Source organism: Salvia splendens, chromosome 16, assembly GCF_004379255.2.
Source record: "Salvia splendens isolate huo1 chromosome 16, SspV2, whole genome shotgun sequence".
NCBI lineage: Eukaryota > Viridiplantae > Streptophyta > Magnoliopsida > Lamiales > Lamiaceae > Salvia > Salvia splendens.
The window spans coordinates 12577347-12684270 of NC_056047.1; the positions used below are offsets into that span (position 1 = coordinate 12577347).

Below are 106924 nucleotides of genomic sequence, written 5' to 3' on the forward strand. Positions count from 1 at the left end.
ATAATCTGGTACAGTACTAATTTTTTATAATAAAAACTTGAAAATAGTCTATGTTTTTATACTCCCAGTATAATTTATAGACTATAAACAAAACATCACAATTTAGAATTATTTTTAATTATTAGACCATCTCCAACTATACTACAAAACCAATCCTATTATAAGTTTTTGAAGAAAAAATACCTATATTTAAGTTTACACAAAAATTATACCAAAAACACTTTTCAGATTTTGATTTATTGCATTCAAGTCCAAAACAATTTATATTTATCAAAATAGAATGAGGAAGGAAGAGAAATTAAAATTACAGAGACAGAAAAACTTACAGAAGAAGAAGAGCGGCGTGAAGACGACGATGATATGAAGAATAACCTAATTTAATTATGTTTATATTTAGTTAATTATTAATTAGTGGGCTTGGCCACATTAGTTAAATTGGAAAAGTTATACTAATAAGTTAAATTACACTACACGAACAGAAGTTAAATTAAAACTACATATACATTAGAACTTCTACACGTTAAATCATAGGAGTAATTATAAATATTAAGGATTGTTTATTTTAATTTAAAATTTGACATAATCATTAATGATTAATTGGCAATAATAAATTTCTTATGTAGTTATATTAATTGATAAATTTTATTATATTATTTAATTTAATTTAAGTTATTGATAAAGTGTTATGGGATAATGGTGTAATTTAGATAAAATATATGGATATGATTGAAAAGTATGAAAAAGTAGGAAAAGTAAGTGAGTGGAGAATATTCTTTTGAGTTTAAGTTTAATGTAAATAGTTGGAGTAAAATCAATATTTAGTATGACATTTACACTAAAATGATTTGAGTTTAGTATAATGGTAGTAGCTCTTAGAAATTAGTACTATATAACTCTCTTAGCTGCTCTGTAAATGGAAAATTTGAAAAGTGGGAAAAAAAATTTCGAAAATAGATCCGGGGTCCAAATATTTATTCGAAAATAGCAAAATCTAGGTTAATTAAATTACTAACTTCTATCAAGGGAAGGTGCGAAACTCGGAGAGGAAGGGCGAATATTTTAAGACGAGATCCGGCGAGCGGCTGTTCGTCGGATTTCCACCATTGCGCAGCAGATCTACGGCGACGAAGAGATGATGAAGGCCTCTTCTACTCTCGTCGCGTCGCTCATCGCAGCTTCGTCCCTCGCTCTCTCCTCCTCCGTTTCCGCCGCCTCCCCTGCCCCTGCCATTACAACCACCGACCGGGTACTTATTCTTCATCTCTATATACAGCCTTTATTTTGGTTGATTGAACCTTTTTTTTTGCTTGCAAAGAAAATCGCAATGTTTTTCGTATATTTGGCTGCAGATCTTCTTTTTTTCCTTTGTGCCTTCACGAATAGTGATTTTTGGAGAATGTGGATAGCAGATGAAATTGAGGCTTAATTGTTACGCAGAAATACTCTGTTTTTTGTTTTTTAATGATTTTTTGCTTAATTGGTATGCAAAAATTCCTATACGACAATAGCATTGGTAATTTAATCCCCAAAATCTTCATACACTAGCATGAACATGAGATGGCGATGAATCTAATTTAAAGCATTGAATTTAGTTGTTAGTAACTTATTGTGATTGTGTTTGGTTTATGAAGGAGAAATCCATGGACAAGGGAAGCTATGCTCCAAAATTCGATGGTTTGAGGTTCATAGAGAGCTTGGTGACGGCACACAGATGAATTTGGTGTTGGGACAAAAAGTTATGGTGCGTGTTTGAGTGTGATTCTATACGTACTTCCAGTTTGATCGATTTACTCATGGATGATAGTTTTCCAATGTATCCCTTTGAGTTTTTGCTACTATAACCTTACTTTTCATTTTAATCAATAATCATACTTGCCATTTGGTGCCTATTGCTTTTTCATTCACTTGATTGTTCATAATTTGGTTGATAGGCTTTCACCAGATCTGATTAGTAATTGATGGACGGACTTGGTGTCATTTACTCATATTTGAAATCAAGGATTAGACATAGTTGGATTTATTTTTTCTTGCAATCCCCATCAAAACTAAATTAGAGGAATGTACTGTGCCTCATTTTGAAAAAGGATTGTGTCTCGTTTCTTTTGGTGATCACGTGAAGGTGAATAATAGGAATGGTTTGAAAATCAAGATTGCTAGACTTATGATTGGAGGTAGCACCGACCTTGATGCGCAAGCACGGCCAAACTTGTTAGGAAATGGGGCATGTTTTTTTTGGTGAGTTGTAATAGCTGTCGCATGTATATTCTTTATTGTAAGCACATGTCGATGATATTGATAACACGACAAGTGTGCAAGGGGTAGTTAATTGGCAAAAGAGCACGAACCCAATTCTTGAAAACCATGACCGTTAGATTCTTGTGTGTGGGGTATGGTATTTGTAAGTCCTACAAAAGTTTCAAATTTTATAATATTGCCATATGTAAATTGGAGGTGCTGACAGATTTGTTTATACGGTTTCGGTTTCGGTTCTGTCTGGGAAGTGGGAACAACAGCAACTGGAGTGGGAATTGAAATCGGTTTCAGAGTCGTAATTCTTTGCATCTATTTGATTCAACGTTGAAATGAAGTAATCCTGCAATAAAAATGAAGTGGAATTCAATCACAATTAATATACTAATTAAGTTCTGGAACTATCATAAAACATATAGGTATATTCCAAAAATTTACTTTGAGTCAAATAAAGATGATGTAGTTCGGCATTTTTATTTTGAGAGGGATAGGAGGCACGGTGACAGTGGGGAGAAGGCGGGTGGGATGATTGCAATTTGCAACAAAAGTTTTGTCGTTTATTTTATTTAATTTTTGTAATTAGCTGGTGCCATCTTTGGCGATCCACTCTTTCTAGTTTCTACAGTCGCAGTAATCACCAACCATAATGATTCTATTTCTCAAGAATCAATTTATGTTTAATTATGGCACGTATAACCCTCACCAATCATCATGATTATCCAGTAAAGATGACATGAAGATTTTTGGAATGCAGCAAAGAGGATATTTGTAGGCCAAGCAACCAAAATTCAAGTAAAGTATCACCAAAATGTCAAGGAGTGACACCTCTTTTCCTATTATTCTATTATCAAATATCATCCCATCCCAAAATTTACTACTCCTATATAAAAAAAGAAACCAAAAAAGGAAGAGCTCAACAATGGAAACAGAATCTTTATTAAGATTAGGACACTACTCCATGTATGTATACACCTCTAGCTCTGTGTATACATTATAATATCCTACTCATCAATACTGTATTTGCCAAAATCTCTTGTTGAGTACTTATGCATAGAAAAATAAATTTATTCTGTGACGGCCCACAGGGGCGTAGCGCAGTTGACAACGGAGGGTAAGATCTTGCTGCAATGAGCCTGGGTTCGAATCCCACTGCTGTCGTGTAGTTGCTTCCATCTCTCAGGCACAAGCGTGATGCCTTGGGAGATGGGCTTCTGGCAGCCAGTGGGTTAAGGCCTCCCCCTTAACGGGCTACTGCGTACCCTGATTGAACCCCCTCACATGATGTCGGGCCGGAGTGTGGGGGCCGCTAAGGGTTAAGGTCTCCCCCTTAACGGGCTAATGCGTACCCTGATTGAACCCCCTCACATGATGTCGGGCCGGAGTGTGGGGGCCGCTAAGGGTTAAGGCCTCCCCCTTAACGGGCTACTGCGTACCCTGATTGAACCCCCTCATATAATGTCGGGCCGGAGTGTGGGGGCCGCTAAGGCGACGGAATCGCCTTTTTGCTCTGCAATAAATTTATTCTGTGAACAAACGGTGGAAAGATTGTACTCCTTAATCAATTAGGAGTACTACTTTTGATGGCCGTTAAAATAAAATATGGAGTGTATGATTATCAACAAATGAGGGAAATTATGGTGAAGCAGGCAAGGAATCTAAACAAGCTCAAATACTCCATTTTGCAACCATGTGAAAGTGGATCCGTTTCAACTTTCATCACAAAAGAAGAAAAATTCTCCGATAATACAACATGAAACCCACAAATTAAATACCCTCATAATGATTTAATTTCTAAGTATCACATTGTGAAGGATTTTATTGTCAACTAAATACGGTCTAGGCGAGTCTTGATTCTTGAAATACACTTCATATTTCTATTTGTAAACTGAATGGTACAAAATGAGTTCATGTTAAAAATTGTAAACTGTATGATGTACTAATTCTAAATGAGTTATGCTAATAATTGTAAACTGAATGGTGTACTAAATAAGTTCATGTTACTAAAAATTTATGAGCCTGAGCTAGTATGATACAAAACGAAATAATTGAATTTACATATTTGGAAAGTCATCTTATGTACAGGTAATAAATAAAGCTTGAAATAATTACTGTACTTCCATCCATCACACAAAAATAGTGCATATCTTGGTAGTTGGTAGTACTACACAATTTTTTTTAAAGTCTAGCAGTGGTGGACTATGTTTTGTGAGTGAAGATATAATCATTTCCCTCCATCCCTTAAAAAATATTACATTTCCCTTAAAAATAGATTACATTTGTTCTTTTGATATGTCCATTAAAAATAGACCAATTATATTTAAGGAAACTTATTTCTCTCTAATAAGATGAGGTGGAGTGAGTCTCATTTTCTACTAATAATACTTCAAATTTTTTCTTTCTATATTTTTATTACTTTACTAATTGTCTATTGAAATCAGCGTCATTTCAGAAATTATCTACTTTTTAAGGACAGATGGGAAGTATTATTCATTTTATGTTAATTAATGTATATATTGGTGAACTATATTTAACTTTGTTATAAATATATGTGACAAAATAAGGTAAAGTGTAAAGAAGAAAATGTTAAAAAATGAAAGTTAAGAGATACTCCTACGACGCAGATAGAATAAAATTCTAAGTATGACAATAAAGAATGAATATAATTAAGAAAGAGTTAGATGATGGACTTGTATAACAAGAGCACATGCTATCACACAACGGGTTTGGATCCCCTGCTGTGGCTGTTAGCACAGCAGGGGATGCTGTTCCATACATAGAATTTTTAATTGTTAAATTATAATATTAAAATATTAAGTTTGTTTATTATAAAACAAATAAATGTGTGTGTATGTGTGGCACAGCCCCTGCTGTGCACAGCAGGGGATCTTGGCCCATCACACATATCAATAAGCCCGACCAATTTAAAACTTACATTTAGATCTTTCTAGCATCTGTCAACTGCTGTTTGCTGCCAAACTTTCGTTTTCCTTAATTTCCTCCTACAAGCGTATTTTTAAATGGGTTAAATCCGATAAATACATTATCATAAGTCTTTAATTGTAGGACAAAATATATATGAACTCACTAGTCGATCTATAACTATAAAATTAATTTCACTCAAATTAGTTCAAAGTAGCAAGCAAAAATAACCAAAATGAGAATGTCTAACTAAAATTACAATGTTGTTTTTATTAAAAAAAATACTTCCTAAATCACAAGGTACTTACTTATCACATTATATACTAAAAGTACTCCCTAAAAATATGTTAACATCATACTTGTGATTGATTGATGGCAATCATTCACAAAAGTTGAAATGAGATTAACCCAAAAGAAATGATGCAATAAAAGTAAAGTAAAAATTGCAGCCTGACTCGAAAAAGTAAGAAAATAGAGTAGTACTATCTTTTTTCTTTTATTTGAAATGAAAAATAAGGATGTTTTATTTAGAGAGACTCATCACTCAGAGAGACAAGGTTCAACAGTCAAAATAACGTCACTGTTATCTCTATCCACCACCAACAATGGAGCTAATAAGAAATCCTCTCCGCCGCTCCTTCTCGCTCCCGATTTTCCTCTTCTCAGGTAAAAATAGCTCTGCATCAATAATTTCTTCATTTCTCTGAAGCTCACATTATTTATTAATTAACACTGCACATATTTATGCTACTATGAAGCGGCATTGCTGCTGAATTCGGCATCTCCGCTGGGAATCAACTACGGGCAGATCGCAAACAACCTCCCCCACCCGGAATCGGTGGTCCCACTCGTCAAATCCATCGGCGCCCGCAGCGTGAAGCTCTACGACGCCGACCCCCGCGTCTTAAAAGCCTTCGCCAACACCGGCGTCGAATTCATCGTCGGCCTCGGCAACGAATACCTCGCCCGCATGCGCGACCCAAAGCAAGCCCTCGCCTGGGTCAAATCCAACGTCCAGTGCTACCTCCCCGCCACCAAAATCACCTGCATTGCCGTCGGCAACGAAGTCCTCACCCTCAACGACTCCGCCCTCTCCTCCAACCTCCTCCCGGCGATGGAGTCCATCCACACCGCCCTCGTCTCGTTAAACCTCGACAAGCAGGTTTCCGTCTCCACCGCGCACAACCTCGCCGTCCTCGACGTCTCCTACCCGCCCTCCGCCGGCGCATTCCGCCGCGATCTGGCACCGAAGCTCTCCTGCATCCTCGACTTCCACAGCAAGGTCGGATCCCCCTTCCTCGTCAACGCCTACCCCTTCTTCGCCTACAAATCGAACCCTAAGCAGGTGCCGCTCGATTTCGTGCTGTTCGGGCCGGGCTCGGGGATGGTGGACCAGGGATCGGGCCTCCGCTACGACAACATGTTCCACGCGCAGGTCGACGCGGCCTACGCTGCCATCGACAAGCTAGGGTATAAGAAGGTGTGCCTGCAGATCTCGGAGACAGGGTGGCCGTCCAAGGGGGACGCCGACGAGGCCGGGGCCACGCCGGATAATGCGCGCAAGTACAACGGGAATCTGCTGAAGCTGGTGGCCGCGAAGAAGGGGACGCCGATGAGGCCGAATGCGGACTTAAATGTGCACGTTTTCGCCCTGTTTAATGAGAATCAGAAGCCCGGCCCGGCCTCTGAGAGGAATTTCGGGCTGTTTAAGCCCGATGGCACGCCGGTTTATAATTTGGGGTTCAATACGACGGGATTGGTGAGTACCAACTCTTCGGTGTCTGATGGCGTCCCGTCGTTGTCAGGGTTCTCGCCGGTCAACTCTTCCAACGGCTACTTGGCAATTACTGCCGACGACGCGGTCAGTCTCTCTCTCTCAATCTCTCCAGTTTTACTGCGATCTAGTAGATTGCTACAGCTGTTGCATTAACTGCTAAGGATAGGAACATTTTGATTATTTGTGGTGATTGTAGATTAGATCTGTAGCTTATTGAAGTAAGAGTTAAAAACTAGGATTGGAGTGAGTTGAATTGAACCAAGCACAGTATATGATTATACCATCGAAACACGAGTTGTATTGCTAGGAGGTTCATTATTAAGGAAAAAGAAGAGAAGAAGGATCTCATTTGACAGTTGAAGCTTGTTTAGGATTTGAAGAAAGGATTTAGAATGTTATGCATAGTCTTTATTCCAGCCATCAAGTCGGGGATATTAGAAATCTGTGTTCGGTTTTTTTGGCAATGAAGAAAACTATCAGTCGGTTGTTGTTCTAGTGCTACTGGATTTACGGAAAAAACCTTACTGAGATGATGTAATTTCATTTGAGTTAGGAGATGACTAGAAGGGTACAGAACAGATCACCAACAAATGTGTCTATATATATTTGACTGCTTATTCGTAATCAGATCAGACATATCATGCCTTATTCTTCTTGGATGTCACAGCCTTATGATTTTTCCTTACACTAAATCCCTCCCACCCTGTTGTATTGCTTTTGAAGGTGAATCTTTCTTATTCAGAGTGTGAATCTTCTTGCGCATAGTATGTGCGAGGGTAGTTTTGCTCCCTTTACCAAATTGGTTTAAAATTAGGTTAGGTAAATTTGTATTGAGACATAAAGGTAGATACCAAAAAAATATACTCTTTATGGTTTATGTTTAGGCTAACAGCTATTGGTGTAGTCAGAACGATAATGTTTCAGCATTATATATGGATATACTCTTATTTGCAAAGTCTCCACATGGTTTACTTTTTACCCAATTGGTGTATATTTGTGGTTGAAAGTTAAAGTTGTAGCAAAATGCCGGTTGATTCATTGAAATAGGAAAGTAGCATCTAGATGAAGGGATATCCAACATAGTGCTTCTACAATGCCATGGTTATTAATACTCATTTATGATAGCAAAATTCTGAGTATTAGAGATGTTTGTTGATAGCTGAATATGTGATCTGCTTAATTTGCAGGAGAGACTTCCTATCCGAGGGGCATTGTCTATTTTGTGCCTGATGGTTTCAGACTTAGTAGCATTTCATCTCTGATCATAATTCCAAGGGAATCAATCTACAGAGACAACTTGAAAAGGAAGAACAGGAAGCTTCGGATTAGGAAAAGGCAGATTCCATTGTCATATTCTTCTTCTCCTTCACTCGAACACAAAAAAGCTTACGTACCGCTTCCTATTGCAGTGTGGAGTAAGCCCACGCGGGTTGAGGCGACATCCTCATTAGTGATATGAAGAATTTTAGGAAAGGTTGTCTAAATTATTTGAGTGATGGGAATGAGAAAGATGCATTGATCCTTTGTTACTTTAGGATAGAATTGAGCCTTGCTTTTTCCTCTGTATTTTTTTGTCTAGGGTATGAGCTTTAAAAGCACTAAAGCACATGTTCAATCATCTTCCTCCTGTTATTACCCTAGATTTGGTTTTATGTTGTGGATCATGGACCCCCACTATTATTTATTTCACCTCTTTAATTATTATTATTATTATTATTCGTTTTTGATGAATTGGGATCCTATGTTAAATATTATTCGCTCATATCCTGAAATTTATACTCCGCTTTCTAATAATCTCATGATGTTGTCAGAAAATTCGGTTACTGACTTTCTAATCACCTCATGATGTTGCATTTCAAATTTATTATACATTTTTTGTTGTGACAGAATAGAGTAATTGTGTAATAGACAAATGAAATAATGTAAGGAGACACAGAATTTACGTGGTTCGCCAATTGGCTACATTCACGGGCAAGAACGAAGAACAAATTGTATTATAACTGTAGTTACATATTTCAGATCTAAGATCACGATCACAGAATTATGTGCTCTACTCACATATAAATAGGCACACATGAGATCTTATCCTAATTCGGAAACATAATTCTATCCCAATTAGGAAGCATAATCCTATCCCAATTAGGAAACAAATTCAAGGCATACTAACAAATCTCCACCTTGACGGACAACTAGCAGCTCATGACATCAACATTACGCAAATCCAGTAAAATTTTGTTCAAATTTTCCAGATGATCCTGAAGGGGCATACCTTCCTGCATGCGTAATCGAAACAAACGTTGCTTCATGAGCAACTTGTTGGTTAGAGACTTCGTCATGTATAGACTCTCCAACTTCGTCCAAATGGCAGCAACAGTCTCATGATCAGCAACTTCGACGATAACATCGTCAGACAGGCACAACATGGTGGTCGAGTGGGCCTTTTCGTCTAAGGTTGTCCACTCCTCATCATCCTCCATTGCCTTCTTTGTTTTGAGCGGTGCCCACAAACACTGCTTCAGCAGGGATCGCATCTTCATCTGCCATAAGCCAAAACTATTTCTCCCGGTGAATTTGTCGATCTTCACGTTCAGAGCAGACATCTTGATCGATTAACACAGAAACCCTAACAGATGCGGAATTCAAAACCCTAGTCCAAAAACCAGGCTCTGATACCAGTTTGTTGGGATTGACGGCGTCGACAACATTAGTTTGATATTGTCCGCTTTGGGTCTAGCCCACACGGATTTATTTTTGGGTTACTCCTAGAAGGCCTCAAACTAATTGGCTAATTGGGGTTGGATAGGAATTATATACACCTTCCAACTTCCCTCAGATTTCCGATGTGGGATAGGTTTGTCCTCAACAAACCTCCCCCTCCGACCGAGACCACATCGAAACACATAATGGGCCCGGCTCAGACTTGTCAGGATCGTCGGCCCCACTCGAACATGGGTCTCTCAAACCGGACCAGACCCAACGCCAACCTGGCTCTGATACCAGTTTGTTATGACAGAATAGAGCAATTGTATAATCGACAAACGAAAGAACGTAAAGAGACACAAAATTTACGTGGTTCACCAATTGGCTACATCCACGGGCAAGAACGGAGAACAAATTGTATTATGACTGCAGTTACAGATTTCAGATCTAAGATCACGATCTAAGAACACAGAATTATGTGCTCTACTCACATATAAATAGGCACACATGAGATCCTATCCTAATTCGGAAACATAATCTTATCCCAATTAGGAAATAAATTCAAGGCATACTAACATTTTTCTTTTTTTTTTTCTAAATAAATTCAAGGCATACTAACATTTTTCATTTTTTTTCTAATGATATTGCAAAATAGAAAATGCACATTACATATCAAAATGAATGTGAGATTGTTTTGCCCTTGCCCCTTGATTTAATTTTGTGGGCTGCAAATAGATCGAAAATAACCATAGATGAAAAAGTGGTGCAAAAGAAAAAATATGTGGGGAGTCGAGGATGACCATCCACAACGCGTCTCGCGCCGGGCTCGCGTCTCGTCTCGGAGAGACGAGACCCCCGCGAGACGCATTGCAGCGCCCATCTCGTCTCCAGCTCGCGCCCGTCTCGTCGCGTAGCTCGTCTCGGCGAGACACGAGACGAGATGTCTCGCCACGCGCCAGGGACACGTGGCACGTCCCCATGCGTGCGTGACGCCCACTTGCTGGCCCGCGAGTGGGCGTCGTCACTGATGACGCAATAATTCATTTTTTTAAAAAAAAATCGATTTTTAATAATTTTTTTTTTTCAAACGGTAATATTACCGTTAAATATTTATTTTCATTTTTTAAATTTTTAATTTTTTTACTCTATAAATAATTCTATTCCATACTCATTTCAAACACAAACACACATCTATTCCTCTCAAATCCTCTCTATCACTCCAATTTCCATCTTCAATCAACTCAAACAAATGGATCCTTTTGAGCAAATGCGCCAATTAATGGAACAATCACTCGAAGAAGATCGACGACGAGAGGCGGAGGAAGCCGCACCACCCCCACGACGCTCCCGGAAGTACATCAATCGGAACCGGGAGGAAGCCGCCGCACGGTTAGTACGCGACTACTTCTGCGATAACCCGATTTGGGGAGATACCTATTTCCGTCGCCGTTTCCGCATGCGGAAACCGCTATTTCTCCACATAGCGAATACTTTGGCGGCCAGGGAGGAGTTCTTCCGAGAAGGGTTCGACGCGGTCGGTCGTCCCAGCCACACGACGCTGCAGAAATGTACTGCAGCCATCCGACAGCTTGCGACTGGACAAACAGCCGACATATTCGACGAATACCTGCACATCGGAGACAGCACTGGGCGCTTGTGCTTGCTCAACTTCTGCAGAGGCGTCCGGGCAGCCTTCAGTGACGAATTTCTCCGGAGGCCAACCACGGAGGATTGTCAGTTCCTCCTCAACCTGCACGAACAAGTGCACGGATTCCCCGGGATGCTTGGCAGTGTCGATTGCATGCACTGGCAATGGAAGAATTGCCCGGTGGCTTGGAGGGGTTCCTACACGAGCGGCCACAAAGGCACCCACCCAACCGTTGTACTCGAGGCCGTTGCCGACTACCGACTTTGGATCTGGCACGCGTACTTCAGGGTCCCTGGCTCGAACAACGACGTAAACGTGCTCCAACAGTCCGACCTCTTTACCGAAGTTTTGGATGGTAAAGCGCCGGCCATCAACTTCGTCGCCAACAACCGGCGGTATAAAATGGGGTACTATCTCGCCGACGGCATCTACCCGAAGTGGCCGACCTTCGTGAAGACGTGCGGCAGGCCAGCGAACCCAAAGCAGGCTCTTTTTGCGCAGAAGCAGGAGGCTGCGCGCAAGGATGTGGAGAGGGCGTTCGGGGTTCTCCAAGCGCGCTTCAACATCATCAAAGCCCCGGCTCGTTCGTGGTTCATGGAGAGCATGGTCGACATCATGTATACGTGCATAATCTTGCACAACATGATTGTCCGAGACGAAGGACCCGATGCCGGAAATTGGTTCGACCCCGAATCCCCCGGAAGCTCAACCGCAAGTAGTCCGCCGCGAAGTGGAGCGCATCCATCTATACAAGAACGGTTGGCTATTCGGGCAAGGACACGCGACTCTAGCGCCCACACCCAACTCCAAGAGGATCTAATTGAGCATATTTGGGAAAACTTTGGCGGAGAAGATTAAATTATGTCATTTTTATTTTTTTAGAATTTTAATTATGTCTTCGTTTTTTTTAATGTTAAGTTGTAATATTGTTTTAATTTTAATAAAGTGTGTTTGTTTAAATTGAATTGGGTTTTTAAAAAAATTATAAATTAAATTGAATGAATAGTAATTAAGAGACGGTATAGAGACGGTTAAGAGACGGAGCGTTGCAGGTTCCGTCTCTTAGTTAAGAGATGGAGGAAAAAAGGATAGTGGGGCCCTCAAATAGTGCTCAAATAGTAGTTAAGAGACGGTTTAAGAGACGGTATAGAGACAGCGTTGTGGATGGCCTTAGACTGTCGAACAACCTCGAATCAAATTATTCATTGAAAGAGAGAGAAATTGAATTTATTTTATGCTGAATCATCTTTCTCAATATCGACAGACCAATGAGGGGAGGATTCATTTAAGTGAATATTGAAAGCAAATCAGATTTGTATCATGCGCAACATATCACGCAAAATATTGAAAAGTAGAATTGTACATTGGATAAGTCTATATACATTAAGAACATAAGCAATGGGGCGCCCTAAGGCGAGCCCTATGGCGCGCCACGTCATCAGTTTTATTCTCCTACCCCCACTTATAATGGGGTGCCCTAAGGCGCACCCTATATGTTATTAATTTAAATGTTATATTATTGTTTTGTTAATTAATGTAAATGTTTTAAAAAATGTAATGCAAACTAAATTAAAAACACAACGATTAACTAAAAACAAGCGAAGATTGCATTCATTAAACAAAAGTTACACGTTTTGAGTTAGCTAAAATCTACGCAATTCCCAACTTCCGGCGCAGCTCATCGATCAACCCTCGGAGATATTCGGCTTCGGCGGGGTCCGTACACTTCTTGAGCATTTTGTGCATCTGCAACAACGTCCTCGCCATCGAGGCTGTTGCCAACTTCTCGTACGTGGCGGTCGACGGGTGCGGGGTCGGGAGCGGGACCTCGATCGGCGATGGGTCGGCGGCGGTCGAGGATGATGTCGCCACCGCCTTCCCCTTGGCCTTCGCAGCCTTGACGCCTATGGGACGCATGGAGGACATCGGTGTGCCGGAACTCTCATTGTCCTCGTACGGCCGGTTGAGGTCCACCGGACGAGTTCCGCTTTCACCGCTCGTATAACCACCAGCTTCGGTGTTCTTCGTCCTCTTTGACGCCCCGGTGTGCAGAATCCCGCCTTGGAACTTCTGCTTGTCCCTCAAGAGCGCCCAGATGGCCTCTTGCCTGAACTCGCCGTACAGGGACTGGTACGACAACAGCGCTTTGGAGCGCACGTCGCTCCCCTGGGCCCTCGCGCACTTCTCGTACTCCGACGAGAACATGTTGATTTGCTTCTTCAACTGGTCCCAGTGCTTGCGTAGCTGCTCCCGTTGCCGCTTGTACGCGCTCGGCGGCTTCGCCGCATTGTAGCGCTCGGTGATGCGCTCCCAGTACGCCTGCTGCCTCTGATTATTCGCGAATATCGGGTCCTCCGATATGTCTACCCAACACCTCACCAATATGAGGGATTCATCCGGCTGGTAGTTCGTACGACCGGGGGCGTACTCTTCACAATTTCCCGGAGGTGGCAACTTCTGCGCGCTGTGCCGGGCCCACTTCTTTTTGGCGGAGGCGGAAGGGGCGGCGGCGGCGCGGCGGGAGGGGGCGACAGGTCGGTTTGGAGACGGCTCCATGTCATCCAAACCGTACGATTCCGTGCTGAATTCGGGATCGTACTGCGTGTTGACGTCGAACGGTCGATATTCATCCGGTTCTGTACCAGGCCAACGAGCCTCCCCAAACATCGGACTCTTGGGACTTGAATCCATTTCATAGTAATAATAAAAATTCGAGTTTCGAGAGTGAAATCGTGAAATGAAACGTTAGAAATGAAGGTGGGGTAGAGGTATTTATATAAAAAATCGAAAACGCGTGTCATCGTCCGCCAATTCCGCAATGGGGCGCCCGATGGCGTGGACGATGGCCTATCCTCCGCGTCATCGTCCGCCGATCCCACAATGGCGCGGACGATAGGCCATCGTCCGCGACATAGGGCGCGCCATATGGATCAGCCGCGGACGAAGGGGACGGACGATGGCGGGCACCCACAATGGGGGCATCGTCCGCGCCCGAGGACGATGGACGCCATAGGGCGTGCCGGGCGCCCCATTGCGGGTGCCCTAATCGCCCCAAGGACATCCCGACGGACATTCACGATAATAAAAATTCACAAATTCACCAAATTAAACAATTTACGGAATTAAAATTTCGACACGAATATGGACGGAGAAAATGCAATGATAATTTCATTAAATAAAAAATAAATAAAAAAGTACATTTCAACAAAAAAAAGTCTAAACAAATTACATTCTAAATATCAACGACGACCCATCCGCTTCCATAGCTCTTCAATTATATCGTTCTAGAGTCGAATATGAGTTCGTCGTTGGCGCAAGTCGGTAAATGCACGGACTCGATCGGCCTCTTCATGGGGTATCCCCATACGTACATTGGCAGTGGCCACGCCGTGGCTTGGACATTGGCCCAATCAGTCAGTGTTGGACCTTCATCTTCGATAATCATGTTGTGCATGATAATACATGCGTACATGATATCAGCAATGCTGTCAATATACCACAGCCGTGATGGACCCTTCACTGCCGCCCATCGAGCCTGGAGCGCACCAAATGCCCGCTCCACATCCTTGCGCGCTGCCTCCTGACGACCCGCAAAATAGATTTTCTTTTCTTCTGTTGGGCATCTGATCGTCTTCACAAAGACGGGCCACATAGGGTATATCTCATCCGCCAAATAATAGCTCATATTGTGCTGGTTGCCGTTGGCGACTAAACTGACGGCCGGACCAACACCCATGCACTGGTCGTTGAAAAGGGGCGATGACTGGAGGACATTGATGTCGTTGTTCGACCCGGCTACTCCAAAATACGCATGGCAAATCCACAACCGGTAGTCAGCGACCGCTTCAAGGATCATCGTGGGATTCTTGCCCTTGAAACCGGTAGTGTACACCCCTTTCCAGGCGGCGGGGCAGTTCTTCCACTCCCAATGCATACAATCTATGCTGCCCAATATTGGTTAGTAGGAATTGCAATTTGAAAAAAAAATACAGAAGAAATTAAAAACAATGGAATAATGGGGTGGAAAATAAGAGAAAATTGAAGAATATGAGAAAGTACTTAATGATTTTGAGGTGTAGTATGGTGGGGATGAGGAAATAAATGGAAAAAATGAGAGAAAGGTAATATTACGATTTTTTGAAATTGTACCATAAAAAAGAAAATCGAATATTTTGAATTTTGAAAAAAATAAAACGGCTGAAATTTGGCATGTAGGCGAACGGCCGAGAAAACGACTCGCCTGGGGCTTGCCCATCCCGGCATGACTTGCCCGCTCCTTCCCCTGGCTTATGCTCTAAAGCTGGATACATTAAAGTTGCATTCTCCAACTTTTTGGTCCAATTAAATAACTAGAAAACTGCTTCTGAATCACAATGCATGTCAAACAGTTTTTCAGTCGATATACTGAGAGTTCCATGTGCACAGCACAAACATAACTAACTTTTCATGAGCGAGAGAGGAGATACTTTATCTACTAGTAGTATCTAGTAACTTTAACAGTTTTCTCAGATTTGGTAGGCGTTTTATTTCAAAAGAATAGAAAGTCATGGATGGAGCACATCTTTTCTAGCACACCTCACACCTAAAAGCAAGCCAGAACTTAATCACATTTCATTTAGTAAAACTAAAGTAAGTACTAAATCATCACTGCATCCAAGGAATGACTTCAGACAAGATATATCCAGATTAGATCAACTACCTTGCCTCATCCACAACTTGCCTACAAAATTTGAATCCCTTGCAAATACTAGTATCATATGCCTTTCTTGTTTCACGGTCCCCATCTCTTGTGCTTTTCAGCATAACATGTTACCTGGATTGCACTGCTGTTCTATTTTCACACACATTTGCCGTTAGCACGCCTAAAAGTACCTTTGCCCACTGTCAACTCCAGCGCGGGTTTGCTTTCTCAACCAGGTAGCATGATAACCTTCTAGAGCAAAAGAGCATCAGCCACACATCAAGAAGGTGAAAGATGCTCTGATGGCTCATCAGATGTTCCGTTGGAATTATGTTTAACTCGCTCATAGAACAATAAGTAAGCTGCAGATGTCTTGATCTCAGACTCACTCACTGGTGACACATGAGAATCATCAAAATGATACCACTTGTTTTCCCCATCAATTAACTGCAACAAGGTACATTAAATTTGAGTTTAGTCACGAAGTAAGAGGTTCATAATGTGAAGCAAATACAGTCATGGCAATGCTCAAGATGCAGCTAAAACCCAGACAAACAGAAGAGTTTCAATTCTTTGATTTGAATGGAAGAACATATGTTATACTCAAACTAGAATGACGAATGATGATTACAATCATGTAAAATTATTGAATCCAGATTAAGTAATTACCTTGCAGTAAGCAGAATAATGTCCACCACCAAGGCCACCATAGTGGTTGCTAATAGCATATAGTTTATACACATGTCTCCCATCGTTACTCTTCACATATTTGCTTACATCAAGATTGTGGATGGGAAAATCAACAGTCGTGTCAAGTTTGTTTTTCATCCATTTACTATACGAGAACCGTTTCAAGTGAATGACGAGTATATCCGGCAATCTCCACAAATCCAATTTTTTGCTAGCTTGTCTATGTTCCTTGCATTGAGGGCAATACCTACATCCAAGTTTAAGCCGGTAAGAAAAGCCAAGAGGGCAAAAAATACAATAAAAAACACAGTGACTTCACAGTAATTACATACCACATATCATCAGGACCTAGAGGTTCCTCTTTCAGAAATGCATCTAAGCAAGAAAATAGAGAGACAGCCTCTTGCTGCTTGCTTTTGTTCGCGAAAATTTGAGATTTGTGTACCTCAGGAAGAACCTGTAGATAGCTAGCACTATAAATCTCATGTTCTTTTTCAGTCCATTCAACTAAGAATTTTGCCAAACGACTAGGTCTTATGGGTGTATTCTTCATTATAGGCCTCCAGCTGAAATGTGAAGATAATTTTGCCAAACAATTATCTTCAGTGATGCAAAGCTGAAATGTGAAGTCCTTACTGGGCATTCCCTCCCCCTCTATCTCCCCTGTTGATTGAATTTCTGGTCCTAATTGGTCGGTGCATGTGTTACCGGAGAAGGAGCCATTTTCTCTGCTATAGTCCATACTTGTTGAAGTATAAAATTCTTTTCTTCTCAAAGGAGAAAGCAATCTTTCAACTGCAAGATAAATATCTGCTCCGGATTGTGGATCTTCCAAGTCCGTCACGAATGGCGTCAAGAACAGCTTCCTGTCACTGAAGAAAATATCCATTAAGAGATAATTGAAGGTGAAGCCAACGAATCAAATGTATCAACTACCAACAAGATGTAATCACAAAAGGAAAATGTTTTACTGAATAGGGTTTTCATTGGAAAGGATAGAATGTTTTTCATAATGACATTGCAGTTTATTCTATTACTTTTTATAATACGACTGAATTTAAAGCTACAACCACCACCATAATGTTTCCACATGGCTCTCCTCACCCCCAAACAAGTAGAATTACTAAACCACTTTAATAACTAGTTTATCAAAAAAGCAAAATTTAAGATGAATGGTTTTATATGCTTATTGTAAGACAAGTCTGCACTAGTTTTATTCAAAAACATCTAGATAGTATAGCACAGAGTGTTAGTGTAGCACAGAGTAAAAGAGATAGTTTTATTCAAAAAAAGCAAGTAAAAGAGATAGTTTATCAAAAAAAGCAAGTAAATTGAATTTAAGATGAATGGTTTTATATGCTTATTGTAAGACAAGTCTGCACTAGTCTTATTCGAAAACATCTAGATAGTATAGCACAGAGTGTTAGTGTAGCACAGAGTAAAAGAGAGAGTTCCTCATCAATTTCACCACACAAGCCTGTGAGATGCCTGCATTAAAGGAACTCACTTGTCCTGGTATCGGTGATGTATCTCTAATCTCGTCAAATCAGCATCCCTCTTTGGAAGTCTGTAGGCAACTATGTGCTCATCATCTTTAATTCCAGCCAATGGTTCTGATGGACTTTCCAAGTACCGATATATCCGATTTTCAAAGACCTACAGGAAAAAAGTCAAATTCTGCCTTCAAATAAGCTGGTTTGACAAGACTATGCAAAAGCCCTAACATGAGAGACGAGAACTGCATATATTATTTACCTCGGCAAGGAGCAAGTATTCATCACTATGTACGCCGCATGCAATACCTAACGCCTGGATAAGATCTTTGCAGTTTCCTTCCTTCAGAACATTAACAGTGAATGGCATAGGAAGGCTACTACCATCACCATAGATCACCGTTACAGTCATAGATCGAGTAGCTATTGACGGAAGAGGCAATGATAGGTACATGAAAGGATCAAATGTTATAGATATCTTGTCACAAACTGGGCAAACCAGCGTTGATTTGTATTGGCCCTATCAAATATAAATCATTCGGTAAGTTCTACAGAAGAAAATCATGTAACAGAAATGAATTCCAGAAACTAGGATAGAAAACTTTAAACATCTATCGAATATCAATACCTGAAATGCATTCCATAATTAAAATATTTCTGGATATTTACATATTGATAACAAATGATGCTTTGGTGATATGGTGGTAGTGACTAGTAAAAGAGCAAATTATTAAAATATGGCTTCAATGAACAAGAAAATATTGTAGTTCACTTAGAATTACAAAGTATTTCTCTTAGTCTTAAAATCAATGATAGTAACATACTAAAAACATAAACCAAAGTCCATATAAATCATCCTTCATGGAATTTCGCATGAGTCTGAGCTTAACTTTGATACTACACTATTATTCTTCTATATCCTTTCTATGGTTTTCCTCTTTGAGTTTCCTTTCAGAATACCACCATTCAATACCAGCAACACCGAGCTAGTTTCTCAGAGGTTCCATTCACTTTACATTTATATGGCCTATAAGATATAGTTACAAGCAATCTAGCAATGACAGTAAATGAATATTTCATGACAAACTTTTTGAACAACCTCCTCCACATACAAGATAACACAACTGAAAAATGGCATTGTGTAGTTTGTGCTATACAGATCATGAAAGAGGCTCTAAAAGTTTGGAAGATGACATTTCATCATTTTATGTTCTTATGACAATATCAATTTTCCCAGTACCTTGCTGAGTTTTTAAATCCAACGAATTTCATTCAATATGGTTGGTTGGATTTCCTATGTAAAATATTCAAAATTTGAGAGAAGTTATCTATGTTCTTAGTATAAATATCTTTCTATAGTTAAACATTTGGGCAATTTTCTCATCTATCAAGGTTATCATAATTTTGTTAAGATCAATGCATTTCAGGTGCAGATCTAGCATAAAGCTAGAAGGGGCATAACCCTCCCGTAAAATTCTTAAATTTTACTCATGTATATTTTTTCTCCCCTCGGTATGAATTCGTGGCTCCGCCCCTGGTGCATTTTCAGGTAATTGTTCTCAGAACATGACTATATTCCATACCTATTCAGTGAGGTTCTAACTCATAAAAAATGTTACAGTATATGGTAAATTCAGCTCTCATAGCTCAAAACTCATCCAGCGAATGAAGAGCATAATCTCTGGATGTATCAAACTCATATTGAGTAAAATAGATGAAGACCGAATAATTTACCTGACATATATCTACAATTACTGAATCATTCCGGGCCTTGTGATATTTCCAAAACTCATCAGCAACTTCCTCATCTGGCTGGCCATCATAATCCTTAGCCTCGATATAAGGTTTCTGCTTAACACGATTTAGGTCTTCATGCAGCCCATCCAGCAAAAAAGCAAGGAGCTCCTAAGGAAAACCATTTCATATCATCTTTCTAGACTAATGTCAACAGAGAATGGAGATTGATTATATCCCATGGTTACAATTCCAAGCCAAAAATCATTGATAAAACCAGGCATCACATGAAAAGGGAACATACTCTACAAGTAATAATATGAGTAGTTTGTAAGACATAAAAGAATGTTAATAATGTCATCACATACTTTTTTACCTTAATACTATCAGATTCTAGTATAAGAGGTGCTATTTTTGGGTAACAAGAGGTGTTTAGAAGGTTGAAATATAAAGTAGAGTGACGCCATGTTCTAGAATAGAAAGTGCTATCACATATAGTAACTGTACTATACTATTTGTCGGGACAGAGGGAGCATTAGATAATAGATTGATGAAAGTTCCTGACAAACTAACACAGCATAATTTTGTACAAATATGTCTTATGATATTTAACTATTATAAAAAGAAGAGACAAAGCAATACACAACTGCAGGTGCCATAATCTTAATATCAAATTTAAATGAAAACTGACCTGTGAATCATGCTGATTATAACCACTGAACTGGGGAGCAAAACGGGCTAGTTTCCCCTTAAATACACGAGGTGCAACTGGAGTTCGACCAGAAGACCAGAGTCTCCTCAACAATTCACCAAATGCAAGTGCGAGCTCTCCCTGAACGATAAAAATTGTCAGAACACTTGCTGAACAAAATTGAGTATAGAAATCTTACTCAGAAGAAAGGACCAGAACAATTACACGCATTCCCAAAGGATTTTGTTTATTGATCTCACTGCTGTAATCTTGAACGAAGTAATCGACAAGATATGGTGTATGAACCAAACACTGAAGCGCACTATTCATAAAGCAAGTGTTGCCCAAATTTTGCAATCCTGCTAGACCTCTATCTCCTCCAGCTTCAGGCTTTAAACCATCATGTCCATCCTCCATATCCCCATATGTTGAAGTAATTTGCTCATGTGTGTTGGAGTTATAACTAGTTGAATGCCCATTAGACATAGATGGCCCACCAGCAATGGAAGAAGTTGATCCTGTAGATTCTACTGGAACCATTGCTAAGCTTTTTCCAGTTGAGTCCCTGGTAACACCATCAACCGGTACCTTAAGAAGAATCTGTAGGAAGAGATAAAGGGCCTTTCAGAAACTAGAAACCTCACAATCATGTTTTCAATGCAAGAGGCATAAAAGAATAATTGCTACAGAGGAATCTAGTCAAGCAGCAATGGCAATGCTTAGTAGTTATCAGCACTCGATAATTCAAATTTCTACCCCAAGGAGCAGAAATAATAACCAGATCTCCAAATATAAGAAAGCATCGTGAGCTTACTTCTTGATCCATCAGTACATTAGACTCCTCCAGAGTTTGGCTACAAGAAACTAATATAGTTCCCTGCTTCTTGTTGAAGTAGTCCCAGATGCAAATCTGTATAAATTTTAGAAAGAGACAAATCATGATATTACCAACCACACACATGATGAAACACTTGATAATAGTATAAACTAACCTTTTCTGGATCCAACCCTTTGAGTTGACAGACTTTTTCATAAAGGCTACGTAGAGAAGCCTGAATATACAATCAGCTAGTAAGAATCAGAATATCCCTACTATAATAGAACCTCCAAGATATCAGTTTCAAATTCAATACGAAAAGATTCCTATATGGGTGTATCTATATTAAGCATGGTATCCAAGAACCACCTAGTTTTGACTAAATGACAATTGCAACATAATTTTAAATTAAATTATTGAACGCAAAGTAGACAAGATTTTGAAGGGCAGCGATCTTTTTGTGCTGAGGATATCTCAGTGGTTAGATGTAATGGTGTCAAAAGAAAGTACTACGACTTCAGAGACTACAATACAAATAAAGTATCAGCATGAATACAAAAGCATATACCTTTTTACTTAACCGTATAACTGCCTCACTCTGGTCTCTAGAGTCGATTAACCTGAGGTGTACAGGGAAGACCTCTACACTGAATTGCTTACGTTGTTCCCCAACAGAGATCATCTTTCGCTTCAATACTGGCCCTCCTTTATACCTGGGGAGGGAAACATTAGAGCTTCAGCAAAAAAATATTGTAGAAGGAGAGAAGTTCTAGGCAACCCAGTGATGGAAATTGAGGATGAGAGTTTCCGTTTAAAGCATCATAATGAGGAACATATTTATAATTTCTAGCTGAACAGCACACAGTAGCCTGCCAAATGCTTGTTTGAATTCTTTCACCTCAGAGTCGAGGAAAAAGAAGAAATATGCTAGACATTAAAGGAAATAGCTTCAACCATTTAAAGTTATTCTCAGTGTTATTATTGGTTCAGACGAAATATGGTATCTCAAGAAAGAGGGCAGTAAGTAGAAGTACCATTTCAGAAGCCTCTCCCAAACTTCTTCCGGAACTAATTCATAATCATGCCCTTCTTGCAGAGTTCTATGAAGTTGCAGGTCTTCATCTTTATCTTTTACTTCATTTATAACTAGATCAGTGTTATCAATTGGTCCGGGCCTATCTTTTGTACATGATGATGCCACAGAGGATGGCCCAACAGAACTGCTATCAAATGGATAATCATCCTCTATTTTCCCAATGTACCTTTGCCATGCCATAAACCACCTGCTCAGGAAAAGGGTTCAAAGTAACATATCACGAACTTTTCAACACTATTTAAAACTAAAAGGGCTCTTCTACTGGAGAGTTGACAAGTTATGCTACAGTTTATGTCTGAAAACCAGAGCTATATGCTTTGATGGAAAATCAGATGTCAGAGTCCCACTTCTATCTATATTCCATAAACGGTTCGATAAAGTCACTGCCTAACAGTATAAGAAAGTGAAATAGTATGTTTTTGATGTACAAAAAATGCCAGACAATGACTTTCGCACAAGACATATAAAGAAATGTACAGATGTTGGGATTCAGTTAGCCGAGACGAATGATTAGTAAAATCCTGGTTACATGCCTTCAAAGCTAAAGCATATCAGCGGAACTATATTATTTGAATACAAAAACTCCACCTAACTACAGAAGGTTAAAGTTATCGATTATCCTTCAGCACCTAAACAAAGGAGTATTAATCATTCTAGATCAGATTATTACTCAATCAAACGCACAGAAGTGATCTGAACAACTAATCACCTGCTGGATACGACGTAATACAAATTTCCCTCTCGCAAATTAGCCTCAGCTTTGTCGGTCAATTCCTCAATGATCCTCCTCTCTTCCTCCGGCGTGCATGGCGTTTCAATTGATCCATTCTCCATCGACGAATCATGAACGCAAGAATCTGGAATCATCATTACGCGCCGTGCAATTCAACTGTGGAGAGCAAAGGAGGAGAAGAAGAAGTAAATAGATTCAACAACCACACAGAAACATCAAACTTGCAATTTTCAAAAACATTGAATGAATCTAAGAGCATTGAACTCACCGCAGATCAGTCAATGTGATGGATTAAGCAACGAAACGAGATATAGTTATATATTCTTCGGCGAGTGTAGAAAAAGAAATGGGGAAGCCAACCCTAGAGGTTTATACATTGAATTTGATGGAAAGAAGAAATCGTAGGAGAAAATCTAGAGCAAGAATTTAAGAGAGAGAGAGAGAGAGAGAGAGGAGAAGAGGCATCCAAAGATTTCCACCAGTTTTCAACCATTTGCCGTTTATTGCAGTTGGGTCTCTTTTGTACGGTTCTACCCACCAACTTCTCATACAAATTTTTATTCAATCCTAATTCGTTCTTTAATTTGTTTATCACCACTCTAAAATCAAATTAAACTAGCAATTAAGTTTAATCCTACCTAAATTACGTCTCCGTTTAAGATTTAAGTTTTCACTATAAATATAGTCCGACCTAAATATTACAATTAATGTGACATGACTAACACTTATTCCGGTGGAGAATATTCTAATGAGAATATTTTTTTCATTTTTCTAACAAAATGGAGTATTGAAAAAAAGATACTATTGATTTCGAATCAAAAGTTGTGTTTGGAATCTATTTGTAGGACAATGAAAAAGGTTAGATGATCACGTTACGTTTTCACTATGTATTTATTGTATGAGGAAATTATAATCAATTATTCGCTCATTAAAATCTGAAATGGTGCTAGCTAACTACACGTGCATATAAGGTTTGGTTGAAATACAAAGACTAAACTTAAGCTTCTACTTATTTTGAAATAATTGATACTACTAGCATTTTTAGTATTCGTAGTTGGCAACTCAATGCCGACTTTGACACATGCCAAGGTCAATTATTATACTAATACAGTAGTAATTACTGGAGTATTAATAAATTTCTAAGCAAATATACGAAGTAAATTTGAGCGAAAAAGATGTGCCTCTCTTTCGCAATTTCTACTTTGCTAGAGAAAAAGGTGCATATAATAGTATTTTAATTAAATAGTGTAACTGTGTTAGGCTAGAGAAATCGATTGTTTGATAAACACAATAATATATAAATTAAATTGATTGTTGATAAAGGTACCCAAACCAAGGCATGCTTACCAAAATTAAATAGTGTAACTGTGTTAGGCTAGTGTTCCATTTATACAAAACTAATATTGGGTTCATGGTGACATTGATCATAATTCACTAAAGAAACCAACAATTCAGAAGACCCGTATATCAAATTTATATTGCAGAACAAGATATTCTACATACAAGAATCTAATTACAGCCTACCCTAGGAGTTAAACCTAAACTTTATAACCAAATTTAGACTATTGGAACCTATATGTACAATATTGTTACAACTTATAACTTACACATTCAGATAAGTCTCCTTGTTCTGAATCACAAAAAGCATCATCCACGATTTCTTTAAAGTGATTGTTGCACTTGATGATAACTAAATTTGCAGCAGCCTAAGCCATGAATAGAGCTGCTCACTAAGTGCAACCATAAGGAAGAGTGTCAATTATGCTGAAGTCTTACTGGACCTCATCTGAACTAGCCGAGACCTCACTGCCAACTCCAGATGTCCCACCACCCTGTATTTCTTCTTCGCTGGACATACTATCTTCACTAGAATAAGAAAATGATTCACTTTCATCATCACTAACAAAGCCAGCTCTACGCCGCCCCCTGACAATACGTCTTCCCTGTAAACCAAGTCGCCCGCGTTTTCTTGCTTTCCGCTTTCCTTGATGGGATTCAAAACTCTTACTCCCAGCATCCTTTGAATCTTTTACTCTCTGATCTTCATTATCCTCTGATTCAATGCTCAGGGAATCAGTATCAAGTTTGCGTCGTTTTCTACTCCCATTAGTCTGAAATAGAAAGTACCCAAATTTAGTTAATGTGGTTATGCACATCCTAACGTAGAGGTAATTCTTAAAGACAATATTGACTTCAAAATCTCCAGAATTGTATTCTACTTTTTTTCCATAGAAAAAAGTCACATATTCAAAACAGTGATAACATTAATGCACGCCTGAAACACACACCAGACACTCTGAACTCTTCATGGCTGCCCTCCTCTAAAGATTCTGGTAGATCCTAAAATTTCCCTACTTCTTTTAAGCCACATAGACCAATAGAGAGCTGGAACTGAAGAGTGCACAGTTTGCTTTCTAGATTTGACAATATCTCTAATATCTTTAATTTGCATCCCCCATGAGCTAAGAATTATTTTCTACTATGGCAAAAAAAAAAGAAATGTGAATTTGTATAATTACTGATAAATGATTAAGTAAAAAGGTAACATACTAATCAACTGAAAATGTTATAGCCACATAAACAAAAAATGGAGAAAAGGAAAGGGTGTTAGTTTGTCTTTCAGATTTTGGTTTTTAGTGGCTAATAGGACTACTTGTCAGCAAACAGAACCATCTTATTTTCACGGAGACCTATTTTATTAATTCCAAGGAGTTGTTGCACGGGCCAGATATCATTCACCCCACAGTCCAGGTCTGATTGTCTGAATATGACAACTATACATTTTTGTATGGAATTGTAAAACATATCGTTGGAGTGATGGAGTCTGGTGCAGAAACAGAATGGTTTTGTAGGATAATGCTACATTCACTTACAAACCTGATTGTGCACATACAAACAAAATATCTACACCAGATGGAAGCGTGTTCAAGAAGGGGCTCAAGGACTAAGTATCAAATTTACATATTTGTGCAAATTCACATACTCTCTACAAGACACCACTTAAAGAATCTGAAAAGGCCAAAGCAATAGTTTACCACTTAATGTTTATAACAAGTCACTACACTACGTGAGGAGCAGATAGACATAAGCTGACAAGCATTTGCAAAAGAATACCTTTGGTCCACGGTCAACTAAACAAGCCCATTCACTTCGGTTCCTCAAACAATCAAGAACAGCCTGCGAGTGGCTTGAATATGCATAGCGGTCTCCATTATGTTTCCTTAGGTGAGGCCAATGCTGGGAATAGGTCAATAGGTATTAAAATTAATTTAAAACTAAACCAGTCAATTGAAAGATCTATGCCAAAAGAATCAAATCGTATATCCAGAAGGAAGAGAAAGAGAGAAATGATAATCGATGTATTATTGAAGTGACATACCGGCAAAACAGCGTTACAGAGTTCGTCGTAAGTCATGCGTTTGCCTTCACTCATAATCTCAGCAATCAAACCTACAAAATGCAATCCCGAAAAATGAGGATGAAGCATTTTCTAGCTATCTGCATCAGTAAAGCAATTAATAGAAGTACAATTTTATGCCAGAGGAGCACAGACCAGGCAAAGTAAGATTCGTCTGACGACCAACCATCCGTGGATCATCAGCAGCAGCACTCCTTGATGACAGGCGACTAGATGATATATTGTGCTCATTAGCATATACAGATGATGATATGGAGCTGTTCATGTTTTTCTTCTTCATTGATTGCACGCTTTTAACTAGACCACCATCTGCTTCTTTACTTAAAACCTGTTCTACACCGTAACTGGAATCCTGCCTCCTGTTATCCGGCGAAGTAAGTTTTCTCTCCATCTTTTTAGCTTCATTGTCAACTTTCGGAGGAGCGTGCGAACCATCTACAGAAAAATCCTTAGTCCTCCGCCTAGAAACCTTCAATTCATTAATATGAAAGTCATAACCTCAATTTCAAAGTCAGATAACAGTGCAAAAAGGTCAACTCAATGGAAATTTTTAGATAGGTATACCATGCCCTGATCTTTTCCTCCACTAACAGTTCTCTTCATGAGCACACTAGTTGCAGTTGGGCCTGTTAACTGAGGCAAACTTCCAGCATTACGCATGCGTGGCACCCGAGGGACTCTTGGAGAACTATTCAGTTCATGGTGTAAAAGTAAAGCAAGCTGCATGTGACATACCATAAAAGGTTAGATATGAAAGTTAAGAACATGTAAAATAAAATTTGAATACTTGCTTTATACCTCTTCATCACTCAAGATAGCAGGAACATTTGAAGATGCTGGAGAGGTCATTGAAGCCACATGTCCTTTGGATGGCGGATTACATCCCGTGTGATAAGACTTTTCACCTTTTCCTGGAACAGCTGAAGCAAGAGCTTTACTGGAAGAACCCTCTGCTGATGGAGGACTAGTGCACTCACCAGTAACATGACTAGATGCAACATTTGAGCCCAATGGTACTCTAGAAAAATGAATGCTGGGATCTTTTAAATCTGATGAGGGTTTTTTTGAAGCAGATGAGTTAGAAAAATTATTGGACTCTGACATTTTTGTCGCAGAGCCTGACCCTGAAGATTCTTTTACTAATTTCTTTGGCCTCCCACTTGTGTCTACACGCTCGACTTTATCAGCGAAAGCATTGTCTTTCATAGTTCCTTGACTGCTATCAGACAACTCTTGTCTACTATGAACAGAGGATTTTTGAGCGGTTGCAGCCATGTAATTTTCAGAGGATTTGGACCTGATACCTGAAGATGAAGTGGATCTCAATACAGTAACTCCTGATTTACGCTGATAGGAAGCTGTTGAGTGACATCTTGATGTGCCATTTGATTTGAGTAATTCCTCAGCCACTTCCGAGCTAGGTTTAAGTCCTGATGACTTTTTTCTTCCTCCCCTGGAAACTTCGGGCCCTGAATGTTCTCTCTTGGAATGAGGGATAACTCCAGCTGATTCGTCAGGTTTATCTGTCCTAGGACAGCCAACAGTAAGGCTCCTGCTAGCCTCAAGGACCTTAGCTACATTTGCTTCTGTTTTTAAAGTAGACATCCCAACCACTTTATCTTCCCCAGTGACAACATTAACAGACAATCCAGGAAATTGAGTTGAGGCTTTAGGCTCGTCTAATTTTACCTCACTCAAATGTAGAGAGTCAACCAAATGGTCCCCATGATTATCAGAATCCAACTTGCTTCTCAGTTTCTTGATAGGCCGTGGATTGGTCTCGTCAATGACTAAATCTTGACTCTGATCACTTTTTTTAGCATCTGCAACAGTAATTCTAACATGCGCAGCAGCCACAAGCTCCTTTTCAAATGAGCCAGTTCTTACACTTACAGTAACCTAATTAAGAAATTAAAATTTGCATGTTGTTAGTAATAATCATCACATTTTAAAGCACACTAAAGTAGCTATAGTTGAATGCTTTTCGGGGAACCAATCAAAATTGATGGGCAAAAGACTCAAAACATACTCTCACAATGTATTTATTTAGAAATATTGTACTGAACAGCTGTGTTCTCCATGATCCCCAACTTGAAGAAGTACCAGTCTCATGATAAATAATTTGCACTGGCATATAGAAAAAATAAATGAAATGATAACACATGCATTTCGTCTAGAACAGCCTAGATAAAGACTAATAATAATAAAAACAATTGCATAATTTAGCTAACAAGTGAAAGTGAATTATTGTAACACGAAGTTTGCTGGCATGCAGAAATGACTATAAATTAGACACACAGTTTCTACCTATGCTTTCCCTATCTGACCTCTAATCAATGCCTACAAAAAGCATAGTTTCTCCTTTACCATCTATCTGGATAAACTTTGCCCTATAAGAGAATGAGTAGAATCTAAGAAATAGCTTATACAGCAGCTTATAATAATCCTAGGATACTTTGAACATGTTATTTACCATGGATAAAAATAACCCAATATAATTCGCGCCTAGAACTAGATAAGCACCATAAACAATTTCACACTCAAACAACAGCAAGTGGGAGAACCAACCAAGCTATGCATAAAAATGAAATACCATCCTACAAGTAGCCTGGCATACAAAAATGCTAAATCGACATTTCAATATGTAAGATAATAATTAAGTGCAGAAAAATTGGCACAAGAGCGGCAAGTACAAATTGTTTACAGTACAGAAGGAAATACATAAGGCAATGGATATACAAACCTCTTCCTTTACAAGCAATCTCTGGGGACTATTCGCTTCAGTTAAAGATTCCACGCCATTACACGTCTTGAAGACATTCACAGATTCCAGTGGAACTTGAGCTTCTTTATTACCAACCCGTAACATTTCACCATTTGAAACATCATTTCTAGCGGTGACCTCTTGACCATGCTCATTTGAAGCTAGGTTGGTAGCACATTCACGAAGAGGATCTAATGGTTGGTCGCCAAGAACTTTGCCACATTGAAGATCATCACTGTCAGCCTTGCAGCCTTTACCTTGAGATAACCCCAGACGTTTTCCATCACCTGAGAACGTTGAAGCTAATGGTATAGATGGAAAAATAAATCATATGTATCAGCATAGACAATTTACACAAACAAAACTGCATTCGACTCGACTATTAATCTATAAAATGACCGTTAAAAAAATAAAACTAAACTAAGAAAATGTAGTAATATGTTAAGTCACCTGCTTTCGAGCCATGAACCGGCCGCTTTTTAACATCACTCTCTTTATCAGTAGCCCTCACCTTTTTCCTTACATTTAAATCCTTCGATGCTCCAAGGTCCTCTTTTTTGCACTTTCCAGAGTTCAACACAACTGTCACCGAATTCTTTTTCTTCTTCTTTATGCCATCGTCAGGGGCAAAATGTGGTTTATCACCATCAGACTTCTTCTTCTGTCTAGGTGCTACTCTTTCTGGACACGCACCCCTTTCAACAACCCCTTTCGAGTTAACGGAGTCCACCAGTGTGGCAGGCGAAGCACCGTCGTGTTTCTTCAACAAAGAGAATAAAACCCTAGCACCATTATCAGTTCTGTTGGCATTCTTTTCACCATTTGTCGTATCCATGTCTTCGTCTTCCTTCTCCTCAACCTTGCCCTGACTCAACAGAGGAAACTCAGTATACCTAAGGTTAAACTTCTTAGGAACATAACCAGTAGACTTCCACAACTGAGGTCCAAAAACGGAAGACATACCAATCCCGGAAAATGAAGCAGGTTCCCCACCGGGCACTCCTTGCACGTGTACCCTCTCTTCCATGGGAATATCGGTCCAGAGCCTAAAAGGCCTACGCGATGCTACCGGCGGTGGATTCAGATTTTCCATTGTCAGCGTCTTGGTCGGCAACTCAAGCAAAAACTCGGCCACCTCTGTCTCCTCGCTCTCATTCCTAACCCCGCTGTTCTTGCTCTTGCACTTGTCACAAGCAAAAGATTTCTCGCTCTTGACGTAGCGCGAGCAGCGCGTGTGCACCCACACCCCGCACTCATCGCAATCAACCATCTCCTCGCCGTCGTCGAAAGTGACGCCGCAAACGCAGTCCACCGTCCATGAGCCGTCCACCCAGTCGTCGTGGCGGGGCTCCGCTGCGGGAAGCCGATGCGAACGGCTTCTCATCGCTGCTAGAGAGACCTCTAAACCTAATTCAACCTTTCAATCAAACCCTAATTCTCACACATATCACATAATTCTGTACAATTTGGTGAATTCATTCAGTCGACCAGGAATTAGATGCAGAATGAGAAGGCTTAGCTGTTGAAGCAGCCACAAAATTGTTGAATTAGAGAGATTGAGGATGACTCAGTGTAATGCTGGGGAGAAGAAGAACGGAACCCATTCAATTTGTGAAACTGGGTTTGGGAAATGAAGTGGCGTCCGCGACCTGTTTTGCTGCGGGTAGCTTTATCTAATTTCTTTTTCTTTTATTCTCTTTTCCTGCTGACGGTAATTTAACGAATAAAATATTTGATTGACTTTTCAAGGTAATGTTAACATATGAAAATAAATTAATGTTATTGGTATTTTCATATCATTAGTTAATGTTAATATGTTAAAGACATATTTTTATAAATTATTGTGGACGCAAATCTCAGTTAGTAACATGACATCCAAAATTAGTGCCTAAACATAAATTATGTGGCTTCACTGTTAGACTGCAATAGCAGATTTCCCGGCGGACGTCCGCTATTGCAGTGTTTGGGGCGGACACGGACGTCGGCGTCGGACGAGAGGTCGTCCGCGGGTGAGCACGGACGTCCGCTATTGCGGTGACACGACGGATGTCCTTATGACGCGTCAGGAGGTATTTTTGGGATGTCCGCCGGGACATCCATCCCTATTGCGGATGCTCTTAGGTGGCGTTCGGTTGCCATGACTAATATCATGAGACTATACATCTAGGATTAAGTTGTGGGATTATTTTAGTTGGAGGGGGAGGCTATGACTAATCATCATGAGACTATTCATTTAGGATTAAGTTGAAGGGTTCAATCTTATAAACCAAACATGATACATATTTAATCATGAGATTTAATTTTGCCAACCGAACATCCCTTAGTAGTATATATATATTACTAATACACACAGGCACACACGTACTAATAGTAAAACTGAAAAGGTCGACCAGTCACTACCGGATGAGGTAGGTGTAGTAGCTTCAGCAAACTCATCCTGCAAATTTTCAAAACCTTTTATTTATTTATTGTATAAGACTCGAATAATTTATCTCAAACTGTATTCGTAGTCACGGCAACGGTTGATAAGGAGTAGCAATAACAAAAAGTTTATATTTCCTGCAACTTGTAATGCCGAAGTGTTCAATCATGTTTAAATCTTGGGCATCGACACCATGCGGGAGTTTCCAGTTGAAGTCATGAAGCAGTTGAGCTAAGGGGAGAGCCACACTTGCTGAACCAAACGCTATTCCAGGGCACACTCTTTTCCCGCTCCCAAAGGGCATGTAGCGAGTATCGTTACCAGTAAAGTCGAGGGTGGGCTGATTCAGAAACCTTTCGGGCTTGAAGCTTTCTGGATCAGTCCAATACTTAGGATCCCTTTGTATAGCCCACGCGTTCACTAATACCTTCGTTTTAGCAGGGATAGTGTACCCGTTGATTTGGCAGGATTCCCTCGATAATCTGGGGATGATCGAACCTTGCGGATGCAACCTGTGACTTTCCATGATCACTAGTTTTAGGTACTTCATTTTTTGAATATCATCTTCCTCGATGCTTGTGTGGCTTCTTCCTTTCATCACTTGTCTTATTTCGGCCTGCACCTTGTTCATCGCTCGCGGATTCCTCATTAGCTCTGTCATCACCCAATCTAGAGATGACGACGATGTTTCACTTCCACCAGTAAACATATCCTGTATTAGTGACCAAACCATATCAGAAAAAAGAGATCGATGAAGAAGAGAGAGGAAGAGAGAGTAAAATCTTGTTAACGTTACAAGTATAACCGCTTTTATGTTGTCGTAGCCGAAGGGAAAATCCACGTCTCCGCTTTCTTTCACCCTCAGCAGGACATCAACCAGATCTTCATTACCAAACTCTCCATTACCTCCCCCGTTGGACTCATGCTCGCGGATGATTTCATCGAAAATGGCATCCATCTTCCGCCGCATCACCATCAACCTCCTCTTCGTGCTCCAGCTCACAGCATTAGCTATCACAGAAGACGGGAAGATATCTGCAAGCAAAAAACCCGTCGCCATCTCCAGAGCAACGCTAACTAACCTCATCAGTGCTTCTTTATCCTTCAACACCTTCCCAAACGCAGCTCTGCAGATGATGGAGCTCAGCGTCAAGTACACCATGTCCGTTAGATTCACCGGCTCTTCACCAGAGAGGCGGAGCGACTCCACAAGTCGACAGACCTCGTCCTTCCTGATGAATCCGAAGGAACGCACGTTTTTGGCGCTGAGGAGTTCGAGGATGCATATTTTGCGCATCTGCCTCCAGTAGTGACCGTAGGGGCTAAATGTGATGTCCACGTAGTTGTACCAAAATATGTTCAGGGCTATGCTTTCCGGCCTGTCTGCGTAAACAGGGTCCTTGTCTTTGAGCATTTCTTTCACAATTTCAGGCGAGGAGACGACGATGGTGTCGACTTGGCCTAGCTTCAGATGCATTATCGGGCCGTACTTGCGAGCTAGATCACGGAAGCTACGGAAAGGGGGATTGGAAATAAGGTGCAGATGTCCGATTATTGGGACTTTTTTAGGCCCTGGAGGAAAATTAGCACTGGATTTCTTCTTCCATTTCTTAATCAATAAGAGTATTAAAAGAGGAAAAATCACAGTCATAGTCCATGGAAGAAGATCGGACTCCTCCATATCCCGTGGAAAACAGATTGTAATTAAACAAGGAAAGTTTTTTGGTTCACTTATGCTATAGATTTGATCCCATTAATTTATAGAGATGATATGCATTTAATTATGCACCATCCTATATTTCTAAATGGTTCAAAAGTTTCCTTTTGCGCCACCCTACTCTCTAAATTTATTTATATGTAATTACTTGTCTTAACTTCTTATAATTTTCCATAACCCCATTAACTTCTATCTTTATTTATGTGATAACAAATGCAGCCACATTCACTGTTTTCTGTACTCTATACCTACAGCCACAGTCAATCCCCAGCCCTGCGGGTTTTTTCTTTTTTTTTTCTAGACTACGATTATCATTCCTCGAGTATACTAGGCTTTTTTTAAAGTCGGGCTTTGGGAGAGACGCATGACCCTCATGCGTCACCCGTTAATGAAACGCATGACCGTGATGCGTCTATGGGTAAGACGCATGAAACGCATGACACTCATGCGTCTCTCCTATAAACATAAATTCGCTCTGTAGCTTAGTGGTAAGAATTATGTGTTGTCATTGTGGAGACCCGGGTTCAAATCCCAGCGGCCGCATTACAATTTTTTTGGAAAATTTCTAGTACATATTTATTTAAAAGTTAATTAAAAGGAGTATTTTATGTCAATTTCTAGTACATAATTATTTAACATATTTATGTTAATTAAAAGTTTCAATAATTTATTTGAGAACCGTTTTGAATTGTTACTAATTATAATTTTTAAATAGTATTTTGTACTAGTAATTACAATTTTTTTGATTAATTTCTAGTACATAATTATTTAAAAGTTAATTAAAAGGAGTATTTTATGTCAATTTCTAGCACATAATTATTTAAGATATTTATGTTAATTAAAAGTTCCAATAATTTATTTAGTAACCGTTTTGAATTGTTACTAATTACAATTTTTAAATAGTATTTTGTACTAGTAATTACAATTTTTTTGAATAATTGCTAGTACATAATTATTTAAAAGTTAATTAAAAGGAGTATTTTATGTCAATTTCTAGCACATAATTATTTAAGATATTTATGTTAATTAAAAGTTCCAATAATTTATTTAATAACCGTTTTGAATTGTTACTAATTACAATTTTTAAATAGTATTTTGTACTAGTAATAAAAAAAATTGCAATGTGGCAACTGGGATTTGAACACGGGTCTCCACAATGACAACACATAATTCTTACCACTAAGCTACGGAGCGAATTTATGTTTATAGGAGAGACGCATGAGTGTCATGCGTTTTACCCTAAGACGCATGACCCTCTTGCGTCTTTCAATTAAAATAAAAAAAAATTGAAAAACGCATGACCCTCATGCGTCTTACCCATAGACGCATCACGGTCATGCGTTTCATTAACGGGTGACGCATGAGGGTCATGCGTCTCTCCCAAAGCCGGAATTTAAAAAAAGCCTAGTACACTCGATGAATGATAATCGTAGTCTAGAGCAAAAAAAGAAAAAACCCCAGCCCTGCACTTCTAACAATTAATTACTCCTTCAATGCATCACTAATTATAGATTTAGTAGTAATTACTTAATTAACCAGATGGGTCGACAAGAAGGCTTCGCGGAGAACATCTGCGCTGCCAACACACTCACACCTCCTCCACTCATTTCTTTTATTTTCTACATTCAACAATTTTATCCTCTTATTTTCTTTATGGTTATTAAAATTTCTCCATATATGCTATGGAGCTATAGAAGCATGATAAAATCATGGAAATGGATGAGTGTTGATTGTGTGACCTCATGCACCGTAGTATCAAGAATGGACGGGTTAATGAAATTTGTGATTCCCATATGTGAACCTGTATTGCGAAATCCACAATTAGCTAGTAGTATTACACAATTATTGTTCCAATTATAATGCACTAAACAACACTTTCCAAATTTAAAAGAATAATTACCATTTTGAATAAGACGGAGGAAGTCGTTGTTTAACTGGAAAGACAAAGAGAGCATGTGGTTCGCCCGGCGCACCATAATTTTTTAATATTGCTTTTAAATAGTCAATGAGCTGAGTATTATAGTAAGTAGTGAATTAAGTTCTTAAAAGTTGAGTGCATTTATATAAAACTAACGTAACATAGTAATTTTTCATGTAATTATGCAAGTTATAAGCAGGCTGAAAATAGATTATTTTAGCAATTATATTTAGTGTAACCTACCAGATACATACCTTTAGTTTGTTTATCTGGGTTGACATCGACTCCAATTATTTGGGTTGCTCCTCTTGCTTTTGCTCCTTCCGCTACCTGAGAGTGATAAAATGTTTTTTTAAGGGGGTAGTTTTGTGGCGGGATTGAGCTGAAAATTTAATACTACAATATGAGTGAAAAATAAAATATGGTGAAAACAGACCGCAAGGCCGACGGAGCCGAGGCCAAAAACAGCTACAGAAGGGCAGTGTTCCATTCCGCTCCAACCCCTGTACCAATTATAATCTATATATATAATTATTTTTTTCTGGATTCATAATTATTTACGTATTTAAGTTACTAAGTATAATACTCAGAAAATAAATGCCATTCCTAAAATATGTATTGTTATTTAAATTATTGAGAACACGTTCAAAAACAAATCCTTGGACAGTTGGGTCATGATACAATGCAAAAATGCATATAAAAACAAATGAAATAATATACCTGTGGAGATGCAACAGCTGAGCAAAGCCATATGCTTAAGAGACATAAGGTTTGGATCAATCTTGACAACGCAGGCGGAATCCATGACTGAATGTGGAAGTGTTGAGGAAATGGAAAACAGGGGGTTTCCAATCCATTCATATCCCAAAACCTGCTCCTCCCATCAATCGCCATCACCTTCTTCATCGGATTTATTCCATTCTTCTCACACACATTCGTTCTCTCCGATTTGCAGAACACGCATTCCCCACACTCCCCGTGAAATATAGTGACCACGTAGTCTCCACTCTCCACATCCTTCACTCCTTCTCCCACGCTCTCAACTATTCTGCATCCATCAAATCATATTTTCTAAGTATAAATAATTCAATTTGCAATTGGTTTTCATCCCACCGACGGATGACGGACGAACTGGGACTGACACATGCCTCTATGTCGTCTTTGACATGGCTAAGTTATGAAATTAGGTTTGTAGTTAGTAATGTCTTTAGCATTACTAACCAGTGTCCACATGGCTCCATTAATAATCACATAGTCTGAAAAGACAGCAGTCATTGCAAGAAAAAGTTTTATACGTAAATCTCATAATATTATACTACTGGTTGTTGGTGCGAACTTGAACTGAGGGCCTGAGGCACATATTGAAATGCATTTTCGTGTTAATTAAATTTTAATACTAGTAATTGTTTCACAACCTCATAGGTTATTAATATTCATTCTTTTGAAGAAAGGGGAAGAATATTTATATAATTAGTGCATCCACTCCACTCTTGTGCTTCTCAATTTTTATATATTCGTAAAATTTTTGTAGCATATAGCTTTTGCATTCAATAATATTAAACAAAGTTCATAAATAAATTATTTTTACAAACAATAATATATAATTAAAAATTAATGCATATATATGCTAAAAACAATGGTTTCATATCTATCTTCAAGGGAGTTTTGTTAATTTAATATCCTTTTTGAGTTTAGGGGGTAATTATTATTATTATTATTATTATTATTATTATTATTATTATTATTATTGTAAGTATTGAACAAAATAAGGGATTAACTGAAGGACAAATTAAAATTAATCTTTTTTCTTTTTTAGAATGCTTTATTTGGATCCTCTAATTTTAGTTAGAACACTAACAATAAAGACATTTTTTAAAGTGTGATATATTTCAAAATATAAAATATCATTCTTAATTGCATTGAAAAACATTCTTAATAGATTTTTTTTAATTGTAGACAGTAGACACCAAGATTAATGAAGCTCTGCAGTTACTAAATAATGACACTTCTTTAAGATGCCTACTGCACCTTTGACTTTCTCATGTTCATTATATCAATATAATCTCCCTTAATTTGTATGCACTTTGGAGATGTCATTATCAAAGCAATATATAATCATGTGGTAGTATTTCAACCAAACAAGTATTATATCAGCAGTTCAACTAAATACACAAAATATGTTTAGATGTTTATTATTTATTACAACAATGATTATTTATATATCATAATCCACATTAATTGTATAACAACACACCAGTACTATTCAAAACATTCAAAGGTGTAAAAGGCATCTCAATGACTTGCCATTAAGGAGCAACTGCATGGCATCATTGATCTTGGAAAATGGCATTTCATGTGTGATGAATTCGTCCAGCGTTCCGCGTGCCGTTCCGCCGGAACGACTTTGCAGCGGAACGCGTTGCGGAGCATGGTTTCGTCGAGGTTCCGTTCCCATGCCGTGCAGGGTGCCGACGACACGACTCGCGGCACGGTCTGTGCCGCCACGCGCTTCGGCGACGTGGCTCTCCCCCGCGTCGTGCGTGACGCAATAATTATTATTTTTTAAAAAAAATCGATTTTTATATAAAAAAAATAACGGTATTATTACCGTTTTTTTATTTTGTTTTTATTTTTTTTTTATTTTCTTATTCTATAAATAATCCTAATTCATCCTCATTTCACACACAACTACACATCTATTCTTCCTAAATCAACTTCATTTCCTCTCCAATTTTCATATTCAATCTCTTCACAAAATGTCCGGCGACGGCAACTACGGCGGTGGCGGCTCCGGTGGGTGGGATCTCAACGCGTTCGGCGATTGGGAGACCATGTACAACACACTTGGTGGTTCCGGTTCGTCGACGCCTGGCACCCAGGGGTCGGCGACGCCGGGCGGGTACCAACCACCCACTTTCGATGTGGATGCATACGCTCGACCCTCCGCCTCGCGGCCTTCTCAGGAATTGTCCCAGATTCGAGAGGATATCCCCGTTGAACCCACCCAGGGAGGAGGCCGAGGCGGTGGAAGCTCCAGGGCTGCGTCTGAGGCGGCCGAGGAGGAGGAGGAACCGGAGGATCTGGGCCGGCATCCTTATAGCAACGAAGAAACAAAGGCGGTGTACAACGCCTGGCTCACCATCTCGTACGATCCCATCGTCGGGAATCAACAAGCCACCAAGTGCTTCTGGGAAAAGGTCCGTGATGTCTACCACCAGACTAAGCCGAAAGGGGCCCGGAAGCGCAAATATACAATGCTCCGTGCTCACTTTGGCCGAGTCGACTTACAGGTCAAAAAATTTTACGGCATCTACTCGGCCGAAGCGACGCACTACCAAAGCGGAGCTTCGGGCGCCGACATTCTGACGCGCCTTCCACCAGGACACCGGTCTACAGTTCAAATTTGTTGATATTTGGCAGCTCGTCAAGGACGAGGAAAGGTGGGCAGGCGGTGTCCGCTCCAGCTCGGGCTCAACCTCAAAGCGCACGAAGCACACGGCGAGCGGCAACTACTCGTCTGGTGACACCGGGGAGGGCAGCGAGGGTGAACCGCAGGTGTTTGCGGGTACGCCCAGCGAATACGGGGGATCCAGCCGTGGGCGCCGTCGGCCGCAAGGGACGAAGGCGGCTAGAGCGTGGAAGGGCCGAGGCGAATCAAGCCAGCCGGCCTCGGGATCGGGCTCGCGGGGAGGCTCGGACACACTTATGGTGGCGTACATGACCGCCACAATGGCGGACACTTCCCGCTTCTCGTACGCCCAATTCGCGGCCTGGTGGAACGGAATTGTGCATATGGCAGCACAACTTGGCCTTCCGACTCCCCCTCAACCTCGACCGCCTCCGGAGGATGATTAGCCGGTGGAGTAGTTTTTTTATTTTCCCACGTTTAATTGTGTGTTTTTTATTGTGTGTTTTTTATTTTTTTAGGATTTTAATTGTGTGTTTTTTATTTTTTTTAAGTTTAAGTTGTACTTTTTTTTAATGTTGTGTGTTTTTTTAATAAAGTGTGTTTGTTTTAATTGAATTGGGTTGGAAATAAAAATAAGAAATGAAATTGAATGAATAGTAATTTAAGAAACGGTTAAGGAACGGCTAAGGAACGGAGAGTTGCAGGTTCCGTTCCTTAGTTAAGGAACGGAGTAAAAAAGTATAGTGGGGCACGCAAATAGTAGTTTAAGGAACGGTTTAGGAACGGTATAGGAACAGCGTTGTGGATGGCCTAATCCACACCTCCATCCGTCATTTCCCTTATTTTCTGCATCAATGTTTATTTTAAAATTAATAAACTATATAACATATATCCTCTATCAAAGAAAATTAAAATACTACTATTCAGTTTTGAAACTTGATAAATTAAAAGTAGTATTAATAGTAGTATGTGATTTAATTTGGTTCAAGTACCTCATGAACTGGCTTGTCCAATTCCTTGGGATTTATGAAATTCATAAGAGCATCCACAATAGCGCCTAGCGCACCGCTTAGCCGAGCGCCGGCGCTAGGCAGTGCGCTAGGCGATCTATTGCAACCGCCTAGCGGTTTCCGGATTTAAAAACCGCCTAGCGCTTGGCGGTTCCGTGGCGCTAGGCGGTGCGCTGGGCGATCCGGATCGCCTAGTGCACCGCTTAGCGCGATTTTTTTTTCCGAAACACTATATATACGCGCCTTGCACGTCATTTTCATTCGCACCACTTGTTTTAACGAGTACTCCCTCTATCTAAATTTCTGTACAAGATCAACAACGGTAAATGAATCTCAACAACGAGCCTACTTCAGGGAGTAGCGGGTCTCAAGGTCAAACTCCCCCGGTCCCCGTGGGAAGTGGATGGAGTCAGATGCCACCATACTACAACATGTACCCGTGGCAGCAGATGATGCCCGGGATGCCAGCCGGAGGGAGTCCGCCGGGGTGGGCACCCAGTGCCCAGATGATGCCGCGGTGGGTACCCGGGATGCAGATGATGCCCGGGGGGTACAAGCGACGCAAGGGACGCCGGGGGGGGGGGGGTACCGGCGATGCAGTGGACGACGGGTGGATCCCCGGCAACACAGGGGACGCCGGGGGACGTCTATCGCCCCAGTTTTGATTTTTCGACTGGTTCGTCGCACACATCGACCCCAACGGAGGCGCAACCGTTGCCCCAATTTGACACTTTCTCCTTCGATGAATTGGGGTTAGATCTTCTCGGTGTTCCGGATGCTCCCGTTCAAACGGGGGGGGGGGCAGGGCGGGGTCGTGGCGCCCCAAAGAAGAAAAACAAGGGGAAGAGGGTCGGCGAGTCCTCGCAGCCGGGTGAGGACGACAGCTCGGTACGAAGGAGGTGGATGGACGCGGAGAATGTCGCCCTGTCCAAGGCGTGGGTGAGTGTTTGCGACGATCCTCTGGTTTCGAACAACCAGAGGATCGTCAACTTGTAGGGCAAGATAGCAGCAGCCTACCAGAGGTTTTGCCCGGAGGGGAGGTGATGCACCGGGGAGGATTGTCGGAAGGGGTGGGACTGAATCAGGGCTGCGGTCTCCCGATTTTCGGGCTTGTACACCAACGCCCTCCGCATGATGAGCAGTGGCCAAACGGAGGAAGACTGCAGGAGGATAGCGGAGAAAGCCTTCCCCCTGAAGGGGGTGTATAAGGACTTCACCTACTGGAACTGCTATCTTGTGCTGAACGACTCCGAGAAGTTCCGAGTAGGTGTCGACGCTGGCTGGCCGAAGAAGCAACGACTGAACTATACCGGTGATTTCAGCGGCAGCAGCGGTGGTTCCCATGACCTCCCCGAGACGGCCCAGGAGGTCCCGACCCCTCGTTCGTTCGCTTGCCGAACTCGCCCGGTTGGGCACAGGCGGGCTCAACGGGAGGCGAGGGGGGTCGCCGGGGGTTCCCAGGAGGTCCAGTCGGCATCCCCCCTTGGCCAATCCACATCGGATCTCAAATTCTTCGCGCGTCAACAAACGCGCGCTCAGATGGTCAAGACGATGGCCGAATGGCAGGCGGCGGTGGACCCCGTGGAGAAGAGTTTGCTTCAAACATTGCTCCTGAGCATGCATGAGGATTTGGAGGCGGCACGGAGGGAAGCCGCCGGGAGTAGAGGCGGCGGCGGCGGCGACGGAGGCGGAGGCGATGGTGGCGACGGAGGCGGAGGCGATGGTGCCGACAACGACGGAGCAGATGAGTGAATTATTGTAATTTTTTTTGAATTATTGAACTTTTTTTAAAATTATTGTACTTTTTAAAATTTTAATAGTATTATTAATGTTTCCCGTATATGTCTCGTAAATTAAATTCCGTATATTGTGTGATTGTTAATTATTTCATTTTTATATAATTGTTATTAGTGATGTGGCTATTGATGTGGCTGAGCTATTTATGATGTGGCTAGGCTATTGTTGGGCTATTTATGATGTGGCAGGAGGATTTTTAGTGTTGATGATATGGCAGGAGGAGTTTGTGGCTAGGCTATGACTGAGCTATTGCTGGGCTATTCCTATTGTGGATGCTCTAAGGCTAATTGCTTTGCCTTTGATATGTTCCTCTGAATTGATGTCCACTCCAATAATTCTAGATGCGCCACTCGGTCGGATCAGTAGTCTCATAAAGTCAACAATTCCACTTTTCGGTGCTATTTAATGTTTCTACCTCTTTGACTCATCATTGGTCCATGTATTTACTGGAAACCACCATATGATGTAATATGTAAATGAGATGTTTCTATAATTAATTGACGATGCAGGGCGGCTGACCCTTCTCTCCTCGGTGACACATGTTTGTGATAATTGAAATGCAAATGAAACTTATAACATAAATGTATCATATGATATACATGAATACTATGTCCCAGCGAGATTCTATCCCCGCTCTGATACCACCTAAACTGTCACACCTCAACCCCTCTGACGTATACTCTTTTAATAAATAAATCTCTTATCATAAAAGCAATCAATACACGTGTCTAATTAATAGAACACCCATATTATATAAGTTCAAACCAACACTTATCCGATACATATTTCAAAACATCCTGTAAAGTAGTGGAACCCTCTCACCACTCTATATACTATACATTTATCTACATGCAAAATGATGAGGAGGAGAAGGTTGCCTATACGCGTCAGCCGCCGAACCTGATTACACGTGGAGTTCCTATGACCCACGTCAGTCAAAACTTTATTGCTATCTTATTCCTGAAAAATTTAGTGGTTTATATTAGCCACAACTCAGTATGTATAAATTTCCACCTTTAATCTCACATGATATAAACATCAAGCATATTCTTTTATCAATACATATAATCAGAAACAATATGTAACATAATTTAAAAACAAACCATTTCATATTCATATGCATATGCCACTCTATTCAGTTTATTATTCTGTAACAGTCAGGCCTGATATCTGCCCGGGATTCCTCTATGACCCGAAGGTCTCTCTGTAATTGGACTCATAGGTCCCTCCGTATTTGACCCGAAGGTCCCTCTGTAATTGGACTCATAGGTCCTCTATATTTGACCCGAAGGTCCCAATATGTTTGACCCGAAGGTCCCAATATGATCGACCCGAAGGTCCCAATACATCCACTGTGATTTCAGATCCAGGGCAAAACCGTCACAGATCCTCTTTAATCCAATGATTCACATAATCGGTATCATAAACATATCATTTGCACCAATAACATATCCATATCCATATCATATTCCATCAAATTATCCAATATATCTAAACAAACATGTCCATTTCAGCAATCAAATATTCATATCATATTCGACCACCAAAATCAAATAATTCATAATCATATCAATTTCACACCACATAATCCAATAATTCACTCCAATTCAACATATAACAATCAACCGCATAACATATGTAAAACTAAAAGTGTGATTTATACACACCTTATCACGATAGGTAATCTAGTCGGGAACTTGTTCCTGCTTATCGCTCCACAACACGTGATGCTATTTGCCGAAAGCTATATTCCCCTTCTCGTTGTTTTTGTTTTTTTTTCCTTCCACTGAACTCTCCTAAAAATCTCCTTTCTTTATATATATATATTTATGCATAAATATGAATAATAATTTACAAACATTCCCGTCGGTCACTTGCCGACTCATACATATAAGTTTGATAGTTTAACTCCAAGTGGCATGTTCTTAGTTAAGTACTAGTGCTACGCGTCACTTATATAATTAGTGATGAGGTGAAGATTACTAAAAAAATATCATTTCATATATTATATATAAATATATGAACATAGCTTAGTAATTAGAAAAGTACTCCTAGTCTAACACGTACATATACATAAGCATCTAACACATAAATCCATAATTCTAATTTAAAACTCAATTACATGTAATTATGTGATACATAATTGCTAATATCATGAAAGTATATTTCTAGATACAAAAAGTTATAATTAACTTAACCTCTCATAGTTTACTAAACACCATATGATATAGCAACCCACTCAAATCTCTAAAATATTTCATGTAATTATAATAAAATAGGTAATTATGCAATATGATGTATGAGTTGGGTTACGGATGTCACAATTCTTCCCCTCTTTAAGAATTTTGTCCGCAAAATTTGCTTTTCCCATGAGTTAATGCATCCAATAAAATCACTAACCCGTAAACAAATGTGGATAGTTCTTTCTCATTTTTTCTTCAGTTTCCAAGTAGCCTCTTCGACCATGTGATTCCGCCAGCTAACTTTAACCATTGTGATCTCTTTTTTTTTGCAATTGTTTAACCTGTCGGTCTACAATATTAACTGGTTCTTCTATGTAACTTAGATTCTCAGAAATCTGTATATCAGGATCTTTCAGAACATGTGAAGGATCAGATCGATAACGTCAAAGCATACTGACGTGGAAAACATTATGAATTTGTACTAATTCCGGAGGTAGTGCTAACCTGTACGCAAATGGTCCAACTCTTTCGACAATATCATAGGGCCCAATATAACAAGGACTCAATTTACCTTTTTCCCCGAATCGCATGACTTATTTCTCCACTTCATATTCCATCTCTTTTCGATGCTTGTCATAATAACTCTTTTGTTTATCCCATGTCACTTTCAATCTGCTTTTAATGATATCAATCTTAGAAACAGTTTCCCTGGATAATTTCTGGTCCTTCTAGAATCTTCATACACTGAACTTTTACATTTTCTACTATACAATGTCTCATACAGCGTCATAAATGAAACTGGTTACTATACGCAAACTTTATCAAGACTAAGATAGTAAATTGCAGATTTCTGTCAGACATATAAAATACTAGAATACCATATAAATGTACTTCATCTCTCACGTACTTTTCAGCTAAGTGATATAACGAAGAAATCCAACGTATAGATAAGAAATGTGCTGTTAGTCTGTCTACAATCATCTAAACAACATCTTTTCCCTTTTTGTGTTCTCAGTAACCTATAGCAAAATATCGTAATTGCATTCTCATTTCAAGACTATAATAGCTAAAGGCTTCAACAAACCTGTAGACATCTGATGATCTGCTTTAACATGTTGACACGTCAAACACCTCGAAACAAACTCTACGACTTTCTTCTTCCTCTTCGACCAACAATAATACTCTAATAATGATGTTATTTGTATATATGTAATCACTCTGCTTTACTTGTAACTCAAAGCATATGTAACAACATTCGCCTTCTTAAGATGGTATTACGATGGTGTAATCATAACCTTTAAGAAAATCTATCGAACGTCTCTGTCTCATATTCAACTCCTTCTAACTCATCAAATATTTCAAACTCTCGTGATCAACCAGAATTTGATGAAGTCCTCCATACAAATAAAGAAGCCAAATCGTCGAAGGAAAACAACACTGCTAAATCCAGATCAGAAATAGAATAAGAAGCTTCATGTACTCATGATTGTCCTTGACGCATAAGCAATAAACTTTCCATTTTTTTTAATAGAAGAAAACCAAATCCATGTTGCAGTGCATTACTGTAAATAACATAATATCATGTACATGTGGAACTAACCAATATAGACGACATAGTCAATCAATGCTTCAACTCATCAAAACTGTTTTGACATGCTTCACTACATATAAGAGGAGAACTCTTCCGGAATAACTTCTTCATCAATTCAACCATAATCAAGAATCATTTTCAGTCGACAAATACTTCAATATTCTGTATATCCATTTCTATTCTTCAACCTGATACCATGTGTCCCAATAATACCACATGATCTAGCTAGACTCACACTTACCCAACCTTGCAATAAGCTGTTTATCTCGCAAAATTTGTAATACTGACTGCAAGTGATTAACATGCTCATCTGTACTTCGTGAAATATACTAGTAAGTCAATAAAAATAATCACTAAGTGATATAGGAATGGTTGAGAGACTTTGTTCATCAATACCATAAATAATTGTAGGTGCAATAGTTAATTTGAAAGGCATAACTAAAACTCAAATGGTCGTATTGAGTTTAAAATGGTGTCTCTGCAATATTCTCTTTAGCTATCTTCAACTGATGGTATCTTGACCGAAAACCAGTACTCGAAAACAGTTGCATACCTTGAAATTGATCAAATAAGTCTTCTATTCTCGGTAATAGATATTTATTCTTCACAATCACTTGATTCGACTTCCAATAGTGTATATGATGTCGCAGTGTGTCGTCTTTCTTCTACAAAAATAATATTGGTGCTCTCCAAAGTAAAACATTGAGTCATACATATCTCTTGTCTGACAACTCTTGTAACTATTTATTTAACTCTTGAAACTCTAATCAAGACATTTGATAAGGATGAATAGAAATAGATGCAGTACCAGGTAGTAACTCAATAGTGAAGTTTGTCTCTTGATCAGGTGATACTCCAGAAATATTTCCACTTCGAATAAATTGAAAAGTCGATGTAGCTAATATAAGACAAGTTGCAATTGGTCGATACCATTAAATATCACTCGATCTCGTCTCGATTATTATATTACCATTTCTTTAACATGACAAGCTCCCTTAGTTCGATGAAATGACAACCAATTTATACCCGTGATAATATCAAATTTGTGTATGAACAAAAGAATCAATGTTCGCTAGCAGCTCAACTGAATTAACTCACACCACGTAGTCTAGATAAACCGTGTATACTGAAACAATGTCAGCTCATAATCAACAACAAATATAGTTCCTTGTGAAGACAAAAACTCTCTTTACTTCTCATCACAATACACTTCTTGCATATATTTATCATTAAATTCTCTAGGAAAATCGTCTGAACTGAGTACCAGATGTTGTATCATGGATTGTGGGACTGTTTCTCACCAATAGTAAGTATTGCTTCAAAGAAGCGACACTGTGTAATCAAAATGCTCATCTGACATACAACTCATCCGATTGAACACATGTTCTATCCTTTTCAACCATATCTCGGCCTCGGTCGGATCAGTAGTCTCATAAAGTCAACAATTCCACTTTTCGGTGCTATTTAATGTTTCTACCTCTTTGACTCATCATTGGTCCATGTATTTACTGGAAACCACCATATGATGCAATATGTAAATGAGATGTTTCTATAATTAATTGACGATGCAGGGCGGCTGACCCTTCTCTCCTCGGTGACACATGTTTGTGATAATTGAAATGCAAATGAAACTTATAACATAAATGTATCATATGATATACATGAATACTATGTCCCAGCGAGATTCTATCCCCGCTCTGATACCACCTAAACTGTCACACCTCAACCCCTCTGACATATACTCTTTTAATAAATAAATCTCTTATCATAAAAGCAATCAATACACGTGTCTAATTAATAGAACACCCATATTATATAAGTTCAAACCAACACTTATCCGATACATATTTCAAAACATCCTGTAAAGTAGTGGAACCCTCTCACCACTCTATATACTATACATTTATCTACATGCAAAATGATGAGGAGGAGAAGGTTGCCTATACGCGTCAGCCGCCGAACTTGATTACACGTGGAGTTCCTATGACCCACGTCAGTCAAAACTTTATTGCTATCTTATTCCTGAAAAATTTAGTGGTTTATATGAGCCACAACTCAGTATGTATAAATTTCCACCTTTAATCTCACATGATATAAACATCAAGCATATTCTTTTATCAATACATATAATCAGAAACAATATGTAACATAATTTAAAAACAAACCATTTCATATTCATATGCATATGCCACTCTATTCAGTTTATTATTCTGTAACAGTCAGGCCTGATATCTGCCCGGGATTCCTCTATGACCCGAAGGTCTCTCTGTAATTGGACTCATAGGTCCCTCCGTATTTGACCCGAAGGTCCCTCTGTAATTGGACTCATAGGTCCTCTATATTTGACCCGAATGTCCCAATATGTTTGACCCGAAGGTCCCAATATGATCGACCCGAAGGTCCCAATACATCCACTGTGATTTCAGATCCAGGGCAAAACCGTCACAGATCCTCTTTAATCCAATGATTCACATAATCGGTATCATAAACATATCATTTGCACCAATAACATATCCATATCCATATCATATTCCATCAAATTATCCAATATATCTAAACAAACATGTCCATTTCAGCAATCAAATATTCATATCATATTCGACCACCAAAATCAAATAATTCATAATCATATCAATTTCACACCACATAATCCAATAATTCACTCCAATTCAACATATAACAATCAACCGCATAACATATGTAAAACTAAAAGTGTGATTTATACACACCTTATCACGATAGGTAATCTAGTCGGGAACTTGTTCCTGCTTATCGCTCCACAACACGTGATGCTATTTGCCGAAAGCTATCTTCCCCTTCTCGTTGTTTTTGTTTTTTTTTCCTTCCACTGAACTCTCCTAAAAATCTCCTTTCTTTATATATATATATTTATGCATAAATATGAATAATAATTTACAAACATTCCCGTCGGTCACTTGCCGACTCATACATATAAGTTTGATAGTTTAACTCCAAGTGGCATGTTCTTAGTTAAGTACTAGTGCTACGCGTCACTTATATAATTAGTGATGAGGTGAAGATTACTAAAAAAATATCATTTCATATATTATATATAAATATATGAACATAGCTTAGTAATTAGAAAAGTACTCCTAGTCTAACACGTACATATACATAAGCATCTAACACATAAATCCATAATTCTAATTTAAAACTCAATTACATGTAATTATGTGATACATAATTGCTAATATCATGAAAGTATATTTCTAGATACAAAAAGTTATAATTAACTTAACCTCTCATAGTTTGCTAAACACCATATGATATAGCAACCCACTCAAATCTCTAAAATATTTCATGTAATTATAATAAAATAGGTAATTATGCAATATGATGTATGAGTTGGGTTACGGATGTCACACATAGTATATTATGGTGTATAAAGTTATTATCATGAATTCTTATTAATCAAAATAAATATAATATGGTGCAGTATCTTAATTAATATAAATAATATGTATTTGTATTAATGTTGTATAAATGTTATTATTAAGGATTAATAGTATTATGAATTATAAATCTTGTATATACTATGCCATATATGATGTTATCATAATTAATAATGTGAATTATCATAGTTTTATCATATTGTAGTACTTTACTTATTACTGTAGTACGAGAACTTGCTAGATTAGGCCATTAGTGTGGGAAAAAAATGAAAAATCAATCAATTAATTGGAGATATGGTTAATCTAAGCTTAGATTTATCAATTAACCTTAAATTGATAAATCAGTTATAAATTAAATTGATTGATTCAAATTGATTAGTTGGGGATTTAGCAAGAATTACTTAAGTAAAGATGTAAGCAAACACCGAAGATAAAAGAGATGATGAAATAGGTTATATTCAAGCAACTCCAACAATCAAGTCACACTCTAGACGATGTTGATGATGATAATGATGCTACTAATTAGAAATGATGTCACAAATTAACTTTTAAACTCAATAATAAATACTTAAATAATTATATAATAATATTAAATTACAAAATAGATAATTGAAGTCAATATCTATGCAAAATTATATTAACAATTATTTAATATTCCCTCCGTCCGCTAATAGGAGTCCCGTTTTTCCACTTTGGTCCGTCCATAAATAGGAGTCCCGGTTAAAACATATATATACAAGTGGACATATATTCTACTAACTTTCGTCCACCTTCTTTTTTTAACATTTCTTAAAACCCGTGCCGGAAATAAATGAGACTCCTATTTACGGAAGGGGGTAATAAATAACTCGGTTGGTAATTAGTCCATGATTTAATTTTATATTTATATTGATTATTGTTCATTTAGATAACTGAATTTGAGAACTTCAATTGATTACCAATTTTATTTCACAAATGAGGATTCCAATTGATCTTCGACTCAATGGATTATGATTAAAGTATACAAATTAGAATCTTAATTGAATTTAAGTTTAAATGACCACTTAGATATTTCAATTCATATTATATATAGTTGAGAATTAAACTGTTTTTTCAATTGATTTGTCATTTTAGCAATTGAAAATTCTTATTGATATTAGATTCAATTGATTATGATACTTTGAGGTTTAATTAATCATTGGTTCAACTAATAATTGGAAATATCATGTGAACAATTAAAGTATTGATTTTAAATTTGAAGTATCCAATAAAAACATTATTATTATTATTATTTTCTTTCATATTAGTTTTTATTTGTTTTTTAAGATTCAATGTTTGAATTTCACATTCACAAACTACAACAAAAATTCCAATTCCGTTACTATTCAATCGTGAGGGGATAATAAAGACCCATGTTTGATTTTAATTCTTTAATTTTGACTCGGACGTTTTTTGCTTTTCTGTCATAAGAGAGAAATGGAGGAGAGAGGAGAGTGACCGGAGAAGAAGGATCGATGGAGGGAAGAGTCATAGGAGATTAAAATAGAGAGTGGGCGGGGAATCGAGCTAGATATGGATGAAGTTTTCATTTGGTGAAGCCGAAAGAAGAGGAGGCAACACAATTTATTATTTCAAAATATGTGAGCAGTATATGTTAGTTAACATATATCGAGTATTGAAGTATTAAATATGGGTAGAATCGTCTTAGATAATTACTGATTTTAAGGTAATGGATTTTAAATTAAAATTTTTTTTATTATAGCTGGGCCATAATATGACCATTTATCATCATACTCTCTTATTTAATAAGAGTAAAATAAATAGATAACAAAATTGGGGGTTGAGAAACTTACAGCCAATCCGACTGCTCCACAGTGGACCCCTCCTCCACGTCAGCAGTATTCCACACTGCTCCAAGACCTGAAATAAAATCACACGTCATTCTCATTTCTCATTATTTAATTAAAATTTATTTCACCTTTGTCTACACTATTGTAATTAAATAATGCTGACATGTTGAAACTGCACAGCTAGAGTTTGTCTACACTATTGTAATTAAATAATGCTGACCTGTTGAAACTCCACAGCTAAGAAGAGTCATTTTGTCAAGGGGGCCTTGGGATCAATCTTAACGACACATGCTGAATCCAGCACAGTATACTCGCTGAAGGTGGAAGTGTTGAGAAAATGGAAGATCGGCTTCCCGTCTTTCATCGAAAATCGTCACTTTCCGTCGCTTGCCATCGTGCTCTTCATCGGATTCACTCTGAATTTCTCGCATAAATTGGTCGTCTTCTTTGATTTGCAGTAGACGCATTTTTCGCATTCGCCGTTGAAAATGGGGACTACATGGTCACCTATTTCCAGATCGCTCGCACCTTCTCCCACGCTCTCCACCACTCTACATCACAATAAATATGCCCCAACAAAACGCTTACTTTTAAAGAGTTATGCATATAATAGGCTCATCTTTCTCCTACTATGTGAAATTAGAAAACAAATAATAAGTAAATACTATCATACTTATCTCTTAATTATGTCTTATCCATATAATTTCCTCCCTTTATTCATTAATGCATTTCTATCCTCTGAAAAATCTTATTCTTGATTTTGTCATTTATACAATAATCTATCGCTGCCGAAAATCTTATTCTTGATTTTTCTTTATGAAATAGTCAAATCTATGATACAATATTTTATACAAATATTAACAATCTGACAACCACACTAAAAAAAACATGGACGTATTTCCCAATGTACAAATCCTTTATTTATTCATTAATCTATAAATGATAGTTGTAGTAATAAAATCTCTATTATTATGTACCTAAAACATAACTAAACTCCGCCCTCTCGAAACCTACTCGGCTAACCTATTCTACTTTCATATTGCATGTTTTATAAAAACTGAAAACTGTAGTATTTTTTTTACATAAAGGAGATTGATGCGAAAAAATTACTGCACCGACTTAAAATAATATTTTGAGAGGATAAAAACCTAAAATTATGAAGGCCGGCAGATAATAGCATTGAGTAATACTCCTCCGTCCCAAGAAAGGTCACCCACTCCTTAAGTGATACGGGATTTTATTCAATTTTATTTTGTGTGTAAGATGGAGAAAATAAAGTAAAAGAGAGGGAATAATGTAGAGATAAAGATATTTCTATTTTTAGTAATGAGTAATCTTGGATGATACAAACAAAAAGAAAAGTGGGTTATTTTTTATAGGACAGAGAGAGCACATGATAATTAATTATGATGAGTTCTTACCCAGAAGCTTCGTGGCCCAAAATCCGAGGGAAGACTCGTTGAGCTTCGCTCTTCAAAAAATTAAATTAAGAAGAACAGAGGTTGTTAATGGAGAGAAAATGGAATACATAATTCAGTATTGAGAGCATCCGCAATGGGCTGACGATGGCATGCCCGATGGCGAGCATCGTCCGCACCCATTGCAGGTGCGTGCCATAGGCCGCGGACGATCGTCGAGGCCTATACTTTGGGCGCGGAGTATAGGGCGGACGATGCCCATCGTCCGCGCCATTGCGGCTTACGCGGATGATGGGCGCGCCCGATGGCACACATTTTACTTAAAAAATGCGTTTGCCGGGATTCGAACCCGGGTCTATTACTTGGAAGGCAATAATCCTAACCATTGGACTACAAGCACTAGTTGAGATATCTTGAAAACTAAATTGTTTTATACATTTATTAAGATGATAATGTGATAAAAAATGATAATTTATGATTAAAAAGTAGAATTCGGTGAAACGAGGATTTGCTTCTTCGAGTTATTAAGATGATTATGTTGTGTGATTGAAATGAAGGTTTTTTTATAAATGTATTAATTTTTATAAATGTATTAATTTTTATAAATATATTAATTTTTAATTCGTATTGTAGTGTATTAATTTTTATAAATGAAATGAAGTTTTTCCCAATTTTTTGTTATTTAAATATTCAAATAAAATAAAATGCATAGGGCGCGCTATAGGGCGGGCCTTAGGGCGCCCCACTGCAGGTGAAGGGGAAGGAGGATAAAACCGATGACGTGGCGCGCCATAGGGCGCCCCATTGCTGATGCTCTGGTGGATAAATGTTGTTTGACGATGCCTCTCCTTTCCAAGCACTGAGATCGGTGTGGCAGATCGAAGTGAAAAGCACTCGGATTCGGACCTCCATTTTGTGAGGTGGATCAACCCGGATCTCCTCCACCACCAGCGGCTGGTTTTCACTCGGATTCGGACCTCCATTTTGTGAGGTGGATCAACCCGGATCTCCTCCACCACCAGCGGCTGCCCCGCCGCGTACGCCACCGCCGCTGCAACGCTCGATCATTAGAATCCTCTCGCAATAAATATTCAGATAAAAATATCAGCTCTATTTATAAATGATGTACCTTTGCATGTTATCACTTTTCCGACGGTGTCGCTAGAAATAATAGCATCTTCATAATTGTGTTGCTTCCCAAACTGCCCATTGTTTGTGTGAATTTGTGTGTGTGTGTTTTGTGTCGATAATATCGTTGTCATGTTCTGAGCCTTTATCTCATGCTCGTTTCGTTGTATCAATTGGTCAACCAGCTATATTTCAAGTCAGGCAGATCGAAATAAATTAAACCTCTTTACATTAATGAAAAGCATTTATTGACCTGATTATTTTTATACTATATCTGTAGATATTGGCCTGGCTATTTTTAATAGGAGGACAAAACTTGGCAACCTTTCCACATTATTGTGCTCCCACTAGTAATAAAGTCAACATCTTATATCCGATGTCCCAATAATATTTCATAAATCGTAATCTATTTGACAATATTTCTTTTTTAAAATCATAAATAAAATAAAAATTCAAATTAAATTTTTGGTATTGATCTTTCAATTAAAAAAGTAACGAAACTAGAGAAATGAATTATGGTTATAGAATCCAACAACTTTATATTGGATTAGTTGACATTCAATCAAGAATATAAAACAACTAAAAATCTAAGGCAATCTGCAACGCTGCCTCTTGTCCGTCTCTTAACCGTTTCATCTTTTAACTATTCATGAGCCCCACTGTACTTTTCACTCCATCTCTTAACTAAGAGACATAACCTGCAACCCTCCACCTCTTATCCGTCTTTTAACCATCTCATCACTTAACTATTCATTCAATTTCATTTTTTATTTTTATTTCCAACAAATTCAATTAATAAAAACACACTTCATTAAATAAAATAAAATTACAACTTAAAATCCTAAAAAAAATACATAATTAAATTCGTGGCAAAATAAATAAAAAAAGACATAATTTAAAATATAATTTTATAGAAATTATAAAAACTACTCGGCGAATCATTTCCCGAGTGAGGCGGTGGAGGCGGAATACCAAGTTGTCCCGCCAGATACACAATGCCGGCATGATGGGCTTGAAATTGGGCAGGCGTCATGCGGGAAGTGTCCGCCATCGTGGCGGTGAAGTACATGGACATTAAGGAGGAGGGCGGACCTTGGGAGCCCGCCTGGCTTGATTCGCCTCGGCCCCTCCTCCCTCTAGCTGCCTTCGCCGCCTTGGTCCCTTGCAGCCGACGGCGCCCACAGGAGGACCCCCATGCATCGTCCACCGTGCCCTCAACCTCCTGCGATGCAACAGCTTATGCGGCGCTGCCTGAACCGCCCCCACTAGACGAGTATTGGCCACCCGTCGTGTGCTTCTTGCCTCTTCGAGGTCGAGCCCGTACTGGACTGGACACCGCCGACCCACCTTGCCTCATCTTTGACGGCCTCCCAAACATCGACATGTCTGAATTCTTTGTCGGTGTCGTCGAAATAGACTCGCAAAGCCGATCTCAGAATGTCGGCTCACGTGGCTCCGCTTTGGTAATGAGCCGCTTCTGTCTTGTAGATGCCGCAGAATTTTTTGACCTCCTGTCGACTCGGTCAAAGTGAGCGCGGAGCATCTTCAATGTGCGGCGGCGGGACCCCTTCGGCTTAATCTCGTTGTAGGCCTCGGTGACCTTTTCCCAGAAGCACTTCCGGGTTTGTTGATTCCCGACGATGGGATCATACGAGACGCTGATCCAGGCGTTGTACACAACCATCGTGTCCTTGGGCTGTACGGATGCCGGCCTACATCCTCCTCCTCCTCGGCCACCTCCGCCTCTTCCTCCACGGCGTCGAATGCCCTGGAGCTTCCACCGTCTCGTCCTCCTTCCGGAGTGGGTTCACCCGGATAATCCTCCCGAATTTGGGATAATCCCTGCGAATACCTCGGGGCAGAGGGACGAGCGTATGCATCAACATCAAAATGGGGTGGTTGGTACCCCGCCGGCGTCGACGAACCCTGGGTGCCCGGCATCGACGAACCGGAACCGGAACCACCCAAGACATTGTACATGCACCCCCAGTCGTCAAACGCGTTGATGTCAAACCCGCCGGAGCCGCCCTCGTTTCCGTCGCCGGACATTTTGTGATGAAAATTGGAGAGGTTAGATGAAAATTGGAGAGGAAATGGAGATGATTTGGGAAGAATAGATGTTTGTTTGTGTGTGTAATGTGGATGAAATAGGAGTATTTATAGAGTAAAAAAAACGGTTGAAAAAACGGTAATATTACCGTTTTCATTTAAGAATTTTTTTTTATTAAATTCGAATTTTTTTTAAAAAATGATTTATTGCGTCAGCGTGACGAAGCCCACTCGCGGTCCGGCGAGTGGGCGTCACGCGTGGCGCCAGCTCGCGCCACGTGGCACAGGCGTGTGGCGAGCCAGCCAGTGAGACGTCTTGGTGGGACAGGCGTCTCGTCTCGGCAGGACGAGATACGAGCCACCCGCGGGACGCGTTGCGGGTGGCCTAAAGCCATGTACAGATTAGGAATAAAGATTTTTCAATAATTTTAAAATTCAACAAGTATTCAACTCTTCAAAACAAGGAAGAAAAAGTTTGACCTCCGTTGAAATGACGTATGAAAAACTATGTTCTTATAGATCGGAGGAACTTTCATTGCAAACGATCGATTAATTGTGATCTTATCAAATGTAAGACAATGAAAGGAAACAAAATCTATATCGAGATTAGTCATTAAGTCGTGATTTAAATGTCTTTGTCCCATCTTATTTTTAATTTCATATCCAACATATTATTGAACATCAATAATCAGAGAGATTTCCGATGCAGATTCGGTCAAATTCGACATTAGATAGTCGACGGGTACACATATATTTATGTAAACCGTCCAAATTCATCAGATCATGTTAGTTAATAACTCGGTTTAGATAATGAAGAATAAAATAAATTTTGATTAGAGTCAAATAAATCTGTGCTGTCTCTATGAATGAATAAATAATGCCGTCGTTACCATATTAATAAATCAACTAATTGGATCTTAGATTGATACTTCGACGAAAGAAACTTACTCATTTGTTTGTATTGACTAATTTATATCCATGCCTCTTCATAATATATATAGCTTCTTGATGGGATACGAACTAAACAACTAAACAATAATTGCGAGCCCGATAGCAGTGACGGCCCATCAGCCCAAAACCCAAGAAAGAGTATCAGTTCGGCACAACCAAAGAGTTCGGTCACAGCCTATAGCTCGGTAGTATCAGTTCGGCACAACCAAAGAGTTCGGTCACAGCCTATAGCTCGGTAAAAGCCGACCAATCGAGCTCAACTCTCAGATCGGCAAAAGCTGATCGGCAAAGTTCAGCAGTTCGGTCTCAGTATTCGACCGAACAAGGAGATAGTGGACCCATGCAGGATCTCCACGACCTCCATTACACCCACGATCTATTTAGTGGTATTAAGCAGTTATCAACCACCCTACCAGGGCTGCAAACCACGATCTTAGTTCGAATGTATAAATAGAACTTAGATCAGATAGACGAAGGTTAAGTTCTCTAGATCCTGAATCTCATATAGCAAATCAGTATTGTAATCTGTAAGCTGATCAAGCAATACAAATTTGCCATCTATTCTTCCCGTGGACGTAGATTTACCTCAGTAAATCGAACCACGTAATTTTCAGTGTTGTGATCTTCATTTATTACTTGCATTTATTCCCATCAAAAATTCGCCAAATCATCACTGGCGCCGTCTGTGGGAACACAGAAAACCAAAACTGTGATAAAAGCGAGTTTTTGATCATCTTCCACCAAAAAATGCGTACCAGATCACATAATACCCATACTTCCGTCCGTGATGAACGTGAGGAAGCTAGTCCAGCCCGTAGGTCTGGAAAACAGCCTCGGGAGAAATCTGCCTCCAGTTCTCACGGTGAAAGAACAAACCACTCAAAAAGTCATCGCACCGAGCCTCCCCAGCAGCTCGATTTGAATGAGGCTGTCAAGTTGTTCTTGGCTGAGAAGCAGGATGAGTTCTTAACATTCCTGCAAAAGAGCCAGAAGCCGGAGAAAAAAACGACGGATTCTCCCTCCCCCTCCAGACATGAAAGTCACTACCGCAGTAGTGTCGTATCTTCCAGGAGAAAGAATCCTCACCACCGATATGTTCCTTCTCCTCCTTGTTACCGAAATCACAGGAGAACTCCATCTCCACCATACCGTAGAGATGTCGGATTCGCTATGTATGGAGCGCTGAAGACTCCATTTTCGGATGATATCACCAGAACTCCGTTGCCACAGAATTACCGAACTCCGTCAGTGACTTATGACGGGTTAGTGGATCCTCATGATTTCCTGGGACGCTATCAGTATAATATGGCGAACCAAGGTCTCAATGAGGTTCATATGTGTAAGCTGTTTCCCGAGCTGCTCATCGGGAACGCAAGAAGGTGGTTTGATAGCCTCCCTCAAGGCAGCATTAGATCTTACAGAGATCTAATGGATGCTTTTCATAGGAGGTTCTTCCAGAAAGCTGAAACCCGAATCACTTCGGCTCAGTTGCTTTCTATACGTCAAGGTCGCGATGAAAAGATTAGCGACTTCATGACAAGATTCCACAAGGAGTGCCTACAAGTAGATGATCTCAATGATCTACTTGTCATTTCGGCATTCCAAAATGGAATTCTGCCAGGAGCTCTCTACAGAAAGCTCGTTGAATGCAGTCCGCAAACAACTCAAGAGATGTGGGACATTGCGGATCAGTTTTCTCGTGCTGATGAGGCAGACCGTCGAAAACGGTCTTTAGACAGCTCTTCCAGAGGAGACAAGAGGAAGCCCGATCATAGCGATCAGGGACATCCTCGCCGAACTCCTTTTGAAAGAATTCAAAGGGCACCGGTACAAGACAGATTGGGACCACGTCTCAATCCTGAGAAACCACCCGCTCAGTTCGTACCATTGAACAAGTCGAGAGCGGAAATTTTCGAACTGCATTCTGATGTGTTCGAAAAACCAAAGCCGATGACGAAATCGGCCACGCGCCGAAGTCATGATAAATATTGCTCCTTCCATCAAGACCACGGTCACGATACCGAGGAGTGCCGAAATTTGGCAGCAGATATTGATGTTCTTGTGAAAGCAGGGACGTTAAAAAAATACCAAAGCAAGCCGCCGAAAAAGAATAAGAAACAGAGAAGTGCGAACTGCGCTCCTCAGGATCCTAAAAGGCAACAGGATCCCGAAGACGATGACGAGCCGCAATATGATGGAGTGATCCAGACTATTGACGCTCTCCCAGCCGGGAAGACTAAATCGTCTCTAAAATCAGAGCGCAGAGGCTTCAATCGAGAGGAGCCAACACATAAGAGGCTGAAGAAGGAGGAAGTAATTACATTTTCAGATGCAGATCCCGTCCCGGCCATTTCTCCTCATCAAGACGCTATTGTCATTCAAGCTGGAGTGGCAAACAAACTGATCCACAGAGTGTTTGTGGATACAGGAGCGTCGGTTAGCATTCTTTTTAAAGAATGTTTTGATAAACTGGAAGTGGATCCAGCTCGGCTCAGTCCGGCCCCACTTCCTCTGAAAAGTTTCGCCCAGGAGGACACCCGCCCTGAAGGTATTATCAGCCTTCCGATTACGGTAGGAAGAGCGCCTACGAGCTCCAGTACGGTGATCGAGTTTTTTGTGGTAAAAGCTCGATCCCCGTATAACATTATACTGGGAAGAGACTGGCTCAACACAGTTCGGGCCATTTGCTCTACTTATCACCTCACAATCAAGATCCCCACTAAAGGAGGGATAGCAGTCATCCGAGGTGATCAAAAAAGAGCAAAAGAATGTTTGCAGATTGCGCTTAAAAGTGCCGAACAATCAGATCGGCACCATCAAGCATAGCAATCACAGCAGCCGGAGTCAGAGGCAGACGAAATGAACGAAGTCACACCGGAGCCGAACTCGATGAAAGTTCAGTTATACGAAGATGATCCATCCAGAACGGTCAAGATCGGTTTCGCGGGAACACCTCTACTCCGGGAAAAGACCATCCAGCTCCTCAAAGAGTACAAAGATGTCTTTGCATGGTCTCCGTTGGACATGACTGGAGTGTCTCCCGAGGTAATTACACATCGGTTAAATATTGATCCTTCAGTCCGGCCTATAAAACAGAAGCAAAGACTCTTTGCGGCAGAAAGAAGTCAAGTCATCCATGACGAAGTCCGCCAATTACTGAAAGCGGATGTATTATTTGAAGTAAAATATCCTTCTTGGGTGGTGAAACGAGGATTTTCTTCTTTTATCGCGTGTGCACAGAAATAGATCACTGCAAGCGCTTGGTCAAGACACCACGCTCCTTAAATCCACTAGAGCACAAGGTCTAGGAACTTAAGAGAACATAAAGTGCTTGGTCGTTGGACACACATCGACTCCCCTTCAAAAAATATAAATCCCTCAACCCGAATACTATGAATTAGTATAGGGAAGTGGGGTCGATCCCACAGAGATGGACTCGCAAAGTAGTGCTCAGAGACTTTGGACAGACAAATGGCTGCTGCCACGCAACAAAAGGGTTGAGAATTTTAAACTAACTCTAGACCTAGGCAGAAAATGTAAATGCTAGACCTAGGACATGTTAAACTTGTAAATTCAGACTTCGACAACAAGAAACATAACCACTTCCTAGACAGTGTAAACAACTACCTAATCTAGCTAAACAGAATATGACTGAAAGTGGGGACCATAATTCCAAAAATGGCAAGTACGGAAAGAACTGCAGATTAACAAACTCTGACGCTAGCTCGCAGCAAAATGCATCTTCTCCACCCAATTGAACTTGCAGATGAACAAACAGAGCAAAAAGCGAGATTCGAACAGAATATAGAGATTTGGTCGTCGTTATCTTGCTGCAACTCGGAAACACATCAGATCTGCTTACACTAGACGGAATGAAAGAAAAACACGTAAACTAAGCATGAAAATCAGATCGAAACTACTCAGATTCACGTCAGAATGCTTGATCCACTCTGGATCCAAGACATCCGAACCCAACAACCAACAAATCCAGCAAATCCAACCAAAATTCTTCCACAATCCAACTCCAATCTCCCAGATCTGACCATTAACCTGCAATAACTCAGTAAACAGCTGCGAAACGCATCCAACTCAGACAATTTAAAAACTCCAAAATCTCAATAAGCGAAACGATCAAACCAGAAATCAACACAATCGCCATAACGGAAAATCAAACTTGCTTTTAAACCAGAAACTATTCGGTGAAAACAGCGAACCGAGCTTCGAACAACGAAGCTCGGCAGAGTAAGCAAAATGTGGAAAGCGGAAAATAAATTGTTTCTTCGCTCCTAACAAGAGCGGTGTTACACCATTTCGGAAGCTAAGATGAAACCCGGACGTGCGAACTGAGATCTCCTCAAAACTAGTATCAAGTGTGTGTGTGGGAAAGTGAACTAAGCAACAGGCTGTGGTGAGGTCTCCCCCGGGAAGATCCATCCAGCTTGCATGCTTCTGCCTTTTATAGATGCGGACATAGCCCTTGAGTCTTCGTAGAAATCTCTATTCTACCCTTCAACTCTGGAGCTTCCTCCGTCGAGCAATTCTCTTCATAATCGTTCACTAAATCGCCAGTTCCTCGACCTTGTGATTTTTTGGTCTTCTTTCCTGGACCTGGCGAATTCCTTCACACACCTGGCTTAAAACGTGCGTTAGTCCTAGTAAAATCACGAATTAAATCCCTAGACCCATGCATGAAATTAGCCTTATCAAACTGCTCACACTTAAACCATGCTTGTCCTCAAGTATGAAAGACAAGAAAAAGAAATAAGGCGAATTTCAATGCACGGCCCCCCCAAGTACTATTCTACAAACAAAACAGACTCCTAGACCTAGACAACTACAACACGAAACACATAAAAATCACAAAAGAAAAGAAAACACATAAGCGCATAAACTGGTATTTTCCTAGCAGCCATCCCCACAAGTTTAAGGTCAATCCAAGCGTTTACAGCCCCAGATTCCTCCCCTTCCCTTCTTCTATCTAGTCGAGTTGTCAGTTCGTCAAGATAGCCTTCTGACTTCCCAATTGTTAGATTCACTCGATCACTCATTCCTTACCAGGGATGTTAGGATCGGATCGCTCTTAAGTTAAAGTTACTCCACCGATGCATCGGGTTATGAGAGTTTCTCCTTCCTACCGTCTCCTTTTTATTCCTGGGTCTGGTTACTACTGCTTCCTGCCCTTAATTTTTTTTTTTTTTTTCTGGACTTCGTCCAGCTTATACCTCCGGTTTTATTATTTTAACTCCTCCCCTGGACTTCGTCCAGCTTATACCTCCTTTTCCTGGACTTCGTCCAGCTTATACCTCCTTTTCCTGGACTTCGTCCAGCTTATACCTCCAGAAACCCTTTTTTTTCCGTCAGACTCTTCTCCCTAAGCATCAAGTGGTAGCCCATTCTTTTTACAAGTTAGCTCAAAGTGTATAGGCTTATAACTCGCTCTTATAGTAGGGCTGCACAACTGGGTTATCTAAGGCATCCTCTATCGTTCTCACTTCATCCAACTGACTTTGATTTATTAAGAGAAAAGGATTCACAATTTAGCATGTATTTTCTCTTCAATTACTCTCCCTAAGGGGCTTTTTGCTATTCATTTTACCAGTTATGCAAACACGAAACCTAAAAAAAAACTTCTACAAACTCCTAGACCTAACAGAATATGTACAAGACACTATCTGCACTAACTGCGTCCCCCCTCCCACTTCATTTATGCTTGTCCCCAAGCAATCCGTATGAAGTGGAAAGCAGGCCAGTTAGTGGCGACATGAAACGAACTCAACAAAACACAAACTTCTCACACTTAAACCAAGCATTGGGCTAAGTGGGAGAAGGAACAACATACAACACAAAACATGTTATGACATATAACCCCTTCTCACACTTAGACCAATGCCTGGTCTAAGTGGAAGGGTTCAACACATATATACAGAACCTAGCATGCTGACAGGTAAAACAGAAATAAAACGAAAGAACTGTTAAATAAAAGAAAAAAAAAGTTACTTGGGTTTGAGGGGAAATTCAATTCGGTGTCTGGCCCCCGTGGGAGCCAAACTTTGGTGGCACCGTCGGCTGGGTCACCTTTGCTTTCTTCCTGGCCGGCATCTCCGGCTTCACTGGTCTGTCATCAGCAGGTCGGGGTATGGCTGTCCTCAGGACCACGGGTCTAGCGGAAGAGGGGGTGATGTGAGGCCTCGGGCCTTGTGATGGCTTCTGCGCGGATACACTTCCTGGACTTAGCGTTGTAATGTTGCCGCTAGACCCAGGAATAGTTTCTGATGCATCCGGGAACTTTTTGTGCAGCCATTTCAGCATGGTCGTCATCAAAGCAACACCCTCCGCCATCCTGTTGGTTTGCTCACTTGACGAAACCACCCAATCGGTGATACGTCCCCTCAGGACTGCGGCCTCTTCCCTGCTTTTTCCGAATTCCCTTCGGATCTCAGTCATTTCCTTGCGTACCCCGTCGATTCCTTTCCTTACCTCCTCAACTTCTTTCTGAACTCCCTGAACCATCAGCCTGACTTCGTCCTCAGTGGCTTGATCCTTTACCTCCACACCATCGGGTTCCTGCTTGACTTGTGCCTCTGACTTACCGACCTCATAAAAACACACCTCCTTCCCTCGGGCGATCAGCAACCCCTTGTTGAAAAAAAAGTCGAAATTGAAGACTTCCGGGGCTGAGCACATCTTTACTACACGGCAGGCCTTGCTGATTTTAATTACAATGTTGCGCTGCAAATAGGCCCCGAGAAGATGGCACGTGTACAGATGCCTGGACGGGTTGGAGGTGACTTGATGGCAGGCTTGGGCTAACCAATAACCCAAATGAACTCGTACTCCTGTGGCCATGCACCACGTAAAGTATAGGTCGGCGGTCGTCAGGGCGTTGTTGGCAGTGCCCATCAAGTTGTAGCTAACAAAAGTTTGGGCGAATCGCAGGACCCGATTTTCTATATGGTGTGCCTTCGAAAAACTTGTTTTAAATTGACCCACTCTTGAGTGAGTCAAGAACTCCCACGCACCTTGTGCCTGAAATCCTGGTGTCAACTTCGGCAGACCAACCATTCTGTCGTTCCACAGGCCCTCATCATCTTCTGTTCTCGTTAGCAAGCCCATCCGCAGCGTCCACTCCCGGATACTCATCCTATGTTCTTCATTAAAAAGCCTGAAAGCTATGGAATCCGCATCCAAATCGGCGGTGGATTTGAACCGGAAGGTGGAAAAGAATTCACGAGCCGCGTCGACTGGAACTTCGAAAGTGCTGTGCTTTAGTAACCAATCAAAACCGATTGCATCTATATACCCCCTGAACTCATCGTTAGAGCTAATATGTTTGAGTTCCGCCGGGTGGTACATTTTTCCGGACTTCGCCACCTTTCCCTCAGCACTCTTTTCCTTGTATATGGCCACACGTTTTGGATCGTCAAATCTTCTCATATTGTCTAGCAGCTCGTTTGTAATCCAAATCTTCGTCGGCTCAAAGTTCAGTACATCCTCGTCTTGCTCCTCCTCTGAATCACTGGACCTGGCAGGATTCTCGGGGTCCGTGGCGTATGGTACCTTGGCGGGTGGAGGAAGTGGAGATTCAGTAGATTTCCCCCTCTCCTTCTCGGTCGAGGAGGAAGCAATTTGTTTCCCTTTCCTCTTCTTAGCCCTCGCGCGGCGCCCCTCTTCGTCACTCTCCCTTCCACTCGGCCTGGGGGAGTCTTCCTGCGCAGACACGGCTGTCGCTAGGTCCAGCGTATCCTTTTCCTTTTGTTGGGCAGAAACGGCAATGTCATCAAGAATACTCCGACGTGTCCGTCTCCTTGTTTCCCTTAGATTAAGCTGCGAATCGGCCTCCTCAGAGACCTCAGTTAAATCCACTATCATGTTGAGTCCTGCATCGACAGTTTCTTGAGCACCCTCAGAATCGAGTGCTCCACTTTCCTCTGCTAACAATGGGGTTGCCCCCGTGATATAAACAGGGGTTTCTAACCCCGTAAGATTTCCTTCAGGTTGGGCTTCAGTGCCCACAGATTTTTCGGGAGTCCTTCCCGCATCAACATCTTCCTCAGTAAATTGGGCTTCATCGCCCCCAACTACGTCTAGGGTTTCCTTTTCAGAATTTAGGGCTTCGCCGCCCACTTGAACATCATCATCATCAACAACGGCATCCCTCTCAACAGACGCCTCCAGAACAGGGGTTTCCCCCTCAGCCCTACTAACAGTAATGGCGGTGTCTTCAACTACCGCAACAAGAGCATCTACCCCCCCAACAACACTCTCCACCAAATTCACAGCAGAAATATCAAGGTTTACTCCCTCTGAAACACCATCACCTCCAAACTTTAAAACATGGGATTCCTTCTGAGAATCAGAACCTAACCTGGGTTCACCTACGGCCAATAACGTCAGTCCCGCGGCCAGATCTGTCTCTACTTCGCGAATCTCCGTAATGGGTGATCCTGGAACGTCGGGCACTGCATCGTCCTCCGGCCTGGTGGCGGTTTCTGGGACTGTGTCCTGGGCAGAGGTGGTTTCTTCTGGAATAATGGTAGCAGCCTCCGGCGCGGTTTCTTGTACAGCAGTGGGTGGTGTCTCGACAACCTCCGGTTGTGTCACGGTGGTTGTTGGAACGGCTGGCATGGGTTGTCCCATTGCAAACATCGCGAACGCTTGCATCGCTTTATCGGCCCCTCCGAACTTCTGAAATAGTTCATTCATGAACTCCGCCGCACTCTTCTCGGCGGATCCAGAAGCGCTGCTGGTTCCTTGTTGGTTATCCATGGTATTCTGCAGAAAATTTTGAAAAGAACTTGGGCGAAATTTTCAGATTAGGGTTAGAGCGAGATTGAAATTTGGGGTTTTGTTTGATTTGGGAGAGAGAATATTTGGAGAGAGAATGAGTAATGAAAAAAATAAAAAGGCCAAAACCGATCATAGTGTAGGCATTGGAGAGGACAGTTCCTTTTGCAGGCGGGTGCAGGTGGTGACGCTAGCGACGGTACGCCTCCCCATAAAGTGCTCTTTGAAATCCGGACCGGTGCCAATTCCCTCCAAAACTCTTTTACCCCACAATTCCTTGCTCAAGTAAATTCCTTCTGCCAAAACACACTAAAAGAAAACATCAAACTAAAAAAAAACAAATATGAAACGCCGAACTCCCCGGGTCTAGGATATGACAGCATCAAAAACATTCCCGATGGGTCTGGTGTTTCGAAAATATTTTTGGAAGAATAAAATTTTTTATTTGTTTGGATTTTTCTTGATTTAAAGAAAGCAATTAAATATTTACAAAATTGTTGTAAAGTGTTCTCAAAATTTCCTGGATCAGGGTATGGTCAAACTTTTAATTACTAGACCCAGGAGATATTTTAAAAACACTTCCTTCCTAGACTGGCTAGGTGATATCAAAGAGTGCGCGTAGTGGCACTTCGTCCACTACACACAACTCTGAGCTATCCCTAAAGACCTTTATCCTATGTCCATTGACAAGAAAAGGTATGGAATTTGGTGCACTTCCCTGGATTTCAACTGCTCCGTTTGCTCGAAGTCCCATGATGATGTAAGGCCCAATCCATTTAGACTTTAACTTTCCAGGCATCAACTTGAGCTTGGATTGAAACAAAAGGACTTTCTGTCCTACCCTGAGTTCCTTGACCCGGAGATTTTTATCATGCCAAAGCTTAGTTTTTTCCTTATACCACATGGCAGATTCATAAGACTCAAGCCGTAACTCTTCCAGTTCCTGGAGCTGCATCTTCCTCTCTTCTTCACAAGCCTGCGGATTCATGTTGATCTCTTTGACCGCCCAGTATGCTCTGTGTTCGATTCCCACGGGTAAGTGGCACATTTTTCCGAATACCAACCTATATGGTGACATACCAATAGGTGTCTTATAAGCTGTCCTATAAGCCCATAATGCATCATCCAGTCTCTTACTCCAATCCTTCCTAGACGGGTTCACCGTTTTTTCGAGAATGGCCTTTATCTCCCTATTTGATATTTCTGCCTGGCCATTGGACTGAGGATGATAAGGTGTAGACAACCTATGGTGGACTCCGTATTTCTTCATGAGAGCCTCTATTGTACGGTTCTTAAAATGGGTTCCTTGGTCTGAGATGACAGCCCTAGGGATCCCGTACCTATTGAAAATGTTAGACCGCAGAAATTTGGCTACTTCCACAGCTTCGCAGGAGGTCGTAGCTTTTGCCTCTATCCATTTCGAAACGTAGTCCACCGCCACAAGTATGTATGTATTCCCATATGAAGATGGAAATGGACCCATAAAGTCCATACCCCAAACATCGAAAATCTCACAAACAATCACCGGAACTTGTGGCATTTCGTCCCTTCTAGAAATTCCTCCAATCTGCTGACACCTTTCGCAATTCTGGCAGAATTCGAATGCATCCTTATGTAATGTAGGCCAGTAGAAACCACTGTCTAGAACCTTCCTTGCAGTCTTCCTAGGTCCAAAGTGACCCCCACAAGCTAAAGCATGGCAATGATTCAGCACATCCCTTTGCTCCCACTCCGGAATGCATCTCCTAATTACCTGGTCAGCTCCCATTTTCCACAAATACGGATCGTCCCAAAAGTAGTATTTGGCTTCACTTTTTAATTTCATCTTCTGGGCCCGGGAAATTTCGTCGGAACTGGGCACTTCTCTAGTGACCAAGTAATTTGCTAGATCAGCGAACCATGGCTCTGCATTCGCCTGGCATTTCCTTTTTTCTGCATCTCCTGGACCTGTTGCTGCCATTACTTCTTCCCAATTGATAGGTCTAGGAGAATCGTTAAAATAATAAAGATGTTCTTCCGGGAACGCATCAGGTATTGCTTCATCCGTCTCACCTTGGTAAATGCGACTCAGGTGATCAGCCACCTTGTTCTCCGTCCCCTTCTTGTCTCTGACTTCCCAGTTAAACTCTTGTAACAGTAACACCCATCGGATCAACCTTGGCTTAGACTCCTTCTTTGCCAGTAAGTACTTTATCGCAGCGTGGTCTGTGAAGACTATCACCCTCGACCCGAGCAGATATGGTCGAAATTTTTCAAAAGAGTACACGACTGCCAACATTTCCTTCTCCGTGGTGTCGTAATTTTTCTGGGCTTGATTTAGCGTTTTTGACGCATAGAAAATTACGTAACTTTTTCCATCAACTCTTTGACCTAGCACCGCCCCTACTGCATAGTCACTCGCATCACACATGATTTCAAACGGCAAACCCCAATCAGGTGCTCTGATGATGGGGGCAGATACTAATCTGTCCTTCAGCAGCTGAAAAGCCTTAATGCATTCCTCATTAAAAACAAACTCAACATCGTTATGCAACAGATGAGTGAGTGGCTGAGCAATTTTTGCAAAATCCTTTATAAATCTCCTGTAGAATCCTGCGTGACCTAGGAATCCCCTCACTTCCTTTTGATTTGTCGGGTGGGGCAGTTTTGATATCACGTCCACTTTTGCTTGGTCCACCTGTATGCCCCTTTCCGATACTACATGCCCCAGGACAATTCCTTCAGGGACCATGAAGTGGCATTTCTCGAAATTCAAAACCAAGTGCTTCTCTTGACATCTTCTCAGCACTACATCCAAGCTCGCCAGACATGAATCAAATGAATCCCCGTATACAGTGAAGTCGTCCATAAAGATCTCGATGCAATCTTCCAGCAGGTCTGAGAAAATACTCATCATACATCGTTGAAAAGTGCCTGGTGCATTGCAAAGGCCAAACGGCATTCTCCGATATGCATACGTTCCAAACGGACACGTGAAAGTTGTCTTCTCCTGGTCCTCGGGGTCCACGTAAATTTGGAAATACCCACTATATCCGTCCAAGAAACAGAAATATTGCTTGCCTGCTAATCTCTCCAGCATCTGGTCAATGAACGGAAGGGGAAAATGGTCTTTCTTGGTTGCCTCATTCAATCTTCTGTAGTCAATGCACATCCTCCAACCGGTGACTAGCCTGGTCGGTACCAACTCATTCTTGTCGTTCTTGACAACCTGGATTCCCGACTTTTTGGGTACCATGTGTACTGGGCTAACCCATTCACTGTCGGGTATGGAATAAATGATTCCTAGGGATAACAACTTCAATACCTCCTTCAATACCTCTTCCCTCATATTGGGATTCAATTTGCGTTGAGGGTCTCTGCAGGGTTTCGCTCCTTCATTTAATCGAATGTGATGCATGCACAGATCAGGGCTAATCCCTACCAAGTCAGAAAGTGTCCAACCAATAGCGTTCTTGTTCCTTCGGATGACTTTCAGCAGCTCCTCTTCCTGTTCCTTGATCAAGTTGCTGTTGATAATCACCGGAAAAGTCTCATTCGCCTCAAGGTAAGCATACTTTAGGCCTGGCGGAAGTGTTTTCAACTCCTTCTTGGGAACATCTTTTTCCTGGGGCAGGGGGTTCTTTTCTGCTGCTCCAGTCGTCATCCCCTTAGTCGATCCAGGAAGATCTTCCTTGCTTGCCCCATAAAGTGTCTCCCTCGATCTGGCTAGCTCGGGCTTGGTGCAAAATTCCAGAATTGCTTCTGCTAGCTCTTCATCTGACAACTTGCTCGTATTCATTGCTTGGCACCAACTGGCCACCTCCCTATCAATAGCATGACTCATCTCTGAGTTCTCAATCTGTCCCTGCATTAATTCAGTCTCGAGGTATTCCTGGACCAAGGGGTTAATGATATCTACAGAATGCATATTTTCAACATCAAGTGGCTTCTTCACTGCCTCATCTATGCTGAATGTATATTTATCCCCATTGTAATCGAGACAGATAGTACCATCAAAGACATCAATGATAGTCTTAGCAGTTCGCAGGAAAGGTCTCCCCAATAATACTCCGCCAGACTCTACAGACTCATTATCGCTCATCTTAATCACATGGAAGTCAGCCGGGTACAGGAAGTCGTGTACCTTGACTATTACGTTCTCGAGCACTCCTTCAGGGCAGATGCATGACCTGTCCGCCAATTGGATCACAACCTTCGTATCCACCATACCTACTCCCACTAACCTCTTGTATATGGACAGGGGTAACACATTTATGGATGCTCCCAAGTCACACATAGCATGCTCAATTTTTACATCGCCGATGGAAATAGGCAAGGTGAACATACCTGGGTCATTGCATTTCGAAGGCATCCTCCGCTTCTGAATTACCGCGGACACATTCTCGCCTATCAAGATTTTTCCACTAGGTCTAGCCTTCCCAGCTATAAACTCTTTGATGAACTTGCTGAAAACTGGCATTTTCAAAGCCTGTAAGAAGGGTAGATTTATCTCCAGTTTCCCGAAAATATCCATAAGATCCACTGGCTCATCCTTCTTTTTCTTTGCCTCTCCTCGGTTTGGGAAAGGTTTTGGTCGTTTCCCGGTTCCGGAACATTCACCTGCTGAAGATTCATCGACTCCTTTTTTCTCTACCAATTCCGGTTCTGGATCTAGGAAAAATGGTTCGATTGTCCTGGGCAGCCATTTCTCTAAATCTCCTGCCTGAAGTTCATCTCTAACTGCAGGGTTGCTTTCAACCGAGTTTCTTGATTCAGTGGTTTTTTCCTCTGTTTCCTTATCCTTAATGGGGGTCGTGACCTCCCTGTACCTCATGACCGGCCCTTCGTACTCCTTCCCAGATCTCAGCGTGATCTGGCTAATATTGGCTTTGTCAGGTGGTCTTACCGATGCAGGAATCTTGCCCTCGTTTCCCCGCATATCACTCAAGGAAGTAGCTATTTGAGACAACTGTTTGGCCAACATATCCATTGCCGCCTTCTGTTCTTGCTGCGCATCCTGAAGCTTGTGGACCACATCATTGTTCGACTGTAAATTGTTCTGAATGTGCTGCTGGGAACTAACGAGGTCGTGAACCATCTCATCAAGGTTCCTTGGTCTAGAGCTTGGCTGACTAGGGCCTGGCCCTATATTTTGGTTTGTTCCACTTCCTTGGCCTGGGCGAATGTGCCCTTGACCTCCTGGATTGTTGTTGAAATTGCTTCCTTGACCTGGGTAAGGTGCTTGGAAATTCCTTTGATGTGGTGGTACATAAGAATTCCCTTGATAATTTTGATTCTTGTTTCCCCAGGTCGAGTGATCTCCTTGATTACGGTTGTTCCAATTTCCTTGCCCCTCATGATTTCTCCAGTTACCCTGCCTCTCGGGCTGCGGTGCGGACTGTATACTCAGTTGGGGTGCTGGCTGGCTTTGCTCGTTTTCAGACCATCTAAAGTTCGGGTGATTCCTCCAGGGTGCATCTCTTTGTCTTCCTTGGTTCCAACTTCCATCAGGATTCCAACTTCCCATCGCGTTCGCCTGGGCCTGGTAATCACCTTCCTGAGGTCCGTAATATTGCTGGAGTTGATTATCTACTGGACCTAACAACTTAGCAGTTTCCCTTGGTGTGGCTGTATTAGTTTTTTCGATAGCATTCAGCAAGGCTTTCTCCAGCCTATCAATCCTTGCTTCAACTTTGTCATCCTCCTGCTCCCTCAATGCATTCACAGAGCCTTTTCTCACAGCATTCCTCGTACTGTCATACGCCTTCTTGGCGTCGATTAATCTTCCCAAAATCTCTCTTGCCTCACTTCCTCTCTTTCTTGTAAAATTCCCCCCGCTCGAGGAGTTCATCAAATCCTTAGACTCGGGAGTTGCCCCTTCATAAAACAGAGAGTAGGTCTCTGCCTCTATCATCCGATGATTCGGGCATGCGTCCAGCAATCCCTTGAACCTTGACTAGTATTGGCTCAATGACTCATCGTAATCCTGCTTGCATTCCACTATCTCCTTCTTCAGAGCGTTCGTCTTGTTGGATGGAAAGAAGTAATCTAGGAACTCCAATTTAAAGTCCCTCCAGGTGCGGATAGAATCCGGGGGTAATCTCAACAACCATGTATTTGCCTCCCCCTTTAGAGTGAAAGGAATCGCGCGCAAGCGATAGTCCTCCTCTGTCGCATCATTAGGCCTCCTTTGAATGCCACATAACTTGCTAAACTCGTTCAAAAACTCGTACGGGCATTCACTCCTTCGCCCAGAAAATGTTGGCAAGACACCTAACACATTCGTTTTGATCTCAATAGATCTCTGACGTGGGTTCATCACTATTGCGTGTGCTGGTTCTCCATCGAGATGAGCCGTTAGTGACCCTATTTCTGGATCTGGGTCCGCTACGTGTGCCATCTCAACTTCCTCTTCCTCCCCTGTTTCTGACTCTGTTTCTGATTCTGGTGGGGACTCCGGATCTGTTCGTCCTGAAGATTCCCAAGATTCGTCACTCAAAAACTCAGTCGGGAACGGATCTCCCGTCGTGAACCATGATCTGGTAGTCACAGTGGAGGCTGTATCCTTGATCTTCCAAACGAACTGACCGTATTTCCAACCAGACGAGTTACTCCGGTGGAAGCTCCTGCTCATGTACTACAAAGAAAACGTAAGAAAAAGTAAATTAAAATTATTCACACCAAAAACTCTAGGCACTAACACAAAGTACGCCATCCATCCCCGGCAACGGCGCCATTTGAAACGAGGTTTTTCTTCTTTTATCGCGTGTGCACAGAAATAGATCACTGCAAGCGCTTGGTCAAGACACCACGCTCCTTAAATCCACTAGAGCACAAGGTCTAGGAACTTAAGAGAACATAAAGTGCTTGGTCGTTGGACACACATCGACTCCCCTTCAAAAAATATAAATCCCTCAACCCGAATACTATGAATTAGTATAGGGAAGTGGGGTCGATCCCACAGAGATGGACTCGCAAAGTAGTGCTCAGAGACTTTGGACAGACAAATGGCTGCTGCCACGCAACAAAAGGGTTGAGAATTTTAAACTAACTCTAGACCTAGGCAGAAAATGTAAATGCTAGACCTAGGACATGTTAAACTTGTAAATTCAGACTTCGACAACAAGAAACATAACCACTTCCTAGACAGTGTAAACAACTACCTAATCTAGCTAAACAGAATATGACTGAAAGTGGGGACCATAATTCCAAAAATGGCAAGTACGGAAAGAACTGCAGATTAACAAACTCTGACGCTAGCTCGCAGCAAAATGCATCTTCTCCACCCAATTGAACTTGCAGATGAACAAACAGAGCAAAAAGCGAGATTCGAACAGAATATAGAGATTTGGTCGTCGTTATCTTGCTGCAACTCGGAAACACATCAGATCTGCTTACACTAGACGGAATGAAAGAAAAACACGTAAACTAAGCATGAAAATCAGATCGAAACTACTCAGATTCACGTCAGAATGCTTGATCCACTCCGGATCCAAGACATCCGAACCCAACAACCAACAAATCCAGCAAATCCAACCAAAATTCTTCCACAATCCAACTCCAATCTCCCAGATCTGACCATTAACCTGCAATAACTCAGTAAACAGCTGCGAAACGCATCCAACTCAGACAATTTAAAAACTCCAAAATCTCAATAAGCGAAACGATCAAACCAGAAATCAACACAATCGCCATAACGGAAAATCAAACTTGCTTTTAAACCAGAAACTATTCGGTGAAAACAGCGAACCGAGCTTCGAACAACGAAGCTCGGCAGAGTAAGCAAAATGTGGAAAGCGGAAAATAAATTGTTTCTTCGCTCCTAACAAGAGCGGTGTTACACCATTTCGGAAGCTAAGATGAAACCCGGACGTGCGAACTGAGATCTCCTCAAAACTAGTATCAAGTGTGTGTGTGGGAAAGTGAACTAAGCAACAGGCTGTGGTGAGGTCTCCCCCGGGAAGATCCCTCCAGCTTGCATGCTTCTGCCTTTTATAGATGCGGACATAGCCCTTGAGTCTTCGTAGAAATCTCTATTCTACCCTTCAACTCTGGAGCTTCCTCCGTCGAGCAATTCTCTTCATAATCGTTCACTAAATCGCCAGTTCCTCGACCTTGTGATTTTTTGGTCTTCTTTCCTGGACCTGGCGAATTCCTTCACACACCTGGCTTAAAACGTGCGTTAGTCCTAGTAAAATCACGAATTAAATCCCTAGACCCATGCATGAAATTAGCCTTATCAGGTGGCCAATCCTGTGATGATCAAGAAAAAAGAAGGAGGATGGCGGATGTGCATAGATTTTACGGATCTAAATAAGCACTGTCCTAAAGATTGCTACCCCCTTCCCAACATAGATAAAAAAGTAGAAGCTCTGATAGGCTTCAAAATTTTCTGTTTTCTTGATCTGTATAAAGGATACCACCAAGTTTTAATGGATGAGAATGATGCTTCAAAAACGGCTTTCATTACTGACTTCGGTATTTTTGCTTATAAAAAGATGCCATTTGGTTTAAAGAATGCCGGAGCCACATATCAAAGGATGGTAGATAAGCTATTTCGGCACCTGATCGGAAAAGAGGTTGAAGTATATGTTGACGACATAGTTGTTAAAAGCAGAAGCACTTCGGAGTACGAAAACAATCTCAAATCCACTCTCGACGTGCTCAAAAAAGCCAACCTCAAACTCAATCCCCAAAAATGTACCTTTTTGGTAGATTCGGGAAAATTTCTGGGTTGTTGGGTTTCAAAGGAAGGACTCAAGGCAAATCCCCTAAAGGTTCAAGTTGTTCAGAACATGGCAATGCCGAAGTCCATACATGATGTGCAAAGGCTAACTGGATGTCTAGCCGCACTGAATAGATTCCTATCCCAAGCAGCCGAAAAGCAAATGCCGTTCTTCAATGTTTTGAAGAAGGCACCAAAGTTTGAGTGGGGAGCCGAACAGAAAAAGGCTTTTGACGAACTCAAAAGTTATTTAACCGAACTTCCTACTCTCTCTGCTCCAACTGATGCCGAAGTGATATTCTTATATTTAGCAGCATCAGATCAAACCATTAGCTCGGTGCTTGTACGAGAAGAAGGCCTAAAACAGCGTCCTATCTACTTTACAAGCCGAGCATTAAGAGGTCCCGAAACAAGGTATCAACCTCTGGAAAAAATTGCTCTGGCATTAGTAAATGCAGCAAGGAGACTGCGGCCATATTTCTATGCTCACAAAGTATGCGTCTTAACCGATCTTCCACTTCGGCAAGTTTTGACTAAGCCAGAAGCATCGGGCAGAATTGCCAAGTGGGAGAACATTCAATAGAATATCTACCTCGGAAAGCCATCAAGGGACAAGCCTTGGCAGATTTTCTTGTAGAGGCAAAGTTCGATCAGGCAATCCCTATTATTGCCGAACAGAAAAATCCTACCAATGATGAACTAACACAGCCCCAGAAACCCAAAGTAGAGCCGCCGGACTGTTGGATTGGATTCGTAGATGGAGCTTCGAATAAGACAGGAAGTGGAGCTGGTATTCTACTTATCGCTCCCGACGGACACGAAGTAACTTATTCACTTCGGTTCTTATTCCCAACCACTAATAACGAAGCCGAATACGAAGCCCTTCTTGCCGGACTTCAGTTAGCGCAACATCTACTTGTCAAATCTCTCAAAATTCATTGTGATTCACAAGTCATAGTGAATCACATGCTGGGTACAAGTGAAGCCCGTGATGAAAGGATGAAAAAATACTTGGACAAAGCGCAAAGTATTAGCCGAAATTTCTCTTATTTTCGGATAATCCACATTCCCAGAGCGGGAAATAGCCGAGCAGATACTTTAAGTAAGTTGGCCTCATATCCGAGCTCAAAGGTGGAGGAATTACCGCACAGAAGCATTGATGAAGCTGAAGTACACTCAGTAACCAGTTCACCAAACTGGATGACGCCAATATTAAAGTATCTAGATCAAGGACAACTGCCCGAGGATAAGAGAGAAGCAAGGAAAATCACATGCCGAGCACGTCGGTATGAACTTCATGAAGGAGTCCTATATAGAAAGTCCTACCTTCAACCGTTATTGCGATGTGTAGGACCAGAAGAGACGGATTACATCCTTAGAGAAGTTCATGAAGGATCTTGCGGTAGCCACATCGGAGCTAGAGCATTAGCTAAAAAAGTTCTGAGATGGGGATATTATTGGCCAACTTTGGTACAAGAAGCAGCACAGCTAGTTAAGAAATGTACGAAATGCCAAATCCATGCAAATATCCCAAGGACGCCGCAGACTGATCTATGTGCTATGCAAAGCCCTTGGCCTTTTATGCAATGGGGCATAGACATAGTAGGACCACTACCACAAGCTCCCCGGCAAATGAAATTCTTGATCGTTGCCGTGGATTACTTCACAAAGTGGGTGGAGGCTGAACCATTAGCTACGATAACAAGCTCAAAGGCATTAGATTTTGTCTGGAAGAACATAGTCTGCCGATTTGGCATACCCCATATCCTCATTTCGGATAATGGGACTCAGTTTACTGACAAAACATTCAAGAATTGGTGCCAAGAGTTGAATATTCAACAGCGGTTCACTTCAGTCTCTCACCCACAAGCAAACGGACAAACGGAAGTAACAAACCGTACTTTGGTGAAAGGATTAAAAACTCGGTTAGAACAAGCCAAAGGACAATGGGTAGAAAATCTTCCTCAAGTCCTATGGTCTTACCGAACTACACCAAAAACCTCCAACGGTGAAACTCCGTACAGTCTAGTGTACGGCACTGAAGCCGTAATTCCGGTTGAGATCGGCATACCCAGCCCCCGAACTCTTAATTTCTCAACAGAACTGAATGACGACGGACTGAGAGCCGAACTAGATCTTGCCGAAGAAAGAAGAGAATTGGCCTTCATAAAAGAAGCCAAGTACAAGGAGCAAGTAACCCGGTATTATAACCAAAGGGTGAAAAAGCTGCAGTTTCAAGTGGGAGATCTCGTATTGAGAAACAATGAAGTAAGCCGAGCAGAAAAGCTGGGCAAACTTGAACCCACATGGGAAGGTCCGTATCGGGTGTCAGAAGTCCTGGGAAAAGGGTCTTATAAATTAACCCACATGTCAGGAGAACAAGTACCCCGAACATGGCATATTTCCAACCTCAAGAAGTTCTATTTGTAAGAGACAAGGTCCGGTCAGTCTTGTGTCTAGTTCGGTCCTAGGGTTATGTGCTTTCATATTTTTATTGTTCTTGTGTCTAGTTCGGTCCTAGGGTTATGTGCTTTCATATTTTTATTGTTCTTGTGTCTAGTTCGGTCCTAGGGTTATGTGCGTTTTGTCTCTTATAAATGTTACTGAGGTATATTGTTCCTTAAAGGCTGATCCCCTTTTTTTAGATCATGTATTAAAGACAATTGTGAGTCCAAGCTTCTAAGGAAGATACAAGATTCCACAATTCAGCTTAAGAAACAAGCAATTCGTCTGAAACGAACTGCAATAAGCCGAAAACCACTTCGGTTAACTAGGGAAAGTCCAATCCAAGCGATAAAACTCGCCAAATAAGGACACTAACTAAGTCCGGTCAAAGAAGAGTTTACTTCATAAGACCGAGGACGAGTACAATAAATGAAATAAAAAATCGCTGAACTGTAAATACGCAGTGATAGAAGCGAAATGAAAAAATTTCATTTACTAAGTCTTGTTGGGCATACAATTCCGCTGCCCTACGAGAATGCGTTACACCATTACAAAGGACTATTCTACTGTCTACGATTGCTAAAGTTGAGCCACCTATCCGAAAAATCCTCATGATGCTGAGTTCGGGCGTTCCGAGCAGTTGAAGAATAAGTAGGTGGACGAGATGCTCTGATCGACCTACCGCCTCTTCCCTGAGTCCGGGAAGTTCTAGCACCTCGGCGGCGAAGAGTCTCTTCACGAAGCATTCGCTGATCTTGCTCACTCATATTCACAACTCCTCTACGAACTTCAGGGCGTTCTTGTCTTGACGTTTCCGGTTGCTCCTGAGTCCGTTGCTGATTTGGAGTAGAATTTTGAGTAAGTGGATTAGAGGTTTGAGTTGGAGTGTGAGCATCTGTTAGCGGGAAACGGCTAAGGAATCTCTCGATTGAGGGACGCCGGGAAAGAATGATGTCGTACAGAGAAGCCAAGCGCCGCAATAATTTCACAACTTGTTGGCAAGCCGAGCTCTCCAGCACATTGTTCTTCCGGAGTACATGAAGCTCCTCCCACAGTTCATCAACTTGATTCTGAACTTCAGATATAGTCATTCCCCCGCGCCCGCAGATGAAATCTTCATATGCAGTCCTCTCAGCGATGACAGTATTCAGCTCGGCCTCCAGATCTTTCTTTATGGACTCTAAGTCCTTATTGTTGGACTCCAGCTCCACTAAACGAGCCAAGAGTTCATCATACTTCATCTGGTCATCTATAGCTTTTTTCTCAGCTTCATTTAAAGCCAAAGAGTATAGCCGCTTCCAGTGAAGTACCTCCAGCTCCTTAGAGTTAAGAATACGAAGCAGCTATGTCAGTTCGGCATTTCAGTTTACCGAGCAGGCAGTAAACCACAATAGGAGTAAAAGAGATTAAGAAAAGCTATAAGGAAGACACGAGTGTAGAAAGAAGAATTTTTTTCATTCGCAAGAAAAAATTTACACAAGGAGGGCTTCAAGGCCATTTTACAAATAGAAAGAAAGAAACTAAACTAAGAGAAGGGAGACGAAATCATACTTCGCCAGTTTCGTCTCCGGCTTCCCTGTGGGTTTCAGCTTCTTTCTCCTTGTCGACCTCGGTCTCAGCCTCGGCCTCCCTCCTCCCTCCCTCCTGCTCGGCGCCCCCATCGCCGATCTGCTGCACCTCTTGCTCGGCGTGCCCGTCGCCGGTCTGCTGATCCCTCTGCTCGGTCTCCTTGCCGGCCTCATTTTCCTGCTCACCCTCTTCTTTGAAAATTGAAGCGGGTGAAACAGGCCCCAAGGAGGCAAAGATGGCCTCCATGTTCTCGTCACGGTCAGCACGGCAATTACGGACTTGTTCAGCAGAAAGCAGGACCGATGAAGACGCAAGCTCCTCAAGGAGCGGCAGACTCTGGAGACGCGCTGCAATCTCTCGGCCATACAGCGGCAAGACGACTTCGGGTTCCTGCTCAACATTATCGGTCATCAATTTCAGCAGATCACCGATAAGGGCCGAAAATTGATTGCTCAAAAAGAGTTTCTCCGTGTAAACACGGAGAGCCTCCCCCTGAGCAACCACGGCAGCCGCCTCCCTCTGTGTCGACCGCTCTCTCTGGATGTTGAGCTGGTCTTTGGCACGCTGGGCTTCATCCTGAGCCGAGATCATAGCGGCCCTTGCCCTCTCAAAGTCTGCCCGAGCCTGTTCGGCCTGGTGACGAGCAGCATTCAAATTCCTCTGCATCTCATCATAATCGCTGGACGTTTTAGAGAGTTCAACTGTGACGAGTTTGCAGAGCATATTGTTCCTCTGAAAATGGAAAAAGGAAAAAGTCAACAGAGGGGCCACAAAAAAATATAGGAAAGAAGCAAAGCCAGAAAATCAAGAAGAAAATTCACCTCTACAAAGTCCTTTGGCCATAAAAAGGGCTCAGAGATATGTTCCGAAGTGGCCGTAACCACTCCTGATCCATAACCCCCCTGGACAATGTCTCTCTCTGGCGCTTTTGGGGGTTTCTGAGTCTTCGCCTTCCCCCTTGCCGAGGTCGATCCCGGCTTTTTTGGATCCGAAGACTGACTCGAAGAGGTCTTCTGCCTCTTCGGATTCTTCTCGGCATCAGACGCCGAGCTGGTGGTTTTCTGTTTCTCCGGCTCCTTTGATTCGGAGGATTTGCGACCAAGCCTGTTTAGCATGTTCACTGCCAAAAAGCAAGAAAACAAAGTTAGTTTTCGCCGCTAAAGCAGTAAAGCATAAAAAAGAAATCCTCACCCTCAGTCTCTTCGTCCGAAGACGAGGAGTCGAACACGAAGTCACCCTTGACGAGCTCAGATTCCAAATACTGTTTCCTAATCATGGGAATCTTATTGAGCCCGCCCTCGAGCTCGTCCAACGGTTCTACCCGAGGATGAGGAATTACGGACTTCGGCCCTCTCCAGGAAAAGTCCGGAGCCGCTGTCCTATTGTAAAAAAAGAAGCGATTTTTCCACATCGGCCATTTGGTTTTACAGAAGGCTCTAAAGGGCTGTAAAGGGATCAAGTAAAACCAGGATCCTTTTCTCTTAAACTGAAAGAAATTAAGGATTGCCCTCAGAGACAGATCCTTTTCTAGTCTACGCAGCTCGGCAGCAAAGGCCGATAAGTGCCTCCAAGAATTTGGAGTCACCTGACCTAAAGGAAGTTGGAAAAAATCAAGAAGCTCTACAAAGGCGGGGGGAAGAGGGAAACGAAGCCCGCATTCTAAGCAGGCTTCGTAAACGGTGGCATAACCCTCCGGCGGCGAGTTAGCCCTATGAGTGTCGTCGGGAATCACCACTAACCCCCCAGGAAGAAAATATTTTCTGTGTAAGGATATCACAGTATCCTTACTCAAAATGCTGTGAAAATATTCTACCGTCTTCTCCCCGGACTTTTTCCGGCCAGAAGATCCCTTACCCCCCTTCCTATCACTACCTGATTCAGAAACAGTTTCTGAAGAAGAAGACATGATTTTTACTCTTTGATGGTCGAAAGTCTCTGAAGAAATTCTTGAAGAAGCGGAAGAAAATTTTACGAAAAAGAGAGAGAATGCAGAAGAAATAATCGCAAAAGTGTTCCAATGAGGAAGAAAGGAAATATTTTTCAAATTCGTCGCACCGTTTCAAATCCCACTTTTTCTGGATTCTCTGGCCGGATTTGCTGTCACATTTAATGCAGACACGTGCAGAGCACGTCCCCTGACGTCAGCCTCCCCCTTACACTTATCCGAAATGCCGAAGTGATTCACTTCGCTTTTCGGGGGGGGGTGGTGATGGGATACGAACTAAACAACTAAACAATAATTGCGAGCCCGATAGCAGTGACGGCCCATCAGCCCAAAACCCAAGAAAGAGTATCAGTTCGGCACAACCAAAGAGTTCGGTCACAGCCTATAGCTCGGTAGTATCAGTTCGGCACAACCAAAGAGTTCGGTCACAGCCTATAGCTCGGTAAAAGCCGACCAATCGAGCTCAACTCTCAGATCGGCAAAAGCTGATCGGCAAAGTTCAGCAGTTCGGTCTCAGTATTCGACCGAACAAGGAGATAGTGGACCCATGCAGGATCTCCACGACCTCCATTACACCCACGATCTATTTAGTGGTATTAAGCAGTTATCAACCCCGCTACCAGGGCTGCAAACCACGATCTTAGTTCGAATGTATAAATAGAACTTAGATCAGATAGACGAAGGTTAAGTTCTCTAGATCCTGAATCTCATATAGCAAATCAGTATTGTAATCTGTAAGCTGATCAAGCAATACAAATTTGCCCTCTATTCTTCCCGTGGACGTAGATTTACCTCAGTAAATCGAACCACGTAATTTTCAGTGTTGTGATCTTCATTTATTACTTGCATTTATTCCCATCAAAAATTCGCCAAATCATCACTTCTGAATATTTGTTTCATGATATGGGAAGATCCGATTGACGGGTACGCAAATAACAGTTTTGTTGGAAACGTGTAATATTTGAAAGGCTTCAAGCTTTTCATTTTCAAGTCCTTTGGCCTCTCATGTTCTTGTAATCTCTATTGTGGTTTATGGTGGTTAATTCCATGACCTTCCATGTCCACATTTGATGCCTATAAAAGGCATGGAGTTGTAGAGAGATGATAGACCAAAACATGCATTCTCACTTCTCTCTCTAGTTATCTACATCATATTGTGCATCATAGGAGCATTGTCTAGCTCGATTCTCGGAACTCCATCAAGTTCGCCGGTGCCTAGCGGGTTTGAGGTGCTTCTACACGCTAGGAGGAAGTCGTTTTATCTTTGGGGGCAATACGCCATTCCGTGAGCACTAGCCGGGGCGTAATTTGTCTTGCGGAAAGAGGGCTTTCCTCGACTCGACTTATAAATTTGGTTTGATTTATTTCCGTTGTAATTTTCATTCCTCTTTTCGTTGCAAGTTTTCTTTCGATTGTATTAGTTAGAGTACCGCCTGTACACGGCTTGGGAATTTCTTCCCACTATTTCTAACAATCGCAAGACAAATTAGTGTACTCTTCTAAGACATGGTTATATCAATCGAAGTTGGAGAAAACATGAGCTTCAAAGCTGGAATGAAGAAACGAACAGTACCAATGTTTATGGGCTACGAAATGGTTAATTCCTTGAGATCTACTCTCTTGAGAATTGTGTTTATCGTTTGTCATTTGACAAGCAAGACCAATTTAGACTTGGTAGTAGTAATTGGGATGCATGGGTTGTTGAATATACCAATGCACATATGGTTCAATATAATTGTGTACTTATTGGTGGAGACAATATTGTGCAAATTATTTGAACGTGTTGTTATAAACTACAATGATCACGAGGTGGTCGCAATGGTCTCCGATGTGAACCATGGTAACAATCCAAATGAATGGTTTGTTGATACAGGTGCCACATGTCATGTGTGCTCTGAAAGAAGCGTTTTATCTACCTACAAATCTGTTGGAGGTAGAAAAGTATGTATGAGAAACCAAGCCTCTTCTAAGGTGGTTGGTGTGGGTAATGTGTTCATAAAATTGAGATCTGGAAAAGTTCTTACCCTTAAGGATATGCTGCATGTCCCAGACATCCGAAATAATTTGGTGTCAGACTCACTTCTAGTAAATCATGGATTTTCACTAGAATTTGAGTGTGAAAAGGTTATATTGACCAAGTATGAAAAGTTCATAGGTGAGGGTCACCTAGTGAATGGGCTTTTTGAGCTAGATGTTACAGTCATTCACCGTGGAAAAGGAATAAGCAATAAGGAAGATGACACATCTTCTTATTTGCTTGAAAGCTCTGATTTATGGCATAATAGATTGGGACATGTAAATCTAAATGCTATAAAAAGATTAGTAAATCTTAACTTACTAAAAATAGGTAAGTTTAACTCACAAGAAAGATGTGAAGTGTGTGTTGAAGCCAAAATGGCTAAACTGTCGTTCCATTCGGTAGAGCAAAGCACAAAACCTCTTGAATTGATCCATACAGACGTATATGATTTGAAATTTGTGCAAACAAGAGGTGGTAAAAATTATTTTATCACGTTTATAGATGATTGCACAAGGTATTGTTACCTTTACTTATTAAGAAGTAAAGATAAGGCAATTGAAGCATTCAAAGACTTCAAAAATGAAGCTGAAAATCAACTTAATTATCGAATTAAGTGTGTTCGAAGTGATAGAGGTGGTGAGTATGTAGCGCCGTTTGCCGAATTATGCCATGTAAGTGGAATAATTCACCAAACCACAGCTCTATATTCTCCTCAATCAAATGGTGTTGCTGAATGCAAAAATCGAACACTAAAAGAGATAATGAATGCTTTGTTGATTAATTCAAGATTACCCCAGAACATGTGGGGGGAGGCTTTGTTAACAGCGAATCATATCCTGAACAAAATTCCACTAAAAAATAGGGATGTGACTCCTTATGAGTTGTGGAAAGGCAAGAAACCTTCGTATTCATACCTCAAAGTGTGGGGGTGCTTAGCGAAGGTAGAAGTACCTCCTCCGAAACAAGTTGCAATAGGCCCTAAAACAGTCGATTGCATCTTTATTGGCCATGCACTTAATAGTATTGCATATCGTTTCCTAGTCCATAGGTCAGCGTGCCTGGCGTGGCTGAAGGAACAACAATTGAGTCAAGAAATGTTATATTCTTTGAGAATGTGTACCCTTGCAAGAAGCAGGAGGATCGTTCTAGTGAAAGAATGATGGATGAATCCACTAGTTCTAATCCTCCAAAAAGGACGAGGTCAAGTCCTGAGGATATAGAACCAAGACGTGGTAAAAGGGTTAAAGTTGCTAAGACATTTGGTCCCGACTTCATAACTTTTATGTTAGATGACGAACCAAAGTCAGTGGCGGAAGCTTTGTGACACACTTGAATTTTACATGGTTTTAGAGGGTGGTTTTGTATGAATTTGATCATATTTCATCTATTATTAGGCGTGTTTACATCTACTTCTGTATTATGTTGGTATATTGACCATTTTGTTAAGAATGTGTAGAAAAATGTGCAAAATAGGTGGATGTGCAGCAGTCTTGGCTTGAGATAATTTTACTGGAGATTTTGAAGTCCAATCAACCCCCAATGCACATAATTCTCTTCGTCTTTGAAAGAGCTTCGCGTAGGTACCTCACACGCCCCAATCGGAGTTTGGATGAGAGAGATATGGCCGTTTTACGAACACTGCGCTGTCCAGAAAATCTCACGCGGCCGGGTGAATTATTACCCTGTAAATCCACCCGGCCGGGTGTCTCAAATGGAGCATAATCTGGTCGAAAATCATCACCCGGCCGGGTGAATTTTACCCTTTATAATTCCACCCGGCCGAGTACGTTGTTTTGACGTATTTTTATGCCAAAACGCGATTTTTGAAGGGGATTAAGAGGAGAAGAAGCCTAGGGTTCATTCCACACCACACCTAACGCCTCCTACACTCACACACCACCCCAAGCACACATTTGAGAGAGAGAATTGAAGATTGAAGACTTCCAATCGGGAGATTGAAGTCACCTATCCATCGATTGATCTCACAGGAGTCTTACTATCTTTACTTCATGTATTTGTTGAATTCATTTGTTTTGAACATGGTTTTCTCTATAAACATGAGTAGCTAAACATCTCTTGTAGAATTCTTGGTGATGATGCACTGATTTCATAGTTTTATCCGATTGATTTTGTTCTTGCCTTGCTCTTGTAGTTATTTGATTATTCTTGGGTTTATTCCTTTCAATTGCTTGATCACCACTTGATTGTGTAGGATTAATTAGATTAATCAGGAGATGAAATAATTAATCCGGAAAGAAGAATAATTCACACCATAATACAATAGAACTCGGGAGAGTTGAGGTTTTGAGTGAGGTCATTGACCTAATCGAGCTTTTGGGAGTTAGGAGTTTAGGATTATAAGGGGACTTCGATCCTAGCACCTAATCTACAGGTTTCTCACCTCGGGAGGGGGTTTAATCTATAATTGTGGTCGGCTTAGTAACTCTAGAGACACCAAAAGTTAAAGCGAATTGACTGGATAAGAGCTTGGAATTGTGCATCGGATCCTTGAGTTCTGCAATTTTCTCCATATTATCTTTTCACATCCTTTTTACACCGTGTTTCCTTGTTCTTAATTGTTACTTGCTTACTATATGCTTTTATTAGTTGTTAGAACAAGCCAATCTTTTCTTGATTGTCTAGATAGTAGTTGATTTTTGTTCGTGGTAGTTAAGTGATACAAAATTGTCTCTGTGGGATACGATACTCTTGCTTACTAATTGCTACACTAGCCCCGTACACTTGCGAGTATCACTTGTGTTAAATAAGTTGAGTCAAGTTTTTGGCGCCGTTGCCGGGGACAATTGTGTGTCATTATAGCTTAATATCGTGATAATAATTGAGATTACTAATCTAGATTTTACTTGCTTTATTTTTACTTTTTATTTTTAGTTCTCTAATAGATGTGTTTCCTTGTTCAGGTTGTATGCACACACGTTCTAAAGGTCCACCTCTAGAGCTTATCGATCCCGAGATCGAAGTATCCAACAGAAGGAGGAACGCGCATAGAAGGTTAAACCAAAGGATTCGGGTTTCTTCACCCGCTCACAGGCGTCTACCTTCTCCTATCCAGAGAACTCCATCACCAAGTCCATCTCCACTTCCGTCACCTATACAGTGCGAGCCTCATTCTCCAATTCTAATGGAGAACGGCGGGGAGAACAACAATGAGGATCCTGCCATTCGTGAACTCCGTCTGCAGCTGGCTGCCATGCAGAGGCAATTGGATGAGCAGAACGCGAGGCCTGTGCCCGTACAGAATCAGTTTGCCTACAGACAGGTCACTAATCCACCAGTCAACAATGCGGGGATAGCGGCCAACAGCTTTGAATTGAGACCGGGGTTGATAGACAGAGCAGAAGCAAACGCATTTGGTGGGACAGGTTCAGAAGATGCCAACAAGCACCTCACCAAGTTCATACAAATCAGCAACACAGTGAAGGCGAATGGGGTCACAGATGAGCAAGTCCGCCTCCGATTATTCCCATTCTCTTTGAAAGACGAGGCAAGGGACTGGTATGACAGTATGGGTCCTAACTCTGTGCCCACATGGGATGCAATGGTGGAGCTGTTCTTGGAGAAATACTATCCACCTAGCGAGACACTCAAACGCCAAGCAGAAGTCATTCAATACAAGATGCACCCTCAGGAGAATATCATGGAGGCTTGGAAAAGGTTCAAGCAGCTGATGAGAAGATGCCACAACCACGGGCTAACCCCGGGGCAACAAATCTTAACCTTCTACAGGGGAGGCACACTGGAGGCAATGCGTGAACTGAACATGAGCGCCGGAGGATCTCTCTTGAAGTTGGGAGAAGCTGAAGCGCTTGAAGTGATTGAGAGAGTGGCTTCAAATGATGATGGATGGAGAAACGATAGAAGCAAATCCTATAGAGTGGCATCCACCTCCGATTTTGATAGGATGGATACAATATCCAAGCAGCTGGAATTCCTAACTGACAAGCTTGGGTATATGGGAACAAGACAGGTTGGGACTGAGATGCAACAAGGAGTCGAAGATGTAAACTACGTTTACCAAGGTGGCAATAGCAGAAATTTCAACAATTACCGCCCCAACCTAGGAGGAGGCAATTACAACCACTATGGGAACAAGGTGCATCCCAACTTGTCCTACGGGAACCCAAATAATGCCTTGCAACCACCACCCGGATTCCAGGTATCAGATGGCCAAATCATAGAACCGAAGAAGGATGAGCTGAAAGATGTGTTAATGGCTTTTATGAAACAAACGGGAGAGTGCATGAAAGACTCCAACAAAAGGCTAGTGCAGGTTGAAGCTAATGTGAATGCCTTGAATATTCACATGAAGAGCATCGATAACCAGATGAGCCAGGTTTCACAGGCTGTGGGTATTCAGCATCAACCAGGCCAATTTCCTTCACAAACGGTTGTAAATCCTAAAGACTGTAAGGATTGCAAAGCCATTAATCTGAGAAGTGGAAAGAGCTATGAAGGCCCAACCATGCCTGCAGAGAAGGAGAAAATCTCTCAAGAGGAGACAGTGGTAGAAGAGGTGGTGGAAGAAAAAGAACCAGTGGAAGAGGTGCCGCCTCCCAAGGCAAGTACCGTGATACCTGCACCCCCTACTGAGGTTAAGATCCCATTTCCACAGCGCGTGCAGAAGAAGAAACTAGATGATCACTTCTCTAGGTTTCTCGACATATTTAGAAAAGTGAACATCAACATCCCGTTGGTAGAGGCGTTACAACAAATGCCTACATATGCAAAGTTTCTAAAAGATGTGCTCTCCAAGAAGAAGAAGTGGACTGACTATGAGACGGTGAACATATCTGAAAACTGTAGTGCCATAATTCAGAAAAAGCTACCGGCCAAGCTTAAAGATCCTGGGAGTTTCAACATCTCATGCGTCATTGGAAATGACAGACAGACAAAGGCACTTTGTGATCTGGGGGCGAGTATAAATTTTATGCCATTATCGTTTTTCAGAAAGATGAAGACGTTTTTCAGAAAGATGAAGATCGGCACTCTCAAGCCGACAACAATCACGCTACAGATGGCAGATAGAACCGTCACCTATCCCAAAGGAATTGTTGAGGACGTTCTTGTGATGGTACACGACTTTATATTCCCCGTCGATTTTCTAGTGCTGGATATGGAAGAAGACGTGAATGTACCGCTTATCATGGGGCGCCCATTCCTTGCAACGGGAAAAGCATTGATAGATGTAGCAAAGGGAGAGCTCACTCTTCATATGGGCAACAAACGTCACATCCTATCTATCTACAATGCTATGAAAGTCGTGAGGAAGAAAAACTTGTTATGAAGAAGGAGTGCAAAGCTGTGCACGTTGTAGAGGTCCAAAAGGCACAAGAAATTGAGTCCACATTTGAGGATTTTTCTTTACCGCAATGGATGCTTGCTTCATGTGGTGGATCAATTTCTAAAGAAGAGACTACATCAAATCCTAAAGTGAAGGTGAAGAAAACAAAAGCTGAAAATTCACCCAAAGTGGAAACCAAAATTTCTGATGGAGCTCTGAAAAATACTTGGTGGAAGAAGAGATTGGCTAGATCATATGCTTCCAATATTGACAGAAAGTCTAACACCACCAGTTATGGCGTGACATGATGCAGCTCATGGAGGACGTCGAGCCAACGACGATAACCAAAGGCACTATAGGGGAGGTAACCCCTAGTAGGTAACTTTTAATTTTACCGTTTCAGTTTATTTTTGGTGTGTTTTGTGTTGCTTGCATACCATGTAAGTCTCCCTTCTCCACCAACTTTTCAAACTTATTCTTTGCATACCTTTGAATAAGTTTGAGGGATGATATGGTGGATAGGGACACTAATGAGGTACTTATTTTATTGTTTTATTTTTGCTTTAGATTGATTAGTTGTGATTGATTGAAAATTTTGGGCTTGAATTGAAAAAAAAATTTGGTAGTAATTGGGGTGAAGACTAGTCGTCTATGATAAAAAAACCATCCATTTTGAGCTATCACTTGACCATTGACTTGAGAGTTTGAGTAATAGGGTGCATAGGTAACGAATTACTTGTTTGCCTTGCTTCATGCTATTTACCCAAGTGAGATTTTTGAGCCTTCAATTCTTTCATGTGTGTTTTATCATCAATTGTGCATGTGTTTCTAGAACTTGCTCCTGGTCTTCTTGAGTCTACATAGTGACCTTAAATATAGGGGAAGATGTTAGGCCATCGTTGTTAGCCTCATTTTTTACCTAAACACTAACCTTAGTATATAACACCCTTGTTAGCCAAGTTTGAGCCTTAAGCCTTTTCTTTTGTCAAGCTAATCAAGTAGATTGAGAATCCTAGACTCTAAATTTGTTGAGATTTGAAAAGAAGAGTTGGGAAAGTATAATTGAAAAAGGTTGGTTGAGTTTGTTCTTAAAAAAACGTGAACGAAAAAGAAAAAAAAAAGAGAAAAAAAGGAAAAAGAAGAAAGAAAAAAAAATTGTATATAGAGAATAATTTGAGGTCTTTGGAAGTTGGGAAGAAATTAGACAAAGTCTAGTTATTACCGAGAAGTGTTTTGAGAATGGTTGAAGTTAAAAGTTGATTGTTGTGATTTCTTGGGATTTTACATTTTCGGAATTTCAGTCACTTTAGCCAAATATTTCTTCACCTTACCAAAGAGCCTACATTATAACCTAAATAAAAGACCTTTCGGACTCTTGATTTATTGTCACACGAGGTAGAGGAGAGGTTAGACATTGAGCAAGCTTATGGTAAACCATGCATTTTTGCTTAATTTGAGTGACTACTTGATATCTTATACACTTTTTAGTGAGGTGAATATACACACACATATACATCCCGAGTGAAGCATGAAACCAAGGTGATATACGAGTTAGTAGTAAAAGTGCATTCGACAGCTTAACTTGATAGAATTTGTATTGTGATATGCTCCTTTATTCCATATTCTTTGAGACGATGATGATGTCTAAAACCCCTTTAAATCCAAGTCTTCTTTTAGTTCTTTTTCTTCATTGCTCGAGGACTAGCAATTATGTAAGTTTGGGGGAGTTGACACACTTGGATTTTACATGGTTTTAGAGGGTGGTTTTGTATGAATTTGATCATATTTCATCTATTATTAGGCGTGTTTACATCTACTTCTGTATTATGTTGGTATATTGACCATTTTGCTAAGAATGTGTAGAAAAATGTGCAAAATAGGTGGATGTGCAGCAGTCTTGGCTTGAGACACGTTTACTGGAGATTTTGAAGTCCAATCAACCCCCAATGCACATAATTCTCTTCGTCTTTGAAAGAGCTTCGCGTAGGTACCTCACACGCCCCAATCGGAGTTCGGATGAGAGAGATATGGCCGTTTTACGAACACTGCGCTGTCCAGAAAATCTCACGCGGCCGGGTGAATTATTACCCTGTAAATCCACCCGGCCGGGTGTCTCAAATGGAGCATAATCTGGTCGAAAATCATCACCCGACCGGGTGAATTTTACCCTTTATAATTCCACCCGGCCGGGTACGTTGTTTTGACGTATTTTTATGCCAAAACGCGATTTTTGAAGGGGATTAAGAGGAGAAGAAGCCTAGGGTTCATTCCACACCACACCTAACGCCTCCTACACTCACACACCACCCCAAGCACACCTTTGAGAGAGAGAATTGAAGATTGAAGACTTCCAATCGGGAGATTGAAGTCACATATCCATCGATTGATCTCACAGGAGTCTTACTATCTTTACTTCATGTATTTGTTGAATTCATTTGTTTTGAACATGGTTTTCTCTATAAACATGAGTAGCTAAACATCTCTTGTAGAATTCTTGGTGATGATGCACTGATTTTATAGTTTTTATCCGATTGATTTTGTTCTTGCCTTGCTCTTGTAGTTATTTGATTATTCTTGGGTTTATTCCTTTCAATTGCTTGATCACCACTTGATTGTGTAGGATTAATTAGATTAATCGGGAGATGAAATAATTAATCCGAAAAGAAGAATAATTCACACCTTAATACAATAGAACTAGGGAGAGTTGAGGTTTTGAGTGAGGTCATTGACCTAATCGAGCTTTTGGGAGTTAGGAGTTTAGGGTTAGAAGGGGACTTCGATCCTAGCACCTAATCTACAGGTTTCTCACCTCGGGAGGGGGTTTAATCTATAATTGTGGTCGGCTTAGTAACTCTAGAGACACCAAAAGTTAAAGCGAATTGACTGGATAAGAGCTTGGAATTGTGCATCGGATCCTTGAGTTCTGCAATTTTCTCCACATTATCTTTTCACATCCTTTTTACACCGTGTTTCCTTGTTCTTAATTGTTACTTGCTTACTATATGCTTTTATTAGTTGTTAGAACAAGCCAATCTTTTCTTGATTGTCTAGATAGTAGTTGATTTTTGTTCGTGGTAGTTAAGTGATACAAAATTGTCTCTGTGGGATACGATACTCTTGCTTACTAATTGCTACACTAGCCCCGCACACTTGCGGGTATCACTTGTGTTAAAATAAGTTGAGTCACTTTGTCTGGCCCAGATGCAGCGTGGTGGCAAGAAGCTATCAACAGTGATATTGAATCCATCTGAGAAATAACACTTCGGTGTTAGTAGACTTGCCTGAAGGCTGTAAGGCTTTAGGGTGCAAGTGGATTCTGAAAAGGAAATATAAGCCCGATGGTACTATAGATAAGTACAAAGCTCGCCTAGTTGTCCAAGGCTTTAAGCAGAAAGAAGAGCATGACTTTTTTTATACCTATTCACCTGTTACAAGAATCACTTCCATTCGGGTGCTTCTTGCGATTGCTGCTTTACACAATCTTGAGATTCACCAAATGGATGTGAAAAATGCATTTCTGAATGGTGATCTGGAAGAAGAAATATATATGGAACAACCCGAAGGGTTTGTTGTGCCTGGGCAAGAGCGTAAAGTATGCAAACTGGTAAAATCATTATATGGGTTGAAGCAAGCGCCGTTACAATGACACTTGAAGTTTGACAATGTGATGTTGTCAAACGGGTTCACTATCAATGAGTGTGATAAGTGTGTTTACATTAAGAACACAGTTAACGATTTTATTATTGTGTGTCTTTATGTAGATGATATGTTGATTATGGGCAGCAATAGTGCCATTATCAACGAAACCAAAAATATGTTGAAGAGAAATTTCGACATGAAAGATATGTGTTTAGCTGATGTGATTCTCGGAATCAAAATTAAAAGGAATCATGAGGGAATTGCTCTGACACAATCTCATTATATTGAGAAAGTGCTAAAGAAATTTCACTCGTTCGATTGTGAGCCAGCTAAGACTCCATTGGAACCCAACGTGCATTTGAGTAAGCACACGGGTGAGCCTGTAGCTCAAGAAGAATATGCAAGGATCATAGGGTGTTTGATGTTTATCACAAACTGCACCCGACCAGATCTTGCGTGTACGGTGAATAAGCTGAGCCGATTTACTAGCAACCCAAGCAAGGAACATTGGAAAGCTCTGCGTAGGGTTTTGAGATACTTGAAGTATACTCTTAACTTTGAGTTGTAGTACACAAGATATCCCCAAGTACTTGAAGGGTACTGTGATGCAAATTGGATCTCTGATTCAAAAGACTCGTTCTCGACGAGTGGTTATGTGTTCACTGTGGGGGGTGGTGTTGTCTCGTGGAAATCAATGAAACAGACGTGTATTGCTCGTTCCAGCATGGAATCTGAGTTTATCGCATTGGATAAAGCAGGGGAAGAAGCCGAGTGGCTTAGAAATTTCCTAGAATGTATTCCATGTTGGAAGAAGCCAGTGCCGACAGTAGTGATATACTGTGATAGCCAAGCAGCTATAGGGAGAGCACATAGTGGCTTATACAACGGTAAGTCTCGACATATTCGTCGGCGGCATAATACCGTCAGACAATTGATCACAAGTGGTGTTATCACAGTTGACTATGTAAGGTCAGCTGATAACTTAGCGGATCCGTTAACAAAAGGTTTAAACCGTGATCAAATGTATAAATTGCTAAAAGGAATGGGACTGAAAACCACATCTTAAAAAGATGATTATAGTGGTAACCCAACCATACGATTGGAGATCCCATGGGCTTGATTCAATGGGAAAACGAAGCTATATGAATCTAGTTGTAACACTCGGAAGATTTTTAATCTTCGCCCATTCTTTAGAAAGCATTGAGTGTTGTAACCTGCATGTGGTAGGAGGCTAAGTTTTGACTTTTAATGATTCTTGGAAACCTCGAGGGGGTGGGTATTGCAAGATACATGGAAAAGAATCACCTATGTAAGTGAAGAAGTGTGGGCCGCTTCAACATGTGAATCACTTATGAGTCCAAAGTGGTGTTCCATGGCCAGTAAAGGACACAAACGTGAGAACTGATGAGTTTGTAAATAATATTGTGTCAATATTATTATCTCGGTATACACCAAGGAGGAATGGTTCAAGGCATCACGTCCACCAGGCCGCCGGTATGCCCGATAGTGTTGACTATGGAAAGTTCAAAGCCCCAAGCTACTATTCCAAATGTAATATTGTTTCTCGAGAATTGAGCAAAGAGTTTGCATGCATGCATACACGTCTTGTGTTGGTTTGAGCTTGCAGTGCTCTAACCAATGTGGGGGATTGCTGGAAACGTGTAATATTTGAAAGGCTTCAAGCTTTTCACTTTCAAGTCCTTTGGCTTGTGTTGGTTTGAGCTTGCAGTTCTCTAACCAATGTGGGGGATTGTTGGAAACGTGTAATATTTGAAAGGCTTCAAGCTTTTCACTTTCAAGTCCTTTGGCCTTTCATGTTCTTGTAACCTCCATTGTGGTTTATGGTGGTTAATTCCATGACATTCCATGTCCACATTTGATGCCTATAAAAGGCATGGAGTTGTAGAGAGATGATAGACCAAAACATGCATTCTCACTTCTCTCTCTAGTTATCTACATCATAGTGTGCATCATAGGAGCATTGTCTAGCTCGATTCTCGGAACTCCATCAAGTTTGCCGGTGCCTAGCGGGTTTGAGGTGCTTCTGCACGCTAGGAGGAAGTCGTTTTATCTTTGGGGGCAATACGCCATTCCGTGAGCACTAGCCGAGGCGTAATTTGTCTTGCGGAAAGAGGGCTTTCCTCGACTCGATTTATAAATTTGGTTTGATTTATTTCCGTTGTAATTTTCATTCCTCTTTTTGTTGCAAGTTTTCTTTCGATTGTATTAATTAGAGTACCGCCTGTACACGGTTTGAGAATTTCTTCCCACTATTTCTAACAAGTTTAATATTGGTTTATATGATTTCAAATAAAAAAAATCGAATTTATGGGGCGTTTAATATTGGTTTATATGATTTCAAATAAAAAAAATTGAATTTCTGGGGCTCTTTCTCTAGTGTACGCATTAAGATTTTATTTTTCAATATTCCGTTAAAATTCATCGAAATAAAAGTAAATTAGGTACTAGTACAATTCATCAAAATAAAAGTAATAGTACTTAATTTACTTTTATTTCGATGAATTGTAACGGAATTTTGAAAAGTGCTTGAATTATTTTTAAATCAATATGAACAATAAACGGCATGACATGAAATAGACGAAACTTAATTAACAATTCAATATCGTTGGGTAATACTACCTCTGGTCCACAAGAATATGCACTTTTGATTTTGGCACGAGTTTTAATGTACAATTGATAAAGTAAGCGAGAAGTAGAAAGAAAAAAATAATTAAAGTATTGTTAGTTGAGAATGAGTCTCATCTCATTCAAGAGAAAAGAGTTTCCAAATTTTAAAAAATATATATTCTTATGGGATTGACTAAAAAAGAAATAGTATATATTCTTGTAGGCTAGTATGAAACAAAAATTATGTTTTTATAGAGTATACTGGTCAATGATGATTAACACATGTAGTTTGTATACATATGTTGAAACACAAATAATTAATAAACCCATATTTAAAGGCCAAAATCACCCTCCCGTGCACATGCAGTTGGAAAATGGTTTAGATATTTTAATCTCGATTCAATCAATGTAAACCAATTACACATACACTTGAGTTCACATTACTCAAATCGCGTGCCATTATATTACAAAATTATTAATTTGATTATTCAATTCTTATTTAACGCGAAAAGTTTCAAATCCAAAGAATAAACGTAGTAGCCAATCGGTAGTATGAAAAATCCTCTACATCGCAGAATATTTATCTCCCTGTGTTATCACGAGCCCTTGAAAAATGTTTAAAAATAAAAAGGAGAGAAAATAGTTTCATATTGCTTTTTTTAAAAAAATGCTTAATCGAGATTCTTCATTGTGAATTGACTTTAAAATCCCATCAACAACTGCTATACGAGGATCTCCATGTCTTATGTATGTGAATTGACTTTGAGATCCCATCAACATGTGAATTGGGAACTCACACTCTAATGTCCGGTTTTTCTAAACCTAATTTTTGAACCCTAAAGTAGTTGTATTTAATGCTATTAATATTGAGAGGTCCGTGAATTAATTATTGAGTGAAATTTGTCACTGGACTAGAAATTGTGAAATAAATTACTACATGAATTTAAAATAATTCCTTTCCGTGAGGAATAAATATATTGGACTCAATTCATGAGCGGGGTCGAATAAATGGGATAAATAATCCAGTCCGTGATAAATAAATTATGGACTGCACAATTTAAAATAAAATACAATGGACTGTGAATTAAACTAGTCTAATGTAGAGATTTTCCTTGAGATATTCCTCCTCTCTGCAAATAAATAGCAAATAAATTCAAATTAATTCAAAATAAGAAAAAAATAAGGAATTTCGAATTTCTATCGCCTCAATTCACGTTGAAACCGCCCACTCCCCTCTCTCCCATAAATCTCTCCCCAAACATAAACTACCATCAGCCACCTTCTCTATTATATATTTTAATTCCAAATCAGATTCTCTTCTATCGTTCTCTGCAGCAAGAAAAACCAATACCCATTCTTCTCTACTTCAATCCAAGGTAATCAATTTCATCAATTCATTGGAGATTTCTCATTCGAAAACAACATCAGTAATTTCTGTTGACAGAAATAACCATCCAGAGGAACCTCTTTGTTCGGCCAACGCTACTATCATCACAATTCAACATCACAATTCAACTTTTGGCAGAAGATATAAACCTCCTTTCCCAATTGCTAAGTCATGAGCTTATACAATTTTTGTTCATAGCATACCATCATACATCACTCACACACATAAACTATTGAACCCGGCAAGACAATTCTCAATCAACGGTGCATTTACGAACTCGAATACATCACTCTGTTTTGAATGAACTGAGTCAACCGTATATGTTCGACCTGATATTGATAAAGAATCTTGGGATTTTTCTGAACCACACCCCCTCCATCTTCTTCCCCGTTGTTGGTGGTCTCACCTAAACTCGAACAATAACTCAAGCAACCAACATCACCGATCAAACATCGCAATCAAACACCCGCGAAAATTTAAAACGAAAGAACATAACTTTGAGTGCGAGAACTTATCTGTTCGGGGTGGTTCGAAGTTGTTCCGGGGCTGTTCGGAGTTGTTTCGGGGCCTGCACGACCACCGACGGAGCAGTGGCATCTGACGGCGGCGGTGACTGAGACGCTGAGGACGACGGTGGCTGGACGACGGAAGCAGCGGCATCGATCCCGGTACAGCAGCAGCGACGACCGCAGCGGCTGGCGTCGGGTACAGCGGCGCTGAGCGACGCTCTGTGCAGCGACTGCCGACGGAAACGATGCCTATGGTGCGACGGAGGAACGACGGCTCGGCTGGACGGCTGTGTAGACGATGCAGCCAGCAGCAGCTCTTCCCGGCGGCGACGGAGCAGCGGCGCGACAGCAGCATCGGTTCTCCCGGCGAGCGGTGGTCGCCGGCGTGGGGGTCTACGCGACCGGTGAATCGGAGGAGGCGACGCCAGATCGAGGATTTCTTCAATTCGTCGAGAGAGACAGTTAGAGGGAGAGGAAGAGAGAGACGTGGGGGAGGAATGTGAGAGTTAAATTGGGTTGATAATTTTTAAGAAAATTGGGCCATTTGTTTTGTTTTAAAAAAGAGAATCTGGGCCTCTTTTGTTTTAAAAGAATCGGGCCTTACAAATTCAAATTTGAGGTCTTGTTGGGTTCTTTTATTTTGTTGGGACTGCTTAATTAAATTGGAGATATAAGGTGGGGAAATAATTATGCTTTGGGGCTTTTAATTTAAATCCTTGGGGCGATGAGTAAATTTAATGGTGAGGAATATTTAATTAATTTCTGGAATAATTCAAAGAGTGAATAATTTTATCTTAAGTTGGAAATAATTAATTCGAAGAGAAATAATTTGCGGGAATTTAATTATACGCGCTTAATTAAATTTTGGGATCAAATAATTTTTAGGAGTTATTTAAGTAATTTCGAAACCTTTCAAAGAACGAGGAATTTTATCCTAAGTCCGAAATAAATATATATTTGCGAGGGAAAATATTTTCGATGATGAATTCATGTGCTTAATTAAATCTTAGGAGTTAATTCGATATTATTGAGAAAAAAAATACGAGGAGCCAACAGAGGAATTATGGGCGTAAGCGGCCGACCGGCGTCTCAGGCGACGCCTTGGGCGGCCGCCGAATAATCGAAAACCGAGAAAAAATGAGATAAATAACTTTAATTAGGATGCATGCATTTTTATTTATTTATTTGAAAAGTGCGTTGATTTATGTATTATCTAAATTTTAAAGGTGAATCCTCGCAAGTGAAACGTGATATCAAGGGAAAGAAAGTACATGAGAATTAAGCAGTCGATGTGAGTTTTCTTTTAAATAAGGACGATGTCCTAAATATTTTATCGATGGGAATGAAATTGTGTTTATCATGCCTTGTTTGATTTTAACGTGTGCCTATCTGATATGGCTTTATGCCATTATTATTTAAATCGAATTCGGGTCCTCATAGGGCAACAAACCCTACTTGGACTAGTGTACACCTATGGTAGACCGTGTCCTAGCGTACGTAGCGAATGGCGAAGATATAAATTGTGAACATTGTATATACAGCAAGAATAATTTCTGATGAGATATGAATTCCATTAAATCAAAAGGGGAAATGGACCGAATTAAAGTGTGCAAGTCAACCTTATTTTGGACTACCATATTTAATAGGCAAAATCAGTGCTATATATATAATGTGAATTGCTAAATTAAACTATCTTCACAAAAAGAAAGATCCACATTCATTTCCTCAATAAAGTGAATAAGCCAATTTGCAGATATGGTAGTACATCGCAAGGTGGCCTTCCAACCAATCACAACTGTTTGCATTTATGAAAGCTTATCTTAGCTTTAATGTGGTTCACGAGTAATGAAGATATTGCAATAAAATTCATTAATCCAACTAATTTTTTTGCTAGAATATAATTTGATGTGTAAGTAGTTGTTTGAGGCTTCACATTCTGATATAACTGAATGGGCTTGTCTCAGTTCGTTTTTAAAACAAAAAAGATGTTCGGGCAGATGGAATGCAAGTAAAATTACGATATAAATAAGTAGCTAGAGTGATTCCATCCCACTTTATCTTTTTTTTTTTAAATTCAATTATTTGGCTAATAAATTGAGCTCCATCTCTGAAATTGATATAGGACCATAGAGTAGCTAAGGCCACCAGCAATGGGGCGCCCGATGGCAAGCCCGATGGCGTCCATCGTCCTCGGGCTCGGACGATGCCCACATTGTGGGTGGCCGCCATTGTCCGCGCCCTACGTCCGCGGCCGATGCATAGGGCGCTCCCTACGTCACGGACGATGGCCTATCGTCCGCACCATCGTCCTCGCCATTATGGGCTCGGCGGACGATGGCGCGGACGATAGGCCATCGTCCGCGCCATCGGGCGCCCCATTGCGGGATCTGCGGACGATGGCACGCGTTTTCGCTTTTTTGTATAAATACCCCTACCCCACCTTCATTTGTAACGTTTCATTTCACGATTTCACTCTCGAAACTCACATTTTTATTATTACTACGAAATGGATTCAAGTCTCAAGAGTCCGATGTTTGGGGAGGCGCGTTGGCTGGGTACAGAACCCGACGATTATCGACCGTTCGATGCCAACACGCAGTACGATCCCGAATTCAGCACGGAATCGTACGGTTTGGATGACATGGAGCCGTCTCCAAACCGACCCGTCGCGCCCTCCCGCCGAGCCGCCGCCGAGGCCGCCGTCGCCGCTTCCGCCCACGCCAAAAAGAAGCGGAACCGACAACGCGCGTACAAGTTGTCACCTCCGGGAACTTGTGAAGAGTACGCCCCCGGCCGTACGAACTACCAGCCGGATGAAACCCTCGTATTGGCGAGGTGTTGGGTGGATATATCGGAGGACCCGATATTCGCGAACAACCAGAAGCATGTGGCGTACTGGGAGCGCATCGCCGAGCGCGTACAAACGCCAACGGGAGCAGCTCCGCAAGCACTGGGACCAGGTGAAGAAGCAAATCAACCTGTTCTCGTCGGAGTACGAGAAGTGCGCGAGGGCACAGGGGAGCGGCGAGAGCTTGGGCGACGTACGCTCCAAAGCGCTGATGTCGTTCTAGTCCCTGTACGGCGAGTTCAAGCAAGAGGCCTTCTGGGCGCTCTTGAGGGACAAGCAAAAGTTCCAAGGCGGGATTCTGCACACAGGGGCGACAAAGATGACGAAGACCACCGAAGCTGGTGGTTACACGAGCAGCGAAAGCGGAACTCGTCCGGTGGACCTCAACCGGACGTACGAGGACATTGAGAGTTCCGGCACACCGATGTCCTCCCTGCGTCCCATGGGCGTCAAGGCTGCGAAGGCCAAGGGGAAGGCGGCGGCGACATCATCCTCGACTGCAGCCGCCCCATTGCCAATCGCACTACTTGCACTTATTTCCTTTCTGGGCGTCCCAAATTATTTGCACTCTTTCCATTTTTAGTAACAATTTATACCTACAGCCGTAATTGTTGACTTTGTCTATCACTCATTCCTTAATCTCCGTGCCCAAAAGGAAATGTGCGAGTAGTGCGGGACAGATGGAGTATAATTGAAACGAATTATTTTATTCAATCATAATTAGCTTTTTATCGTCCATTATTTTAAATGTTTCTTCTAACACGTATGTTAAAATTTCTTTTTATAAGAAAATAATGGCAGTGGTCTAGATGTGTTCAGCCATGGCCATTCCAACGAAGAAAGAGAGATGATGGAAAATGAGCGGTGACGGTGGGGCTGATTGACAGTAGAGAGAGAACTGTGGGAGCCAGATATAATATGAATGGAAGCGAGAGATTCCAGAATATGAGTCCTAATTCGTTGATATATTGGAATATGAGATTGAGGTATGTGAATGTTTTAAAATAAAGGATTTTTACTTTTTTAATTTTTTTTTCTTCTTTTTAATTATTATGTTTCTTCTAATATTTATTAATTGACTAAATTATCCGTTCAAAGTTGAATCCAAATTCTGAAATTCTACAAATTTGACTAGTAATCCTACAAATTTGAATTTAATTTTTGGATATGGTTATTAAAACCCTAATTAACCCTTTGATAAAAATTTCTCTATTTTTCAGTCTTATTGCTACTTTTTGGTAACCAGATATCATAGAAAATTAGAAATATAATAAGGACACTGAATTGGCGTACCCGTGCCACTTTAATTTCCCAATTGGTCAAATACCATTAGATATTGTGAAGAAATGAATTAAAGCTCAAAAAGTTGCAAAGAAAATAAATTAATATATCAAAATATCACTTTACATTTTTCACGAGGAATGATTGGTTCATACTACCTAATTTACAATTTCCACATGGATTGGGTACACCAAATAATGATTGCACCTATTACTTTACAGAGGTTTCTCTGAGTTCAGACTTCCAAGCGGTTTGTTTAAAATAAGGATTCTTGGTAAATCTCAAATTGAATACTAATTAATATTGGAAGTATGTTAAGGAAAATCATGTGTAAGAGACTGAGCACATATAAGCTATATACATTATGAATAGGACTATTTAATACGAACGTAAACTTGTGATCAATCTAGGATAAGGACTTGGAACAAAAAAAATTATGTGTGGATTCATATAAATATTAGTACTAATATGTATTATTCACTCGGTCCCCAAATAATATGCACTTTGGGTTCGACACGAGTTTTAATGCAAAGTTGATAAAGTAAGCAAGAGGTAGAGAGAAAAAATAATTAAAGTATTGTTAGGTGGCGTTCGGTTGCTATGACTAATATCATGAGACTATCCATCTAGGATTAAGTTGTGAGATTATTTTAGTTGGAGGGGGAGGCTATGACTAATTATCATGAGACTATCCATCTAGGATTAAGTTGAAGGGTTCAATCTTATGAACCAAACATGATACATATTTAATCATGAGATTTAATCTTGCCAACCGAACACCCCCTTAGTAGAGAATGAGTCTCACCTCAATAGAGGGAAAAGTGTTTCTAAAATTAGAAAGTGTTTATTCTCGTAGGACGGACTAAAAAGGAAAGAGTCATATTCTTGTGGGACAGAAGGAGTAACTACTAGTACTGATTAGGATTCTTATATAGCATTACATTCGAAACTACACAAGAAAATAAATCACATATGGTACTATTTTGATTTGCCTTGATCTTCATTTGACACTGATATTAAAATGAAAAGGACGAAAATTTGCGTATATCTAAAGGCATTGTATATATATGAACTAATTACAATTAATTAAAATTTATTAATCTCTGTTTAAATGAGTATAATATTGTTTTAAAAAAAAATAGTAATAGTTAAGAGGAATTTGATATTCATAATCAGGACGAAATCATAATGTACCTAAAATGAAGTTTAGTTAATTTGTTTTTGCTAGTAGAGATGAAGAGCAAGGGTGAAGAGAGGTGGTATGGAATGTAAGGTCTTCGAAGTAGGGCTGGGCCAAATGGAACTGGTATGGCCCTAACAATTACATCAAGTGTATTCCTCTGAAAAAAGAAGTGGGCCAAGAATCAAGATATTGGGTAGTTAACGTAGAAAATTGCATTTGTATGTATTCAGACAATGACATAGGTCAGTTTGGACTTTAGCCTGAAATTTGAGGGTTTATAAAAGTCCTCAAAATTCGGGTTAGAGTTGAAAATTTCTAATAAAACAAAATGTCAGTCCCCACTCAAAATAGAATTGGTACTAAACGTGATGGCCTTACTCTAGGTGAAACTATTACATATCTTCAATTATTCTTCTATAGAAGTCCGCAAAATTTGGGTTAGAGTTGAAAATTTCTAATATAACAAAATGTCAGTCCCCACTCAAAATAGAATTGGTACTAAACGTGATGGCCCTACTCTAGGTGAAACTATTACATATCTTCAATTATTCTTCTATAAAAGTCCTCAAAATTCGGGTTAGAGTTGAAAATTTCTAATAAAACAAAATGTCAGTCCCCACTCAAAATAGAATTGGTACTAAACGTGATGGCCCTACTCTAGGTGAAACTATTACATATCTTCAATTATTCTTCTATAGAAGTCCGCAAAATTCGGGTTAAAGTTGAAAATTTCTAATATATATTAAATGTCAGTCCCCACTCAAAATAGAATTGGTACTAAACGTGATGGCAGTACTCTAGGTGAAACTATTACATATCTTCAATTATTCTTCTATAGAAGTCCGCAAAATTTGGGTTAGAGTTGAAAATTTCTAATATATATTAAATGTCAGTCCCCACTCAAATAGAATTGGTACTAAACGTGATGGCCCTACTCTAGGTGAAACTATTACATATCTTCAATTATTCTTCTAGCTTGGTTGACATATGTTCTATACTTCAATTACAATTTTAACAAAATGAATAATTATATAAAATTAAATTAAAATTGATCATAAATGGAGTATATATTACTAATATAATATAATAATGTACAAATAAATTGGAAAATTCAAGTTAAATATAAGAAATTCGGAATTATAAAATAAACTTATCAAAATATTTTAGTTTTAGTTTAATTTTAAATTAGGATTTATAACATGTCAATATACATCATAACCCATTATTACATAATAAATAATTAAAACAACTCAAGATTTATCAAACATCATTTCTTAATTATCTGATGTCAATTTTTAAAATTAGCCATCCTCTCCTAAATGATACTTAAAATTTTAAAACAATGCTTTTTTCCTTCTCTGTTAACCTATTGCCGTCGGAATAATAGGCGTTGACTCTCCGCCACCGTAAACCTTCTAAACAGCGCTCATCCAGTGACAGAGGCATCAGGCTATCTGAGTGAGGGAGGCATGGGTTAAGAACTGTTTTAGGTTTTTATTTTTTAAAAAATAATAGTTCAGCATTATTTTTTAAACCTATTTTTTAATATTAAAATACAAATAAAATGGTATTTTAGATTAATGACTATATGATTATTATATATAGTATTTATTTCGGTGACTAGAATTAACTTTTAATTAAGTAAAACACTTAATTTAAATTCTGCCTTAATTAGTATCGTTCATTCCAATATGAGATATGATGTGTCTATATTAACTAAGAGGTAGAATTACGAACGATGGAACAGTGACAGCAATCTTGAATTTTTGAGCTTGCTTCTCATGCAAACCACAACACGTAGTATTTTAAAAAAATTATGCACCAAATTAACACACACACACACACACACAGAAACTACACTATCGCTCCTTCCAATTCGTCACACCCACGTCAGTATTTTTGTAACTACAATATTAATTATTGGTGATCAATAAAAAGATTTACACGTTGAACACAGAAGGGAGACCAAATAATACTAATACATATAGATAATTGGAGAAGGGGAAATTCAAATACAACCAACAACAAGTAATTAAAATGGAATAAAATATGAGGGAGACAAGATAGAAGGGGAGTGATGCTGGTAAGTAAAAAAAAGGGAGGGAAGTGGTTGCTTCGTCAATTGTTGGCTAAATTCATGATTAAAGTTGGGAATTTCGTTGAGGAAAAATCATCATTATATTAACACCATGGTAATGACCTCATAACGGTATTTTCAGCTTTTAATCTTTTGTTTTTGCATTAGTGATGTTATTTTCGTTATCAAAAAATAATCATCACCCCTCCAATATCAATTTCCATGGCATTCACCAATGCTACAAGAAGTAGGTTATCGAGATTCAAGTTATTAATAATTGCAAACGATATTTGGTTTAGGTTAATTATTTGTCACACTAACATGCACTATCAAAACAAATCATCTTAAACGTAGAATAAATTGTTTACTATACTACCTATAAGCTATAAGCTATAACCTATTAGTGGAAATACTCATGTTTGATAAAATTACTATTCCAAACTATTATAAATATAGGAAATGAGTGACGAGATATATTCATGAACTTGAGTAATCAATACTTTATTTTAATTTCGAAGTATATCCTTTTGCTCTACAAACTATCTGATTGTGTGTAAATATGTTAGGGTTTCAGTTTTACAGTATTTTTAACTCTTCGTATTTTTTATAAATAAAATCATTATACGATGAATTATAATTAATATTTGCAGAAAAATTAAAAACTTAAGAATTTTACAACTTAAACATGGAATAATCTCTCTTGATAATCAATTACTATTAAATACGTTTTAAAATCAAATACTTAGTAAATTATAAGTCCTAATTGAATTAGTAATTAGCTGAAATTAATAATAGTAAAATTAAGTATAAGCACTAACAGCTGAAATTGAATAAAAGAATAAAAAGAGATTGAAAGGGAACACAAGCAAAGCACCAAAAATGGTATAAACTGTCGAATGTATTTTCAAACACTACGTACATATATATGAATAATAATTGAGTGCGTGGAGATGCATGAATAAAAATATGGTTTTCGACCATTTCAACAATTTTTTTAAAAAAAATTGAATAAAAGAATAAAAAGAAATTGAAAACCGAACATGGGCGATACACCAAAAGGGGATATTGACTGTCGAATGTATTTTCAAACACTACTATATGAATAATAATTGTGGTTGGAAATGCATAAATAAAATTTTGGTTTTCGGTCATTTCAACAAAAAAAATTATAATGAATGTTACTCTTTTGTTGAAGGGCTGCAACACTAGGATTTAATCCCATATATTAAAATTTTATTTTTAATATTAGTATTGTTTTTGGAATGTAATCAATTAATTGTGAAGATAACGACATTTATTTTAAATAATTTTGACATTAAATATACTTACTATATATGCACATGTGTTTATTTTATTTTAGTATTTTCACATAGTTTAAACTAACCTAAGTGTTATATAATTAATTTTCATGTAAAATTTTTGGCGGCAGGTGATGAGAAATTAGAAAGAGAGATATAGGAGTAGTACTCAATTAGAGATCTTGTTGGATAGTTTTTAGACTTTAATCTTGTCAAAACGCTTTTTTGTTGATATTTAGAAACATAGTAGTACTAATCAGTACCATAAAAAAAAGGCCAAAGTTGATATAGTATTTTGTAGAATTCTATTGGATTCAATGTTGACTCCAAGAAAAGTTAACTTTTCCGACAAATGCCACTTTTCCGATATACTAATCATAAAAATTGATTCTAAGCATAGAATTAAAAATATATTAGTACTACTAATCATAACACCCTTTACCCAAAATAACCTGTTATATTCTTTATCTATTTATTTATAATTACCATAAAATCTATCTTAAAAAACTAAAACTAATTAAAGTCAAAACCCTACCCCACCACCCACCCATTCAACTATTCCTCCGTTGCTCTCGTTCCGCCACCACCTAGACGCCGCCCCTTCTTCAAGTTGCGCCACCGTCCAGCCGACATTCGACAAGGCGATTGCGATTCGATCGCTGGGCTATTTCTTGTTGATTTCGATTTCTGTTATCGTTGGTGCTTCTCTTGATTTCTCCTTTGGTGCTCGGTAATCTGCAAGCACTTTTGGTGCTCGGTAATCAGGATTTTTTAATATGAACACAACAAAGAAGGACAAGATTGACAATTAGTTCACCCCCAACTAATTAATCGTATCATTTTGTTAACCTATCTCAATCTCGTTATTTCTATATGCCAATCCACCAATGCTAGTTGCTCGATTTAGTCATTTCAGATTTTTCCATTCTTTATTAATATCATACTTCTACTTTAACTTTATTTTCCAATAAATTTCTAGCCTGTTGTTACAAGGAACCTATTTAATTTATATTCTTTTATGAATGGACGATTAGATTTAAAAACTTATATTTTCACGATATCTACTTTTTTTTTTTCATTCAAAAATCTTCCATTGATAGCTTCAAATACAAAGATAGCAATACAAATTTTCAACTTGCTTCGAGCCTTCCCTCTTTAAAACTAACGATCTTGATTTGCATAACAACAATCATATGGTGAAGCTCTTCAATACCGTTGTGCTATCATTAACCAACACCATCATCTCTCCTTCCCCAGCTCCGCTCTCTAACTCAAAAACCAACTCAAGCATTTTTGCACCATTATCTTCTGAGTTGGAAGGTCTCCCTGGAGCAATTGCCCTTTTTTTCTCGCAAATATGGGTAGGAAATACTATTGAGACGCAGCAAACCTCTTGCAGTGCGGGGGAGCATAGATATTTTCACGATATCTAAAGTCTCATTTAAACTGTTTTTTTATTTACTTATTATTATTATTATTGTAAAAAAATTTGTACATTTGAACCGTACATAGATCATACAGTGATCATGCTCTAAATTGACTTTTACATATAGGAGCTAGTTGATCCACATCTTATTAAGTTATTAAATCAAAGGGGAAAATGAATGAACGTATATGATAAGGCTAATTTCATGCATTGGTCAGGGGATTAATTTCATGCATTTACGGGGTTTAACACATTTTTTTAAGCTAGGTGTGTAGTAGAATCCGCCAGGCCAAGGAAGAAAGGAAGACAATTGCCTGGCGAGGGAAATTTGGCGATAAAGTGAACAAATTGAAGAAAAATGACCAGACGAAGGAGATCGCTAAAGCTGAAGGGCAGAATAGAGATTTCTGCGAAGGCTTCTAGAATGATTACCTCCGCATCTATATAAAGGAGAGAGCATGCAAGACTCGGGGACTACTTTTTTTTGGCACTTTTGTTTTGGCTCTCGGTTCACTCGCACACATTCCTACACACTTGGGTCTCGAAATTTGAGGGGTTGTGGGGTTCACTTTCAGTTTGGTTGTTGTGTAACACCGTCCTCACGAAGGGCGAAGATACAATTTACTGCTTTTATTTCGTTTGTTGCTGTGAATTTCACCGATCTTCGCTGTTCGAAGCTCGGTCGTGTTGACTGTCGTATTTTCGTTGATCTTATCTACGCAATTTCCATTTTCCGTTATGATGATGTTGCTTTCGAGTATGGATGATGTTCGTTTCTGAGTTTATAGTTATTTACTTGAATGGATGCTTTTCGCACTTGATCTGTTGAATTGGAGTAGAATCGTGAATGGATTGTCGTTGATCGGAGCAGATTTGTTGAATCGGAGTCTATGGAGTTAATTTTGGTTGTAATTGGGTTCGGATTGCTTGGATCCGGAGTGGATTAAGCGTCCGACGTGTGGATCTGAAGCAGAGTTGTCTGATTGTGCATGAGTTTGATGTTTAATTTCTGTTTTCTGCTAACTTCGTCTAGTGGAAGTAGATCTGTTGGTTTCCGGTTAATCGTCAGTTTCCGACGTCCGAATTTGTATGTCCTGTTTGAATCTAGTTATTTACTCTGTTCTCTCCATGTCCACGTTTAAATCAGGTAACGAGATGCAACTTGTTGTTGGTTAAATTCATAGCTTGTTATTTGCAGCTTTTTCTTCCGTACCTTGCTTTTTTAAGGAGATGGTCCCCACTGTTTGCGTTCTTTCTGTCTAGCTAATTTAGGTAGTTGTTTACTAAGTCAAGGAAATTTGTTTGAGAGATTGGAGTTAAGAATATGTTCCAAGCCTGCATGATTTTACAGTTTCCTAGGTCTAGTGTTAGATTTAATTCCTGGGTCTAGTAATAGTTTACCTCAACCCAAATTTGCGTGGCAGCAGCCATTTACTTTCCCAAAGTCTTCTGAATGCCTTTCTACGCGTCCATCTTCGTGGGATGGATCCCTGCTTCTCTGTACTAATTCATAGTATAGCGGGTTGAGGATTTTGAATGCGGAATTTGTATGTCCGACGACTGAGACTTCTGAGATCCTCAGAGTTCCTAGACCTCGTGATCTAGCGGATTCTCTGGTTTGAGAAGCCTGACC

At 40.3% G+C, this 106924-nt stretch overlaps 6 protein-coding genes, 1 non-coding gene and 1 pseudogene across 11 annotated transcripts; 3 read left to right on the forward strand and 5 right to left on the reverse strand.

The window, feature by feature from the left end:
- The first annotated feature begins 904 nt into the window (after positions 1-904).
- LOC121772740 lies at positions 905-1889 on the forward strand. The gene is made up of 2 exons (XM_042169949.1): positions 905-1246; positions 1632-1889. Exons 1-2 carry the CDS (start codon positions 1133-1135, stop codon positions 1713-1715), a joined length of 198 nt encoding a protein of 65 aa, XP_042025883.1. The 5' UTR covers positions 905-1132; the 3' UTR covers positions 1716-1889.
- Positions 1890-5692: 3803 nt separating this feature from the next.
- Positions 5693-8677, forward strand: LOC121772739 (glucan endo-1,3-beta-glucosidase 11-like). The gene is made up of 3 exons (XM_042169948.1): positions 5693-5835; positions 5928-7030; positions 8134-8677. The coding sequence occupies exons 1-3, from the start codon at positions 5775-5777 to the stop codon at positions 8206-8208; spliced, it is 1239 nt and encodes a 412-aa protein (XP_042025882.1). The 5' UTR covers positions 5693-5774; the 3' UTR covers positions 8209-8677.
- Positions 8678-15794: 7117 nt separating this feature from the next.
- On the reverse strand, positions 15795-23726 carry LOC121772117 (ubiquitin carboxyl-terminal hydrolase 9-like). Of its 2 annotated transcripts, none has more exons than XM_042169100.1 (14): positions 23498-23726; positions 23206-23385; positions 22435-22683; positions 21969-22113; positions 21576-21635; positions 21398-21493; positions 20809-21183; positions 20584-20724; positions 19893-20063; positions 18421-18678; positions 18173-18321; positions 16998-17531; positions 16645-16912; positions 15795-16422 (listed from the first exon to the last, which is right to left on the reverse strand). In XM_042169100.1, exons 2-14 carry the CDS (start codon positions 23364-23366, stop codon positions 16255-16257), a joined length of 2775 nt encoding a protein of 924 aa, XP_042025034.1. In that variant the 5' UTR covers positions 23367-23385; positions 23498-23726; the 3' UTR covers positions 15795-16254. The 2 variants fall into 2 exon arrangements, with proteins under 2 accessions (XP_042025034.1, XP_042025033.1); XM_042169099.1 differs by having other exon boundaries at positions 16998-17537.
- Positions 23727-24679: 953 nt separating this feature from the next.
- Positions 24680-31059, reverse strand: LOC121771518. 3 transcript variants are annotated; one of them, XM_042168320.1, is made up of 9 exons: positions 30375-30512; positions 29862-30276; positions 29391-29713; positions 27446-28546; positions 27212-27367; positions 26783-27116; positions 26609-26679; positions 26344-26466; positions 24680-25340 (listed from the first exon to the last, which is right to left on the reverse strand). In XM_042168320.1, the coding sequence occupies exons 2-9, from the start codon at positions 30244-30246 to the stop codon at positions 25002-25004; spliced, it is 2832 nt and encodes a 943-aa protein (XP_042024254.1). In that variant the 5' UTR covers positions 30247-30276; positions 30375-30512; the 3' UTR covers positions 24680-25001. The 3 variants fall into 3 exon arrangements, with proteins under 3 accessions (XP_042024254.1, XP_042024253.1, XP_042024252.1); XM_042168319.1 differs by having other exon boundaries at positions 29391-29698; positions 29862-31059; XM_042168318.1 differs by having other exon boundaries at positions 29862-31059.
- Positions 31060-31650: 591 nt separating this feature from the next.
- Positions 31651-33550, reverse strand: LOC121770564 (premnaspirodiene oxygenase-like). Of its 2 annotated transcripts, none has more exons than XM_042167297.1 (2): positions 32639-33550; positions 31651-32545 (listed from the first exon to the last, which is right to left on the reverse strand). In XM_042167297.1, exons 1-2 carry the CDS (start codon positions 33512-33514, stop codon positions 31922-31924), a joined length of 1500 nt encoding a protein of 499 aa, XP_042023231.1. In that variant the 5' UTR covers positions 33515-33550; the 3' UTR covers positions 31651-31921. The 2 variants fall into 2 exon arrangements, with proteins under 2 accessions (XP_042023231.1, XP_042023230.1); XM_042167296.1 differs by having other exon boundaries at positions 32630-33550.
- A 225-nt stretch (positions 33551-33775) lies between these two features.
- LOC121770192 lies at positions 33776-53380 on the reverse strand (annotated as a pseudogene).
- On the reverse strand, positions 52447-52518 carry TRNAG-UCC. Its single transcript has one exon. It is a non-coding gene; the product is annotated as a tRNA-Gly (tRNA).
- A 31259-nt stretch (positions 53381-84639) lies between the features above and the next one.
- Positions 84640-87018, forward strand: LOC121770193. Its single transcript, XM_042166971.1, has one exon. The coding sequence runs from the start codon at positions 84640-84642 to the stop codon at positions 87016-87018; it is 2379 nt and encodes a 792-aa protein (XP_042022905.1).
- Positions 87019-106924: the final 19906 nt, after the last annotated feature.

Bases quoted from the DNA above. Each gene is read 5' to 3' on its own strand.
- LOC121772117 (XM_042169099.1), bottom strand. From the start codon at position 23,366: ATGATGATTCCAGATTCTTGCGTTCATGATTCGTCGATGGAGAATGGA. The intron at 22,114-22,434 runs GTACTTCTACTT...TTCCCTCCCCAG, and splicing joins TGGGAGAGGCTTCTGAAATG to GTATAAAGGAGGGCCAGTAT. The intron at 17,538-18,172 runs GTGAGTTCCTTT...TATTTTCTTCAG, and splicing joins CATCACCGATACCAGGACAA to TGACAGGAAGCTGTTCTTGA.
- LOC121772740 (XM_042169949.1), top strand. From the start codon at position 1,133: ATGATGAAGGCCTCTTCTACTCTCGTCGCGTCGCTCATCGCAGCTTCG. The intron at 1,247-1,631 runs GTACTTATTCTT...TGGTTTATGAAG, and splicing joins CCATTACAACCACCGACCGG to GAGAAATCCATGGACAAGGG.
- LOC121770564 (XM_042167296.1), bottom strand. From the start codon at position 33,514: ATGGAGGAGTCCGATCTTCTTCCATGGACTATGACTGTGATTTTTCCT. The intron at 32,546-32,629 runs GTAACGTTAACA...TCACTAATACAG, and splicing joins ACATAAAAGCGGTTATACTT to GATATGTTTACTGGTGGAAG.
- LOC121772739 (XM_042169948.1), top strand. From the start codon at position 5,775: ATGGAGCTAATAAGAAATCCTCTCCGCCGCTCCTTCTCGCTCCCGATT. The intron at 5,836-5,927 runs GTAAAAATAGCT...GCTACTATGAAG, and splicing joins CCCGATTTTCCTCTTCTCAG to CGGCATTGCTGCTGAATTCG. The intron at 7,031-8,133 runs GTCAGTCTCTCT...CTTAATTTGCAG, and splicing joins CAATTACTGCCGACGACGCG to GAGAGACTTCCTATCCGAGG.
- LOC121770193 (XM_042166971.1), top strand. From the start codon at position 84,640: ATGCACACACGTTCTAAAGGTCCACCTCTAGAGCTTATCGATCCCGAG.
- LOC121771518 (XM_042168318.1), bottom strand. From the start codon at position 30,795: ATGAGAAGCCGTTCGCATCGGCTTCCCGCAGCGGAGCCCCGCCACGAC. The intron at 28,547-29,390 runs GTTTGTATATCC...TTTCTTAATTAG, and splicing joins GATTGCTTGTAAAGGAAGAG to GTTACTGTAAGTGTAAGAAC. The intron at 27,117-27,211 runs GTATACCTATCT...AATGAATTGAAG, and splicing joins GAGGAAAAGATCAGGGCATG to GTTTCTAGGCGGAGGACTAA.